Raw genomic sequence first — 121896 nt, 5'->3', positions numbered from 1 at the left:
GTGAGGTGTTAACATCTAACCCCTAACTTAGGACAGGAGAACTCAAAAGGAGCTACTTGAAGAATCTGAAATACAGTCCTTGCAATTGAGAGGTACAGAAGACTGGTGCCCAGCTGAGGCCTGGAAAAACAACAGCAGAGGGTGAAGGGCAGGCTGACTCCCTCAGGGATATTGAAGGGCTGATTGCTCTGATGGTAGAACTAGGAGGCAGCTATGTTGAGATTGGCCTGTGCTCTCAATGTTTTTGGTGCAAGGTTATATATGATCATTTCTGATAGAAGGGATTCGGGACATGTGAGGGAACCAGGGAAAACTGGCCTGGGGTTAGACCTTCTCTCCAAGCCAAGTGGGCCTCTAGGAGAGGATGAGACCTTTCGCAGGTAGAGGCAGAAGTAAGTACCACAGTATGCCCTGCAGTTGATGGAGGAATTATAAATAACTACCTGTAACAGAGATGTCTGTATTCATTTTAAGGCAACTACATGAGAAGTGAATATTCCACAGAACAGTGAACTTCAAACATTTGCAGACCCAGGGTATGATAGTACCAGTTCATGTGAAAGCTGTGTTCTCTATTTTTTTCTTTCCTCCTCATTTTGTCCTAGCAGGGAAACGAATTCACTTTTTCCCCTACTACAGGATTCCAGCCTGAAACAGGTCCTAGGTAGAGGGTAACTTATCACCACAAAATAAATTGTAAAGAGATGGTGGGATTCACTGAGGAAGTTGTGTTTTGATTACAGTTATGCTTGCTTAATTCAGTGGTTAAATACGAACGCACACTCCAGTGGACCCACCCAAGAGCTCCATCCCAGGAACTACTCTCCTCTGCTTCATTATGGACCTATGGCAGTATGTATCTGTTTTGACTACGTATGAATATTACAAGAATTTGCAATTTCATTATATATTTACACACTCAAATACCTTTGGGATATGACGTCACTATGGAAATTCAGACATGTATAGTTCTAGAAAGGCCATGAAATCACATGAGTTAACTTAGCGTCCAGCAAAGCAGTTTCGCAGGCCAGGCGCCAACGCCAGAAAATTAGAAAGTCAAGTGGGTAGCTGGTATGATAAACTTTTTCTTCAGAGTCAGCCATTCCTGGAACCTGGTGAAGCGTTCTGCTAATCACACCACTCTGCCTTGTACGCAGAGACAAACTTCCTTTTGGAAGTGGAAACACCTAAAGCTGTTTCTCCAGTTACACCCTGTCCAATCCTTGAGCCGTTCCCTGGTTTTTCCTGTCCATCAGCTTAGGCCATATCAAATAGTATTTGAAATTGTTGCGTTGCTCTGAGACAACATCCCCACTTGGCCAACCGCAGGCATCACCTCGGGAGCTGCCAGCACAGTGACGTCACGGCGTCCCTGGCGCGCACCGCCCCTAAGCGGTCCTTACCGCTCCGCCCTCGGCCCATCTCGGCGCCAGGGGACGCTCTTGGGCTGGGTCTCCTTGGCAACCACTTGCTCCACCCACTCCGTCCCTTTAACCTTTAGGGTGCGCGGGCGCCGCGTTCTTCACACTCTTCCCCTTTCCCCCTCCCCTTTCCCCACCCCCGTGGCTCGCTGTGTCCGGACCGGAAGTGAAGATGGCGGCGGGGGCTGCTAGCGCGGCCTCCGCGGAGCTGGTGACCGGCTGGTGTATATTCGGCCTCTTATTACTGGTATGGGAGGCGCGGCCTCTTATTATTGGTATGGGAGGTGCTTGGAGTTTTCCCACTGTTTAGAATGGTGGGAGAGGGGGAGGGGCCGGCACTGCAGCTGGCCTCTCCAGGCGCGGTAGACCCTCCCCGCCCCGCCCCTCTTTTAGCTTGGGCTCCGTGTGTGTGCGTGTGTGTGTGTGTGTATGTGTCTGTATTGGGGGGGGTGCCCCTGGGCCCCTGGAACAGGAGCCGCGCTGGGGGCTAGGGGCCGCGGCACTGATTTGCGGCCGCTTTTGCTTCCTTTTTTCCGGATGACGTCTAGTATTGCAGGTTTCCTTTCTCGAAACTCTTGCCCTCATCCCTGACTTGGGCCCTGCGGCGGGTGGAGTTTGGGGAAAGAGGAGACCCTCGGGGTCAAGAAGGGTGTACAGTAGCCTCTGGTACTCTGTAAGATGGGAGCTCAAGGTAGTGGGGCAGCAGCACCTGATCTTTGTCAAGTCTTTGGGTCCTAGCGTTGTTGACTCAGAACGGGCCTCTGCTTCTCTTTGCCCCCTACGTTGGGGTTACTGAGTCTCCAACTTTCTCAACCTATTGTGCGTTTCTGTCTTGGTGACGTGATTTCCTTCTGACTTCCAGGTTTCCCATTCATTTGCAGTCTATTGATAGGTGTAGAAATTTGTGTGGGGCAAGCGACAGCCCTCTTTACTGTCGCTATCAGGGTCTGTATACTACCATCTATCTATCTGACCTCAAGCGTTTCCATTCCCAGCCATCTTATTCCTGCTTATCCCGCAAGCAAAACATAGACTCTAATGGCCCAGATGACCTAATTTTTACTTTTATACCCTGTATTAAAGCCCTTGGGCCATTTTATTTGGGAGTTCAATTTGTTTCTCTTTTTACCCGTCTCCATTCACACTCTTCCCTCATTGTCTTCACTCGGTCCTGCTGTTGCTTTCTGTCCCAAAGTATTTTAGCCACTTTTCATTGTGAAACAAATAAAAACAAAAATTAAACCAAAAAATCTTGAACTTAAGTTCTGGAAATTGACTTAATTTTACTTGTTAGATGCCACATGGTGTCTACAACCTGTATAATATGTCTTGCTTGAAAGTGTTGCAACTCTACTAGAAACTCTATCGAATAATGAAGAAAAGTGAAAACTTAAGCCTTTTATTGCTATTTGCTTTCCCAGAAAATAATACTGTCTTTACACCGGGACATGTTTTACTCCTCTTGGTGGAGAAAATTGAAACTCTAAAGCTTGGCTGTTATCTCCAAAGCTTATCCACTCCTATACTTGGAGAGTTCACTAGCTTTTCCAGATCACCATATTAAGTTGTTTTAGAAGAAAAACAAACATGTAATCAGTATTAAACTCTAGTGGGAATATCTCGAAGCAGTTATCAATACACATTTCACGTGTAGCAGTTGTGTGGTAAATTGTAGGAAGATGCAAACAAAACAAAACATGGCCTTTATGAGGACCTGAAGATATGTAGGAAAACAGAAATTCTTGAAATAGGTATTTAAAGTACTGAAAACCAAAGTCTGATCTAATAAAATAGGACTTAAAGGAATAGAGAACAATACTGGAAGGAAGTGCAATTGAGGTACACTTTGGATAGACGAAGATGGGAAGGCATTTAAGTTGATGATTTTTACAGCAGGAACAAAATAAAATTAGATGGGGATTGAGTTTGAAACTGGATGTTGAAGGAGAAAAATTTAGTAATAAATATCATTGTTTAATTTCCTGCAAATTGCTTTAATTCCTGGCCTATTAGAAGAGAGCTGGATTTTTTTAAAATTTTATTTATTTATATTTAAAGAAAGGGAAAGGGAGGGCGGAAGAGAGGGAAAAAAACATCAATGTGTGGTTGCCTTTTTTGTGCCCCCTACTGGGGACCTGGCCCGCAACCCATGCATGTGCCCTAACTGGGAATTGAACCAGCACCCTTTAGTTCTGAAGCTGGCACTCAGTCCACTGAGCCACACCAGCCAGGGCTATTTTTTAAAATTTAATCTCTATTATATGTTTTTCCACTACCATTCAGTCCCCTTATGCTCCCCTTCCCCCAGCAGTCACCACACTGATGTCTATGTCCCTGAGTCCTTTTTCCTTTTTGCTCAATCCCTCCATCCGCTGTTTCCCCTCCCCCGCAACTAGCTATCATCTGTTCTCCATCTGAGTCTGAGAACTGGATTTTCATGTCTACTTTTGCATTCAGGCTTTTGAGATATGTTATTTTAATTGAAGTCTATGAAGAAAATCCAGTTTCAGTGAAATCTAGTTGGAAGCAGAGGAGTCTTTTTTAGATAATTATGGATGTTCTTTAATACAACACCAAAACTCAGCAATAGAAGCTTTTTAAAGTTAGTTGTAATATGGAATTTTAAACCCTATCAATGATCTTTTCAGTCTGTTTCATGAAGATCCATTGGTCCATGTTTGTACATTGAACGGGTCTTTTCAGCATGCATGATTTTATAACATGATGTGTTTAGAAAACACTGGTTCACTGAGTTATGCAAATGCTCCAATATGGATATATTTCATTACACATTGGGTTGACCAAAACGTTTGTTTGTTTTTTTTCCATAAGATGGCTCTAGTAGTGCTTAGTTGTCTTTCACTTAATTCGAGATAATTTTGTTAGATTATATTGTGACAGCGGTCATATCAGCATGCATTTAAAAAAAACTTACCAAGTTGGTAAATTTTTGTGCAGCCACTTTAATATTTAAGATGGGAGAAAATACACAACATTTTTGGCTTATTATAACTTTATTATTTCAAGAAAGGTAAATATGCAATGAAAATGTTAAAAAAATTTTAAAAAATGCTTTGTGCAGTGTATGGAGAAGGTGCTGTGACTTATTGAATGTGTCAAAAGTGGTTTATGAAGTTTCTTGGTACTACTGACATTTTGGCCAAATAGTTCTTTGCTATGGGGCTATCTTATGCATTGGAAGATGTTTAGCAGCACCCCAGGCCTCTACCCACTGGAAACCAATAGCGGGAGATAGGAGGTAGCCGATGAATTCAAAATATCCAAATCAGTATAATTATTGGTAAAAATGAAAAATTGTCTTTTATTTTATGGAAAAAACTAAATGGACTTTTTGGTCAAACCAATATCAAAACTTCACATTCATTAATATTACCACCAATCTTGTCAGAAGAAATCCCAGAAATAACTACTGAGAAATAGTCAAGCTCAGTTTTGGCTATAAGTTTCCCAGAATTCTAATTTTCATATGAAAGCTTGTATTTTGTCATTGGCAACAAAGATGGTCAGTTGTTTTTCTTTAAGTGTTAGGTTCCCTTTGTTCATTTTGACAAAATCTGACAAATATCCAAGTCTGAATAACCATAGTTAGTTGTGTTTTCAAGTAAAAATGATGTTCCTTGCAGAGTACCAAGTTTGGCTTCCAACTCATTGGTGTTGAGGTACCCACCTTCCCTGGAGACAGCCATTACACCTTTGTTCACAGCAGAACTTAAATATGTACATCACATTTCCCCCCACAGAGTATTAAGACTTAAGGGTCAAAGTTTAATAAAATTAATTTTAATTGCTTTGCCAAGCACAAAGTTCAGTTGTCTTTTTTTTTTTCTTCTGCGAGTGTGTGAGAGTGGAGAATAACAACTGGCACAGTTTGGCGCCATTGTCTGGATTCATGCTTAATTTGCCAGCAGTGTCACCCACCATGCCTTATGCACCATGAGTGCAAGTGTCAACTTAGTGGAAAAGGCAAATGACATTTTAGTATTGTTACGAGAATAATTTTCAAGTTGCCAGGGGTCTGTGAACGTAACACTTTGAGAACTGCTGCCAGTCATCTACTAAAGGATCAGAACACTTGGATGATGACTTTGTAGTGTTGGGCAAGCAGGATGGACTTCAGTTTCTTCTGCCACATAAGGAGTTACTGGATCTGGTTCCTCCAAACTGATAATCCATCTGTGTTTTATATCAAATCTATACACTTCTACTGTATCTCCCCAAGATCCTCGTAATTTGGCTTACACCACCTTTCCAATTGCATTTTCCATTAGTATACAAGACAGAATCTCCATTTCTGTAAAGCAAGTTTAATCTTGTTACTCAAAAGTGAGGGCATGACTTGGGAACTTGTTAGAAATACAAGACATAAGACCCCAATCCTACTGAATCAGAAGCTGTAGTTTAACAAGATTCCAGGCAGTATGTGTGCTCATTAGTTTAACAAACATTCATCTATTCTCATTCCTACCTCTGCCCCAGTGGTTCTCAACCTTGACTGCTCATTAAAACCACTTTAGGAGTTTTAAAAAATCGTAAAGCCCAGACCAGTTAAATCAGAATCTCTTGGGAGGAATTGGGGCCTGCTCTAAACCTCTCCTTGTAATTGTTAGCAACTCATATGTTAGTTTCTTTTATGAATTGCTCTAAGATGTTATTTTAAATGACAATAATCATTGCTGTTAACCAGTTACTATGGCCAGTCACTGTGCTAAACTCTTTACATCTCATTTAATCCTTTTAACTTGCTATGAAACTATTCTTATTCCTATTTTATAGATGAGGATTTTGGTTTATTTTATAATATAGTAACTGCTGATAAATTTACCCCACATAAACAAAAAAGCTTTTTGAGGTGCTCAGTTTTAAAACTGTAAATGGATTCTGAGAGCAAAATGTTCTGGAACCTCTGGCTTAACTATTTAATATTTTGTCTGAGTTTCTTTTTCAATCAAGATGTAGCTGGTGTTGGCAAACTACTACCACCTCCAGTAATAGCTGTCACTTTATTTATTTATTTTTTAATCAAGGATTGGTTTTTCCAAAATTCTCTGAATTAAGTAGTTATATTTATACATAATGTTTTTTAACTTCTTTCTTTTTTTAAATTTATAAATCATGTTTATTCTATTACAGTTGTCTCAATTTTTCCCCCTCCACCCACCCCACCCGCACCCCCCACTCCCACAGTCAGTTCTCACTCTGTTGTCCATGACCATGGGTCATTCATACATGTTTTTCGTTTAGTCCCTTCTTCTTTCCACCATTGTCCTTCTTCCTCATCCCCTCTGGTCACTTTCAGTCTGCTCCATGTTTCCATACCTGTAGTTTATTTTATTCATTAGTTTATTTTGTTGAATAGAGTCCACTTATAGGTGAGATCATATGGTATTTGTCTTTCATCAACTGGCTTATTTCATGTAGCTTAATATTCTCCAGTTCCATCCATGTTGTCATAAAAGGTAGGAGTTCCATCTTTCTCTCTTTTTTTCTTAAATGCAGATGGATTTTATTTACTTTTTTAAATGTCAAAGTTAATTATAAAATATTAAAATATTTAAAACCATTATAAAGTCTCAGCAATTAAACCAACATGACACCAGCACAGAAATAATCAGGTAGATCAGTGAAATATAATAAGCATTCTAGAGACAAATGTATATATGTAACAATATAATATATGATTAAGTTGATATTTCAAATCAATGGGTATAGTAAGGCTTATTCAACAAATAAGTTGCATGGACCACTATTACTTGAAATAAAACAAATATAGAGCCCTATTTCACACATTATACAAGAAATATTCAGGTGAGTTAAAAATCAACATGTGGAATCTAAGGAGTTTTAGAAGAAAATAGAACTAATATTTTTTATGACCTGAAGTAAAATATTCAACCCCAGAAGCCATAAGTAAATATTGACAATATGACTATATTAAACATTTAACTATATAGTAATGTACATATAAAAAAAGTTAAACTATATAGTAATGTACATATAAAAAAAGTTAAAGGACAAGGAATAGAATAGAAAAGTATTTGCAACACATCTAAAACATGGTTAATAGGTTTTTTTTTTAGGAAAAAATGTTCTACAAACCTTTAATCAATAATTGGATAAAGAATACCAGAAAGTCATTTAGAGCTTTTTTAAAAAAAATAATAGAAATAGGCAAGAAATATACTAAAACAGTTTTAGTTTCAACTAATAGTAAAGGAACAATTAAAATGACATCACTGTCACAATAAGATTAATGAGTATTAAAATTATTGGTAATATCAAGTACTGGCAACTCTGAAAGGAACTGGGTATTCATAGAAACTTTTTCTTCATCTTAAAGCAGTCCCTTTAGCATATTTTGCAATGCTGGTTTGGTGGAGGTGTATTCTTTCAACCCTTTGTCTGGGAAACTCCTTATTTCGCCTTCCATTTTCACTGAGAGCCTTGCTGGGCAGAGCAGTCTTGGTTGCAGACCTTTGCTTTTCATTACTTGGAGTATTTCTTGCCATTCCCTTCTGGCTTGCAGTGTTTCTGTGGAGAAGTCAGATGCTAGATGTATTGGTGCTCCCTTATATGTTACTATCTCTCTTTCCCTTGCTTGCATTAGGATTCTCTGTTTGTCTTTGATATTTGCCATTTTAATGATGATGTGTCTTGGAGTGGGTCTCATTGGGTTCCTCTTGAATGGGACCTATCACTTTAAATTTTGTAAAAGTGTGGATCTTGTAGAAAACCCACAAAAAATTTATTGAATATTTTGTGTTAGGTGCTGCTAAGGATAGGAAGATAAGGCTTAGTTTCTATGACTTTAAAAAAAAAGTTGAGAAATGTTTTAAATGTGTGAATGTATTTAAAAACAAACCATTAAAATATTAATATATAACATTTTATTAAAAATAATCTCCTCTAAAGAAGTAAGTAAATAATTAAAACAGAAGTGGAATCTAGGGTTTTTTGTTTTTCTCTCCAATATCCAGGTTCTAAAGTCTACATTCCTTCTCACTTTATTTTTTCCTGCTGTCTGAAATGTTAACAATATGTTAGGAATTTACACGCATAATGCTTAGTGAAAGAAGCCAGACTCAAAAGATGACATGCTATGTAGTATATTATGACATTGCAGAAAAAGCAGAAGCTATAGATAACAGATAGTGCTTGTTAAGAGATGGAGATTGAAGAAAGAGGTCAACTATAACTTGGCAAAGGGGATTTTTCCTTTTATGGAACTATTATATCTTGACTGGGGGAAGGAGAATTTGGAAGCTCTGAAACGAGTAAGGTAGATACTAGTTAGGTGGGTAACTAGGATACTCAGAAAGGAAGTAACAGTTGAATCTGCTGAAAGAAGTGAAAAGATAAAATAATGCCTTTGTTCCAGAGCTCTTACAGCTTTTACTTAAAATAGTGATTCTCAAGTTTGGCTCAGATTGGAATCCTTGGGCATTTAGAGTGCTGATGCCTGGAGGAGTCTCACTTTTCTGATTGAATTAATTTGGGGGGAGGGCATAAAGCTACTGAGAAAATGCCCAGGTGATTGTAACACACAGCCAAGGTTGAGAATCACTGATTTAGTATCTCTCTGCAATCGCCTGTAGTTGAGTAGAGCAGAGGTTCTCAAAATATAATCATGGACCAGCAGCAACCTAACCTGGGAAGTTGTCACAAATGCAGATTTTCTGGCTCCACTTCATACCTCTTGAATCTGAAAATCTGGGAGTGGGGCCCAGGAGTCTGCTTTAATAAGCATTCCAGGTGATTCTGATGTTACCTAAAGTTAGAGAATCAGGAGACCGAAGTCCTATACTCTGTTAAACCTTAGAAAGGCATAGGGTAGCTATTGAGAGTATCTCTCCAAGCGTTACCTTTTTCCACTGGAAAGTTCCTTGCAATGCACATATATCTATTTTCAGTGTGCACTTTTTTTTGTTTGTTTGTTTAATGCCCTTTAAAATTTGACTTACAGTATAATGTGTCAATTGCATAGCGATTATTGGCAATTAGTCTTTAGCCGAATAGTACTTTTGAACTGTCATAATAGGGCAGAAGTTAATTTCAATTCAAGTTATATGCTGTAATGTTCCAGTTTGATAGAATATCTAGTTATATCTCCTTTAGGTTAGAGAGCTGTATAGGGAAAAAGTATTCAAAACCAGTTATAACTACGACATTGTGTAGAACCATTAATTGTTGCACTTGTATTCTGTGAGATCTATGTAACTGAGCATCGTTATCCTTAACTTCAACTTGTTTGTGTGTGTGTGTGTCTGTGTCTTTGCACATAAATAGGTTGTACTGCATTCATGAGATAAGCTTTGAAAATTATCAACCTTAAGTTTACAAGGGGTAGTGGACCTTTTTTACACATCTAAAAGAGACTTTACTTGATGTAAAGGTTCCATTGGAAACTTTCAAACACTTGCTAAACAGTTTTAGAGAATACATAGGGCAATAACAAAACATTTCTTTATGTTCTATTTCAGGCTATTTTGGCATTCTGCTGGATATATGTTCGTAAATACCAAAGTCATCGGGAAAGTGAAGTTGTTTCTACCATAACAGCGATTTTTTCTCTGGCAATTGCACTTATCACATCAGCACTTCTACCAGTGGATATATTTTTGGTTTCCTACATGAAAAATCAAAATGGTACATTTAAGGTAAATACAATTTTATTCTTTTCACATTCTTGTCAATTAAGTGTTTAAGTATAGCAGTACCGTATACATTGTGCTTTATTGTTGTCTCTGGGACTAAATGGGAATGGAAATGCAGCATAGGGCTGAGAATGTGACAACTAAAATGGAAGACAGACTATTGAATGATGTAGAACTAATAATCTGAGAACCTTCAAATGGGAAGAATGCCTTTTGTTAACCTGAAAATTTATTAATTGTGGTAGGTTTTATTTTTGTGCCTCTCATAGCTTGAAATTTATTTGACTTGGTTTCCATTAAGGCACTAAATAAATAATTTAGATGCACTTTTGTTAGTGGCAGATTGGAATCTTAATCTTTATTTCATATTGAATACTTTGAGTCATTATGGCAGTGTAAAGACCACTAGGCTGGGAATTACAGAATCTGAGTTTTAATCTTGGCTCTTAACTGTCTGGCATGCGTCTTTGGCCAAATCAGTTAATTCTGCTGTACTTTAACTTTCTCCTTTTTTGATGGAGGGGGTTCTCATTTTTAAATGAAGGGTTTTGGACTGCAAGATTTCTTAGTTCCCTTTTAATTATGCAAATTATTTTAAGTTTCTTATTAGCAAAAACTTCTGTGAGGCAGGAACTGTGTCTTATTTATTGTTGTTGTCCAGTGTCTTAACACACATGTAGGTATTTAAATATTTGAATGAAATATTATTTCAATTATCTAAATAAAGCATGGTTCCAAAATAAGTTCCTGAATTCAGCGAACTGGACTTAAATAATTTGAAACTGTTTTGTGGGTAGATTTAGATGTATTCTGTTTTTTGTGAAAACTAGTTATTTTCTGTAGGTCTTCATTTAGAAAGTATTTGAGCACTTGGTGTGTGCCAAATACTGTATGAACTAATATCTGTTGATGTTTACTATGCGTTAGACCCTGTTCTAAGTGGTTTACATATATTAACTGCCTTTACTCTCCCAAGCAACCCTATGAGATAGAGAGTATTATCCATGTTTTTATAGGCAAGAAACGAAGGTTTGGACAGGTGACGTAACCTATCTACAGCTTATACGTGCTGTAGCTACGATTTGAAGCTCTGCCGTCTGGCTCTAGGATCTTTGTCTGTCTCCGTAGCTTAGTATTGTCCCTTGTACAACTATTATTTGAATAGGACATTTTTAGTTTTGAATTTAGGATATTTGATTTGTTTAGATTTTGTGGGAATATGTTTTCATCTTGAAATTTCTAAAGTAAGTGCTTTCATGAAATTATGAACTTACTTTTAGATCGTGTAGTTGTTCTGGGACCATGCTTAATTTAGCAGTAGTCACTTTCTGGATACTAGGTATTTTTTGTTTTTGTGTATTTTTTAAATCAGTGAGATTGTATTTTACTTGTTTGAACAAGACTTTAAGAATTCACCCACTTAAAGAAACAAAAGCATTATCCATAAAAACTTAGGGAATTTGTTTTGTTAATTGTTCCCTAAGAAAAGAAAATGCATAGCTATAGTCAAAGTTCTTATTTTATATTTGTTAAATCTAAATGTGGCACCAGTGCCATGGCAGGCGTGGCTCAGTTGGTTGGAGCACCCTGTAACTGACGGGTTGCGGGTTTCATTCCCTGTCAGGGCACACGCTTGAGATCTGTGGGCCAGGCCCGGGTATGGGTGGCAACGAGTCCATGCTTCTCTCTCGCCTTGATGTTTTTTTTCTCTCTCTTCTTTTCTCCTTTTCTCTCTGAAAGTAATGAAAAAATATCCTCAGGTGAGGATAGAAAAAAAGAGAGAGAGAGAGAGAGAGAAATGTGGCACCAGTACTTAGAAGGGAAATATTCCATGTTAATATTTTTTCCTCCACTTTAGAAAAAACTTTTTCCTTTCATTACTAAGGGATTATTTATTCAGCAACTGTATGTTCTTTTTTTCCCCCCTACTGTTCATTTACTAGTTGTCTCTATTTGTTTTTAGCCAACTCAGAGTTTAGATAATGTATCGGTTTTTTACCCAAATACTTTGATACCTTTATTTTTGATATTTTATAACATCCTTTTTTCTTTTTGGGGCAGGGGCGGGCATTAGTGAAATTCACAAGTTTTCATTTGAAGTTGGCCTATGCTGACTCTCAGAGGTAGAACTGAAAAGACTTTTCAAGAACTTTTTCCCAATAGACTGTAGAATGTATTTTCTACGAAAAGTTATTGATGAATTCATGTGAGGTGCTTAGTGAAAGACAAGTGCCAGTATTTAGGAATTAGCTCTTCAGCCTTTATGCCACAGTTGTAAGTTTAAAGTAAAAGTATGCCACAATGGCTTTAATGTATCTGACCCTTATTAGTTAGGATAAATGTATGTGACATTGTTTTTCATGGTGCATTATGTTGTATTCTAATTTTTACAACATGCATGTCTTTATTCCTAAATGAATATATGTATTCTTTAACATTCTCCATTTCCACCTCAAATATTGAAGCCTCCAAACTAATTATGGACTTGATTATAAAGGATAATTATTTGGAAAACCTAGATGTCAAGGATGGCTAACGTTTGGCTGAGGAACAGAAGGTGCCTGGGATTTTCTGTCAGTAGGCAGTCCACAGTACTTTGTTTTGTCTAGTTATCTACCTTCCTAGCTATCTCTGCCTTCTTTTGACAGGACCATGTTGTAATAATGTCTAAGTTGTTTCCTTTGACATTTTTTCAACACATGGTACTACGAATAATTTTAGCCAAAATTTTTTTTTTGTTTCTAGTTGTTTTTTGTTTGTGTGTGAAGTAATTAACTTCATAGAAAAAACAACTTTAAAGAATAGCTAGAAGTATCTATTACAGTATCTTGTGTAGTTGGCCAATAAGATACTGTTGTTAGTAAATATGACTGTACTCTTTCCTAGTGCTTCAGTCCTCCTCTCAAATGGTGGTAGTTGCATCCTGAGCACTTTCTACTTTTCTTTGCATCTAAATATACTCATTCACTTAATATTCATTAAGCACATAATGTATACCTGATAAATGTGAGTACTGGAGATTAACAATTAAAACAAAGGAGGCTGCTGCTCTCATGGAGCTTACCATCTGTAAAATGAGACCAAGAGCAAACAGCAAAACAAGCTAACCTCATAGTGCTAAATTGTATGAGGAAGTATAATAGAATGATGCAAGAGTTGTTGGTAATTTGGATAGAAAGATTGAAGGCCAGATTGCTGAGGTAGGCCAGACTGCTGAGGTTACTTGAGACCTGAATGAGGAGAAGCCAGTTAGGTGAAGAGCCAGAGGGAGAGCCTTTAGGGAGAAAGCAGCAGCAAATGTAGTGCCTTTTTGGCAGGGATGTGTCTGGCCTATTTGAGAAGAGTGTGCTGTTTGGGATTGTGCTTTGGTACTAGATGAGATCAATAGGAAGGTGGAGACCTGATTGTTTATGACTTTTAAGTCATGTAGTAAGTTTAGGTTTTCTTCTAACTGAAATGTGAAATTAATGAAGCTAAAAAAAATAAAGGTGAATTGGATTGAAGTGGTGCCAGTAGAGAAAAATGATTAAAATTGGTATATATTTTGGAGATAGAGCTGCTTGGATTTGCAGATGGATAAGATATGGAGAGTGAAGGAAAAACAAAATTGAAGCACTGATGCCTAGGTTTTGGTACACCTTAAAGAGATAAGGCCCTAGCTGGGTGGCTTGGTTGGATTGGAGCATCGTCCCATACACCAAAAGGCTGTGGGTTCCATCCCTGCTTAGGGTACATACTTAGGTTGCATGATTCAGCCCTGGTCAGAGCATGTGAGAGAGGTAACTGATCCAAGGTTTTCTCTCTCTTTCTCTTCCTCGCTCCCTAAAATCAATAAACATATCCTTGGATGAAGATTAAAAAAATAAAAAGTAAAAATTAAAAAAGTAAAATAAAAAGGGAGGCCAGGAGGAATAATGGCACATGCAAGCACATGGGCAGCTAAGGGAATGTATTAAAAAAGAGTTGTATTTAGAGTAAGTTACCTTCAAAGTTCCTGTTAAATATATTAAGTGGAGGTGTCAAGTAGGGAAGCTTCAGGGAGACTTTAGGTTGGAGTGAAGTATTTAGAAATCATCAGCATATGGATGTTACTTAGAGCTATGGACGAACTAGTAACTTGGGGAGACTGAGCAGTCAGAGAAGGCATTGGACGGTGGATTAGAGTGCTCATTACGCACAGGCCAGCTGAAGGGGAAAGGCTGTAATCTAATAATTAGGAAGAAAAACAGAAGAGGAAGGCATATGACAATCAGGAGGAGAATGTGTTTCAGAAAGTGAGGATGATAGCTTTTTCGAATGATGTTGGGAAGTGTGAAGCAAGAGAGGTAGAAATGTGACTAGTTAGCTTTGGTCAGTGGTAACTAGAGAGCATGCAGGGTAATGTCAGTGAGGCAGTGGGGTTGTCAGGTCGGAGTGGATTAAATGTGTACAGGGAGTGAGGAAGTAGTGACGGGGAATGCTGATCATTTTTCGGTGAGTTTTGTCTTCTAGTGGAGTAGAGTTGGGTTGGAGCAGTGTTTTTATTTGTGGTAGTTGAGTGTGTAGGTGAGTGTGGACCTCATTGTTGTTTAATGGAAATTACTAGAATTTGTGTCCTTAAGCATTCAGTAGAGTTGGAGAAATTTTTGACAGCACAGAGAGGTTATTATTGCAGGTACAGTGTCCTTGAGAGAGCAAAGGTGCTTCATAGTGAAAGGGTTGGCTATACATAGTATGGGCGCCTAGCAGAAGGAAGAGTTAACACTTGAATACAGGTGGAATCTAGGTTTTTAGATTTGGTAGTAAGTTGAGTGAGCTTTTTTCTTTTGACTTCAAATTATTTTAGATACCTCTAAGTCAGTATTTCTCAACCATTGACATTTTGTGCTGGTTAATTGTTTGTTGTGGGGGACTATTCTGTGCATTCTAGGTGTTTAGCAGATTCTTTCCTCTACCCACTACATGCCAGTAGCATACTGACCTCCCACAACCCCATGTCTCCAGACATTGCCAAATGATCAATGCGGGGCAGACATAAATCACGCCTGAGTGCGAATTCATCTGCAGTGAGATTATCAGGTAAGATCGAGAAGAGTCAAATGTACGGTAGTTTTGAGTTGAGCTAAGGGTTTCAAAATGTCACCTGAAGAATGGGAAAGAGAAAATTATATATATGACCCATTACATCTTTTTTTCTATGGAATTTATACCCTTTTCCTTTCTTTTGAAATGTTCTTTAATATTCTCTGTTTTGTGTTAGTTCTTGATTGTCTCACATTCCTTTGGGTCTTAAATGACTCTGAAGTTCCTTTTGGTCCCTACTCTGGGAGGGAGTAGTTTATAAAATGTATCAAGGGCCTAGTGGTTCTCAAAATGTAGAAGGAAGGTTTCATAAACTAAGCTCTTTTGACAGTACATCAGATACCTTGGAGGCAAGACAGTGTATAAAAGCCAAATACACTAAAAGTTCTTGAGTGATGTTGTATACTTTACACATATTTTTAGCTTTAAAATAGTAACAGTAATACTCTCTTATTGGCACAAGATTTGGATAAACAAAAGAGCATTACAGGGTAAGATACTAAATTTCAACAAATCTTTGGCTTTAAATTACACTCAATCTCTCTACATTTAATTTTTCTTTTCTGAGGTTGGGGTCTTGTTCAATATCAAAATTTAACTTTTAATAGATTCTCAATGAGTACGTTACCTCATGGGGTTGTCTTAGAGACTGGTAGGGAGTTTGCATAGGGATAGATATAATTATTCTGTTTAAAAAAATCTTCAAGTTTCAGAAATCTTTTTAAATCTCTTTTTTGATGTATAAACAATCACGGAAGAAACACAGCTGTTAGGAGCTGAAGCTTTGTTTATGTATATATTCATTTAGATACTTGAATCATGAATGAAAAAATTTCCAATCACTGGATAGAATTCTCTCCAGTACTTTTCCATTCCTATGTGGTGAGCACTACTTACACTATCTTTCCATTTTTCTGTATATGTATGGGTGTTTCTTTCAGTACATTTTTTATACAAAGACTTTATGTGTTAAAACTATTGGTTGCAACTTTTTCTGTTTCCCCCCCACTCACACTTACTTCATAGATGTCCATCTATGTCAGTTTCTATGCATGTTTTCAGTGTTTATATGGTAGTCTGTGTTATGAATGTACAGTAATACATTTTACCATTTTTCCCCTGGCAGTTGTTTTATAGGTTTAATTGCTGTTGGAAAGATACTCTTTTTTATTGTGCATTGTGTTTCAAGATTTTGCATTTGTGGTGCTAAATTTGGATTTTCTACGTTTTTGCTTTTTTTAGGTGTTTATCAGTAAGAAATTCACAGGTGTTCTTTGTTAGAGGTATTCATAGGTTAAAAAGCCAAAAAAAAAAAAAAGAGAGAAAAAGAAGAAACCTAAATTATTTTAGGAGAATTAAATGTGGATACCCTTCCTTAAGAGTCCTTGTAGGGAGATGTTGATACTGATTTGACCTCTTAAAGTATAAAGAAAAAAATTGACTACCTATACTATTTGACTCTTGTTACTTAATAGCAATTACCATTCACTTAGACTCACCAGGTTTAATTTTTCATATTCATAAAATTTAGGATATTCAACAAAAAAACTTGCATACCTCAATCCATATTCATTAATGTACAGGTTTTTTATTTGAAAAGATTAATTTGAATGAATTTTCTAAGTTAAATTATTAAATTTAAATTACAAATTTAAAGAACACTTGTATGGAATGAGTTTAAAGGAGCTTAGATTGACCTTTTAGGTATTTTTTAAAAATGTATATTATGTTCAAATATCTTCTTTTAAAATACAAGTCAGATTTGTCACTCTGACAAATTTGCATAAAAATTCATCATTGTTTTCCCATGCCGTTAGGACAAAGCCCAAAGTACTTAGTATGATTCACTTCCCTTCCTCCTCCATTCTTTCTGCTTTCTCTTACCTTTTCAAAAGCTCTTGTGAATCTGTGTTTAGCTTTTTGCAGTTTTTTTCAAACTCTCCGTGTATTGTCTCTTCTTTCTTCCTTCCTTCATAGTGTGGTTTTTCTTTTTCCCTGTGAACTTCAGGTCTTACTTTAGAGTTATTTCGGGATGCCATCCCTGATCTTCAGTCTGTTAGGTGCCTCCTGTTTATATTTGTTTCCCTAAAACTTAATTTATCCCAGCATTTACTTGTTTGTTTCTTCTTGAAGGCATAGATATACCTATTTGAGCTGATACATTTATAAGTGAAATTCAGTCATATTAAAATTTAATTATAATTTTTAAACAAACATATGCTTCATTAATATTTCTATTGTATCTTTTTTTTGTCCTAGGACTGGGCTAATGCTAATGTCAGCAGACAGATTGAGGACACTGTATTATATGGTTACTATAGTAAGTATCTTTCAGTTTCATTTCCTATCTGGCTGCTAACCAAAATGTAGAATTAAGCTACATATAAACTTTTAATTTTGATATCCTGTTAGAGGTTACTCTTCCACATCAGGAATAAGTAATATAACATTCATTCTCATAATCCTCAAACTTCCTTTACCTATTTTGCTTTAGTCAGGTTCACTTGTAACACTTCATTGTGGAGGTTCAGTCAAATTACTTTAAACCTCTGATCTCTTCCTTTGTTACCATTGCCAATTTCACACTTGCTCTCTTGATTTAAAGATTCTCAGTTTCCTAGCAATTTTTAAAAATATCGACACTAGTAGAGTGTTCTCTCTGGGAAATTCATAGCATCAGCTTTACTGTACTGTATGGAGCCAGTTTAATCCAGAGGATTATCGTTGGTTGGTCTTTCTCTCCCTCACTTTGTTCCCTGATGTTGCATTGTAAAGCTTTATGATAACCACCTAAATGTTTCCAAATTTTTTTCTCTGAATAAACATAAGACTTGAGTTTTTATAAAAATGTGCAAGTGATGAGTTAGGAAAGGGCTGCTCCCCCCCTTTTTTTTAAACAATAATTCAAGATGTTAAAGATTTCACTTGAACATTAAGTTGGAAACTGAAAAAACATCTGTAGAAGTTTCTACTGATAGGATAATTTTTAAAAAGGTTTTATGGGGTTTTAATTTAGCTGCTTCGGCTGTAACTTTTGCCTTTTCTCTTGATCTGAAATATATAGCACCCATGAAATTCTATTCTTTTGATACAGATTTTGGAAATACTTTCATGGTATTTTAATATAGAATTTGTACTCCTGATGAATACACTAAATATATATTATAAATCTTGAATTTGACCTATTACATTAAAACTTTTGAAATGAGGCTATTTTAAATGAAATGTTGCCTTTTCAATACAAATGTATTGGAAGGATATAAATTGCATCTTCAAAAACAATTTTGGGGGAAGGGGCCTGTCTCCTCTGTGACATTAAAGTATATTTATTTGTAGAACATGTGACAAGATAAGCCAGCTTTTATCTTGGTGCAGTCCAGGTTCATAAAGCATATTTTATCATTGAACCTAGAGGCTACTGGATTAATCTATTACAACCAAGGTTACAAAGACTTCTAAACTGGAATGTTAATTCATGCAGCCTATTCTGTTGGTTTTAGGCAGAGGATTAAGTCTAAAGGAAATGATTTTAGTGAGGGTTTTTCTCAATCCTCCAAAGGATATTGTGTCCCTAGTATCACTTTAAATGCATGGGAGCTAATAAGGTAATCATTATAAACAGTAAATGACTTAGGGATATGAGTTTGATTCTCTGTAGAATGAGGGTTGTAGTGGGAAATATAAGTACCTTGGGATAGGATAGTTGGGATAGGATAAGGAAGAAATTTGCATGAAAAGCCAAATTATTAATAGATTTCTTGATGACCATGGAATCAAAGAAGGCAGATTTAATGAGATGTTATTTTGAGATGTGAAAGATCACCTTATTATTTTTTAATCTTTATTATATATTTTTTCCATTACCATTTAGTCCCCTATATCCCCCCACCCCATACTCACTTATTAGTGAGTGGCATAGTCCAAAGTGGATATTATTTCCTAAGATGGAGCTGCTGGTCATTAAATGAATTGCATTTTAAAAATAGTTTTGGGGATGTTACTTATGGGAATGCTTAGCAGCACTGAACCCCAGAGCAATTTCAAAAATCATCTAGGGACTTTTTAAACAATACTAAATGGTACATCCAGAGAGAGTCTGATTTACTCTTGCATTTTGTTAATATCCTCGCTGTTCTTATTTAAAAAAAAAAAATCTGTATTTGAAAGATGTAAAGCTCAAGGTGGTATATTCAGGTTTTCCAGACATTCTAATTTTCTCTTGAAAGCTCAGGTTCTGTCATTGGCAAAAAAATTCTCACTGATTTCTTTGAAGTAACAGGCTCACTTTATTCATTTGTTTGAAAGTCTGCGTAATATTAAAGTCCAGATAACCATGGCTTGTCTGTCAGTTCTTTTTTCAAGAAAAAATGGTGTTCTTTGGGAAGAAAGTGACTAGTGTAAATCACACTAAAACAGCAATAGTGATTTTCCTAAGTATGCTTTATGTATACTTCCCCTCACACAGAATATTAAAAAGTTGTGTATTAAAGGGTGGACATCTAATAGAATTACTACTGCTTCAAAGAAACTTTTCCTGAATAAAAGTGCTTCCCGTGGTTGAGTTCTTGTTGGTGAAAAATATAATAGCTGCTAGTGAAAAAGCAAACAGCATCTTATTATTATGAAAATAATTTTCTCCGTGGCTGGTGTGGCTCAGTGGATTGAGTGCTGGCCTACAAAGTAAGGGGTCTCTGGTTCGATTCCCACTCAGGGCACATGCCTGGGTTGCAGGCCAAGTCCCCAGTTGGGAGCATGCAAGAGGCAACCAAACATTGATGTCTCTTTCCCTCTCTTTCCCCGTCCCTTCCCCTCTCTAAAAATAAATAAATAAAGTCTTTAACAAAAACAATGAAGGAAAATAATTTTCATGTTGTGAAATCCCAAAAGGATCTCTGTTAATTCTAAGGTCTGGAAACGATATTTTTGAGAAACTTTTGTTACATTAATGGAACTTTGGGTGATTTTTTTTCTGGACAGTTTGCAAAAGTCAGGCAGACAGCTGCTTCTACAACTGGATACTCCCCGGCTGTTGGTTAACAGTCCTCAGTTTACTGAAGCTGTTTACAAAGGAGATAGTTTCCTCAAGTTTGTGTTGGAAGAGAGGGTAAAGTCATTTATTTCTATTCCTTTACCCTGTACTCATGGTAACTCTATTCTCAGAAGGAGATTTATTTGGGGATGTTGTGCCTACCCCCGAAACATTAAAGACTCATTCTTTTTTTTCTTTTTGAATATTTTTATTTATTTTTTATCAATGTGTTCAGATTTCTCTGATATTTTCTTTTAAAGAACTGCTTTTCTCTGACTTTTTTGTTCTCACCCGAGGAGATGCTTAGAGAGAGTGAGAGGGAGGGAGTGAGGAAGGGAAGGAAAAGGAAGATCAGTGTGAGAGAGAAACATTGATCAGTTGCCTCCTGTACACGCCCCAACTCAGGATCAAACCCACAACCTTTTGGTGTATGAGATGACATTCCAACCAACAGAGCCACCTAGCTAGGGCATCTCAGTTCTGTTTCAATCTTATGCTTGAGCCTCTTACGCAGTCTTTTATCTTCTATGTGTTTAACGTTTTATCTGACTTCTGTTTTTGTTTCAAAAGTATTTTAACCTTTAGATTCTTACCTGTTATTTATTGTAATTATTACAAATGTTTATTCTAATGTTTTCTTTAAACTTCTTAAAATATTTAGTTTTAATTCTCTCACTATCTACTTTCTTTTAATTGCTTTTAAGTGAGTTTTTCTTTTACCTTTTTTCCTAAGTTCTGTTTTGATTTTGCTTGAATGCAGGGGTTGTAGAAATAGGGAGAGCCCAAACCCTAAGTGGGAATTACTCGAGGCTATTGTGTTCACCTCTTCTGTACTTGTCCTATCACTACCTCATAGACACTTTTTCTCTTGACACCAATTCTAGGACTGTTATTTTTTTTGTATATATAAAAGTTGAATTACATAGTATATATTGTTTTCTGTTGGGCTTAATTAGCACTCAGCATTATATCTGAGATTCATATGTATTGTTGTAGATAAAAGTACTATGTTGATTCTCATTGGTATATAATATTCCATTTTAATAACAACGTAGTTTGTTTATCCACTTGAATATTGATAATCAGTTGGGTTTTTCACTTTTTGGCTATTTCAAATGCTGTGAGGACCTTGTGTAGTAAAAAACTCTGTCATATTGTTTTCCATTTTATGGGTGCTATTATTCAAACAATCCCAGATTATTATGCATCAAAGTGTATGCATATTTATTTCTATGCCAGACCTTTTGAGCACCTCTTCCTCCTCACTCCCTATTGGCTGATTGTTCAAAAATTGTACATGAAATGTTTACTATGTATTTTGAATTTAAGGTTTACAACCTCCTAGTATTTAATTTGAGAAGAGTACCATGGGGACAGTGAAGTCATTTAACTTCTCTGTGATTTCTTCACCTGTGAAATGGCAATAGAGTAATACCTACTTCACAGAGTGTTAGGGTGTGAAATGTGTGGACTGTGCTAAATAGGTGCTATGTGCTGCTGTTTTACTTCAAATCAGCTAAAAGAGCAAGAGAAATAAATTTTTTCAGTGCAGTATATGGGAAAATTAAAATATTGAAGGAATTAATCTGGCATCTCATTAAATTTACATCTTTTTGAGTCTTTATTGTCTTCAAAATATCTTTGATATATTTCATTCTTTTTTAGGCAAGGTAGAGAGATTGGGACTAACTTTGGGGCTTGCTTCTTGATTTAGGTCTGTAAAGTTCTTTTTGATAAGCTAACAGTTGTGTCCTATCCTGCTTTCTCTACCCCTCCCCCTTTTTTTATAAATAATTTTTTTATTTTTCAATTACAGTTGGCATATTAGTTTCAGGTATACACCTAAACATTACATAACTTACTGAGTGATCATCTTAATAACTTTTGCGCCCATCCTCTACTTCTTTCTAAAAGAACATTCTTAACCACAGGGGGCGTTTTCTAAGTGGTTTCTGCTTAGATTTGCTCAAGAGATTCTTGATTCTCTAGATAATGACTCCTTGAGACTTAGTGGCCTAAGAATTTGTTTCCAAGGGGAGATATTAAGAAAACAAGTGCTTTCTTGAACTTGTAGCTAGTACGACTTGTACATTCTATCTGTAAGCTACTAATTTGTCAAATGACTATCATAAACTTTACTTAACATTCTAGGTGCCCTTGATTTTCTTTATTACATTACTGGTTGTGCTTTTTGAGTGCCTTTGCTGCTGCTTGTCTTCTTCCTGACCTCTTTAATGTTTATGTGCTCCAGGATTCAACCCTTGGAGCTATTCTCTATCTTAGTTCCTTCGAGATATTATATTGTTGCTTGATTCTAAACACTATCTATATGTCAAACTCCCTGATTTGAATCTTTGTGTAGACACTTTTTGAACATAATATTATTGCGTCCAATTGTCAATTTGGCAGCTTCTACCAAGAAGTTAAAGACATTTCAAATCTAACATTTCCAAAACAACTGACCCTCAATCTATTACACTGTATACATTTACTTGTTTCAGTGAATAGCAACTAGAAGCATAAAGTTGCTCAGGCCAAAGACCTTGGGAGTCATCATGAGTCTTTATTTCACATTTTGTATCAAATATGGCAGGGAATTTTCTTGTGTTTGATTTTTAAAATTTATCCCAAATTTGACTAATTCTCATGACTGTCTTAGTTTCAGTTCTGGAGGCTGGCGAGTCTAAGATCAAGGGACTGAGAAACCTATGTTTCCTGGTGTGCAGATGGCTGCCTTCTTGTTCCTTTTGTTTGTGGCAAAGAACAGAGAGAAAGGAAGTTCTCTCATGTCTCTTCTTATAAGTACTACTTCCATGTTGTTAAGATTGTGTGATCTGGGGGTGTGATTTTTTACATGGCCAAGTAAGAAGGTTGATAGATCTTTCCCCCAAAGCATGACAAAATTGACAAAAGAACAACTTAGTATTTTGGAAATCAACCAGAGGTATACAATGGTCTGAGAAGTGTTTATACTTGAAAACTGGTAAGGACAGTGGTAGTCTGTAGTATTTTAGACGAGGTGTATTACCTAACCCCTTACCACACGTGCCTCAACCACCCCACACTTGATTGTATTCTGAACTGATTAAAAATTAAAATGCAGCACCTCAAAATTTATGAGATGCAGCTAAAGCAGTGCTTAGAGGATAATTTGCAGCTTTAAATTCCTCTATTAGAAAAGAAGTCTCAAGTTTGTAAACTTATACTTTAGGAAACCAGAAAAAGAAACTGAACTCTAAATGAGCAGACTAAGGAAAATAATGGTTAAAGCAGAAATCAATGAAATAAACAAAAACAATAGCAAAAATCAATTAACTGAAAAGTAGAGTCTTTGAAAAATAATAAAATTGGTAAATACTTTAGCTTGATAGAAAGGGAGAGGAATGAGGAGGGAAAGAGGGGACAGGGGCAAAGAGGAGGGAAAAAAAGGAGAGAGGGAAGGGAAGGAGGGAAAAGGAAGATGGGAGAGAGAAGGGGAAGAGGGAGGGGAGGGGAAAGAGAGGCAGTGGAAGGGAGAGGAACAAGGGGAGCCAGGAGGGAGAGAGGGAAGATGCAAATTATCAAAATGAGGAATGAAAGAAGGGGCATTACCACCAATGTTATAGAAATTAAAAGCATTATAAAGGAATTTTATGAAGAACTTTTATATCAACAGATGAAACAGTTAAATGAAATGGACAAATTCTTAGAAAGATACAAATTACCAAAACTGACTCATGAAGAAATAGCCCTGTAGCAAGTAAACAATTTAAGTATTTATTTAAAATCTTCTCACAAAGAAAACACCATAACCAGATGTTTTCACTGCTGAATTCTATTATATATTTAAACAAATTATACCAATACTTTATAAACCCTTTACATATGAAAATTCTTTACAGAAAGAGGAGGGAACATTTCCCAGCTCATTCTGGAGGCAATTATTATTCTGACATCAATATCAGACAAAGATATCACAAGAAAAGGAGACTATGAGCTATTAACCCTCATGAACATAGAGACACAGTCCTTAACAAAATTTTAGGAAACTAATTTAGCATCACATATTATATACCATGACAAAGTGGAATTTGTCCTCAGAATGCAAGATTGGTTTACTATCCAAAAATCAATCCATGTAACATACCACATTAATAGAATAAAAGACAAAAACCACATGATTATCTCAATAGATTTGAAAAATCATCTATTTTCACAAAATTCAGTATCCGTTACCGATAGAATCTTAAATCGTCTAGTTACAGAAGGGAACTTCCTTTATCTGAGAAAGATCATCTATGAATAACCTATTGCTAACACTGTTTGGTGGTGAAACACTGAATACATCTCCTCTAAAATTAGGAACAAGGCAAGAATGTCTTTTTACTAATGTGTTCAACATCGTAATGAGGTCTGGCCAGTGCAGTAAGTTCAAAAATAAATGAAGGCATTCGAACTGGAGGGGAAATATTAAGACTTATTTTCTCAACTGACATGAGATCTGGTAGGTGGAAAATCTTAAGGAATTATATAAAGGCAGGAACCAATAAGCAGGTTTAGCAGGGACACGGGATACTAGATCAGTATAAAAATTAGAAACTGACAATGCAAATAAAATGAATTGAAACAATTCCATTCACAAAGCATCAAAAGTAAAAAAAAAAATCTGAGATTATATTTAACAAAAAAGTGAAGGACTTATAGACTGAAAACTATAAACCATTGACAAAAATTAAAGAGGATCTAAATAAAGATTTATTTCATGTTAGTGGATTAGAATATTGTAAAGTTGGCAGTTATGGCAGTTTTCCATCAAATTGACCCACAGTCTTTTATTTGTTTATTTTTAAGAAATTCACAAGTAGATCCTAAAATTGATGTAGAAATACAGAGGATCCAGAGTAGCCAAAAACAGTTTTGAAAAAGAATAACATGAGAAAATGATACTTTTGGAATTTTAAACTTAATAAACAACACAGTAAATAAGACACTAATATTGTAAATGGATTTGGTATAAAGAGGCATAGAATTAAGAGACCAAAAATAGATCCTTACATTAATGATCAATTGATTTTTAAGCACCTGTGGCCATTCAATTTAATTCAATTCATTTTCATAAAAAATTGTGAGTAAGTTGGATAACCACATGCTGCAAAAACAACAAAAACAACATTGATATCAAATAAAAAATTTACTCAAAAATCAGTCATAGAGTTAAACTATAAAAGTATAAAACTTATAGAAGTTGAAAGACATACCTTCATGACGTTGACATAGAAAAAGAGGTATTAGATATGACATCAAAAGCATTATTGATAATAGAAAACTTGATAAATTATACTTTATCAAAATTAAAATTATTGTCCCTTAAAAGAAAGACATAATTTAAAAATGAATATTAAGAGACTTCTGGTGAAGATGGCAGCATAGGTCAACAGCTCACCTCATTGCACAACCACATCAAAATTACAACTAAACTACAAAACAACCATTATTCAGAACTGTCAGATACTGAGCTGAATAGAAGTCCTACAATTACTTTAATTTTTCAATTAAAGAAGAAACTACACTGAGAATGGTAGGAGGGGCAGAGATATAAAACAGGCTGGTCCCACACCCATGTCTGGCACATACAAATCTGGAGGAGGCCTTGACTGGTGTGCCTCAGTTATTTGGCACCTTCACGCCTAGCACAGGTAGGAGCCAACTGCAGACTGCTTTGTATCTTATGCTCTGTGGCTCCAGACAGAACACAGGTGGTGACTGACCATGGCCTACACCTCCCAAAAGGCCCCAGAACTTACATATCCAGTGGACAGCTGCAGATCACATCAGAGCACCACAGGCAACCTTGTCCACACTCAAGGAGAAGTCTCAGTGGCCACCAGATCCCTGCTAAAGGAAGTATTGCTCTATGGAGTGGGCCCCTGCACAGCTGATCTTCCATGGTGGTTGGAGGATGGTGGTCAGTGATCACAGCAGTCCTTTCAGCTGACTGATGTGGGTAAATCCCTCCCGTTGACCTGCCAACAGCAATCAAGGCTCAACTACAAGAAGACCCTACAGGACACCTGCCACATTAGGCCACTCTACCAAGCCAGGGTGTTGTAGCTGCTCTACCTAATACATAGACGCAGACACAGGGATGCTGCCAAAATGAGGAGGCAAAGAACATCGCCCAAGTGAAAAGACAGAACAAACTTCATAAAAAGAACTAAACAAAATGGAGACAAGCAATCTACTAGAGACAGAGTTCACAATAACAGTTATAAGGATGCCCAATGAACTTAGGGGAAGAGCAGGTCAATTCAGAGAGAACTTCAACAGCATAAAACAGGACATGGAAACCATTAAAAAGAACCAGTTGGAAATGAAGGATACACTAATTGAAATGAACAATTTACAGGGTGAAGCTGAGAATCATATCAGCAATTTGGAATAAGGAAGCAAAATAGAACAGCAAGAGGAAAAAAGAATCCAAAAAATGAGGATAGTGTAAGGAGCCTCTAGGACAACTTCAGGTGTACCAGCATTCACATAATGGGGGTGCTGGAAGGAGAAGTGAAAGAGCAAGAAATTGGAAAACTTTTTGGAAAAAAAAATGAAAGAAGATTTATGTAACTTGGTGAAGGAAATAAACATACAAGTCCAGGAAGTGCAGAGAATCCCAGACAAGATGGATGCAAAGAAGCCGACAAACACCAAGACACATCATAATTAAAATGCTAAAGGTAAAATACAAAGAGAGAATCCTAAAAGCAGCAAGGGAAAAGTAGTTAGTTATCTAAAAGGGAGCTCCCGTAAGACTGTCAACTGACTTCTCAGCAGAAATTTTGCAGGATGGAAGAGATTGACAAGAAATATCCAAGGTCATAACAAACAATGACCTCTAAACCAAGATTACTGTACTTAGCAAAGCTGTCATTTAGAATCGAAGGACAGAAAAAGAGCTTCTCAGACAAGATAAAGCTAAAGGAGTTCATTAACACCAAACCAGTATTATATGAAATGTTAAAGGGTATTCTTTAATAAGAAGATCAAGAATATGAACAGTAAAATGGCAGTAAATACATATCAATAATAAATCTGAAAAACAAGCAGAAAAGAAACAGAACCATAGATAGAACACTTTGATGTTTGCCAGATGGAGGCCCTCTGGGGAATGGCTAGAAAAGGTGAAGGTATTAAGAAGTACAAATTGAGGGCTACAGAATAGCCATGGGAATGTAAGGTACAGCATAGGGATAGAGTAGCCAAGGAAGATATACTCACGACCTATGGACAGGAACAGTGGTGTGGGGATTGCCTGAGGGAGTGGGGGGGTCTGGGTGGGAGGGGGCACAGGGGAAAGATTGGGACAACTGTAATAGCATAAACATTAAAATACAATTTAAATTAGAAAAATGGATATAAGCCACAGAAAATATTTTGTAGTCTTTCTCAAATACAACACATTTTATGATCCCATTGATAAATAATGTCCTAACAGGCAAATTTATGGAGACAGAGGTAGATTAATTAGTGGCTGCTTAGGTCGGGGAGGTGTAGGAGGATGACTATAATGGTACAGGTTTCTTTTTAAAGTGGCAAAAATGTTCTAAAATTAGATTATGGGGATGGTTATACAACTCTGAACATACTAAAAAACAATTGAATTTTATATTTTAAGTGGTGATTTGTATATCACATAAATTTTATCTCAATAATGCTTTAAAAGAGAAAAAAATGGGTTTGTAGTCAGAACATAAAAACAATTCTTACCAGCCATTAATTACACAATTTAAAAATGAGCAAAATATTTAAATAGACATTTCACCAATAAGATATAGAAATTGCTCATAAGCATATAAAAAGATGTTCACCATTGTTAATCATTAGGGAAATGCAAATTAATTCCTCAGTGGGATACTGCTGTACCTCCACTACAATGTCTGTTTTATCTGAGGCTGCTACAACAAAATACGATAGACTAGGTGTCTCAAAAAATAGATGTTTATTTCTCATAGTTCTGGAGACTGGAAAGTACAAGATCAAGGTGCCAGCGGGTTCATTTTTGGTGTGGGCCCTCTTCTTGGCTTGCAGAAAGCTGACTTCTTTTCCCTCTAGAAGTAGGCCTATGAGAATAGGGATTTAATCATATACATGACCCCTAGAATGATACCTAGAGCATATTCAGTAGATATTCGTTAAGTTCAATATATTTTATCAGGGGAGAATTATGTGAGGTTTTGCTTGTTTTTTAAAGTATTTTAATGGATGTATTGCATGGATAGATTATTCTTAAATGAGCTTCGCATTCCTAGGATATAAACAGATTGGTCATTGGCATTCTGGGTCGGTCACTTATTTATTTATTTAGTTAGTTATTTTTAAAGAGAGGGGAAGGGAGGGAGAAAGAGTGAGAAACAGTGTGAGAGAAACTTTGATTGGTTGCTTCTCATACACACCTGTAGTGGAGACTGAAGCTGAAACTTAGGCATGTGCTCTGATCAGGAATCAAACCAGTGACCTTTTGATTTACCGACCAAAGCACAACCGACTGAGCCACAGCTGGCAGGGCTTGAGTTTGTTTTTAAATATTTTGCTGGACTTGATTTGCTGCTGTCTTGTTTTGAATTCTTTTAAATGTGAAATCATAGGTGAGACTATTGTGTACTTTTCCTTTATCTTGTCAGGTTTGACTGTCAGGACTCTACTAGCATCATACAATGAATTGAGAAGTGCACTTTCTATATTTTAGAGAATACTGTGGACCAGTGACCACTTTATATTTCTCTTCCTCTCCTAACCTGTGCACATTACTGATAACTAAGTGAGCATGGCAGTTTATACTATTGTTTCCTCGTAAACTGCTCACAAATCTTTTGCTTCTTACCATGCAACTGAAATCTGCTGGTTTAGAATTCTTTATAACTGTGCAAGTACTTCCAGCGAGGATGAGTGAGGAGGTATGATTTCCACTGGACTATTTTTGTCTCCTTTTTTTTCTATTGACTGAACAGGCAATACTAGTTACCATATAGGCTGGAATGACTTATGCAAATTAGTAAGAGAAGCAGAGTTGCTGCTACACTACACAGTAAAGACAAGGAGAAGTGTATCTTCAAACCAGGGGATTCTTTGCACTTCGTGATTACCATGTTCATTAGCAAAAGTTAATTGAGATCTATTACACTCACTACTCCCAGACAGGACCACCAAGGGCTCAGGGTAGCTCAGGAGTGAATGTTTGGGTTCCTGCCAAATTCTGTTTCAGGCAATATACATGACTGCTATTAACAGATTAGCAATGCGTGGCTTAAATAGTATAGTGGTTTTTTTAGTCTCACTTAAAATAAGTATGAAGGTAGGCTGTGCAGGGCTGGTATGGCAGCATGATGGCATCGTGAGGGTCCTAAGCTCATTTCGTCTCTGTTTTTTATCTTTAGTACATGATTTCCATGTTAAGGTCACTACAGAATCCAAAAAGGTGGTTGGAGTTTATAATGTATCCGTTTCAGGCAGGAAGCAAGAGGAGGAGGGGACAAAATGGGGGATGCCAACTGAAAGGAAAATGGGTATTGGATATGCGCTTTCGTAGTCTTGACCCAGATTTCTGCAGCTGAGTAAATGGGATAATTTTAGAAGGCGTTTAGAGTTCCCAAAATATCTTTATACTTTGACCCTCTAAAACAGAAAGCCTTTTAAGAATTAATTATACTGTCACAAATATTGAGTGTTATTCTTTTTAAAAAATTATTATTTATTGATTATGCTAGTACAGTTGTCCCAGTTTTTCTCCCTTTGCCTCCCTCCACCCAGCAACACATACTCCCTCTGGCAATCCCCACACCATTGTCCATGTCTATAGATCATTCCTATAGGTTATTTGGCTACTCCATTTCCTATACTGTAATTTACATCCCCATGGCTATTCTCTAACCACCTATTTGTACTTTTTAATCCCCGCACACCTCCATCCCGCACACCCCCATCTGGCAGCCATCAAAATGCTCTCTGTATCAATGATTCTCTCTCTGTTCTTCTTGTTTGTTTAGTTTGTTTTTTAGATTCAGTTATATATATTTATTGCCATTTTATTGTTCATAGTTTTGATCTTTTTCTTACTTAAGTCCTTTTAATATCACATACAATAATGGTTTGGTGATGATGAACTCCTTTAGTTTTTTCTTGTCGGAGAAGCTCTTTGTCTACCCTTTGATTCTAAATGATAGCTTTGCTGGGCAGAGTAATCTTGGCTGTAGGTCCCAGCTTTTCATTACTTTGAATATTTCTTGCCAACTCCTTCTAGCCTGCAAAGTTTCTTTAGAGAAATCAGCTGACAGTTTTATGGGAACTCTCCTGTAGGTAACTAACTTCTTTTCTCTTGCTGCTTTTAAGATTCTCTTTAACCTTTGTCATTTTAATTATGACGTGTCTTGGAGTGGGCCTCTTTGCATTCATCCTACTTGGGACTTTCTGTGCTTCCTGGACTTGCATGTATTTCCATCACCAAATTAGGGAAGTTTTCTTTATTTTTTTAAAAATAGATTTCCAATTTCTTGCTTCTTCCCTTTTTCTGGTACCACTATGATGTGAATGTTGGAACACTTGAAGTTGTCCCAAAAGCTCCTTACTGTATGTTTGTTTTTTGGATTCTTTTTTCTTCTTCTTGTTCTGATTGGTTGTTTTTTGCTTCCTTATGTTCCAGATCATTGACTTGATTCTCAGCTTCATCCATTCTACCGTTGTTTCCCTGTCAATTGTCCTTTATTTCAATGAGTATATCCTTAGTTTCGGTCTGGATCTTTTTATGCTGTTGAGGTCCTCACTAAGTTCCTTAAGCATTCTTGTAAACAGTGTTTTGAACTTGCCATGTGATAGATTGCTTATCTCCATTTTGTTCTGTCTTTTTCTGGAGTTCTTTCATTTGATCTCTTCTTTCACTTGGGCCATGTTTCTTTGTGCCCTCATTTGGCAGCCTCCCTGTGTTTGCTTCCATGTATTAGGTAGAGCTGCTATGACTCCCTGTCTTGGTAGTGTGGCCTAATGTACTAGATGTCGTATAGGGGCCAGTGCTAGAGCCTCCCCTATCACCCAAGCTGGGTACTTGTGGTACATCCCTCATGTGGGCTGAGTGCACCCTATTTTTGGAGTTGAGCCTTGGATGCTGTTGGCAGATCAAGAGGAGAGATTTACCCAGGCCAGTCAGCTGCATGGATTAGCTATGACCACTTAACACCAACTTCCATCCTCTGTGGAGGATCACCTATGTGCGAGCAGGGTGGTAGTGCTCTGTTGCGGTCTGTAGCTGTCCACTGGGTGTGCTGGCCCTGGAGTTTCCCATGTGGCGCAGTCCCTATTTGTATTTTGCCTGGGCCATGCTTCCTGGGCTATTAAGCAATCTGAGATGGCTGCTATTTGTGCTGGGCTTGGAGATCCCCAGGCAAAGCCAAGCTGTGAATCTAGGCTGGCTGTTACTAGTGCTGGGTCTGGGGCTCGCTGAGGCCACCTGTTGCTTGTTTGATAGGATTTAGGAAGTTGTGAGGCATGAGCCAAGGCCAGCCATTCATATATAAAAGCAGCTTGGATGGGGCAGTAAGTTGGGTGGGACAGACTCTCTGGGGATCTCCCAGACCGGTCAGTGTTAGCCAGGCTGATGGAGTCTCACATTGGCACTGGCTTGTCAGCTGTGTGGCTGTGTGGGGGGAGGGTTTAGAAAAGGGGCAATGGCTCTACTTGCCTCGATGCCAGACACTTCAGTTTCTCCCAGTATGCCACTGTTGCCTTTCAAGCTGCTGCTCTGGTGCTGAAGCTCAAAGGGAGTAAGTCTTTTTAAGTCTGTGTGTAGGTTTTTTAAGGGCTACTGCTTGGGACTCTAATACTTTCGTCTACCAACTCAATCTCCTCTGGTTTTTGTAGCCAGAAATTATGGGGACTTATCTTCCTGGCACTGGAATCCTAGGCTTGGGTACCTAGTGTGGGGCTGGGACTCCTTTCTCCCGAGATATCTGAATTTTTATCCATTACACGTAGAAGTGGGACCAGCCCATTCTGGATCTCTGTCCCTCCTTCCGTCGTGGATGGATGTAGTTTCTTTAATTCCATAGTTGTCAGTCTTCCATTCAGCTCGATTTCTAATGGTTCTCAGTGGTGGTCGTTCTATATTTTAGTTGTAATTTTGATGTGGTTGTGTGAGGAGGTGAACTGTATTTACCTGTGCTGCCATCTTGACTGGATTATTCTTTGTTTCTCATTTCATTAGTTGTTGGGAGGAATAAAGAATGTGTAAAATTCAAAAGCTTAATTCATCCAAGTTAGTTTTCATGTGAATTATAAAGATAAACAATGTTTAAAAGGTAGACCATTTGGTTTGTGTATATTTAAAAAATCGTACTAATTATCTTGCATTATTTGACAGTTTTTGACCATGTTCTTTTATTCTATGGCTCTTTGTTTACTTGTTCATGCTAGTTTTTGATAATTTTTTTTTAAAGATTTTAGTTTTAGAAAGTAGGAAAGGGAGGGAGAAAGAGAGAGAGAGAAACACTGATGTGTGAGAGACACATCTCTTGGTTGCCTCTCACACGCCCCCAGCTGGGGATCAGGCCCGTAACCAGGCATGTTCCCCTGACTGGGAATGGAACCGGCAAACTTTTGGTTCATAGGCAGGCACTCAGTCCACTGAGCCACACCAGCCAGGGCGATACATTGTTTTGAAAAAGAACTTGCTTTATGAGTTTAATTTTTTTAGAGAATTTTTTAAAAGTTTATTTAAGCCAAACTGACCACACATGCTGGGAGCCAGATCTCAAATGCTCCCATGAGTATAACTTTTGTCAACATCTGTGGTCATGAGGTTTAAAAATTTTTTCTCAGTATGTTTCTTTGATGTTAGCAAAACAATTAAACCAAATAGTCACTTTATCTTTTACTTACTAGTAGACTTGTAACAAAAACATGGTAACAAAAATAGTTATAAGTGAGCATACTTTATAAAGTGTCAGGATATGAGAGTGTCATCACTGCTGGAGTTAATAATTTTCCTTTAAAAATAGCTAGTAGTTTGAAGTAGAACTTGAAAAGAAACACTTTTATCTGTTTCCTGGTAGTGGTAGCAGCACTTTTTTCATTTACAGATATATAAGACCAACGGATGTGAAACACACAGAAATATCAGTTGTTTTACATTCTTGTTAACACTTGGTATTATAAGTTTAATTTTAGCCGTCATTGGGGTCTGTAGTATCTCATTGTGGCTTTAGTTTGTATCTTCCTGATGACTAACAATGATGAGCACCTTTTAAAATGTGCTTTTTGCCATTTTGTATATTTTCTCTGATGAAGTATCTGTCTTTGTCCATTTTAAAAAGAGTTATTTGTATTTTATTGCATTATAGGAATTTTATACCTTGCTATGCTGAGTATGATTGTAACTTACACTACAGCTATAAGATCATTTATCACTTAATTACAGGCATAGTAGGAATGTTTATAAAATAATTATTAGGCTCTTTAGCTAGCCCAAGGCCAAATCTACCAAGTAGTAGAGATAAGTGACATACTGACCTTGAACCCAAACCTTACTGCATTTGTTTATCAAAGTTTCTGGCATGTGGCTATCAGACCACAAATTCTGTTATGCTAATTAAGGGTTTTTCCTATTCTATACTGATTATTTGATTCTTTTAATTATAATAATGGCATGGTATTTAGGGCAATTTATAGTCCCGTCCCTTTTACATGTATTTTTTTAAAGCTTTTGAATAGTTATTTTGTTTACTTTTTTGAATATATTTATTTCCATTGGGTCTTAGATTTGTAATAGAAATATTAATACTAACTACTCCCTGATCTGTAGTAGAAACACCAATATTCACTACCCTTAATGAATTTCTCTATTAATTTCTCAAAACATTAAAAGACTGCACGAATTTCACTAAATATCTGTAGTGACAAAATTCAGTATGTTGACAGACATTTTTCTGATCAGTATAAATGAACTCAGGCCTTTCTTTTGGTTACTTAAGTCTCTGTTCTGAATTTTTTAGCTATGTTGCATTTAGTGAGGGCTTTTTTATAACTGGCCTTCAGATAAATAAGGTATAGTGCTATCAAGTATTAAGATTATGTTTAAAATTTCTATAACTCATACAATTATTTCTTCCAACAGAATAAGTAATTGAGGTTTTATTATACATTACTAACAAATGCTTTCTTTTACAAAGGAGTTTAATGATTATCCTGTGTTTGGTTTATATAATTATATCGTTGCTATTTTCCATGAACTTATGTATATGCAGATAAATTTAAATATACAGAAGATTCAAAAAGCAGGTTTCTTAGGTAGGTTTGTTAAGTCTCAAAAAGTTGTTTATGCTGTTAAATACACTCTGTCTTTGGCTGTTCAAATTTTAAGTTCCATATAAATTAAAAGAAATATTTTGATTTGCAGCTGGTTGAAAGTATCTCAAATTCAACATTACTTTAAAATAGATAAATAGTAAATTCGTATTAGTTAATTATGAACCTAATTTTGCTCTCCTATTGTACTTCTTAAATTTCCTCTATCTTGATTTGTGTAACATAAGTTTCATAACAGCACATATTTGAAATTTAGATTACGGAAATTATTTGTATCAAAATGATGGTATAATTATAGCTGTTTCTTTAACTTGAGTGACTGGTAACTGTAACAATTGTGTCAGCTATACTCGATTTTAAGTTGGAAGGAATATAAAAGTTTAAGTTCATTTGAGTGAGATAGGTAGTTCACAAGAAGTTCTTAGTCCTGTGTTGTTGAGTACATAGTAAGAACTCAGGTGTTAGCTGCCACAAGTGTTATTGGCAGAATTATTGTGATTATCATTATTAAAAACTGCTCCATAGTTTACTTGAATTATACTTTGTTATCTAATAATATTATTGATTTCTTGGGACAGGGGTCAGAAAAGGCTAACTTGGATATTACATATATACATATTTATGGGGTATAGGGATCAGATGGGGGAGTGAACTTGCTCTGTGAATATATATAGATATAGATGTAGGTGTAGATATAGATATAGTTTTTCAGTTCATATGTATTTGGTTGAACTCAGTTTATTATTTTCTTTCCACAGCCTTATATTCTGTTATATTATTCTGTGTGTTCCTCTGGATCCCTTTTGTCTACTTCTACTATGAAGAAAAGGATGATGATGATACTGGTAAATGCACTGTAAGTGTCATGATTTTAGAGGTCTCATTTTACAGGAGGGAATGATTATTTCCTCCTTTTTTAAAAATTATGTGACTGAATTTATTCTAGAGCAATGTTGTCTAATAGAAATAAATAAATAAATTTGTGTATGTGTATATACATACAAGTATATTTTAAAATTTCATTTTCAGAGAAAGGGGAAGGAGGGAGGGAGAGAGAGAAACATTAATGTGGGAGAGAAACATCTATCTGTTGCCTCTTGCATGCCCCCAACTGGGGGACCTGGCACACAATGTAGGCATGTGCCCTGACCAAGTATCAAACCGGTGACCTTTTAGTTTGCTGGATGGCTCCCAACCCACTGAGCCACATCAGTAAGGGATAATAGAAATGCATTTTGAGCCACATGTGAAGTTTTAAATGTTTTAGTAGCCACATTTAAATAAATACTCAGGAACAGTTGAAATTATTTTAATGATACCTTATTTTTAACGTCATATATTCTAAGTATTATTATTTTAGATAGTGTCAAAACATGTTATTAATGATAAATTTCTTTTTCACACTATTTTAAAATTGGTGTGTATTTTTGACTCACAGCACATCCCAGTTGAATTAGCCATATTTCAAGTGCTTAATAGCTGTATGTGACTTGTGATTATTGTTTTAGACAGAGCAGTTTTAGAGCGGGGGTCAGCAAACTTTTCTGTAAAAAGTGAGGTAGTATTTCAGTCTTTGAGGGCCATATAGCCTCTGTCTTAGCTATTTACCTCTGCTGTTTTAGTGTGAAAGTGGTCAGAGATGGTACTTAATTAGCATGATGGGATCCAGTAAAATAAGAGGTGGGCAAGTACATCAGGGGCAAGTACATCAACAATATTTTAAATGATTCCCAGAGTGGTAATCACTGTAATTTGTTAGAGGAAAAAAAATAACATGTTTAAAAATTTATAAAGAAAGTCAAAATTATTATTTGCAGATACCATGCAACTCTGTATTTGAAAACCTAATGCATGTAACATAAAGTGTTTGGATACAAATTTAACATTAAAAATGAGATATAAGCTAAGCTTTCTCAATTCACTTTTCTAAAGTGCATCTTCTCTAGCGCTTTGGTTCATCTAAGATCTTCTTTACCTTTACTTCATGATTTTTTTCCCCTAAAGACTGTCTTAACTCCTCTGTGAATAAGACTTTATCATACGAAGTGTGGATTTAACTTTTAAAAGTTTAAAAGTTAGAGATTTCAATAGGATGAGAAACAAATAGTTTTTTCTCACTGATTTAACTTTGAGATTAACTTTCCTTCCATGTTTAGAATGTTCAGCTTTGAGTTTTTATTTGTATCTGCATTACATTGTGGGTACCAAGCAAAACACAGATTTTAGAGGCATGAGTTCCTGGTCTCACGTTCTTGTTTAATCACTTACCTGCTAATGTGACCTCTGGCAAATTGTTTAACCTCTCTGGGTCTCAGCTTCTCTAAGCAGGGGTGAGAACATCTGTCTCAGGGTTATTGTGAGAATGAAATGAGTTAACATATGGAAACTTTTTAGAACAGTCCCAGTATGATAATATGCTCTATATGTTTATATATGTTTTAAAATATATTTTATTTAAATAAATATATATTACATATTTTATATATAATATATGCATGCATGTATATTATTCCTCTAAGCAGGGTGGAGACATTATAGATTCTGATTGCTTCCTGTTTAGGGAAATATTTTGTTAAATATTCTAATTTTACTGAAGATGCCCTTTGGAAAATTAATTATGCTATAAGTATACTACTTTTCACAAGTTCTAACCATTGAAAAGATTTTAAATCTAGTGTAGTTTGCAAAGATACTTAAGATGTGGTACATGGTTTTCCTTTAAATTTTAAGGTTTTTTTTTTTTAACAAGGGAAACTTTACTCAGGGAATATAAGTGTACATTTGATGTGAAAATTCTGTTATATTGTAGCAAGACTATTATATTTGAAAGATCTTACTAAATGGTATACTTTTTCCCCCTTGACATCTAGCAAATTAAAACAGCACTTAAGTACACATTGGGGTTTGCTGTGATTTGTGCACTTCTTCTTTTAATTGGGTAAGTCTTGATTCCCTCCCACCACCCCAAAAATGAAAATAGCACTGTTTTAATAATAAAAGAAAAAATGTCAAAAAAATAAACAAACCACCTTTAATGGCACCACCAAGTAATAACCACACTTAACCTTATTGCTTGTATTGTTTTATCTGGACATTTTCTATGTGGTCAGGTACATGCAGGTGCCCCTCACCCATACATACACCCTCCATGTTGTACTTTTGCACAAATGTGATTATATTTTATGTAGCTTTTGATAATCGTTGAAATATTGTAGGCATCTCTTCAGAATAATGTAGATCCATCAGTTTTGTCTGTATTGCCTTTCCTTAAGAGATAACAATTTATTTAATCTTTTAGTGGTGATTACTTGGACATTTATGATGCTTGCAATTGTCCCATTCTTATAAACAACACTTTGATGAAAATTCTTGTCTGTGCATCCTTTTATATTTGACATGATAGTCTTTAAATTGTTGAATTAATCTTTGTCAATGAGTTTTTTCCTTAATTTTATATTAATATTAAAAAAGTTTTGCACCTTTTTTATACACTTAAAATTTTCTCTTTGGAAAACATTTGTCCGTTTTAATGCAAGACATTTCTTCTTGTTTAAATAAGTCTTGATTCTTTTTTATGTTAGGAAATACATGATATGCTAATAAGTTTTTTAAAGTTACTGTTTAAAATGTGATCTTAGAAATTTCAATAAATGAAAATGTTCATTTATTGAATATAATTTGTGATGTGAAGAAAACTGGTCAGTAACTTTTTGTAGTTTTAGGAGTTCTTAGAATGCACATGTCTTGTATTCAAGACGTATTTCCAATTCCCTTTCCCTGCCTGGATATGTCATGAAAAACAGTACTCATTGAAAGGACATTTTTTAGTGGTTTTGCTACTAATTTCAGCTATTGAATTTGTTTTTGAAAGTCATTTTTGGCCTTTTAAAGAAACTAAATCTAGTTATGTTAATTTGTTCTGTTAATGTGGAGGTGCCTTGTCTGTAAACCTAAATTATCTAGAACAGAGCTTAGCAAACTTTTCTTTAAGGGTAAATAGTAAGTATTTTAGGTTAGAGGTCCATGTGGTCTCTGTGGCTACTCAACTACTCAACTCCTCAACTCTCCTCTTGGAGCTCTGAAGTAGTTGCGGACAATACATAAACAAAAAGGACATGACCAAGTTCCAATAAAGCTTTGCAAACGCAGGCAGTCAGTAGTTTGCCGATTCCTGATTTAGATCATGACTGAGAACCATTAATAAAACCACACATCTTCACATATTGACCCAAATATCTGTCTCAAAAGAGGTGCTGAAGATTATTCTAAAATTTACTGGTCTTCTTTTTATGCAAAGTCACCTTCAGTTCTCATTTACAGATTTTACATTTTGCATGATTATATTAAGTTTTAACTGATTCTCTAGATGATATTTATTTAGAAGTAGTATATTAAAAAAAAGTGAAGCAAATGGTTCCTTACAAATACACTAGTAACAAGGAGTAAAAGTTTGACTATCCATTTTTAACAATGTAACATTCACTTATTTTTCATATAGTTATTGTGTACTTGTTATGTTTCAGATACTGTACAAGGTGCTGGTGAAACAGCAGTTAACAGAAAAGATAACTCCTCCCCTCATGGAGCATGCATTCAGAATGGGGTTAGGGGGGCAAAGGAAGAAAATAAACAAAAAATGGATTGTGTGAGGGTTGTGAAATTTTAGTGACGGCAATGCTGAGAAGGCAGTATTTGAGAAGACACTTGAAGGAAGAGAGGGAGCCATGAATATTTGTGTAAGGAAGAGCATTCCAGTCGGAGAAAAGAGTAAGTGACAAGCTCTTAGGCAGGAAAGTGTCTGCTATGTTCACAGCAAAGGGAGGAAACTAGTGTAGCTGAGTGGAGTGAATGAAGGCTGGAGTAGCTGCAGGTATGGTCAGAGGTTACTAGAGCTGCCAAATTTAGTAGGGCATCAGAGGCCATTGTAAAAGGATCCCTGAGTAGTGATTTGAGATTTGTCTTTATGGGGGTAAAGGTAGAAACATGCAATCTGTTAGGAAGCTATTGTAATAACCTAGACAAGACATGATGGTAACCGTAGTAATTTATTTCTGCCTATTATTTGAAGAGAGAGACAGCAGGATTTTCTGATAGGCCTGAGAGACAGAGGAATTGGGAACATACCTGGAATTAGCCAAACTACAATGTTTGGGGAACACTTTTCTCACTTTGATAAACAACTGCAATTTTGAGGGGTTCATAAAACCACCCTCGGGTTTGATAATTCTCTAGAAGAACTCACAGAACTCACTGAAGGCAATTAAATTCATGGTTGCCATTTACTACGGGTAAAGGATACTGGCTAAAATCAATTAAAAGAAGAAATGTGTAGGACATAGTCTGGGAGGAGTCCAAATATAAAACTTTTGTTGTCCTTAGGACATGCTACTTTTGGGGCATAGAGCTCTGACAATATGCACATAGTATTGACAGCCAGGGAAGCTCACACGAGCCTTGGTGCTCAGAATTTTTGTTGGGATGCTATTATTCAGGCATTTCTGATTTATTGATTGCCTACATGGTTATCCCAGCCTCCTGGTCAACTGATGCTACCTGATCCAATCCTCCCACCCTAAATCACAGGGTCAGTCTTTCTGTCCCACCACCTAAGGTTGGATGTGGCCAGTCTATGCCCTAAATGAAGGTGCTCCTTATCAGATATGACATAGGTTAATTCTCAGAACCATGGGCAAAAGTCAGACCTCTTTTTAGGCAAGGCCAAATTCTTCAGTACTTAGGAAGGGTGAAGCCATCATCACCTGAGATAGACATATCCGAAGGAGGAGCAGGTTTGGTGGGGGAATATCAGAAGCTTAGTTTGGTTCTTGGTAAGTTTTATAGGCATTTAGGGAGAGATATTGTGTATGCCACCAGATCCAGGCATTAGGAAATTCAAATTTTAGTCTCTGCTCTTCCAATAGCAATATTCTATCTCCAGTGAGTTTTATGTTTCATAAACTGTGAGAAATGAGATAATGATTGCCAAATATCACTGCCTGTGTCTCCTCCCTTTCTCAATACCAGGATCCTTTTGTAGTTGAAGAGATAATGTTGGTTATCAGGTGTATAACAGGCCAGAAGGAATGGCATCCAAAGCACCCATATGGGTGGAAGGCTTTGATTCAGCTGGAAGGATATTTCCTTTATTGTAATAAGAGAGAGAAAAATGAAAGGAGGTGTAAGTAGGGCCATAGGTTAGGTGAACGAATGAGAGTTCCTTTCTGATCGACTTCTATTTTCTCATTGGTATTTGAGGTGGAGTCATCAGCTGGGAGCACTGACACAGGGGAAGTATGTGTACTCCTGTACTTATTTCACAGTCTGGAGTTTGTGAATAGAAGGTTATAGTGTTTTGTTTATCCAGGATAGTGTTCTTCCCATTAACATATGTAAATATTTGAATGAGGTAAACATTTAGGTTAAGTGATTGACTACGTTTCCTATAATTTTCTTGAAGGTGACATATTCCTAGTTTTTGTTAAATAATGTAGTTTTGCTAAAACAGAAGCTAATTTAATGGCCCAACTGTGGTCTAGGTTTAACTAATTAATGCAGCTAACATTTTTGGAGCCCTTGTGTTTTGGGTATTGTGCAGGGTCTTAGGGTCATGGTACCGGCCTTCATGTCCACAGTGGGTAGAGATGTAAATAACTTGAGTTGCAATATTTAAGTGCTCTAGTAAGAGATAGATACCAGGTGTTCGTGGTGGAGTACTAAGTTTCTACCCTCGCAGAAGGAATTCTGCCTTGCAGAATCAGGGAAGACCTAAGTTGAAGTAATATTTGGATTGAAAAAGGAGTGGAAGTTAGCAGACTAGAAGAAAAAAAATGATATAGCATGTATAGTGTATTAGTCTGCTTAAACTGCCATAAATAACAGACATTTATTTTCTCATAGTTGTAGAGGCTAGATAGAAGTCCATGCTCGAGGTGCTGACAAGTTTGGTTTCTGGTGGGAGTTCTCTTGCTGGCTGGTGGGCCACCTTCTCAGTGTGTCCTCAGGTGATCTCTGTGCTGTCACAGGTGGGGAGAGAGTGCTCTCTGGTATCTCTTGCTCGTAGGAGCTACAGTTCCATCAGACTAAGGTCCTACCCTTATGACCTCATTTAACTTCCTCCTTAAAGGTCCTATTTCCAGATACCACCATAGGAGGGTTAGGACTTCAGCATGTGCATTCTGCTGGTGGGGGACCTAATTATCCATAACATACAGTAACTGAGAGGCTGCATATGTGAAGAATGACATTAAAAACATGAATCTAAACCCTCCTTTGTGCCTCAGTACGATTTGACATTTAAAGTGCTTGTGTGGACAAGTGATAGACCATGACATACAGTGTTTAAGAAATTTTGAGTTTTATCCTGCTGGGCAATTGAAGGACAATGAAGATGTGTATGTATTTGTGAGTGTGAATCATGAAAGTGAATATATATGAATTTGTTTTAAGACTTACAACACGATGAAGGATGATTCGTTGGAAGGGGCATTTGGGAGTTGGGTTGGAGAAGTGAAATATAAATGGTAGACAGGAAGACTAGTACCTAACTAGTTGGATAACCATTGTAATAATTCAGGTGAGAGAAGAGGGTCTGAACTAGAGTAGTTGCAAAGAGGAGAAAGGAAGAAACGGGAGTATTTGGAGGATAAATATGATTTGGTGATTGAGTGTAGATGAAAATCCTATTTTCAGTTCTGAATTATTATACTTTCATATCTACTCAAATTTATTAGCTTTTTCTTTGTCTCATCCTGAAAAAGTAATCTGTATTAAGGTTACTCACTGAGTCAGACTGGGTGTAAAATACTTTGACTAAGTAATTTTCAGTTTTACTATTTTCAAGAGTGTAAAAGAAAGTTACAATCTTACAAGGCTCCAGTTCTTGTCTTGATCTAATGTGTGCCTTTGAAAACTGAGGTACTCTTCATTTTTTCGAGAGGGACTGAGATTAAGAAAACATCTATACCTTTCTACCACACAAATTTTACTATAGTAAGAATCCTTAACCATTAATGTATTGTTGAACTTACTCATTATTTCCTCTTTACAAAAGAGAATAGATCTTACTGCTTTGCATACATTAAAATTAGGTTAGAAAGGAGGTAGCATTTGAGTTACACATTCCTCTTTGATTGTCCACATTTACAATCTAAAGGATACTTAGCCCTTTACCTTAATGTCTTGATTGTCTTTTTGTGTCTGAGCTAGATAATAAAGTGGCTATCTTCCTCTCTCCTTCCTTTCCATTTTCCCCCAGTTCAGGCTCCTAGAGCAATCCTTGGAAGGAATCTCTTTTATTACCATGGTCCCCTTTCACCTGTGGTTTGAAAAATAAATAGAAACTACTTTCATTTTGTGTATTAGATAGAGAATCTTACAAGACATAGAAAAATGCTAAGAAGAAAGTAAAAATCATCCTTAATCCCACAATGAGACATTTACTGTTTATTCTGATGTATTTCATTTCTTTTCTATGCATAAATATATATAATTACATATATTTATATTCTATTTTCCTGATTGATTTAATACAGAGATTCTTAATCTTTCTTATGCCAAGGAGCTTTTTGACTACCTTTAGTCTATGGCTCCTTCTCAAAATATTTTTGACTGTGGAAAATAAAGAGGCTTACAAAGGAAAGTATACTGAATTCAGTAATAAAACTATTAAAACAAATTTGTGATACAGTAAATACATAGGTAAGAAACTTTTCACATCCTCTGTAAATGTTGCAGATTTGATTTGCTTGTTCTTTAACAGGGGAAGTTGGTCTTTGTTTAACAAAATTACTAAAAATTGAGTTTCAGACTACGTCTTTTTATTTGACCTTTTATCTTTTTTAAAACCATTAAACAGAGCTGTTTTCTCCTTTGTAGTGCTTTTGTTCCATTGAATGTCCCCAATAACAAAAATTCCACAGAGTGGGAAAAAGTGAAGTTCTTGTTTGAAGAACTTGGAAGTAGTCGTAAGTATTCTTTAAAAAAATTCATAATAATTCATATTTTACAACCCTTGGGACTTTTTGACTAGCCTGTTTTTGCATTGTTAGGAATTTTTTCAGCCCTTGCTGGAGTGGTTCATTGGTTTGAGCACCAGCCTGCAAACCAAAAAGGTCATTGGTTCAATTCTTGGTCAGGGCACATTCCTAGGTTGTGGGCAGGTCCCTGTTTTGGGGTCATGCTAAAGGCATCTGATTGATGTTTATCTCCTTCTTTCTCTCTCCTCCTCTTTCTAAAAAATAAGTAAATTCCTAAAAATTATAAAAAGTAAAGATTTCTTTCAATTTGTGATTACAAATATTCTAGCCAAATTAACAGGTCGTTGTTGTTAAGACTCACTTTTATTCATACAGCTATTATGTAACTAGTCTCTTGACTTCATTTTACTTTTTTGAAGAGAAATTCGTTGAAGAGAAAATAAGATCTTCAAAGTATTTTAGCAGCGAAGATATAAGTACTATGCAGTTTCTAATTCACTTTGGATAATATAGAAAAATATTTTATTGTTTTTAAAGATTTTATTTATTTATTTGGAAAGAGAGGGGAAGGGAGAAAGAGAGAGAAAGAAACATTGCTGTGTGAGAGATACATCAGTCTGTTGTTGCCTCTTGCTCGCCCCCCTGCTGGGGACCTGGCCTGCAACCAAGGCACTTGCCCTGACTGGAAATCAATCTGGTGACCTTTTGCCACCTTCTGGTTCACAGGTTGAAGCTCAGTCCACTGAGCCACACCAGCCAGAGCTAGAAAAATATTTTCAAGAAGTGGGCTAGATATATTGGTTTTCTAAAATACTAATGAATGGAAGAACCCTGTATTGCTCTTTGGTCATGATTAAGGAATCGTTTATAAATTGCAGAAATTTCCTGTGAATTAAATAATATTTTGTTAATATACCTCATCAAAACATTTTGGAATTGCTTTTCTAGAAGCTTTCTTTAACTTAGTCAACATGACCTAAGTTTTTAGAGGACAGCAAAAGAGGCTCAGGAGGTTAGGTTAAGGAAGTTGTTCACTCATTGAAAAATACAGTTGGCATTAGAAGCTGATATCAAATAAGAATGTGTACTTACTACTCAGAATTTTATGTGTATTTGAACATAGTAACTTAAAGAAAGCTAGAATATTTATTTTATAAACATGCTGAGAATTTTTATTGCTTTTATATTCTTTTTGTAGGCACAGTACATCCTTTGATTAGCATTTCTATCTTTATCCAGATACAATATTAAACAATGATTAAACTAAGTCTTGGAATCTTTGCTGTACAACTTCTTAATATTCTTGCTTTCCACTTAAGATTTCATCTTGTAAATTGCAGTCCATTAATATCTTGCTGATACCAGCAGGAATAAGGATGGCAGGCCTGGCATCTACTAATACTGAATTGTCAGGATTTATGCACCTGATCCTATTGCTGAGAAATAAATTGCTTCTTTTTTTGAAGTTAACTCTTTCAGGCCTCTTGAATAACTATTCTTCTGCCCTAAACATTTTTCTGTAAGGTATGCTAGTTTTTGAGTATCATTACAACTTAAATCACTGATTATATAGGTAGCATTATTATAATTTCTGTAATATCCTCCTTCTTCTCCTAAGACTAACATAAAAAAATGTTAGTCTTAACGTTTTTTTAATCTCAAATCTTATATCCTAGAGTACATTTTGCTTATGACTATTAGTGATATTAACTTTTTTAATTGGCCGAATATGTTATCATTAAACCCTATTTTATCAACTCTAAGATGCATATGTTTCTTCACATTTTTATATCCTCAATTTGGGGATGTATTTTATACATGATGGTAACTATCTTAAAATTGTTTTCAGCCAAATGCCAGGCCTCTCCTAGTTGTATGAATACCTTCTGTTGATATTCCTAGTAGATTCAAGAAAATAATAGCATCAATGTCTTTGATTTGATAAAATGTAGTATTCATAGTTTTAAAAAAATTAAGGCTTAAAAATTTCCCCTTGCATCATTTGTGAATGTGCTAATATACTCTCTTAAAATGTTATATAAAAACTGAGATGTGGGTTTTAAGAAGGTAGATTATTCTAATTTCACAGTATTATTATTTATGAAAAGGTTCATATTGATTCATTAAGTTAATCAAAATTATATTTAGTTCTACAGGGCCTACATTTTAACTAGATCAGTTAAAAAAAATTCGTGTTACTCCCATTTAATAATATTCAAATTTGTGTAGTATTTTACTGCATATTCTGGCATATCTGTTAGATTCTGAAATCTAACTTGTTAATATAGTTTTTCTGTTTTGGTGTTATGTTTTTCTATTTTGTGTGTGTTTACTGTTTTTTTTTCCTGCTAGGTGGATAAGTTACCTCCTTTCAAGTTAAAAAGTGAAATAAACTCTTTAAGATTTTAGTTTTAGGCTATATATTAAACGTTTATATGGAAATTCACAATAAACAAACTAGGAGTATCAAGATTGGGAGGAGAGAGAAGAAAGAGTCAAGGCCAATGGCTTTCCTGTGTAATGTTATTTCTCATGATCTGCTATTGAAAAAGGCCAGAAAATTAAAAATTTTTGCTATCTTTTGAGCATCTAATATTTTGCTAATTTCACTTTAGTCTCAAAAATTAGTACTGTACTGCTTTAATTTTAAGATGTAAAGGAGAGAAAATCTTAGTCTGAAAGATCTTTTATAAATCAATTTGTAAGGAGCCCTTTAAAAACACTTTTCTCCACTTGGAGTTTTAGCACTTCAAGGATGAAGGTATATTGGGTTTATTATTTCAAAATGTGTAACAAACCCACTTTTTATATTTTTATACTGACTTGTCAAATATAAACATTTGAATAGTATATCTCTCCTTTTTTAAGTGTTTTTTTTTTTTTTTTTCCTTTGCAGATGGTTTAGCTGCCTTGTCTTTTTCCATTAGTTCTCTGACCTTGATTGGAATGTTGGCAGCTATAACTTACACAGTAAGTATTATATTATGGTGATTATTGAGTTAAAATTTGAGAATCACTTTATGAAGCAATTATTTTTACCTTAGTCATATACAGAGTGGGTCAAAAGTAGGTTTCTGGTTGTGAGTACCTGAAAAAAAGTTTACTTTTGTTATTTATTGATTGATTCTTGTATTTTCCATACAAATAACTGTAAGCCTATTTTTGCCCAACCATGTATAGAGTTTATTAATTCTTGTTTTTTTGTTTAATATTTTAGTGCTTCCTTCTTCATTTTTCTCAAGTTTACTTAGGAGGAGGGTTAATTTTTAACTACTAAGTCACAGTAATTTTATCTACATTTGTGAAATTTAAGATTCAAAAACAAATGTTATATCTCGGTTTTATATATATATATATGATTATATATACCATACACAGATAGATTTAGTGACTTATAAGCATATTAGAAGTCTGAACCATTACTGATTCAGTAGATTTATCTTCCTTGGGGGTTATAAGGTTTTAAAATCAGATATTTTGCATAGCTTACAGTTTCTCTAGTATAGAGAATCCAATCCTAGGCTCTCAGAGACTTTGATTTCTTTTCAATCTTCCTGGAAATGGTAAGGTAAGAATTATATAGCCTGACAAACTTGCATATAGACTGTTCTTTGAGTTTTTTTGTTCAAATTATAGAGGAAAATTCAGTAATAAATGCTTCATTACCTATCTCCCAAAAGAGAGTTGTGTAGGAAGCTTTAAATTATCTGGAATCTTCTCAGAATAATGGAGTGTGTGTTTAAAACATTCTTGATTCTTGCAAAGATGGAAAATACTGGTTTTAAGGAAAACCTTTTTGATAGATTTTTAAAGATTTTATTTATTTTTATTTTTTAGAGAGAGGGGGAGGTAGGAAGAAAGAGAGGGGGAGAAACATCAACATGTAAGAGAAATATCTATCAGTTACCTCCCGCATACCCACAACAGGAGTCCTGGCCTGCAACCTGGGCGTGTGTCCTGACTGGAAATTGAACTGCAGACCTTTCAGTTGCAGATCTACACTCAGTCCTCTGAGCCAAACCAGTCAGGGCTCCGTTTTTATATTTTTTAATATGTCTTCCTTTAAAAATAAAAGAAATGGGCTACTAGTATAACAGAACCTAGTTTTTTTTACATAATTGTTTAAATGTCATAATTTATAATGAAGTCTAAAATACATGGATGTTAATATATTTCTGGTGCTTATTTGGGTACTCAGTTTTATTACGCATTGTCAATTTTATTTTTTCATGTATTATACAAGGAATTTGTCATCTGATATCTGGGTAATTATCCACCCATGTCACAGAATATATGTACAACATGAGTTATTTGTCTTTTATGAAGCAATCAACAGTTAATAACAAATTAGGAGTTAGATCTGGACAGTAATTGTTATTCTGTGACAGATTTGTTATGCGGATCTTGGGCCTGTCTTTTAACCTTCCAGGTCAGTGTCTTCCCTACTAAAGAGGGTATAAAATGTCTTTTAGGATTTTTGAAGAGCAGATGATACTGTTTTAAGAGTGCTTTGAAAACTAAAAGGGAAATGAATATATAATAGTTGATATAAAGATGAGTCAGGAAAGAAAAAAAGGAAAAGAGGAAGCCAACATGTAAGATCAATATCAAGAACTATGAAGGGTCTGAGGTTTTACCATACTTGCAGCCTGCTGCAGTTTCATTGATGCTGGCCTAAGATTCAATAGACAAAAAACCTTCTATTATTTATTGCAGCGGTGGGAGCCATAGGATAAGCATTTTCTTTGTATTGTCCCAGTTCCCACGGGGCAAAACAAAGAACACCAGATGAGACTTTCACACAGAAAAAAGGAACTTTGATTTTAGGGAAGCTGAATCTTTTATAATGGACAGTAAACATGCGTGCTCTTTGCTCCAGAGGAAGATGTTATTTGTCTTCCAAGGCTATTTGCTGTACAAACATCCTTGAAAAGATGGTAAAGGAAAAAGAAAAAGTAGAAAGGTGATTAGTGTCTGGCTTGCAAGATGTGCAGAAATGAGAGATTCGTGGAGAATGGCTTTCCTATTGTGAAGTGGTAGATGCTAAGAGGAAAAATAAGGCAGTTAGAGGATAGGCAATAGGGGAGGCTGATTCAGCTGTAAAGGTTGGGAATGGCTTCTCTAACATTTGAACAGATAGCTGAGTAAAATGAAAGAGCCAGCTGTGAGGGAAGAGTAAGTGTAAGACCTTGAGGTAACAGTCTGTGTGCTGTACTCAGATAGAAGGAGGCAGAGCTAATGTGCTGAAACTCAGTTAACAAGGGGAAGAATGACCCAAGTTTAGATGAGAAATAGCCAGAGGCATGTTATGTAGAGCTTTCTAGACCATGGTTAGGGTTTTGAATTTTGTTTTGATTGATATTAGAAACCATGGGAAGGTTTTCAGTGGGAATGCAATAGGCTCTAACATTTTTTTTTTTTTAAAGAAAGCTTCCTGGCATCACTGGAGGGGATCTTTTCATTTATTTTTTAAAAGACTTCATTTATTTATTTTTAGAGAGAGGGAAAGGGAAGGAGAAAGGGAGGGAAATATCAATGTGTGGTTGCCTCTCGAGCAGCCCCTGCTGGGGACCTGGCCTGCAACCCAAGCATGTGCCCTAAGTGGGAATCAAACTGGCAACCCTTTGGTTCACAGTCTGGCACTCAATCCACTGAGCCACACCAGCCAGAGCTGACTAACATTTTTAACAGTATTACTCTGGTGGCTCTGAATAAATAAGCTGTAGGTGATAAGTGAGATTGAGAAAAAATGTGAAATTATTAAAAATATTTGGAAGAAATCTTCTTGTAGGAACAATATTATTGTAAAGATATATATTTCAAATAATACCATATTTTATATTTAAATTGAAACTGTGAAAATTATCATTTAAGCAATCAAACAAAATAATTATACTTAGTTAAGATATCCTTAGAAGAGCTTTACTTTTCTGGAATGCAGAGTGCTGCGCTGAAGGACATTCATAAAGCAATCAGAGAACCTTGTGATGGGGCTGATCTTGGGAACCAGGAGGGCATGCTGACTAGGTAGGGAGGTGCCCCCTAAGGCCTCAAACCAAGGGAGAGGGGCCAGTGTAACAGCATCTCACGATCAGACTACCTAGGAGTTATATATTTCATAAGCAATAAAATTATATCCTTTTTAGTGAAAAGGCTCACATGTGGATTCCTCTTAAGTCCATAGATCCCTTGAACTACTTTACCAACTAAATTTACTCATTGCCAAAATGGGAATAATTATTAATAAGGTTGTAAAGATTTAATAAACAATTCACCAAGTCTTGGAATCTATTGGCCATTTAGTAGTCAGTAGTAGCTCAAATTGTTGAATATTCACTTTCCATATGATTCAAAGTTAAGTTCCTATCTCTTTCCTTTTACAGATAAAGTAAATCAAATGCTAACAGCAATTGTGTCATGATCAGTGAAACTGTGTATTAAGAAAAGATAAGTCAAAGAGGCATTCACAGTTGGATGATGGTTACTTGGATATGTGTGGAAAGACACATAAACATTATTTAAATAACACTACAAGATATGCTCCAAACTCAGCCCGAGAATGTTTTGTTACCAACCCATAGCCTGGCCAATGTGTAGAGAGGAAGAAGGGTAGGCTAGAGGAGGCTCAGTTTAAGGGGAGCGGCATGATGTGTGTAGCTGAGCACTAGTCATGCGTGTCTTTATGTAAAATCTAATATCTGAAACTCAGCTTCTCCATCCTTAAAAATGGGCTAATAATATGTAAACTTTACTAAAAACTGTTTGAAAATCAACTGTTTATATAGAAATGGTTTTATTATTGATAGGTTGTCAATAATATGAATTACCAATTGTCTCCTAACTTGTTATATGCAATTAAAGCTTGAGAATTGAGCTTCTCATGTTGGAACATGGACCAGGGTACACATTCATGGAAGTAGAAGAGATTTCATTTTAATTAAGGTACCCAAAGTGAGAAGTTAATACTTAAAGTACTTTGACCCTGAGTATAAGAATTATTAAAGGTAAAAATCATGGCTGTTACAGAATCTGTAACTGTTAGTATTGAAATTAGAGACATTTTTCTAATGTATGTCAGTTGAGTATGAACTTCTTAGACAAGCATTATTGTTTAGTTAATGAACTAGTTGATTATTTAAATTTTGCCAAGATTATATCCACTGTACCATGTCATAAGGAATAACCAAGTAATTGGCCCTGCTCAATTTTAGGAGAAGAACAAAGGCAGACATATTTGCCTTCCTATTATCTTCAGTTTAAATTCAAAGAGAATCTTCTACTTTTTAATTAAAAAAAAAAGAAACCTCTAGGCACAGATACTTATGTAGATACTTTAATTTTTTGGTGCCATCAATTGGGGAAATGTTGAATACTGATATTTCCTTTTTTAAAATATTTTATTGATTATGCTATTACACTTGTCCTGATTTTCCCCCCTTTGCCCCACTCCACCCAACACCCCCTGCTCCCTCAGGCAGTCCCCCCACCATTGTTCATGTCCATGGATCCTACATATAAGTTCTTTGGTTATTCCATTTCATATACTGTACTTTACATCCCCATGGCTATTCTGTAACTACCTATTTGTACTTCTTAATCCCCTCACCTCTTCACCCATTTTCTTCCCCCCCCCCCCCCCGCCATCTGACAGCCTTCCAATAACTTCTTTTCTCTTGCTTTAAAGCGTCTCTCTCTTTAACCTTTGGCCTTTTAATAATGATGTGTCTTGGAGTGGGCCTCTTTGCCTCCATCATAAATGAAACTCTTCTGCGCTTCCTGGACTTACATGTCTATTTCCTTCATCCAATTAGGGAAGTTTTCTTTCACTGTTTTTTCAGATAGATTTCCAATTTCTTGCTCTTTCTTTTCTCCTTCTGACACCCCTATGAGGTGAATGTTCGACCCCTTTAAGTTGTCCCAGAGGCTGTTTATACTGTCTTCCATTTTTTTGGATTTTTTTTCTTCTTCTTATTCTGCATAGTTGTTTTTTGGTTACTTATGTTCCAAATCATTGATTTGATTCTGAGCTTCACCCATTCCACTGTTGTTTCCCTGTAAATTGTTCTTTATTTCAATTAGTGAGTGTATCCTTCGTTGCTGACTGGATCTTTTTTATGCTGCTGAGGTCCTCACTAAGTTCCTTGAGCACCCATATAGCCAGTGTTTTGAATTCTGCATCTGATAGATTGCTTGTCTCCATTTTGTTTAGCTCTTTGTCTGGAGTTTCGATCTGTTCTTTCATTTGGGCTATGTTTCTTTGTCTCCTTGTTTTGGCAGCCTTCCTGTATTTGTTTCTGTTTATTAGGTAGAGCTGCTTTGACTCGCTGTCTTGGTAGTGTGGCCTAATGTAGTAGTTGTCCTGTAGGGTCCAGTGGCACAGCCTCTGCTATCACCCAAGCTCGGTATTCAAGGTGTGCCTTCCTTGTGGACTGAGTACACCCTCTTCTTGTAGTTGAGCCTTGATTGCTGTTGGCAGATCAATTGGAGGGATTGACCCAGGCCAGTCAGCTGCAAGGACTGGCTGTGACCACTGACTACCGACCACCAAACTCTACCCTCCGTGGAAGATGAGCTGTGCAGGGGTAGGGATTGGTGCTCCAGTATGGTCGGTAGCTGTCCACTGGGTGCACTGGCCCTGGGGTTTCCTGGGTCATGCAGGCCAAGGTCAGCCCCCACCTGTGTTTCACCCGAGGCACCCTGCCTGAGGTGTAAAGCAATTTGAGATGGCTGCTATTTGTGCTGGGCTTGGAGATTCCCATGTGAAGCCAAGCTGTGACTCTAATTTGGCTGCCACTAGGGCTCATTGAAGCCAGCTGTTCTTGTTTGATAGGATTTAGGAGCCAAGACCAGCCATTCTTATGGAAAAGCAGCTTGGGTGGGCCTGTAAGTTGGGTGGACAGAGCCTTTTGAGGATCTCCAAGGTGAGTCACACAGTATTAGCCAGGTTGATGGAGCCTCAGATATGACACCAGCCTACTGGCTCTGTAGGGGGTAGGGCTTAGCCAAGGGACAATGACCTTTGCTCGCCTTGATGCCAGACACATCAGTCTCTCCCTGTATACCACTGGTGCCCTTCAAGCTGCTACCCTGGTGCTGGAGCTCAGAGGGAGTGAGTCTGAGTAGATGAATCCATGTGTGGTTCCCCCAGAGGAACTGCATAGGGCTCCAGCAGCCTCCTCCACCCACTCAATCCCTGCTGAATTTTGCAGCCAGAAGTTGTGGGGACTTAACCTTCCTGGCACTGGAATCCTAGGCTGGGGGGCCTGGTGTGGGTCTGGAAATCCTCGACCTCAAGATACACCTCCTGAATTTTTATCCACATGGGGGTGGGACCAGCCTGGTCCACTTGTACACCTCTCCTACAAGGCTGGATAGATGTGGTTTCTTCACTTACGTACTTGTCAGAGTTCCATTAAACTCAGTTTCTGACTTTCATGAGTGATGGTGGTTTTATATTGTAGTTATAATTTTGATGTGGTTGTGTGAAGAGGCAAGCCATGTCTGCCTATGGCACCATCTTGACTGGCTGACAAATAATGCTATATTCATAAAATACATAATATGTGGACCAGTGAAGTACTTGTAGGAGCAGTGACTACTGAACTTTTTATTATATACACTTAACAGTAAAAAATTGAATGTGTTCTTTACAATATTTATGAATTTTACTTTGTGTATGTGTGTATGTTTATATACATTTTATATAAACTATAAACTAATGGATCAGAGAAAGTTAAAGAGATAAATTAAGGATTCAAAAATAGAAATAAAGAGAGCAGTGGTTCTCAATAATCTTCGAAGACACTAATCCTATTTAAAAGTCAAATTTCTCAACCTTCCAGGTGATACTGTGTTTCATTGAGTCTGACACTGATTGTAAGATGCACCTATATTTTATGAACCACTATAAAGAAAAGATCCCTGCCCGTGCTTTCTTATTACTTATAATTTTCATTTTACATTTAGTGAGAAAACTTTTTTAAGACATATAAATACTTTTAAAATCATATCACTCTTCTGCATATAAAACAAAGAAAATATAAGGGAAATAAATTGGAAATGTATTCCTAAAACTTGACATTTGAAATGTGAATCTTCTGAATCCCTGTTTTGAATTAGTTTTTCACGTCCATGATTTATTATACAAGATTGTCTTTTATGCTATCAAGAAAATTTATGACACAGCTTTTCTTGAGTGTTGCGCTCTTGTGTCTGAGATTTTCTTGGAAGCTGTTAACATATCCATTGCATAAATTTAAGGTTTTTCATTGTTGTTTTGCAGCCGTTTCTTATTTTGCCATGGGAAAGACTATCTTTTTTGCATTTACCTAAGTAGCAAAATGGCTTCTACTTTGAGTATCTTCCTTTCTTCAGCTCCCAGAAAATTTTGACTGTTGCTTTGCAAGAAAACATAGAATTATGCTAGTTGTTGCAGTGAATATTTGCTTCATTATTTGTTCTTCCGTTAATTTTTCCGTACTCATTAACATTTTATTTCAATATCAAATCATAGTACTACCTTTAAAGACCTTTAAGTGGCAGTAGTTGTACCAAGAAGGCATGTAATTCAACCAGAGAAGTAACTGTTTTGTAACCAACTGTGATCAAACTCCTGAATGTGCAGTTGATGACAGCTGTGTCATGACTTCTGCCTAGCCAGTGATTGATTATAAGATACATTCAAATTTCACTGATGTTAAATGTGAGAAAATATATATATACGTCTTAGAATCAGTGAATGTGCAGAAGGGAAATCTTAGCGAATCCATGTTAAATGAATTGTTTCATTAGTCGTATGAGCGCACATGTACTTGAACAGGTGTTATAAGTATATGCAAGACATTTACTCAGGTTAAAGGCACTTCCTGGTGTTGATTCTTTGCAATAATCCAAGGCTCACAGGCTGGAAATCGTCATCCTAGAGAGATATGTAGGAAAAAGGTGCTCTTCTAAACTGGACAGTGTAAGAATGTATTAAAAATATTTGTAGTTGATATAAATTCTTTCAAGATATTTTGGGTTTTAAAATACAGGTGGTGATTTATATTTGGAACTTGAAACATAAAATTGGAGGCAATTATGGATCACCTAAAAGTGTTTTAAGCAATACACTCTCTTTCGCCTTGTTGATTTTCTAGTAATTCACTAGAGGGCAGTAGTAAGCAATAGAAGTTTTTTCCTGAATAGGATAGACTTTTCATACATTTTTTTCCCAACAAAGTCTGAGGTTAAATTTAAAAGATTATTGATTAAAGACCTTGAAGTTGTATCGGTGAAGATGAAATGTTTTGTATAATATGTTATATCAAGCTTACTATAATCTAAATATTATAGTTAAGTTTCCTGATTATTACTGAAACTTAAACATGCAATCCAAAAACAAGCTAAAAGCTAGGTAACCAAAACAATGACTGCTTTCTTTTACTTGCTCTCTTCAGACAATTAAAAATTCACAAAAAGCTGCTGCATTCTGATCCCATGTTACCACAAGGTATTACAAAGGATATATTTTTCTTTTCTGAAATCTTTTACATTGAGCTATTTAGGAATTCAGTTCAGCTTTCCAATATATAAATTTCATGTAAGGAAGCAAGTTCATTTGAATAAAGAACTCTTTTAAATGATTTTTGGTTAAATATTATTTTCTCAGAGAAATTATTTTATTAATTAAATAAATGTTTGTTCTTGGAATAAAGGTAGGAGAAAAAAGAATTGAGACTTAGTCCTTACATACCAAATAGTCTCCTGCAGCTGTTACTAGTGTGGCTGAGGAATCTGTAATTTAAAGATCTTTCCAAGTAATTCTGATGGGCCAAGTTTGGCAGATCTAGTGATAAAACAATTGTACAGATCAATAATGTTGATGTGCAATGTTGTATGTTATAATTGAGTTACAAGTAAGACACATATACAAGTCAAGGAAGGCTTCCGGGTGTGGTGTAATTAAGCTGAGCCGGCAGGGCAATGAAGGTAAGGTGAGAAGATAGGCATTTTAGATGAGGGTACTGCATGTACAGTACTAAACTATGGATGCTGGATAAAGCCTGAAGTTTTGTAAAATTGGAGTGTTTTAAGAACAGTGAACAATTGCAGAGGCATGACATAAGGTTGGTAGATAGGGCTTTGTGTGCCAGGGTTAGATAATTGATCTGTTCACAAGACCAGTAATTTTACCTTTCACTGAAAAACAATGCTAAGTAACTTTCCAAACAGTCTTAGATGAAATTCTGTGATGTAAAAATGTAGATGAACAAAGTAGATTTGCTCTAGAAAAGAAGCAGCAGGTCCCTGCATCACTCACAACCTGTCTTCCTCTCTTGTGTTGTGGCCCTAAAGACACCTACCCCAGCACACTTTGAAAACTACCCTTATTAGTCCTGGAGACTCTTAGAGGATGTTAGAGGAATGGCATAATATGAGTTGGGTGTTGGAGAGAGGTCACTTTGGAAACAGTGTAGAAGATGGATTTGTAGAAGGTGAGACCAGTAGACCAGTGTATAGCATTTAGATGACCTTGCAGACAGCAGGCTCTAGCTAAGGGCTACTTTACACCTCCAACAAGGGAAATGAAAGAAAAAATAAAGAGTTGGGACTACATCACACTAAGGAGTTTTTGCACAGTGAAGGAAACCATAACAAAACAAAAAGGCAATATTAAATGGGAGAGGATATTTACTAATGATACATATGATAAGGGGTTAGTATCCAAAACATTTAAGTCACCCATACAATTTGACACACACATACATACAAGCTGATAGACATTTCTCTAAAGAGGACATGGAGATGGCCAATAGTCATGTGAAAAAATGTCCAACATCACAATCTTCAGGGGAGAAATGCAAAATAAAAATACAATGAGTTATCACCTGACACCTGCCAGAATGGCTATTGTCAATAAATAAACAAGTGCTGGGGAGGATGTGGAGAAAAGGGAACCCTACTGCAGCCACTGTGGAAAATAGTATGGAGTTTCCTCAAAAAATTAAAAATAGAACTACCATGTAACCCAGCAATCTCATCTTTTGGTATTTAGCCAGAGAATTCCAAAACACTAATTTGAAAAGACATTTGCATCCCTATTGATTATAGCATTATTTACAATAGCCAAGATATGGAAGCAACCTAAATGTCCATCAAGATGTGGTACATATGTGGAATGAAACATTATTCAGCCATAAAAAAAGAATGAAATTTGCCATTTGAGATAACATTGATATATGTAGGGCTTATTATGCCAAATGAAATAAGTTAGAGAAAAACACCATGTGATTTCACTTATATGTGGAATAGAAGACAATATAAACAAAACAGAAACAAACTCAGATACAGAGAATATTTTGATCGTTGCCTGATGGGATGGGTGAAAAAGGGGAAGATATTAAGATGTTTAAATTACCAGCTATAAAAACAGGCACAGGAATGTAAGGTACAGCACAGGGAGTATAATTAATAACATTGTAATAAGTGTGTATGGTGTCAGATGGGTATAGCTTATCAAGGTGATCGCTTTGCAAGTAATGTAAATGTCTAATTACTATGTTGTATATTAAACTAATATAATATTACATGTTAACTATAATTGAAAAAGTTTTTAAAATACTAAAAAATACAAAAGATTTAAAAAATAAGGGCCACATTATGAATACTACCTAAAACAACAGATTGTTTGGGAAATAGTACTGAGTACTCAGGTTAGTATAGTTAGAGACCCAAATCCATCCAACAGAGAATAACAGGCAAGAGGGTAAAATAAGCCTATTTTGGAGGTGATTGGGAGGACAGGGAAATACACTAGGGAATACACTGGGTTGGCAAAATATTTTTGCTTTGGCATTTGGTTATAGAAAAGCAACATTGTACTGGCCTTGTGTTCAACTGATATGGAGAATTGGTAATAATCATTATATAGTACACTGTATACATCAGAGTCTTAAAGTGTTGTGTTACTTTTAAAAAAATGTTTAAAAGATATATAACTATTAGAAAAACCAGATAGGTCAAAATGATGAGAGAAGAAGGTCCTATAAGGAAAGATAAAAGAAGCTGTGGGATACTTTGGTTCCCAGAGGCTTTTTCCTTCACATTTTCATGTTTTGAGGACATAAAATTTAACGTTTAAAATATAAAATTTAAACATGGTTATATTTTTCCTTCCTATATTTTAGCAAGGTCATGAAAGTGTACATTTGACAAGAATTGAGTTTATTAGAAGAAAATCACTCTAATCTGTCCAAATTATATTTTCTCCTAATATAAAGAAAACCTTTTCCTGACTCCCTTCTTTTTGATTAGTAGGAAAATTCGGAAAACATCAATTTAGGTTTTAAAAAAATATTTAAAATATGAAATTGTAAGTATTTTTCCTTTAGCAAATAGAGGGATTTGCATATTGGGGAATAATATCGGCTAGTTAATTATCTAAATGTAATAAGCTATAGAGTTGATATTACTTGATAGAAGTAGTTCATTTCTGGGATTTCCTTGTAGTCATGTTCTTTGTTTGTATTCACCCATAATTAAAGAAAAAAAAAACTTTATATATCAGAATTTATGCCTTGTGGTTTAATCATTGTTTAAAAGAGACCCAGTGAAGAGCATTAATGTTATTAAAATTGACACTAAAGATATTACAAGTCATCCTGGGAGTTAACAACCAGGTAGCAGAGGGCATTAGAGAAAACATGTAGGAACACCCGGGATATTCTGGAGTTTGGGGTAAAGCCTCAGAAGTATCATTTATCACTTCTACCCACATTCATTGTCCTGAATTCAATCTCGTGGCCCTACCTTGCAGCCGGGAAGGCTGGCTAATGTAGTTTGGCTGTGTGTTCCGGAGGAAATGAAAAATACTTAAATATATAATCTTATGTTTGCTTCACACCCTGTTGCTACAAAAGGAGGTGATAGTTGTCAGTTTTGCTTATAGGGTCTTAAGGTTAATAATGATTTGAATAATGGTCACATAGCAATTGCCATTGTTTTTAATTGGTACAATAAAAAGTCATCATTTGGGACTGGCTAATTTGGGTAATATAAAATATGTTTTTTGTGCTGATTAATTAAAAATTACCTACCAGAAAATATTTAAAATACTTAGCAAAAAGATTGATTATAAATATTTAGAACTTGTAAATGGCTATATATACAACTGATTGTACAGAAAATTGATATGCTAATAAAATAATATTTTTATTAAAATGCTTACATTTTACTAAGGATTTACTATATATATTTGGAGAAAATTGCTTTTTCCCACAGAATATAATTTTGTAAATTATTTTTACTAATTCACACTATCTGTTATTAGCCTGAACTTGTAATTTATCTCTTTGATAAAGTGTTATATTTATATTAATTTTGCAACTTGCCTTTTGAAGAATAAATATTACCTATCCTGAGAATAGTTAGTATTACAGCTATAACTCTATAAGTATGAAATAAACAGGAGTAGTAATGAAGCAATATAATTATGATTTGCTGCCATATACCATGTTCTTCAGTGACTCTACCCCTTTACAATTACTTACTGTTTCTCTAATTACTTTAAATGACATTTTTATGTGAAAATTGTGGGTAATATATTACTAAATCATATTTTAATTTGTTTTTGTTTTTTTTTTAGGCCTATGGCATGTCAGCGTTACCTTTAAACCTAATAAAAGGCACTAGAAGTACTGCTTATGAACGTTTAGAAAACACTGAAGACATTGAAGAAGTGGAACAGCACATTCAAACAATTAAATCAAAAGTGAGTTGGTATTTTATTGTAATTGGGAAGCATAAAATTATTTTATCTTTGCTCTGCTTTCTGATGTGGCTTAGACATTGGAAAACACATATTTTTGACCTTGTTGGAATTGTTTTGCAACACATACTTCAAGAACCATGCCCATATTTTTAAAAATTTGTCTTCTGTGAAATATAAGATACTGTCAGTTTGAGAATTCCTATGTGTTCTAACAACTAAAAAGCAAAAGTTCTGCTTACATATGACCAAAATTTTGCTAATTCACAGGTATGCTGATTTCATGTGTTACATCAGATTTTATTGCCAGTTCAAGTTCTATATGCTAGTTGAATAAGCTAAAGGTTATACCTTTGTAGAAGGGAAGGGGGCTGGGTGGAGGTGGAAGATGGTATAAGGGGGATAAATGGTAATGGAAAAAAATACAATAAAAAATAAAAAGTAGTAAAATAAAATTTATTAACTAATCAGAAAAAGATTATATCTGACCATTTGCCAATTAAATGGGCTTCCAAACACACAGTAAAAGTTTTTTTCCTCTGTCATTTTCAAGTAACAGATAAATCTTATTTATAGAACATAAGGAAATTAGGAAGTGTTCTAAATAAATCTACTAAAATAGCGTAATCCTGATATGGAAACCAAATAATAAGAATAAGAGCACATGAAAGAGAAAATAGTCACGTCAGCCTCATGGTGAAGTGAGATGCCCCCTTTGTCTCTTTCCTTCAGGCTGCAACTAGTGAGACATCTAAAACTCAACCACAATTCCTTTTTTCAACACTTTAGAATGCCCTAGAGATCCACACATCTGCACATCGAAAGGTGGGCTGGTTTGAATGCATAGGGAGATGGAACTAGGGATGGCAGGGATTGTGCTTATGACCTGGATCCCCAGCCATGGCAGCTAAACCCACAGCTCTGGCTCCTTACCACAGACCCAGAGAGAGAAAAGAAAGGCAGAAGCTGTGTTAGATCTTGTGACTTTGGCGCTCTTACCCTGCTGTAGCAGTGCTGGCAGCACCGGAGAGCGTGGTAGTAGCAGTGGTGGCAGTACACAGGACTTCAGTATCCTGGCTTCAGTGGTGCCAGCAGCCACCGGGAACTAGGCAATAATGGTAGTAGATCTTGCAATCCTGGCTCTCCTGCTCCCCTTCTCCCTTCGCCATGGTGGTAGTTCCCAGACCCAGACTGGATATAGCACCGTCACATGCCATCCCTCTGACTCCAGCAGCGACGCTCCTGATTGTAAGCAAAACCCATGATTGCAGTGACACTGGCAGCATCAAGGTACCAGTGACCACGGAGGCACAAGAGGCAATGAAGAGTGCACCTGCAACACCTCTGGCAGATGCAGTAGAAGGTGGAAATTGCTGCCTCTCAGATATGACTAGAGCCAGCTCAGATAAGAGAAATCATACTTTTGTGCTATATGACCACCTACCGGAAAACAAAAGAAAGGACTCTAAATAACCTATCTGTGGAATTTTTAAAGTAAATAAAGCTCACATGTGCTGGCAGGGGGACAATCCATTAAGTACCATGAATAATCATGGTAACATGGTATCACAAAAAGAAAATGAATGTTCTCCAGAAACCAAAGTGAAAGTCACAGAAGATTGTTGTCCAAATGATCGAGAATTCAAAATAGCAGTCATGAAGAAACTCTGTGAAATGCAAAAGTGATAAAGGCAGTTCAGTGATCTCAGGAGTAAAATTAATAAACAAAAGTACTTACCAAAAAAAAAAAAAAATCAACAACCGTCCCTCCCCACAGAAATTCTGGAGCTGAAGAACCGAATAAATGAGATGAAGAATGCATTAAAAAGCATTGGGAATAGAGCAGAACACATGGAAGAGGGAATTAACTAGCTACGGGATAGAAATAAAAAAAAATATTCAGGTGAAAGAGGAGAGAGAATAAAATTTTAAAAAATAAGTAAAAGAAGTCTACCAGCACTATCCAACTACATGAGGAAGGGCAACATAAGGATAATGTGTATCCCAGAAGGCAAAGAGAGGGAGAAGGGGACAGAGAGCCAATTTAAAGAAAAAAATAGATGAGAAATTCCCAAACCTGGGGAAGGAACTGGACTTGTAATGGAATACCTGATTATCTCAATGGAAAGAGAACTCCAAGACACCGTTTTATTAAAACTGCCAAAAGTCAGTGATTTAAAAAAAAAAAAAAGGAAGAATTCTAAAGGCAGCCAGGAGGAAAAGACAGTAACCTCCAAGGAAATTAATTAGGCTATCATCACATATCTCAGCAGAAATACTTTAGGTCAAGAGAGAGTAGAATGACATATTCAAAATATTGAAAGATAAGTTTCTAGCCAAGAATCCAGCAAAGTTGTCCTTTAGATATGAAGGAGAAATAGAGGCTTTCCCAGACAAAAAAAGATGAGGGAGATCGCCACTATAAGATCCGCCTTCCAAGAAACATTCAAAGGAGCTTTTCTACCAGAAATGAAACAGTAAAAAGTACACAGATCTTTGAGTAAGGCAATAAACACAAAATCAGGATATTGCAACTCTATTACTGAATAGGGTTTTAAACAGCTACAGCAGAAAAGTTAAAGGAGGGAAGGGCATTAAAAGTTATAGCTACTTCAATTTAGTAACAAACACAACATAAAAAGAAGAATTTGTGACAACAAAAAACAAGAGGAGGAGGAAAAGGATGGAACTTGTATAGATGAATGAAGATAAGATGCTATCAGAAGAAAAAGGACTATTTTATCTGTGTGATGTTTTGTATACATTTCAAGGTAACCACAAAACAAAAATCCAGATCACAGATGTAAAACATAAAAAAAGAGGAGGCAGAGAAAAGCATTATAGAAAACCACTAAACTGAAAGAGAGACACAAATGAAAGGCAACAATGGAGATATAGAGCAATCAGAAAACAAAAGATAATATATTAGTAGTAAGTTCTTATATATCACTAATTACCATAAATCTAAACAGATTGATCTCACCAATTAAAAGTAACAGAGGAGCTGGATGGATTACAAAACAAGACCCACCTATTTGCTGCCATCAGGAGACACAGCTCAACTCCAAAGACAAACATAGGCTCAAAGCAAGGGGATAGAAGACAATACTTTAAACAAGTGATATCCAAAAGAAAGCATGTGTTGTTTTACATATATCAAACAAAGTAGACGTGAAGCCAAAACATATACTGAGAGACGCAGATGGGCAGTATGTAATAGTCAGTGGGACAATTCATCAAGAAGACGTAACATTTGTCAATAATGCACCCAACTTAGGAGCACCAAAATATATAAAACAATTAATAGCAGAGCTAAATGGAGAAATTGACAGCCACACAATAATAGTAGGAGGCTTTAACATCCTGCTTACATTTAATGAATCGATCATATAGATGGAAAGTTAACAGGGAAACATAGACATTAAATGGCACATAAGATCATAGGGACTTATTAGATATATACAGCACGTTCCATCCAAAAGTAACAATACACATCCTTAAGTGCTAATGGAACACTCAAGGGTATGTGCTGGGACTAAAACGAATTTCATTATATTTTTGGATCCCTACAATATGAAACTCGAAATCAACTATAAGAAGAAAGCTAGAAAAATCACAAAAATATGGAGATTAAACATTATTAGATCAAAGAAGAAATAAAAAATACATGGAGACAAATGAAAATATGACATACCAAAATCTTGGAGATGCAGCAAAAACAGAACTAAAAGGGGGGTTTATAGCAAACAGGCCTATCTCAAGAAACAAGAAAAATCTGAAACCTTACACCTTAAGAAACTAGAAAAAGAGGAACAAATGAAGCCCAAAGTAAGTAGAAGAAAGGAAATTATAAAAATCAGAGCAGAAAAGCAAAGCAAAGCAAATTAAAAAAACCCCCCAAAACAAGACTCATGGACACAGACAACAGTATGGTGATTGCCAGAGGGAATGGAGGGTAGGAGGAGGTAGAAGAGGGTATGAGGAGTTATAAATGGTGATGGAAGGATACTTGACCTGGGGTGGTAAACACACAATATAATATACAGATGATGTATTGTAGAATTTTACACCTGAAACCTATATAATTTTATTAATTAATGTCACCCCAGTAAATTCAATAGAAAATAAATTTTTAAAAAGGCTAAAAAAACCAATGAAATTAAGAGCTGTGTTTTTCACAAAGATACACAGCATTGACCAACCTCTAACAAGACTTAGTAGGAAAAAAGAAGACTCTGAATAAACTCAGAAATGAAAGAGAAGTTATAGTGGATACCACAGAAACACTAAGGACAATAAGACAATATTTTGAAAGGCTATATACCATTAAATTGGACAACTGAGAAAAAATGGATGAATTATTAGAATTGTACAACCTTCCTAGGCTGAATCATGAAGAAATAGAAATTCTGAGTAGACTGATCAAAACAGTATTCAAAAATCACACCCCGCCTTAAAAAAGAAGTCCAGGACTAGATGGCTTCACTGGTGAATTCTACCAAACATTCAAAAAAAAAAATGTAGTACCTGTTTTACTCAATATTCCTAAATATTGAAGAGGAGGATACGTTTCCTAACTCATTTTATGAGGCCAACATATCCCTGCACAAAAACCAGACAAGTACAACACAAAAAAATAAAATTATCGGCCAGTATTTCTGATGAAAATTGATGCAGAAATCCTCAGCAAAGTATTAGCAAACGAAATACCACAATACATTAAAAAGATCACACACCATGATCAAGTGGGACTTATTTTAGAGATGCAAGGATGGCTCAACATCTGCAAGTCAGTCATTGTAATACACAACATTAACAAAGTGAAAAACAAAATTTATGTTTCCATAGATGCAGAGAAAGCATTTGATAAGATTCAATATCCATTTATGATAAAAACCTCAATAAAATGAGTATAGAAGGAAAGTACCTCAACACACTAAAGACAGTATATTGCAAATATCATACTCAATGGTGAAAAACTGTAAGCTTTTTCTTGCCACTTTTATTTAATAAAGTATTGGGACCTGAGCAGGTTTTCAGAACATGGGACTTTTTGTGCTAAAATCAGGATAATGGTCATCCTCACAATCAGAGATGTGATAAAAAGAATAACTCAGTACATTTTTTTTTGTCCTTTAGAACTCTAAAATGTTTACTTTTGCAGGTATTAATGAGAATTTGGAGATGGTATATTGTGAGAATATAAAATATAAAGCTTTTTTAAAAAAATTGAATGTTGTGACATTGCTTATACACACAAACACATACCTTTTAATAATTAAAGTTTAATCCAACAGTTCACATAGAAAACTGTTCTACTGGATTGTATGTATACACTTGGACCCATGAATAAGGATACTCAGGCACATTATTAATGTCTCCACCCCCCCCAAAGGAAAATGATCTAAATGATCAAAAATCAGGTATTTTGTTAAATTAAGATACCATGGTATAATAGGCTGTGCAGTGATGAAAAGGAATGAGGTAGATTTATACAGCTTGAAGGATATGTCTTACAAAATCAGGCTATCTCAGTTCAAGGTCTGGCTCAGCAGATTATGCATATAATATCTGTGGGCCTTATTTTCCTTATCTAATCTTTATAGTACGTTTTCCCACCTCAAACTTTTATTCTGATACAATACTTTAACCCACCCAACCTTTTATTCTGAAAATTTAAGGAGAATAAATGTAACAGGTCAGGTTTAGGCATAGGAATTGTGCTCAAGAAATGTTAGCTATTGTTTACAATGAAAACTATATTTCATATATGCATATCTATAAATACATAGAGAATATGTAGAAGGCCACTGATCTGCTTCACAGTGATAACCACGGGGAAGGGGAGGGGTGATTGGGGACAATGTTAAAGGGAAGCTTTACTATTTTTTTTAAAAAATGGTATGCCTTTATAAACTTTATAACTACTTTTATTTTTTTCAAATTAGATAATTGGTTGACTGCTGGGTTTCTATACTACTATTTGTTTCTCTGACCAAAATTATTCTTATATTAGTTTAGTCAGTTGGCAAAGCAGACTGGGCATCCATCCTTCACTCTACTGAAGCATTCACCAAGTAGGTAGATGATGAGTTTGTTTATAGTGGACCTTTAAATCAGTTTACTATTTTTTTCTTCCTGACTTATTGAAAGCCAGGAGTGAAATAAAACGACCTCATTATTGGTATTTTTTTGATAATAGAATGGAGGTTATGGTTGAGATCTAAAGTACTGACCCCTTTTCATACCGCACCACTGAAGTATTTTTACCTGCATCTGTCTTCCAGAAGGGAGTTTTTATTTTATTCCTCTGTCCTTCAGAGAGTACCTTTATGAAAGGTTCCTTTTTGGGGGGATATAATTTGATCTAATGTACTTGACCTAAAGAAGTGAAGATTAAATATAGTCCAGTACATGCAAAGTATGGTCTCTAGGCCAGTAGCAGCAGCATCCCCTGGGAATTTGGTAGAAATGGAAATTTAGGCCCCACCCAAGGCCTACTAAATCATATTTTCTTGGGGGTAAGGTTTAGAAATCTGTGTTTAACGAACTTTTCAGATGATTGTTACACTTGATAAAGCTTGTAAAGCAGTAAGGTAAGACATGGAAGAGGATGACAGGTTCCAGAAGAGCATTGGCAGCGCCGTAATGTCAGGAGATCATTATAACTGTGTAAACCTCTTCATTAAAGGGTATTCAGGGATTGTGTTCATCATATCTATGATTTTAGATCATGGCTGAGTTAGGATATGCTGGGTAGCAATATGTTGTGTATCTGCTAAGAACCTATTTAACCTTAATAGGGGTGTTAACATTCTCATATCTAATCTCTTTACATTTTGAAAATGCAATCTGATGTAAATATTTTTTGTTCCTTCCAATAAAACAAATTTACATTTCACCTTTTTTTTATACATGGCAGTTGTCTTGTTATTGTTTATTATTGTATCCAGTTGCAGATAACTTAGGGGCAGGGGAGTTACAGGAAAAGTGTGTCTGTGAGACGCTATGAGAAAGGCAGGCTCATGGTTATACTAAGCATCACAGGGAAATAAATGGGAGTTAGTTTAAGTCGACCAAAGAAAGCATGACTCATTTGCAAATGTACTTGGAGAATAAGAAAGTGCTGATTTTTAGCAATTGTAAAAACCTCTACATACCACATAGAAATATTACATCTCTCTGCTGGTATTTGAATAAGGGGCTGAGAAGCATCAGTTTAGGCATACTAAGTACAGTCACTTGACCAAAGAAAGAGGAGTGGGGCCAAATATGTTAAGATAAAGGATATCTGGGAGGCAAGCAAGAATAACTGAATGTACTACATGAAGTATCCCATAAAACATATGTTTTTAAAAGTATTTTCTCTCTCCACATAACTTTATACCATATATTTGGAAAACAGGGATCAAAAGGAAATTTACTATTAAATGAACACACACCCACATTTTGATGCTGATCTTAGTTCAGATATGTATATTGGCACTTCAAAACTGTCAGCTATTTTCAATTTGTAAATATGCATAAGGAGTCGCATCCAACCTAAAAAGTTTTCATTGCCTGATCTGCTAAATCTGATGGGTTGCTTTATTATACCTTAATGGTAAAAACTATTTTACTTTTGTTCTATTGTTTGCAGAGCAAAGATGGTCGACCTTTGCCAGCAAGGGATAGACGCACCTTAAAACAACTTGAAGAAAGGTTACGAACACTTAGGAAGAGAGAGAGACACTTAGAATTCATTGAAAACAGCTGTTGGACAAAATTTTGTGGTGCTCTGAGGCCCCTGAAGGTAAACGGAGTTTTAAAAATTATGCTGTCACTCTTCTTCCAAGTTTATATAGTACCTGTCAGCGAGGTTGAGTTCTCCTTTTGAGGTGTTGTAGCATGGTACTTAAGAATATGGATTTTGGAGTCAAAATAATCCAGCTCTGAATCACAGCTGTCATGATTCTGAACTTCATTTATTCATGTGTAACTCAAGCGTTATATCAACAGAATCATTGGGAAATTTAAATCAAAATATAGATAGGTAATGTAGTATGCTGCTAGCATATTTTGCAAATTGTACTTTTCTATAAATAGAAGATCTGGGACTCATAATAAAACTTGGGAGCCCTAACCAAAAAGTAATAGAATTTGCTTTATTGTTAGATGATATGTGGCCAAAACTATCTGTAAGGGTATTATTTGAGATGGAAAACTCTTACTTTTTGGGGGTGGGGAACATCATTTGCCAGCCCTGAATTCTTGGGACTGTGGTTCCTAAACATAGTATCTAAATTGAATTAAGGTCATCATAATATGACTCCAAGTCTAAAAAGTAATGAGAAGTGCTGGCCACAAACTTCTTCTGTGCCACTCTGTATGTAGCATTTCAAACACCAGAGGTGTTTGTACCATAAGTATACAATACCAGTTATGATCAGAAAGTGCAGTAAATAGCCTGGTTTGAGTAAAGCTAAACAAAATGATGCTAGTAAGTGGGTTTTGGCTAATTTTTTTAAAAAGTGTTTTATAGAACCCCATCAAAGATCAATCAGATTGAGTTCTATGGTGTTTTGTCTTTCTCTTACAATTAGAAAGGAAATGAGGAAATGCAGTGATTGCTCACCCCAAAAAGCTCCTCTTTGGAAGGAGTTTTTCAAAACTATACCATAATCAGTTCTATATATCATTATTTTAACCTTCCGTTAGAATAAATTTTTTAAAAATTGACTTGAATCTTTTTTCCCAAAGTGATTTGTCTACATAGTACCAAAGATATGATGAAGCCTTCCCCAACCTTATCTTAATTCTGAATTGTTTGTAGCTTCTTATAAATATTTATAACCAGTCTGTAACATTAACTGCCTTGTTTTAAACATTCTCTGCCCCATTTCACTGAACAAATGCTTAGAGGGATCTTTAAATCAACTTTATCAAGTGTGCAGATTGATTTTACCAAATATAGGTATGTATATAAAGAACATCTACATTAACCTAGAAAGCCACTTTGTCTCCCCCTGCTTCTTTGAGCTCAGAATGCAGACAACCACTAATGCACTTCTGTCATTATACTTTAGTTTCATATGTTGTATAATTTTGTATAAATGGAATCATAGAATTATAATCTTTTTAAAATTTATTGGGGAATGTATAGTCTTTGTCTGGCTTCTTTGGCTCAGCTCTGTTTTTGAAATTCATCCATGTTATTGCATTTTTTTTTAAGTGGTTCATTCTTGTTTTATTGCCGAGTAGCGTTCCAGTGTGTGCCTATGTCACAATTTGTTTATTTATTTACCTGTTAGTGGATTTGAGTTGTTTCCAATTTGAGACTGTGATGAATAATACTGATGTGAACATTTGTGCATAAACTTTGTGTAGATAATGTTTTCATTTCATTCATATTTTTCTTGGGTAAATACCTAAGAATAGAATTGCTAGGTCTAATGTTTAGTATGTGTGTAAGTTTATAAGAGATTGCCAAAGTATTTTCCAAAGTGATTGTACCATTTTGCATTCCCACAACAATATAAGATTTCTACTTTCTTCGCATCTTTGTCAACTCTTATATTGTTGCTGTTTGTAATAGTTTTTCTAATGGGTGTGTAATAGTATCTCATTATAGTCATAATACACTTTTACCTGGTGACTACTGGTATTGAACATCATCTTTTAGTCTTATTAGCTAATTCTATTTTTCTCTGAAATGCTTGTTTGGCCATTTTTAAAACTAGGTTTTTACTTTATGAATGAGTTGCAAGAATTCTTTATATATTCTGGGTCAAGTACTTTGTCAAATACATGTACTATGAATGTAGTCTCCTACTTTATGGCTTGGTTTTATGTTTTGTTAATACTGTCATTCAAAGAGATGTTTTTAAAGCTTTTATAGCAAACACTTTCTACCATGTTTTCTTCTAGAAGTTTTATAGTTTTAGATCTTGTATTTAGGTTTGTGGTCGATTTAAGTTAACTTTATCAGATGGTATGACGTAAGAGCAAAGGCTTATTTTATTTTTCATATGAATATCAGCACCATTTTTTTCCCAAAGACTTTCCTTTGCTCATTGAATTTCCTTGCCAGTTTTGTCAAATCAGTTGATCATATATGTGTATGAGGATATAATTTTGGACTTTGTCATCAGCTTTGTTGATCTGTATGTTCTTATATTAAAACTTGATTACTGCAGATTTCAAAGCAGTCATGAAATCAGTTTTGTAAGTTCTTCAGTTTTATTTCCTTTTTCAAAATTGTTTTAGCTATGCAAGAACCTTTGCATTTCTATATAAATTTTGGAATCAACTCATAATTTCACAAAACATGGGGGTTTATTTGGGGATTACTTTGAATCTATATGTAAACTTGGGGAGAATTGATATTTTAATATTAATCTACCAATCTATGAATATATCTTTGCATTTATTTATGTTATCTTAAATTAATCTCAGCAGTCACTGTAGTGTTGAGTAGCCTTGCCAATATAGTATTTTGATAAATTGATATGTATTTTTTCTGTTTTTTTAAAAATTTAATCTTTATTATATTTTTTCCATTACCATTAATCCCCCTTAATTCCCTCCCTCCATCAATCAACACATTGTTGTCCATGTCCATGAGTCCTTTTTCCTTTTTGTGCAATCCCTGCGCTCCCTCACCACCCCTCACCCCAACTTGCTGTTATCTTGCTCTCTACCAGAGCCTGCCCGCATTTTCCTTGTTAGTTCAGTTTGTTCATTAGAGTCCACATATGAGTGAAGTCATATGGTATTTGCCCTTCTGTGACTGGCTTATTTCACTTAGCATAATGTTCTCTAGGTCTATCCATACTGTCACAAAGGGTAAAATTTTCTTCTTTTTCATGACTGAGTAGTATTCCATTATGTCAGTGTCCCATAGTTGTTTTATCCACTCATTTATTGATGGACACTTGGGCTGCTTCCATATCTTGGCAATTGCAAATAATGCTGCAATGAACATAGGGGTGCTTATGTTCTTTTGAATTAGTGTTTTGAGCTCCTTTGGATATATTCCCAGAAATGGGATTCCTGGGTCAAACGGCAGATCCATTTTTAATATTTTGAAATATCTCCATACTGCTTTCCACAGTGGCTGCTTTCACACAAACAGTGCAAAAGGGTTCCCCTTTCTCAACATCCTTGCATCCTTGCCAGCACTTATTGTTCGTAGATTTATTGATGATAGCTATTCTGATGGGTATAAGATGGTAACTCACTATGGATTTAATTTATATTTCTCTAATGATCAGTGACGTTGAGCATCTTTTCAGATGTCTGTTGGCCATCTGTATGTCCTCTTTGGAGAAGTGTCTATTCAGGTCCATTGCCCATTTTTTAATTGGGTTGGGGTTTTTTGGGGGGAGTGTTGAGTTTTATAAGTTCTTTATAAATTTTGCATATTAACCCCTTATCAGATGTATTGGCAAATATATTCTCCTATTCTGTGGGTTGTCTTTTTATTTTGTTGATGATTTTCTTTGCTGTGCCAAAACTCTTCAGTTTAATGTAGTCACATTTATTTTTTCTTTTGTTTCCCTTTCCTGGGGAGATATATCTGATAAAATACTGCTATGAGCAGTGTCCAAGATTTTGCTGCCTATGTTTTCTTCTAGGATTTTTATGGTTTAGGGGCTAACATTTAAGTATTTGATCCATTTTGAATTTATTCTCATGTGTGGTATAAGAAGATGATCTAGTTTAATTTTTCTGCACATATCTGTTCAATTTTCCCAACACCTTTTATTGAACTATCTTTAGCCCATTGTATGTGCTTGCTTCCTCTGTCAAATATTAATTGACTGTGAAGGTGTGGGTTTATTTCTGGACTCTATGTTCTGTTCCATTGATCTCTGTGTGTTTTTATGCCAATACCATGCTGTTTTGATTATTATGGCCTTAGTATAGTTTCATACTAGGTAGCATGATTCCTCCAACTTTGTTCTTCTTTCTCAGGGTCACTGTTGCTATGTGGGGCCTTTTGTGGTTCCATATAAATTTTTGAAATATCTGTTCTAGTTCTATGAAATACATCATTGGGATCTTGATGGGAATTGCATTGAATCTGTTGATCGCTTTGGGTAGTATGGACATTTTAATGATGTTAATTCTTCCTATCCATGAACATGGTATGTGCTTCCACTTATTTGTATCTTCTTCCATTTCTTTCTTCAGTGTTTTATAGTTTCCCAAGTACAGGTCTGTTACATCCTTGGTTAGGTTCATTCCTAGGTATTCTTTTTGTAGCATTTGTAAATGGGATTGTTTTATTTATTTTACTGTTTGTTAGTTATTGGCATATAAAAATGCAACTGATTTCTTGATATTAATTTTGCATCCTGATACTTTGCTGAGTTCATTTATCAGTTCTAGTAGTTTCTTGGTGAACTCTTTGGGGTTCTGTATGGACAGTATAAGGTCATCTGCAAATAATAAGTTTTACTTCCTTTCCAGTTTGGATGCCTTTTATTTCTTCTTGTCTGATTGCTGTGGCTAGGACTTCCAGTACTGTGTTAGATAAGAAAAGTGAAAGCGAACATCCCTGTCTTGGTCCTGACCTTAAGGGAAACACCTGTAGTTTTTTCCCATTGAGTATGATGCTAGCAGTGGGTTTGTCATATATAGCCCTTATGATGTTTAGGTATGTTCCCTCTATTCCCACTTTGCTGAAAGTTTTTATCACAAATCAGTGTTGGATTTTATCAAAAGCTTTCTCTGCATCTATTGATTTGATCATGTGGTTTTATCCTTCATTTTATTTATGTGGTGAATCATATTTATTGATTAGTGAATGTTGTACCAACCTTACATTTCTAGAATAAATCTCACTTGATTATGGTGTATGATGTTTTGGATACCTATCTGTATTAGTTTGCTAATATTTTGTTGAGGATTTTAGCATCTCTGTTCATCAGGGATATTGGCCTATAATTTTCTTTCTTTATATTTTCTTTTTCTGGTTTTGGAATTAGGATAGTGCTGACCATGTAAAATGAATTTGGGAGACTTCCCTGCTCTTGAATTTTATGAATTTTGGTAAAATTCCCATGTGAAGCCATCTGGTCCAGGGCTTTTGTTTTTTTCATGAGTGTTTTGATTACTGCTTCAGTTTCACTAGGTGTAATCTGTCTATTCAGATTCTCTGATTCTTCTTGATTTAGTTTTGGAAGATTGTATGTTTCTAGGAACATATCCATTTCATTCAGGTTGTTCTGTTTGTTGGCATATAGTTCATAATTTCTTATAGTCCTTTGTATTTCTTTAGTGTCAGTTGTTTCTCCTCTTTCTGATTTTAATTATTTGGTTCCTTTTTTAAATTTTTTTTATTTTTGATGAGTCTGGTTAAAGGTTTATCAGTCTTGTTTGTTTTTTGTTTTCAAAGAACCAGCTCTTGGATTCATTGTTTCAAGAATCATCTTTGTATTATTTTTTAGACTCTATTTCATTTATTTCTGCTCTGACCTTTATTATTTCCTTCCTTTTACTCACTTTGGGCTTTGATTGTTCTTTTTCAAGTTCCTTTGTTTGAAGTTAGATGGCTTATTGGAGCTTTTTCTTGTTTTTCGAGATAGGTCTGTAATACTTCGAATTTGCCTCTTAGAATTGCTTTCCCAGTGTCTCAGGGATTTTGGATTCTTGTGTCCTCATTCTCATTTGTTTCAAAGTATCTTTTGATTTCTTCCTTGATCTTGTTGTTGACCCTTTCATTGCTTCATAGCCTGTTATTTAACTTCTATGTCTTTTTTGTGTTTTTCAGTATTCTTGTGGTTGATTTCTAGTTTCATAGCTTTGTGGTCAGATGCTTGATATGATTTCAATCTTCTTCAATTAATATTGAGACTTCTTTTGTGTACTAACATGTGGTCTATCCTAGAAAATGTTCCACGTGCACTTGAAGAGTATGTATATTCTGCTTCTTTGGGGTGAAATGTTCTGAAGACATCAATTATCTCCATTTGATATAGTGTGTCATTCATGGCCAATCTCCTCATTGATTTTCTGCCTGGGAGATCTATCCATTGAAGTCAGTGGTGTGTTAAAGTCCCCGACTGACTGTATTTCTGTTGATCTCTCCCTTTATGTGCATCAGTATTTGCTTTACATATTTAGGTGCTGCAATGTTAGGTGCGTAAATGTTTACTAAGGTTATATAATCTTTTTGGCTGTTCCCTTTATCATTATGTAGTGTCCTTTTTTTCTCTTACTATACCCTTGATTTTAAAGTCTATTTTGTCGGAAAAAATTACTGCTACCACAGCTTTTTTTTTCCCTTTCCATTTGCATGAAATATCTTTTTCCATCTTTCCATCTGATCGAAAGATCTGAGGTATGTCTCTTGAAGGCAGGATATATATGGGTCTTATTTCTTATCCATTCAGCTACCATGTGTCATTTGGTTGGAGTGTTTAAACCATTTAAATTTAAGATGATTATTGATAGATATGTATTTTGTGACATTTTATTCTTAGACTGTTTTGGGTTTTTTGGTTTGTTTGTTTCTCTTTTTCTTCTTTTTCTTAAATCAAGCCTTTTAACATTTATTGCAGTACTGGTTTGGTATTAACAAACTCCTTTCGTTTTTTCTGGTCTGGGAAGGTCCTTATTTCCCTTTTGATTTTAAATGACAGTCTTGCTGGGTAAAGTAGCCTTAGTCATAGGTCCTTGCTTTTCATCACCTTGAATATTTCATGCCACTTCCTTCTGGCCTGAAATGTGTTTGGTGAGTAATCAGATGACAATTATGGTGCTGCCTTGTGGGTAACTACCTGCTTTCCTCTTGCAGCTTTTCAAATTCTCTCCTTGTCCTTAAGCTTTGTCATTTTAGTTATGATGTGTCTCAGTGTAGGCCTCTTTGGGTCCATCTTGTTTGAGGCTTTCTGAACTTTCTGGGCTTGTGTGTCTTTTTCCTTCACCAGATTAGGGAAGTTTTTGGTTATTATTTCTTCAATGGATTCTTGATCCCTTGCTTGCTCTCTTCTCATTCTGGTATTCCCATGATGTGAATATTATTATACTTCATGTTGTCCAGAATTTTTTTTAAGCTCTCATTTAAATTTTTTTTTTTACATGTTCCTTAACCCTTCCCTTATTTTTTTTTTTCTTTGCTCTTCTGGCTGGATGTTTCTTTCTACTTTGGCTTCCAAAACACTGATTTGATACTCTGCTTCATCTAACCTTTCCAGTCTATTATTTATTTCAGAAATTGCATTCTTTATTTCTGACTGGTCCTTTTTTATGGTTTCTATGTCTTTTTTCATGCTGTTGAGTATCCTTATAATATCATTACTCAGAAGTCTCTATCTGATAAATTGCTTGCTTCTATTTCTTCTAGTTCTTCTGGAGAATTCCCTTGGTCTCTCATTTGGGGTCTGTTTCTTTGTCTTTCCATTTTGGCTCCTACTTTGTATTTTCTGCCTTAGTTGTTAAACTAATTAATGATAGAGCCTCAAGCTGTAATCAGCAGCCCTGCTCAGTCTCCCCTGTGTGGGGCAGAATAATTCCTGCAGGCCTAGCTATTGCTTTTCCTCAGGCCGATGCCCCTTGGAGAGGAGTGCTGTTCCTGGGAAAGATGGTTTATGCAGTATGGGGAATGACTCAGCAGAGGGGTCTTGGCAGCTGTTCCTGCAGTGTTCTCCCCAGAGCCATCAACCCCAAACTCTCCTTAAGTGTCTTCAGTCCACTCTGCAGTTCCTCTGCTGGAGCCAAGTGTCAGTAGCAGCCAACAAAATTTTCTGTGTTGGCCCTTTAAGAGGCTCTCTGTGTCTTCTGCCTTCTCTCCCTGGCAGACAGAAACTCCACTGCTTTTCACTGCTGGACGTTATCTGTGTTCTCTTCTGGCTTTGGTGCTGTAGCCTAAGGAGCCCAGCTTGGGGTTTAGACCCCACAGTTCTTGGAGGAACCCCCTGGCTACTGAAATATCTCCCCATAACTTGAGCTCCCTGCCATGGGAGCCCAGCCTGCCAGTCCTGTCATGCCACCTCTGCATTTCCTACCAGTCTCATTGCATTGAAGTGGTTTCTTGTTTGTTCGTCGTTATAAGCCTCCTCTCCAGCTAGCATTCAGTTGGTTATTTAGGATGCTTTCTGTACAATTATTAATTCCAGATTTGTCCTGAGAGAAGGTTAGTATAGCTTCCACTTACTCCTCTGCCATCCTGGGTATCTATAAGTATTCTTTATACTATTATAAATAATTTTGTTTAATTTTAATTCTCAGTTATTTGTTGCTAGCATATAAAAATTTGCTTTTGTATATTGTACTTGTATCATGCAACCTGGATTAATTATTAGCTCTAGTAGCTTAATAGATTCCTAGGGGATTTTTAAGTACATGATTATGTCAGCTGCTGAAACATAGTTTTATTTTTTTCTTTCAAATGTAAGATTTTCAGTTGTTGGTTTTTGTTTTATTTTATTTATTTTTTCCTGCATTGGCTGAAACCTCCAGTATTTTATTATTTATTCCTTTGGCTGTGTAAATGTGTCGTTCCTGCATACTCATTTAAATTCTTACCTATCTCCATTATCTGGTCCTCACTTAGGAATAATTAATTAGTAATAGGGATATCTGAAGGAAGTATCTGGGGATACAAACTTACTGTTATGTAATTGAGGGCTTAACATGAATGCCAAGAGATAAACACTGCTTTTTTTTCCTCAAATGAAATATGAAAATTATTTATTATTCATTAATTATGTGTTTGTCCACATTTGATATAATTCAGGAATAGGAAGCCACAGGTCCACTAACCCCTTTGCAATGCTCAGTATATGCTGAATGTGATTTGAGACTGGTGAGAAATGCTCTGACCAGGTGGCTGTTGGTTGGAGCATTGTCCTATACACCAAAAGGTTAGGGGTTCAATTCCTGGTCAGGGCACCAACCTAGGTTGCAGCTGTGGTTCCCAGTCAGGACATGTATGGGAGGCATCTGGTCAGTGTTTCTCTCTCACACTGATGTTTCTCTCTCCCTCCTTTTCTCCCTCTTTAAAATCAATAAACATATCTTATGCTGAGGATTTAAAACAAAATAAAAAGACTGGTGAGAAGCTCCTGATACAAAATTTCTTTGAAGTTATCTCCTATCTCAAGATTTTGTGTTAGTATTGTCTTTACTCCGCTGTAATGAGTGTTTGTTTCATTATAAGATGTATTGAATTAAAAAAATTTGCAAATCCAAAAGTTCAGAGTTCTACAATTTTTTTTTTCATAAGAGTAGCTCTCCATGAGATGCCTATTGACCTTGTGATTTCGCATGGCTGTGCACTCCCTAGGAAGTGCATATCTCATTTCAGAAACATGAGGGTTCAGTCAATGAACTTTGCTGTCATATCTGTTTTTGAGCCCTTGCTCTGATCCTCACCAAGCTATGTAACCTCTTAACTTTACCTTTCCAAACCCCAGTTTTTTCATCCTTAAAATGGAGTTATATCCTTAATCTTATTTTTCTTATAGTAGTTAAATTCAACAATTTTATGCCGTGCATTGCCTTTTGATGTAAAAAGCTCAGAAAGTTTCAGCTTCTGTTGTTATAGTTCTACAGTTAGGATTTTTCAACTTCTTAAAAATACTGTCATGGAAATAAAGAGACAAAATTAGTTTTGTGACAAAGACACTTACAAAAATAAGCATCTAATTAAAATAGGTAATGTCTCCTTAAAACAGCATTTGTATATACTACTTAACACATTTCTAAGCATACAGTCTAAAATACTTTTTAAATATTTGATTAAACTTTCACCAGACAGATGGGCATACTTGGAGCTTGTACAACTAATTGGCCTTAGTAACCTATAGATTCATTAGGTTTTAAATATAACTTGAGATTTTACTATATGTATCCCTCTTATTTTACACACACACACACACCCCTTTTGTATTTACATAGAAACTTATAAATTCGTGTCCATAATTATATCACATATGTTTTTTCAGACTCTTTTATTGTGGTAAAAATATGTAACATAAAATTTACCATTTTAACCCTTTGTAATTGTATATCCAGTGGCATTAAATATATTCACAGTATTGTACAACTCTCACCACTATTCATTTGTAGAACTTTTTTTGCCATCCTGAATAAAATCTCTGTACCTATTAAACAATAACTTCCAATTCCTTCCCCCTATCCTTCCATATACTCCCTAATGACCTCTCTTCTACTTTCTGTCTCTCTGGAATTAAACTCTATTTGACCTTTTGTGTATTTCACTTTGCATAATATCTTCAAGGTTCATCCATTTGTAGATGTATCAAAATTTCATTCCTTTTTAAGGCTAAATAATGTTCCACTGTATGTATATACCACATCTTGTTTATTCAGCCATCTAATGGTGGAAATGTGGATTGTTTTCAAATTTCACTATTTTGAATAATGCTACCTTGATAATTGGTGTACAAGTATCTGTTTGATTCCCTGTTTTCCCTTTTGAGTATCTATCTGGAAATGGAATTGTTGGATCATATGGCAGTTCTGTGTTTAACTTTTTGAGGAATCTACAAACTTTTCCACAGAAGTTGAACATTTTACATTCCTACCAGCAGTGTACAAGTGTTAAAATTTCTCCTCATCCTTGCCAACACTTATTGTTTTGATAAAAACTAACCTTATGGTTCTGAGGCGATATTTCATAGTTTTCATTTTCACTTCCATAACGATTAGTGACACTGAGCATGTTTTCATTTGACTGATGGTCGTATGTATATTTTCTTTGGAGAAAAGTATATTCAAGTCTTTTGCCCATTTTAAAATTGTTTATGTTTTATTGTTGTTGAGTAGTAAGAGCTTTTAAAACTATTTTGAATGTTAACCCGTTATTAGATATATGATTTGCAAATATTTCCTCCCATTCTTGAGTTGTCTTTTCACTCAGTTGACAGTGTCCTTTGATGCACAAGTTTTTAATTTTGATGAAGTCTCATTTATTTATTTACTTTTTGCTGCCTATGCTCTCGATTATACCCAAAAAAGAACTGCCTGTTAACATACACAGACCCTAACAAAAAGCCCGGAGAGTGAATATCAACCTCCATAAATGAAGGGCAGGGAAAGGCTGAAGAAAAAGGCTGGCCATCCCATTCTGGTAATAAATAGAGTTTATTAAGGCAAACTCACATGCAGGGCTGTCTGGTATGGCTTCACTTGGCAGGTGCCAAGAATTACATAGGGCAAAATTGGGGGAACAGTCACTGGTACTATTATTTGAATGCTACCAGGTACAGGAAATTACACACTTGACTAGGTTAGGACAAAAGCCTGTTTCAGGAACCAGCACCCAGCAGGAGGTAAGAGAAGGGTACTGATTTACATCAGAATAAACATCAATTACTATCCGGCAGTCTCTAAGAGTGATTTTCGGAAAGCAGCCTCCCTTCTGGCCCAGGTCCCGCTTGCTGGACAGAGAGCAATCACCTTATAGAACAGCCTCTTCTCCACATTGCCAAATCCAATGCCCTGAAGAGTTATTTTAGGTCCTATATTTAGGTCATATTTTGAGTTAGTTTTTATAAGTGGTAAAGGATGAGGGTCCAGCTTCATTCTTTTGCATATAGATGTCTTGTTCTCAGCACTGTTTGTTGAAAAGACTATCTTTTCCTCATTGAGAGGGCTTGGCACCCTTGTCAAAAATCATTTGACCATATATGTGAGGGTTTATTTCTGGGGTCTGTTTCATTGACTATAAGTCTGTCTGTGTGCCAGTACCAAAACTGTTTTGATTACTGTAGCTTTTCTTTCTTAAAGATTTTATTTATTTATTTTTAGAGAGAGGGGAAGAGGGAGAGAAAAAGAGGGAGAAACACATCAATGTGCAGTTGCCTTTCATGTGACCCCCACTGGGGACCGGGTCTTCAACCCAGGCATGTGCCCTGACTGGGAATTGAAACAGTGACCATTTGGTTTGGAGGCCCGCGCTCAATCCACTGAGCCACACCAGCCAGGGCCTGATTACTGTATCTTTGTAGTAAGTTTTGGTATCAGGATGTGTAAGTCATGCAAAGACATTTTGTGTTTCTGCAAAAAACACCATTGTTATTTTGGTAGGGAATGCATTGACTCTGTAGATCACTTTCAATAGCATTGTCATTTAACAATATTAAGCCTTCCAATCTGTGAACGTGGAATTTCTTCCCATTTATTTGTCTTTCTTAATTTCCTTAAGCAATATTCTGTAGTTTTCAGTGTATGTCATTTGCCTCCTTGTTTAAATTTATTCCTAACTATTCTTTTTGATGTTATATAAATGGAACTTTCTTAAATTCCTTTTCAGATTATTCATAGTCCGTATACATACACTTTTAAAGAAAATGTTTCTGTTTATTTGAAGCAGACCCATAATAAAGAACTGGTAAAATTTGTATTTCTGATTACCCCACTTCTCTCCCAGTCCCTCAACAAATAAGTAAACCTAAACACAACTAAATTTCATAAGGTAATAAGCAATGAGTGACATATAATTTTATTTTATTTTTAAATTTTATTTATTGATTTTTAGAGAGAGAGAAAAACATTGGTTTTTTTCCCATTTATTTATGCATTTCATTGGTTGATTCTTATATGCTATGTGACCTGACCAGGGATTACACCTGGTGTACAGGGAGGACACTCTAACCAACTGAGTTACCTGGCCAGGGCAAAATATGATTTTTATGACACTCTGATAGTGCATAGTTGTTTCAAAGATCTGTGGGAATATTTTAATTTTTCTTTGCTCATATTTATGTCATCCTAGAACCCTCTGAAATTGACTCTGAATTATGTTTAAAGATGTAGCAGATTTCCTTCTTTGGATAGTAATATTTAAAACATGTATGGTTTTTCTATACTGTAGGCCACACTATGTGATAATGCCCAATGGCAATGACTAACTCTAAATCCAAAATAGGCTTATTAAGTATTTTATTTGGAATGTAAGTGTGCATTCTAAATTTTTACTTGATCACTCTTCATTTGAGAAGTACATTTTGGGTTTTAGTATAGTGCTTCTTAATTTAAGTTAAAATTGATGTGTTTTGGGGTGTTTTATGTTGGTAGTAATTGAATATTAGAGTTTGTATAACCTACAAAGTCTTTTGTAGCTTGTCAGTAACTTCATGATATGGATATTGAAGTTTATATAAGAGTAAATATACTTGTGTTTAACCCAGCTTTACACTAGCGTAGTAACAAAACTCTGGTACATAGAAAAACTTAGATTGGTGGTGTTGGTGGGAATTAGTTAGGCTCTTCCATGTGATCACTAGGAAAGCATTCCAAGGACCCAAGCATGGAAGACTGGTGTGGCATGGTTTATTCGTGTGGAGATAGAAGCTGCCCCCTGGGTTTTGAAAGCCGTATCTCCCTCTGTCCCACCATGAAAAAATATCTGACCATGTCCTCAGCAAGGCCAAGATAAAATCCAGTGTCCAGAATTTCTGCCTCATGTTAAAATACAGTCCAGTCCAGCATATGGCTAGCTTGACATGTGTTTCCAGCTGCAGTCCATTTCCAGCTCCTTGGAGCCTGCATGTGGAGTTGCATGGCCATGGGCCAGTGATTGCTAGGGCTACAAGGCCATGCAGAGAATGATTGAGTGTACTCTGCGACTGCAGGTTCCTGAGTGAGAGAAAGAGAGGGAGGAAGCTTAGTCCTTTATGAGCCTACACCACCTGCTGTGGGTCTGGAGGCTGCTAGATCCACAGGGCTGTGTTGCTCCCAGACGAGAGAGCACAGACAGAAATGGGCAAGTGCATCACCAGGTAGGGGAGAGAAAGAGATTGACTGAGAGACACTTTGTTCCCCACATCCCCGGGATATATAACCAGGAGCTTGGGTTTGGGACAGATCAGGTGCTTTCTCAAAATGGCCAATGAACTTCCCAAATTTTTGCAGATATTGATAGACCCACCCTCTACTTAGACTGACAGGCCTGTATGGTCCAGGACCTCCTCTTGTGCCCTTCAGCAATCCAGTACTGGAGGGAATGGGAAGGGAGGAGTATTAATTCCCTTGGTAGAGCAAAGCTGTGATTCCCTGGGGTGCAAAGCTATGGATTCCTGCTTCCCGTTTCATTAAGCTCAATGTCTAGTCCCATTTGCTGTTTTTCCTTTACCAGTATCTAAACAAGTGGACTCCTGCTTCCCGTTTCATTAAGCTCAAAGTCTAGTCCCATTTGCTGTTTTTCCTTTACCAGTATCTAGTTAAATACCAACGGTAACACTGGATCTTGGATATCTGTGGCTGATCAACAGCTAACCTTGTTTTTTGTGTTGTTGTGTTTAAGAACAACCTACTTAAGTTAACATTGTTGATTCATCAGCATTGAACTTTTCACCAACAGCAGTATAACTCATGCCTGAACTAAGCTTACCTAACACGTGTATTTTCTCAGTAATCATGGCTTTTGGACTGTTTAGACTACTTGACCCTGGAACTTGGGAAGATGTCAAGAAAAAAAAACAACCTAGGTTATTAATAACATAGATTTTACCCCTTTTTTATTATGAAATTTTATTTCTTAGAGACCCAGTTCCAATAATTTGTTTGCCTGTGTTTTACCTTCCCTAATATAAAGCTTATACAATAAAAGGAAATGTGTTCCACCAATTACAATGCTTAACACATTTCTCTACAGAAATATGGTTTTACATGACAGTTTCTTTTGTGATGCTAGTACTCTTATTTCAGGAATATTATCAGTTATATAGTCTTTTATGGGTGATATAATTTTTATATATTAGCATATACAGTAGGTATGGTGTACATAGGTGTCTACATAATATATATTTTATATATGGCATATATAGGTGTATATATGGGAAAATATTCCAAATTCCATATTTTAACAAGTTAATATAACATGATGAGTTTCTTGGTTTTGGTTTTTTTGTGTATGTATGTTAGTCTTAATATAGTCTTATTAGTCTTAACTTTTCAGTTAATTTTGAAGTTTATATGTGAATGTAACTGAATATAAATCTTTTATTTGACCTAGCAAAGAGTCTCATTTGTTTACTTACAAATGTAAACTTGAAACTGCTTTGTCTGTTTTTGTGTATGTTCTCAAACAATCTCATAATGAAAATTTAGATGACAAATGTCTAAGATTATATACTAAATTAAAATGTATCTCAGATCATTTTAGTTAGATCATGGCCATATATTAGCAACTTGTATTGAACATAATGATTTTATGCTTTTAATATCAACTTTTAGAACTATGTTTTAATGTTTTCTTTTAGATCATTTGGGGAATATTTTTCATCTTAGTTGCATTGCTGTTTGTAATTTCTCTCTTCCTGTCAAAGTAAGTACATTAGACACATTTTCTAAAGCACTTATATAAATCCTATGATATTACACATTTTCCATGCTGAATTCCATTAGTGTAGTCTGTTCATTTTAAGAAGCTTTTTTAGTTCAAGTGTTCTACAGCATTAATTCAAAGAATGTCTAAAAAGTTCCAATAGTAGATAATACTTCTTTATTATTTATTAATTGAACAATATCTGTAAGATATTTAAGTAAGGTTTGTTATTCGAGGTTTTCTTTGATTCAGTTGAATTTGCATGCTTGTTATAGAGTAACTGAAAATGTGGTCATATAGTATATAAATCACTCTAATATTTTTTTTAATTTAGTTTGGATAAAGCTCTTCATTCGGCTGGAATAGATTCTGGTTTTGTCATTTTTGGAGCTAATCTGAGTAATCCACTGAATATGCTTCTGCCTTTACTACAAACAGTAAGTACAAAAAATAAAAATCATTTGGTACTCTAGCAGACATTCTCATACACTATCAAATGATTATGTTGAAAAACCTATTAATACCTGGCAATATATGTTTGTGCCCTCTGCTGATACTGTTTTTTATTTATATATAATTTCTACATTGACATGGTTGCTTTAAGGGTTATTATGTAGACATATGGCTGAACTCTTAAATTATATGTAACTTGACTTGATACAATATAAACCTTAAGGTGAGCTTTTCCAAGAAATTCCTCATTTTAATTTTTGATTAAGTTTTTTATTTCATATTTAAATGTAATTTTTAGCTTAATTTGTTAGAAGATTTTTCTTAGGATAATGGTACTAAACAATTGGGAAATAGTTTGGTAATCATTTGGTGGGGGTATCCTTTTTTTTTTTTTTTTTTTGTATATTTATATTAGCCTGATCTAAATCAGGGTTGCTATATTAAACATTTGCCAAGAATGGATAATGAAGTTTTAGTTAATTTTCTATGTCTTCTAGAGCCCTGTTTGTGTATTGAATTTTATTTTATTTTTTCCAGGTTTTTCCTCTTGATTATATTCTTATAACAATTATTATTATGTACTTTATTTTTACCTCAATGGCGGGGATTAGAAACATTGGCATATGGTTCTTTTGGATTAGAGTGAGTATATACAACTGTATTGTTATTTTCACCATTTTGTGCATAATTCTATTATTGAAAATTATCTTAGATTTATAATATAGACTTTGTAGATGTCTTGATACTAAAAGTGATGGTAAATTAGCTTTTTCACTTTATGTTAACATGAAAGTGCTTTTGTCTAGAGCATCAGTTATTAAACCGGAGTGATTTTGCCTATGTGTATACATTTGACAATATCTGGAGACATTCTCAGTTGCTAATACTAAGGGGTGCTATGGGCTCCTCATGCGTAGGAGACCAGCGCGGTGTCTGACAATAAGGACTTGCCCAGCCTATAATGTCAATAGTGCCAAGGTTGAGAAACTCTGATCTAGGATATATATTATTTTTCTTAGTGTTTGGCTGCATGGAAACACATTGAAGCACAAATGGATACGCCTCCGTAGCTCAAAAGATGGTCCTTCCTACTAAGAGTTAAAGATCACTTGTGGTTAGAGAAGGGGTTATTTTCTTATGCTCATTTTGAGATAAATTAAGAATTTAAAAATGAAGCTGCATCAAATGGAGACTACTTCTAGCTGTGAGTGAAAGAAAAACCATTTAAATAGTGGCTTGAACTAATGAATGACTTAATGTTATAGAAAAAATCTAACATTACTTTAGTAGCTCAAAAATGTCAAGTCCCATAGAATCTCTGTAATCCTCTTGGCTTCTCCCTCATTATTGTAATTGGGCAGCTGCAGCTTCATTTATCCTGTCCGTTTTACAAAAGGAAAAGGTAGATAGGAGGAAAGGTTACACCTTTATAAAGCAAGACTTATCCAGAAATCCCCAGTGGACTTCAACTTTTCTTTTGATGTTAATATTTTATCACTACTAGATGCAAGGGAAGCTGGAAAATGTACAATTTTAGATGATCATATCATCAACCCATCCAGAATTAGAATTCTGTTACTCTATGTAGTACTACAATCTAGTAATAAAACAGGTAGGTGATATCTTAGTTGCTAAAATAAAAGTATGCTTGCTCTGCCATTGAAATGAAGCAAGCTACCCAGTTCCTTGTATTTCTTACTGTATGTTTTAGTTTTGCTCTAGTATAGGTACATATGAAAATCTATAGACAGATTATCATGAACTAGATTTTATTACAGTATGAGAACATTATGAGCATTTTATAGATATGAGTATTTATAAACATGTGACATGTCTGTTCTTGTGCAGTGATACTACTTAAAACCACAAATATATCACTAATACTTATAATTTAAACTAATTCTTCTAATCTTTAGATAGAATTAGAGGTAGTTCATAATTGTCCTTAGTTCTATAAACTTCTAACTCATGCTATTACATAATAAATTTAGAATATTTGTCTGGAAACAGACCATGTAAATGACGATATATTCTGTAGGTCCTTTGTTTTTATTAAATCATTTATAGGTTCCTTTGGATGTAGATGCTTTGCTGAGATTTTAAAATAAACATATCTAAACCTAAATGCTTGGCATGGAGAAAATTGCCTTTATCATGTTTATAATTATTTGGAATGATTAAGTGTTCTTAGTGTTTATTTTGAAAAAAAGAAAGAAACGGTTGATTGAACTCTGTTCATTACCCACACACGAGCAGGACTCAGTGTCTTACAAGTAAAACCTGTTGCTGAAGCATTGTTATTGTCTTTTTTCTTTCCAGTTATATAAAATCAGAAGAGGTAGAACCAGACCCCAGGCATTATTATTTCTCTGTATGATACTTCTGCTTATTGTCCTCCACACTAGTTACATGATTTATAGTCTTGCTCCCCAGTATGTTATGTATGGAAGCCAAAATTACTTAACAGAGGTAAGTGCAAAATTTAAAAATTCATTATTTTGATATTTTTTTATTTTAAATTATATTTCATTGATTATGCTATTACAGTTGTCCCAATTTTTCTCCCTTTGCCCCTCTACGCCCAACACCACCCCACTCAACTCAGGCAATCCACACACCATTGTTTATGTCCACAGGTCTTTGGCTACTCCGTTTCCTACACTGCACTTTACATTCCCACGGCTCTTCTGCAACTACCTTCTTGTACGTCTTAATCCTCTCACCTCTTCACCCATTCCTCCCCACACTCCTGCCATCTGGCAGCCATCAAAACATTCTCCATATCCATGATTCTGTCTCTTTCTTGTTTGCTTAGTTGTTTTTTTTTTTTTAGATTCAATTGTTAATAGGTATGTATTTATTGCCATTTTATTGTTCATAGTTTTGATCTCCTTCTTTTTCTTAGATAAGACCTGTTAACATTTTCTATAATAATGGTTTGGTGATGATGAACTCTTTTAGTTTTTTCTTGTCCGGAAAGCTCTTTATCTGTCCTTCAATTTTAAATGATAGCTTTGCTGGGTAGAGCAATCTAGGCTGTAGGTCCCCATTTTTTCAAGATTTTGAATTTCTTGCCAATCCCTTATGGCCTGCAGAGTTTCTTTAGAGAAATCAGCTGGCCATCTTATGGGAACTCTCCTGTAGGTAACTAACTTCTTTATCCTTGCCTCTTTTAAGATTCTGTCTTTATCTTTAACCTTAAGCATTTTAAATATGATGTGTCTTGGAGTGAGCCTCTTTGTATCCATCTTGTTTGGGACTCTCTGTGCTTCTTGGACTTCATTTCTGACTCAATTTTTTATGCTGTTGAGGTCCTCAGTATGTTCCCTGAGCATCCTTATAACTGGTATTTTGAACTATGCATCTGATAGATCACTTATCTCTATTTTATTTAGCTCTTTTCCTGCAGTTTTAATCTGCTCTTTCATTTGGTCCATGTTTATTTGTCTCCTCATTTTGGCAGTCTTCATGTGTTTGTTTCTATGTATTAAGTAGAGCTGCTATGACTCCCTGTCTTTGAAGTGTAGTGCATCGCAGTTGGTGTCCTGTAGGATCCAGTGGCACAGCCTTCCCTATCACCCAAGCAGGGTACTTGAGGTCTGCCTTTTTTTGTGTGGACTGAATACCCTCCTCGTGTAGGTGAGCCTGGATTGCTATTGGCAGGTCAATAGAAGGGATTTACCCAGGCCAGTCAGCTGCAAGAACTGGCTGTGACCACTGACCATCAGCCTCTGCCCGTGGAGCACTAGCTGTTTGAGAGAAGAGTGGAGGTGCTTCGACATGGTCTGTCCACTGGGTATGCAGGCTCTGTGGTTTCCCGGGTCATAGAGGCCAATGTCAGCCCCCCCACCAGTGTTTTTCCCCGGCCACCCTGCCTCAGCTATAAAAGCACTCTTAGATGGCTTGTACTTGTGCTGGACTTGAAAATTCCCACATGAAACCAAGCCATGAACCTAGGCTGTCTGCTGCTAGTGCCATGCATGGGGCCACTTAGCAAGTAGTATGGGGGCTGGGCGCTTACTGAGGCTGGCTGTTGCTTGTTTGATAGCATTTAGGAAGTTGTGAAGCAGGAGCCAAGAGGAGCCACTCATATATAAAAGCAGGTTGGGTGGGCCCATAAGTTAGGTGGAAGTCTCTGGGGATCTCCAGGGTGGGGCAAACAGTGTTAGCCAAGTTGATGGAGTCTCAGATATGGCACCAGCCTGGGGTTCTGTGGCTTTGTTGGGGAGGGTTCAGAAAAGGAACATTGGCCTCTGCCTGCCTTCTGTCTGGGAGAAAGCTGTCCTTCATTTTCTCCCTGTGTGCCACTGGTGCTGGAGCGCAGAGGGAGTGAGCCTTTGTAGGTCCATGTGTGGGTTTTTTAAGGGGAACTACTTGGGACTCTAGCACTTTCTTCTATTGACTCAATTCCTTCTGGTTTTTGCAGCCAGAAGTTATAGGGACTTCCTTCCTGGCGCTGGAATCCTGGGCTGGGGCCCCTGGTGTGGGGCTAGGACTCCTTGCTCTCGAATATCCCTCCCAAATTATTATCCACCACGCATGCATGTGGGACCAGCCCATTCTTCATCTCCGCCCCTCCTCCCAGTCTGAATGGATGTGGTGTCTTTAATTCTATAGTTGTTGGACTTCCATTCACACAATTTCTGATGGTTCTGAATGATGGTGGTTCTATATTTTAGTTGTAATTTTGATGTGGTTGTGTAGGAGGCAAGCCGTGCATACCTATGCTGCCATCTTGACTGGAAGTCCTCACTATTTTGATATTTTAAACATAAGGATATTTAAGAGCAGTTTTTAACTTCTGAAGGCTGGCACAAGATACTAGCTTATCAGATTAAATTCAATTTTGCCAAAACTGGTTTTTCATTCCATTTTTGAACAAACTTATATTAGTTTCATTCCAATTCTTTTTTAAATATAACATACTGAATTTTATTAAAATAGTTTTTAAATGGATCCCATGGTGCTGAGCTACTTAGTTTTATCTTAGTAATTTATTAAAACCCATAACATTTCCTTTAAAATAACATTTTAAGAATTTTATTAATGTGGCTCCCCAAAAGTTTTGGTGAGCAAAATATGTATGCTTATAAGTACTATTAATCCCACAGGAGATGCTTTATAAATATTTTATTTGTGGGTAACTGGGCTTTCTTTTAACGTGATGGGTATCCTCTCACCTGTAACACTGATTTCTTGATGTTGATCTTTCAAATGCCAGCAGAGGTTCTTAACTGTAACTGGGTAGCTAGTTTGGGTTTTTTGACAATTTAAAATATTTTGACCATAATCTCATTCAACATTTGTTTAGTTTGTTTCCTTTTCCTAAAATATCTCTTGTTCTGTTTTCTAACAGTTCAAATCAAATCCATGTTTCAGGGTCTAGTTCAGGCTTTTCTTTAATAGTGTCTTCATTATTAATCTAGTCTACCCAGATCACTCCCTTTTTTAGCCTGTGCTTTATTGTCCATTCCTTTTTACTTTAACATGTGATTGGGAAGAAAAAACATCTAACTAGTACATCAAACCCTCAATTAATACCATTCATAATATTGCTAAGTACTGAAAAGTTAGTTCGTTGAAAAATGTTATGTAACAATATGGGTGGAACAGTCATGATGGAGGTACACGAATGACCTGAGTTCAGGAACCACAGTTCTAGAAGGTCACCTGAATCCATGCACCTCACTCTTTTACCTTTTCATTCTCTTCTTGCCTCATCCTAGTTCTCTAGGTCATGCTTTTAAAACAATTCTCTGTGAATGAATAAAGATCGGGCTTTTGCATGAACCAAAGCTATTCTTTTTTTCCACTGTGGAAAAATAAGTAGGCTCTTTCTCTGGGAAGAGGCTCTGTGGTTTAACATAGGGACTTAAAGGTTGTTCCAAAAAAGTCCTCATGTTAAATTTATCTTAAAACTTACCTTTTAGAATGTTTGTTAGATATGTTAATAGAAAACAGAGTATAAAGTTAATGTGATTACTTTTGATTCAAAGTATAATTTTTAATGTAATTACATTTTAACCATATTTTCATCTTTCAGAGCAATATAACTTACAATGACCATAAAGGCAATTCAACCCTTTCTGTGCCAAAGAGATGTGATGCAGATGCCCCTGAAGGTAAAGCAACTCTTCCCAACTGTTTTAGAATTTATAACTCTGTAAGAAAAGAATTGGCTTGCATTTTGCTGTTAATCATTTGATACATTTAGTTTGTGGTGACAAAAGAACTTTTAGCAAGAAGAAAATGATAAGTCTCTGCAATAGAATTTTTTGGTGACGTAATGATTTTAATTAGGGAAAAGACGATTATAAATGAGTTACTTATGAAGTAATGAAGGTAGTTACTACTTACCACATTTACTAATTTAAGAAGTCACCCTTAAACGAATTGTTCTTTTCTTGGAAAACTCAAAAGTGTTGGTGGAATATACAGTTATTAGGACCAAGATCAAAGACCTATGACCTAGAATAACTCTTAATTTTTCCAAGTCTAGTCACTTTGAGTTAATAATAATAATGTTAATGATATAATAGTAACTTTTAAAAACATATAATGGTGTTCCAGGCACTCTAAGTATTTTACGTATATTCCGAGAAAAACTCTGTGATACTGTGCTCTTAAACTTTATGTATTTTTAGAGAATCACTTTTTTCTCCAATTTGTTGTATGTTAAGGTGATTTTTTTCTTTGAATATTATAATATTTTGTCCTGATTATGGATTCCATATTTATCCTTTCAAAATTTGCAAAGTTTTCTCCTGCTCTGCTTTCAAAATGCTTTTATTTCAGGGTAAAGTAACATGTCAAATATAGTATATTTCTTCATAAATCATTCATGGGTATCATTATGAAGAAGATAAATTCTGAATTTTTTTAGCAGGGTCCACTGTAGAATGTGATGGAGTGACAGGAATAGGTACAGAATTCAGGGATAGCCCAGAGGAAGAAGTAATTAACTCTACCTGGAGGAGATTACTGTGGAATGGTAGTCAAAAAGAAAGGCTTCAGAAAACAGATACCATAGTTGTATTTCAAGGTTAAAGAATTAATCTGGTATGTGCATCAAGAGAAGATGTGTAGGCCAAGGAACAAAATACACAGATAAAATGATCTTGAGCTGTATGGGTATATGTCCAAGAAAATTTAAAACATTACTGTTTTGTTTTTGTTTTTTAAATTATGGGCGTAGGGGGTTGGAGAGAGGGAGGAGATGAGATTGCATAGGTAGGTATCATTGCAAAAGATCCTGGAAAGTAACTAAAGAGCCAGTAGTTTTAAACAATAAAGTAGATGTTATGATCTGGTTTATTTTCAGTAACTTAATTATAACAGTTATATAGAGAATGGGTTTGAGAAATTGAGTGAGACCAGAGCATAGAAATCAACTGGGAGGTATTTGCCGGGAGAGTGTTTTATAATAACCCTAAAGAGATGGTGAAAGCCTGAAGTAAACAGTGGTTATGAGGGTGTGAAATGAAGAAATTTATGGGGTTATTTAAACAATTTCTTATTGCATAGAGTAGTGAAAAGGGAAATATAAGGTTCTAGAATGGCTCTCATTATTGAATAATTTGGTAAATTTTGATTTCACTAAGCTTAGATAAAAATTTATACTAAGATCAGAGAAAAATATAAGAAATGATTAGGTGACTTGAGATGTCTCAGGAACATTCAGGTAGAGATTTTATTTATATAGGTAGTTGAATGTATATGTAAAGAATTCTGAGGGTAGAGAGTGAGAAGAGCATGAAGACTGGAAGTCTGAAGAAAATCTAAGGGCAAAGCAGATAAAGAAGGTACAGAGAAAAGAAGTGCGAAATATGTTAATGAGGGAGATAAAAACTAATTGCATTGAATAAAAAGGAATATAAAGTAGTGACTGAGTTTACAGTGGTCTTCATAGAAATTCTTACCAGAGATTGAGAGAGATTGAATGGAAACTATAGAAGGCAAGAACTTTTTTTTTAAAGATCAGGAGAGATTTAGGGGTGGTGGGATAAAAGTAATGGAGTGGGAGTGGTCAAATAAAAATATCAGAGGCTGAATGATGAGCCAATATCCTTCATTTTTAGTGGAAGTGACATTAAGAACATCAAGACAGAATGCTTTTTCAAGATTGCAAGGAAGGAAGCAATGATATGGTCTCAGTGAGGGTGGGCAGGAAGTTGGTTGGCATTTCTGTATGATTATTTCAGTTCCCTGTGAAGAGTTAAGCTTAGGTCATCTACTGAGGGGGCAATGAGGCACAAAACTGAAAAAAGTGGCAAAAGTTTTGGATAGGCCATGAAGATGAATAGAAGAGGGATCTGACTAAATGAAGATAAATTAATGATAGATAAATGTATCAAGGGACAGAGATGAAATTATTAATTTGTATTTTTGTTGAACAGGTCTGTACAGCTGGTATGATTATACTCCATCAGTGCTTAGGTTGTCTGAGGAAAGGTGGTTTTAGGATTGAAGTAGGATGGAAAGCAAAGGACAAGTTTAGAGGTAGAGAATAAAGTGACCAACCAGAGTCCAGGATGTATAGGGAAATAGAGAAGAGGCTCAAACTGGGAGAAAAGAACAAGAGATGGGAAAACAAATATGATAGGGATACCTCTTTTTGCCTGAAGAAATAATAGTAAAATATGTCTAGTATAAATAAATATATTTGCTTTTCTAGTTCTACTTTTTAAAGATTTTAGTCCTAGATTTTTTACTTTAAAATGTGCATACACATACACCACAAATAGGGTTGATAGTTAAAATGTTTTGACTGCTATTTTTAGCTGAGTGCAAATAGAATGAAAAAATTACTGTTGAGTTGATTTGTAATTTTTTTAAATTTTATTTAATTATTTTTAGACAGGGGAAGGGAGGGAGAAAGAGAGGGAGAGAAACATCAATGTGTGGTTGCTCCACACACGCTCCCGCATAGGGACCTGGCCTGCAACCCAGGCATATGCCCTGACTGGGGATCGAACTGCCAATCCTTTGGATCGCAGGCTGGTGCTCAGTCCACTGAGCCACACCAGCCAGGGTTAATTTGTAATTTTTTAAAATAAGAGGGCAGTGATCTTGAAGATCTAAAATAGATTCTGTTTAAGTTCTTGTAGTAGTAGTGAAACCTTAGCCAAAAAAAAAAAAAAAATCAAGATTTCAGAATTACATTGCAGTTCGTAAAATGTACTTTAAAATGCCTTCAACTGAGTGAATTAGTACATTATGGATTAATAAGCTTTAGTCAAGTGATACTTGACAATAACTTTTATGAATCACACTTAGTATTTTTCTTTTTCAGTCTAATCTAATTTACAGTGCTTAAAATGACTTCCTTTGAACTGTTTAATGCTTAATCATTTCAGTTGGCTTATCCTTTGAAAGGTTACTTTGCAGTATAAGAACATACCTTTCAGGTTTGTGGATTTGATTTATATTTTTTAACTTTTTTTCTGTTACTGGTCTAATCTCCAAATTTAATTTTACCTGTGCATACTTGCAAGAGAATGATAGAAATATGATAATAGAATTGGAGTGGCAGGGTAGATTTTTTTAAAGAAAATATTTTAATAAAAATAATGATGGAGAAAAGTGAAGACGTAAATTAAGGTATAAAATTTGTTACGTGGGGTGGAGATGGAGTGGAATATGTGGTGGTGGACTCGTGGCACTATTTATTTAAACACAAACTAGGAAATCCCAGCATGCAGAGAGTAAAAATCAACACTATTATCTGACATTTTGGTGGGAACATTGGATTTGAGTAGATGATGCTATAATATAAGAACCTCAGGCATTGGGTGGCATCCTTGTTATGTGTTGCAAATAACATAATTTTGGAGAATAGTTTTAGATTTAGAAATGGAAATTATAATTTACAGTGGTATACTCAAAATTATTTTTGAAAAACATTAAAGCAGTGATTTCTAAAACTATATATATTGATCTCATCAATTTTAAGTACATTTTAGAGACTTTTTAAGTAATATTGTGTTTATATAATACCTGAGGTGGTCTGGCATTTATTAAATATATCGAAAATATTACTGGAACCCTAGTTTTAAGTGTTTATAATGTTTATCATTCAAAAGAGAAGTATTCATCTAAAATAGTTTAGGTTCTTTGTGTTTAAAATGATATCTTAAAGAATAGAACAATTTAGCAAATTTATAAAGAATGTCTATTATACTATCTCTACAGGGTTCTCTTAAAATAGTATTACTTTATTTTTGACAGGTAATGCATAGTATATATGTGAAAATTGAGTCAACTGGGCAAATTAGAAATTATTTTAAATTTTATATGCTATTATAGCAAAAGGACCTTGTCATTTCTAGTTTTATGTTTTTAATTGCTTCTTAATTTATTGCGTTAATGTGAATAAAATAGTTTTTAAAAGAGTTATTAAAAGTAACGTAAATAGACATAATTATTTGAGTCAAAATAGGAAGACGGAAGGTCATCATTCCTTAATGGGCAAACAAAATAGCCACTGTAAGTACTAGGGTAGATTTTTGGAAGGTACCTGTGCTCACCACTATTCCCCCAATGCTGCGCTTAGGGTAGATTTTTGGAGAGAAAATGTTAGAGGAAACACCTACACCCCCAAACTTCAAAAAGCATACAGCCTAATGGCTTTAGATATGAAAATAAATCATGGTAATAGAAGGAAAAGTAAATTGCAAGCTCTATTAAAATTATAAATGAAATACTATAGGACATAAAAAGGGGAAAGTGATTCTGCCCAGAACATTTTCACCGAGTCCAGAAGCATAAGATAAATCAAAATAAATAACTGAAAAACTGAGGATATCCCAAGCAGAAAAGAAACCTGTATTAACAAGGCATACAGGCATAAGTATATTTGGCAAGTTATTATAACAATCAGTTATGGCAGGAGCATTAAATATTTGGGGAATGCAGTGAGGGATAAAGCAAGGCAATATGTTTCTGAATGATCATTTTTAAAAGTCCATGAACCCAAAGTCTTACTTCTGCCATTCTATTTAATTTATTTACCTTGTCTTGAAGTAAACTTGTATTGTCTTTTAAAATTTTTTTAATTTTTCAGTTACAGTTGACTTATAATTTATATTAGTTTCAGGTGTACAACATAGTGACTAGACATTGTCATAACTTACAAAGTTATCACCCTGATAAGAAACTTCTATTGTCTTATTTGTGTGTTAAAGTAAATGGAAATGAAATGATATGTATATATCAGACTTAATTTTGGGGAGCTTATTCTGATCAAGTATATTTGTTAACATAATATGTATAGATAGCCTTAATAATAATCAAATGATCTATAGCTTAGATTTTAACTTTAGGATAAAATTTTATAAGGACAAGTGGTTATGATGGCTCAAGTTAGCAGATGATGCTTAAATAAAAACTGGTGTGTTAAACTAAAGTATGTGAATTATAAAAATCCAAGCAGACTGAAAACTAAAAAGCTAAATCAGGATTATAATCATATATAGGAAGTACAAAGGAGAAAATTGAGAATTATTTTAGTTAACTAAATATAATGTTAAAGAAAAATTAATAAAGTAAAATATGCATTGATGCCTTACTTTCCAAGTTGAACATTAAATTCTGGAATAAACAAGTCTATGAATGATTCAGTATACATTTCTCTATAAATAAAACTTGTTTGCCAAGCTGTTTTGCTTCTGACAATAAATAAGCAGGTTGACCTGTTTCGGAGAACCTCTAGAACCTATCCTTCTGAAAACATTTATCTAAGATATGTCAGAGATAGAGAATATTTCCCCCTCATTTTGTGTATAAGAATTATAAAAAAGGAACTAAAGGCCATCTAGAGGCAATAATTTGTAAGCAGTTTTAAAAATAGAGTATGAAAATGAGAAAATAGAACTTAAAGAGAGGCCATCTAAATAGCTAATCCCCCTTTTCTCAGATGCAGAAACGAAGGAAAAAAAAGTGCACAGATAGTATGAGACAACTTTAGTGCAAGTGTCCAAATCCCAAGCCTCTTTTTTTCCTACATTTAACATTTTAGTGTTTTCTGTTTTGTTTGCATCATCTGTCCTTTAAATTTTAAAAATAAAATGGTATTACTCCTTTTTTAATGTAATGGAGGTAATCATTTGAAGCCATGAAGGAATGAAACTCACCAATAATATAAAGGCACACTAGAAGTCTGCACGCTAAACTAGGTTACTGGAGGAACGTAAGAGTCTAGAAAGTGAGAGATAAACCATAATACTATAGCATTATAGCATCCAAGAGACTGTGTGTCCAGAAGTCAAGGGTATCAGGGCTTTAAGGACAGATTTAGCAACTAGCAAATCTTAAACCTTTAAGAATGAAGTTTGTTTAATTTTTTATTGTATTTTTTTCCATTACCATTTAGTCCCCTAACACTCCCCTCCTCCCCTGGTAATCACCACACTGTTGTCCATGTCCACGAGTCCTTTTTGCTCAGTCCCTCCATCCCTTAATACCCCTTAGCCATCATCCTGCTCTCCATCTTAAGTCTATTTTGGTCGTTAGTTCAGTTTGTTCAGTAGACTCCATATCTGAGTGAAATCATGTGGTATTTGTCTTTCTCTGACTGGCTTATTTCACCTAGCATAATATTCTCCAGGTCCATCCATGCTGTCACAAAGGGTAAAATTTTCTTCTTTTTATATGGCCGAACAGTATTCCATTGTATCAGTGTCCCATAGTTGTTTTATCCACTCATCTACTGATGGACACTTGGGCTGCTTCCATATCTTGGCAATTCCAAATAGTGCTGCAGTGAACATAGGGGTGCTTGTGTTCTTTCAAATTAGTGTTTTGGGTTTCTTCAGATGTATTCCCAGAAATGAGATTACTAGGCCAAAAGGCAGATCCATTTTTAATTTCCTGAGGTATCTCCATCTGACTTTCCACAGTGGTTGTACCAGTCTGCATTCCCACCAACAGTGCAAAAGTGTTCCTTTTTCTCCACATCCTCGCTAGCACTTGTTGTTTGTTGATTTATTGATGATAGCCATTGTCACAAGTGTGAGATGATAACTCAATATGGTTTTAATTTGTATTTCTCTGGTGATTAGTGATGTTGAGCATCTTTTCACATGACTATTGGCCATCCAAGTGTCCTCTTTGGAAAAGTGTCTGTTCAGGTCCTTTGCCCATTTTCTAACTGAGTTGTTAGTTTTTTTGATGTTGAGTTTTTTAAGTTCTTTATAAATTTTTAATATAACCCCTAATCAGATGTATCACCAATTAATATTCGACAGAAGAAGCAAGCACATACGATGAGCTAAAGATAGTTTATTCAATAAATGGTGTTGGAAAAAATGGACAGATATGTACTGAAAAATGAAACTAGACCACCTTCTTACACCACACACAATAATAAAATCAAAATTGATCAAGGACTTAAATGTTAGACCCAAAACCATAAAAATCATAGGAGAAAACATAGGCAGCAGAATATTGGACATTGCTCATAGGAATATTTTATCGGATATATCTCCTCAGGCAAGGGAAACAAAAGAAAATATAAAGAAATGGGACTGCATCAAACTAAAACATTTTTGCACTGCAACGGAAAACATCAACAAAATAAAAAGATAATCCACAGAATGGGAAGACATATTTGAAGAATGAAGTTTTAGTAGGATAGTATGGACTGTAGTAGTAGAGAATTTAAGTGAAAAGATTTGAAATCCCTTATCTTAATGTAGTGTTTGTCTGGGATTTTTACCGTGCTTTCTAAATAGCCTTTAAGAATTCCACCTGTTAAATGGCCCATAAACTAAAAGCATATAGATATTTTTGAAAATTGGCTATAAATGTAATTGTTAGTATGTGATCATACTAAAATGCATTCAGAAGCTTGCTGTTTGCCTAAGTCTTCTTGAGTATTTTTGCAAAGTGAATGTTTTCTTAATTCTACATATCTATTTCCCTTATTCATGTATTGAGAAAGAACAGAGTTCAAGTTTGAATATTTTTGGTTGAGTCATTCATTGAATATCCAGGTGGGGGTCTTAAGTTGGCAGTTGGGTTGGTTATGGAAATCTGGAGAAGTTTATGCTGGACTGGCCAGGAGTAGACGGGGAAAGTAAAGCTGTGAGATTAGATGAGAAATCATGAAGAGAACAAGTTTAAATGAGGAAGAGTACAAGGATGAATTCTGTGACTGTTCGATGTTACAAGGTAAAAAGAGGAGCAGTCAGCAAAGGGGAACTAAGAAGGAACCAGTGAGATAGGAGGAAACATAGATTAGTGTCTTTTTCTTGTAAGCTTAGAGAAGAATGATTAATTATTTCAAGAGCTGGGGTTTAATAAATAGAAAATGGAAAGACTTTTCCCTGGCTGATATGGCTCAGTGGATTGAGTTCTGGCCTGAAAAACAAAAGGTTGGCCGTTCGGTTCCCGGTCAGGGCACATGCCTGGATTGCAGGCCAGGTCCCCATTTGGGGAAATGCAAGAGGCAACCAATCAATGTATCTCTCACGCATCAATGTTTCTCTCCCTCTCTCTCCCTTCTTTCCACTCTCTCTAAAAATAAATAAATAAAAATCTTTTTTAAAAATGGAGAGACTTTATTCAAAGAGATTATTACAATAGGAAAAGGAGAGACTGTTACAATAGGGAGAACTCTCTGACCATGAGATCTTCAAATGTTTCGGAGATCAGACAGAAAAGGGCTTTTCTTCTCTAGAAATGAGTTAACAAGGGCAGAAAGAACCAGGTACTGGTTATGGAGTCAAAACCAGGGAATGTTTTTTCCTGAGGTCAGCCAGAAGGGCTGTGCAGGAAGGGGCTCAGACTGTGGGTAGGCCAGACTTTAGGGGTCTGGGGAACAAGAGAAATTTAATGAAAATTTAAGTTAAATCAAAATTTCGGTTTAATTGATCAGTCTTTAGACAGATAGTGCATCTTATCTTTCATAAAGCAAACAATGAGAGTTTAGAGGGCCATTGTCTAGCCTTGTTAAAGGTAAACAGCGGGGGCATTTATGAATCTTACCTACATTGTATTGGAAGGGGAGTTCTTTGCAGTAAACATGGCACAGGTGAATATAAATCCTCATTAAGGTAGAGAAATGCACTACCTTAATTCTAGGCTTGAAGGAACTTCCACAAAGGAGCACAAACACAGATATCAGAGTCAAATATTCAAGCACACAAGGAAACAAGGAACCATTAAAGAGAACTAGAAAAAAATAACACAACAGCAGAAAGAGACTTGCAACGATCTGATAGGGAATTATCAACATGGATTATGGAGCAGCTGTGATAAAAGGAGTATGACCAGATCAAAATACTGGCAGGGAACAACAAACTATTAAAGAATGAATGAATGAAATTCTGGCAGATTTATAAATGAACCAAACGCAATATTTAGAAATGAAGATACAATAATTGAAATTAAACTCAGGGAACTACAGATTAAAACCACAATGAGGTGTCTCTACAGATTGTTTATTAGTTATAAGAAGAAGTAGTAGCTATTGTAGATATGTATATACAGATATATATGTACCTATATATAGGTACAGATATATAGATATAGATGTAGATATAGATGACATAGATATAGCTATAGATCAGAGAAACGGGGCAATATCTGCACCAGGTGAACAAAATAACATCACTGAGGGATAGTGCATCCATCATTTGCCTCAGGATATGACATCCTGAAAAGAATGGAGAACATCAGATCATGAAGAAATATCAGACAAACCCAAACCGACCATTGACAAACGTAAAGTATAAAGTAACTGGCCTGTATGCTCAGAAATGTCAATGTCATAAAAGACAGGCTGAGGAATTGTTACAGACTAAAGATATTAAAGAGACATGATATCCAAATGCAATACTTGATCCTGGATTGAATCCTACACTGGAGGATAAAAGTACTATAAAGAGTATACTGGGATAAATGACAGAGTTGGAATATGGACTGTAGAGTAAAATTTTAAAAATATATTATCAATGTTAAATTTTCTAAATTTAATAACTACTCCAGTTATGTAAGAGAACTGTTAAGAGGTTAAGTCATATAATACATGATTCAGAAAACATAAAATGTGTACACATTGAGAGAATGTTAAAGGGGAAAAAAGCTACTGTACACTACCAAATGGCTACTCTTTGGCTAACAGCTGTTTGAAAAACGGACAGTACCAAGTATAGTCCAAGACAAGGAACTACTAAAGATAACTATGCCTAGTTACCACTTTAGGAGTATTTTATATTGTGTTAATTGTATAATTACACATTTTTATATCCTTAAAAATACTTATCTTACATACTTACATATGTGACTTTTCTTAAATTCTATAAATTTAAGTTTGCATCTTCAGTGATTTAATGTGATGTATTTAGTCCTACAAAATGATAACACATTTTGAATATAAAAGTTAGTGAATACAATACTATTTGGTAATTCTCTTAGCAATTTAGATTAAAAGGTGTACATTTTTATGAAAGTGAATTAACCTTTTGTGCTTATTTTTAATTTTTAATTGGCTACAAAATTATTAATCTCTCATATTTTCCTGGCATTTCTGGTGTAAGTTTCTAGCATCGAATAAATCTTGATTTGATTATAGACATATTCAGCCACGTAAAATGAGTCATCCTTTGGTTACATTTACAGAATCTATTCTTTTGAGGCTCTATGCAGAAGAACGGTTTAGACCCACAAAGAACATTAAAAACTTCAGAAATTAAACCTCTCCTTTCAAGGCACATAGTACTTTAAAACTTACTGAGGAATTTTAAAAAAGTTAAAATAAATAATCCACCAATTTAAATGCAAAGATGGTGTTCTGTATTTGGTGATAAAATCCATCTTTCTTAAATAATTGAAGATTTTTATATAAATTTTTCACCTGTATTTTTCAATGATATATCAGTTACTACATTTTATATGAAGCTTTTGCTTTGAAAACTATGAGCTGAAACAAGTGGATTTTCTGGGCAAAGTTGTTTCTTATGGTAGTGTCAGTAACCTAGATTTCCTCTTTCTAGTTATTTTCCAAATTTACTCTAAACTCTAGCATACTGTCCATTCCAGAGCAGCATATTTTAACAACTTCTAATAGGCTATTTAAAGCCTTACACCCTTCCCTAACACTGATCAGTACATTTTAAAGTATTTTAATCCTATAAAATGTAGGGAACTGACACCAACATAATGTTGCTAATGTTCAACAATTCTGGACATAAACATAATTCGTTCACCGTAGGTTAAATAATACCGAGAACAAATGTCATTTAGCTACTTACCTCAGGGAATGCAAAATAGCTCACTTATGAAGATTACTTGCTCAATAAGACTTGTTTCAAGACATCTCATTTCATTTTGTCCTTTGATCCAAATCTTGTATCGTTCGATTCTAACGATTTCCTCACCTTGCAAGATATTGATTAAAGTGGTCCAGCCCTCTAACCTCATAAACCTTATAAATATTCCTTGCCTTTCCCTTTCCCATGTATTTCCTCACTGTAGCCTAAATTAGCTTAGCTTTGCTAGATCAGTGAGGATTTCTAGTGGTGTTTTGCAGAATTGACATTTGACAATAAATAAGCCTAATTGTGCAGCTGAATAAGAGGGAATTTAATAATTCAGTAAAAAATCAGAATCTTAAATTTCTGTCTTATTTTCTAACTGCCAGCCAGTTTATCTGAATGAAAGTGTATGTCCTGTCAACCTCTCAAAACCAAGATCGAACTTTCCTTTCCTCTTCCACTTATCCTTATGTCATAGGGTAGGAGAAGTTCTGTTCCTTTTTTGTGTCTTTAACATTTACTTAGATGAAAATCTTGGAATCATACTCACAGTTTTTTGCTCTTCTAAAAGCTAACCAGTTTCCAAGTCTCATAATGGTTAGATTAGAAAGAGCAAACAAAAAGAAACTGAATAGTTATCCATCAATGAGGATACTTGAAATAATACCACATGCAATGTATGTACGGATAGAGCTTTATGTGTTTTAACATTAATTTACATACACACCCCCCCCAATATTATGGGAGGTGGAAAAGTGTGTTTATTTTTTTAATGCTTTTATGCATAAACAGTCAAAAATTCTGGCTGTACCTCAGGAAAATGAAATTTGAAATAAAGATAAGTACATATTTACTCTGATCATTGTTAATAGCTTTTATAACTAGAAAAAAAACATTGTGAGGCCTTCTTAAGGATGAAAACAGTAAGAGACCAGATAACGGCATGCATCTGCCAAGTAGATATTGATTTGATTTTATTTTTTAAGATTTTATTTATTTACTTCTTACAGAGAGGAGAAGGGAGGGAGAAAGAGAGGGAGAGAAGTATCATGTGCAAGAGATACATCGATTGGTTGCCTCTCTCATGCCCCTAACCAGGGAACCCACAATCCAAGGCATGTGCCCTGACTGGGAATCAGATCTGCAACCTTTTGTTTCACAGGCCAGTGCTCAATCCAGTAAGCCACACCAGCCAGGCAGATACTGATTTTAGAGAGGACTTTTCCTCCTTTCAGTTTGTTGAAAAATAGGAGTGGGAGATAGTTACTGAGACTTTGAAAAAATTAAATTCTTAAATTCTTGATATCATCTTTTTCATAGAATATAGAATATTTCTACTTGAACTTCTGAGGTTCCAAGAAAACTTTATTTAAAAGCCTAAGTAAATAAGCAGTATTGCTTCAGCACTTACATTATCACTAACAAAGGATTTAGGTTAATTTTTTACTCTCCAAACCATACTTTGACCTCTAAGCAAAAAAAAAAAAAAAAGAGAGAGAGAGAGAGAAAGAAAAATGTGTTTTGTAGGAGAGGCTTACGTCTGTTTAAAACTGGTGTTATTAAAGGAGTTACTGTAATAGTTGACACATGATTTTTGATTTTTACAGTTACAAATGTTCTTTTTTTCAAGTTACATGTATTTTTTATTTTTTCCCTTTTAATTGAATTTATTGGGGTGGCACTGGTTAACAAAATCATACAGGTTTCAGTTGCACAAATATGCAGCACATGAACTGCACACTGTATTATGTGTTCACCACCTGGTGAAGTCTCTGCCCATCACCATTTACCCTTCCTCTGCCCCCCCACCTCCTACCCTCCCCCGGCAATCATCACACTGTTATTCGTGTTCATGAGTTTTTCCTCTTTTTCCTTTTCGCTCAATCCCTCTACTCCACACCCAGGCCCCCAATTCCACCCCTAACACTTGTCTGCAATGTTCATTTTAATGAAAGCCAATTTTAACAAGCTAAAAATGAAGGTGGTCAAGGGGTTTCATTAAAAACTAAGCCTTAAGTGTTGAGATTAAAAAGGTACACCGGTGCTTTGTGATAAAGTATTTGTTCATATCTCCTGTGGTGCTGTGTGCCCAAGTGGATATTCCATAAAAATAATTTGAAATAAAAATGGTCCTGGACTCTGACTGTGTACATTTAAAAGACAGGTTTAAATATGGACTATTAATTTAGTATCTCCTACCTCATATTAAGTGAAGCTAATAAATTTTAACTTTCTAGAATTTTGTAACTGGAAGGTCCAGTTCAGGAGAAAATACATTGTCCTTTTCCTCAAACTCAAGAACATGGAGTAGTGGCCTTTAAAAAGAACTGTGTGATCTTTTTGTTCTATAATCTACAAATTATGGATGGGGATGGGAAAGTTAAGGATATTTAGGTTAGTCTGTAAGAGGAGGATAAACCAACTCTGTTAAGATTGTGATCATTTTTGATAGCCTGATTTAGAAAGTTATCCTATTTCTTTGAGGAATACAACATTGAGTAAAGGCTATTACAATGAAGCACCTTTAGACGATATTGACATATCTTAGTAATACTAAGAATCACAGTCTTGAAATTCTGTTAGTCTTGAAATTCTAAGATAAACTTACATCTTAATTTCCAGTAGTCCATATGATCATTCACTTTTACTTATCTACTATTCCTGTGCTTTCTCATTTAACAAATGTTTTTTTGATGTCTACTCTGTCCGGCACCATTCTAGGTACTAATGGTAGAACAGTGAACAAGACAGTCCCCGTGGACTTTATGTAGTAGGAGACAAATAAATATGTCCAGTGGTAAGTGTTAGGGAGAAAAAGAACCAAAGGAGAGTAAGTAACTGTTGCCCACAGAAGGGATGGTTTGACATTTTAAGTAGTGTAGAAAGGAAGTCCCTACTGAGAAGCTGACATTTGAGCAAAACAATCTTATGGAAGTAAGGAGGGAAGGCAGCTGAGGCATTCCAGGCCGAAGTAACGGCAAGCGCAGAGTGGGAGTGTGCTGGAGGGGGCAGAGGAACAGTGAGTGGCCCAGGGAAGAACTTCAGCTTTTACTTGCAGATGGAAAGGATCTAGATGAAGATTGTGAGCAGAAGAATGACATGCTGTGACTTAGGTTCTCAGGGAATCACTTTGACCACTGTGTGATATATAGACAAGTGGTTGGCAAACTTTTTGTGAGCCTAGATAGTAAATATCTCATTTTTTCGTGGGACATGCAGTAGTGTCTCACACCATTCTCCTCTGCCATCGCAACACAAAAGCTGCCATGGACAATACATTATGGATGGCTGTGGTCGTATTCCAGTAAAACCCAGAAAAACAAGTGCTGGGCTAAATTTACCCTTTTGGGTTATAGTTTGCCAACCCCTGAGATAGACTGCAAAAAACCAAGGGCAAAAGTAAGTTGACAGTTAGGAGGCTTTTGCAGTATCCAAGGGAGAGCTTACGGTAGTGGTGGAAGTGGCAAGAAGTCAGATTCTGGGTATATTTTGAAGGTAGAGAGCATAGGTTGTGCTGAGGGGTCTAGGATAGGATGTGAGAGAGATCAAGGGTGATGCCTTGTTTTTAGCATCTTAATTAGAAAACATTGCTTAATATCTTATATCCTGCTTTTGAGACTATCTAGAATAATTGTTTTTAAAATCTATTTGCAGCTATGAAGGTTATACTTTCTTCTCACCCCCCCTTTTAACTTTGAATCTGTTGGCCTTTGTTTTGTTGTTGGTATTCCTTCATAAATTGAGAACTAATAAGATAACCTAATAATTTCTCAGTCCCACCGTTGGTCATTGCACACTTTCTCATTAGGTTTCCATTAGGGCTGAAAGCATGTGTGTAGTTGTCATATGTGGTATGTAGGGTTAGGACATTACCTCATGGTCAAAGACTAAAGCAAAATAAAGATGTTAGCCTGTTAGCTATCTATGGGTAGCCTTATTTTGATAATGTGTGTATGAAAGTGTTTAAAATGCGTAGGGAAGTTGGCACAAACTCTTAGATAATAGACCTTGGAGTATGCTCAGCGACTTCACAGTTTCTTTTACTGTTCTTCAAGGTACAGTTACCTTTGTCCACGCTTTCTCCGCAGTTAAGCACTGTCTGAGGGATTCCCACAGGATCTGTTTCCGCGAGGACCCTCACGTCTCATCTGAATTATATCTCACATGAACTGCTGTACCTTTCAACCAGTGCTCCACTCTGATCCACAGTGCTGTTAGCTTAACTGTTCTGAAGCAGCAGCTATCAAAACATGTATGGAAAGCCAAATTTATTGTCACATAATTTCTAGGTGGGACGTAGTCAGAAAGAGGGCCTCATTGGTACCGGCTGTGATCGCTCGCTGAGACAGCCTCTGATGTGTTATGTCCACTGTCAAGTGAGGCTGCCACGCAGACCGGAAAACTGAGTATTGATCAGAGCATCATTTTTCCTGCTTTTTCCTTTAGATCTAGAAAGTCACTTGGTGTTGAAGTTCTTTGCTAGGTGACATTTTGATTGTGTTGCTAAAAGTTCAACTAAGACAATATAGTGAAGTTAATTAGGTATAAGGTTTCCAAGTTTTCTGGAGTCCACACCAAAGCCAGCTTAGGTAATTTTGTGAAACTTCTCAGCCATTTATTCGTATTTATAGATTCTTGCTTAAGGTTGCTAACTCTTAGAACACTCTCCTCTCCTTTTTTAAATCACATGTAGATTTCTTTCTAAATATAATTCTCAGGTGGTCAGTCTATCCTGTCATTATCTACCGCAAGCAGATATTATCTCAATGTCACTTACAAAGACAACGATACTTAGAAGTTAAATGATTCTTATGGTACGTGAGAATCTCACAGTATATAAGTGGCAGACTCAAGAATGAGGTCTCAACTTTCTGTTTCTAACTTTACTGTTTTCTACCAAACCCCTTGAACTACTGTTATTTTATTTTAAAAAAAGATAAGGCAATAGAAAATAATTGTTTGATATTTGACTATCCTGGGACAATTCAGACTAAGAAATAATAAATCATTAATTTAGAGTTCACTGATACAGTTTGTGATTGTTTCTATAGGTAATGTGCTAATGTCTACCTTTGTAACTCCCTTTTATAAGTTTTTTTAAAAAGACTTTATTTACTTAGAGAGGGATAGGGAGGGAGAAGCGAGGGAGAGAAACATCAGTGTGTGGTTGCCTCTCACACTCTCCCACTGGGCACCTGGCCCGCAACCCAAGCATGTGCCCTAGACAGGGAATCAAACTGGGACCCCTTGGTTCGCAGACCGGCACTCAATCCACTGAGCCACACCCGGCAGGGCCTTTTATAAATTTTATATGGCCAATTATAATACAAGTGTAATTAGGAGCATTTTTTTCTTAAAGAAGCAATACATATTTTAGGATCTTAGAATACTTTAAATTTAAATGTATTCAGAGCCAAACACAAACTATGCTAGTTCTTAAAAAAATCACTATAAAACTCATTCTTTAGTGCAAAAAAATCTGGCAAGTGCTATCTTTATTTGCTTGATACAGTTTCTGTATTTATATTGGGTTATCCAAAAAGTCCATTTCGGTTTTTTTCCATAAAATAAAACACATTTTTCATTCTTACCAATATAATGAAACTATTTCTTTTAGAATCTGTGATTTTTGCTGTTCACCAGTCTTTTCTTTTTACCCAGCTTCTGCAGTGAGACTTAACAAAACATTGATTTAACTGTATGACATTTGTTAAATTTTAAGATAAATATACAGCTTTGATTTTTATTACATATTTCAATATTTTATTTGCCCTCCCTTTTTTATATTTGGATATATATTGCTAGTTTCTCAAATCTTTTTATGTGTATATATTTCATATGCTATAAATTCCTTTGACAATAAAACAATGATTAACCGAGATTTTACTTCCAAATTCCTCTCAGGTCCAACCTTCCTTTCTGTTCTGACAGGTCATGTTTTCACCTGGATTGTCTTCTGATTTGGCGAACCTCTTATACTCAATCTACATTCCACTCACGTAAATTCCCTTTCTTAAAACAATTTGATAAATACTTTCTAATTATGTCACAATATTGTCCAAGTTCATTGGCCAGTATATAGTTAAGATTTATGTCTGTTACAAATATTCAGTAGCAGCAAGACCCTGATCAGAAACCAGAGTTGCATAATCATGGACAAGCATGAGAGATGAAATGGCATTCTAAGTAGTCCAGTCCCTCCTACCAGTTTGTCACTAATGAAACAAAATATTTGTTTTAGAATTAATTTACCTTGGTATGTGAGTTTCTCAAATGCCTTTATATATATATGCATATGTAATATAAGGATTTCTTTTATAAATAAAGCAAAGATATAGAATGTAATTAATTCTAAGTTGCTTCCAAGTGAAGATAAAACAATGGATTAATTATGGCTTAAATCAACACTAAATGCTGTTTTTAAAAATATATTTAAAATAGAAGGTGTATTTATCATACTTACGTTGTCTCGGTGGCAGTCAGAATGCATCAACAATAACAGAAGTACAAGTAGTCTAAAAAGAAAAATGAAATATAGAATACAAAATTTATTAGGTATATTTATAAAGATCGCTGTTACCTGAAAATAATGGTTTATTTGTCCTGTAACATATCTAGTTTGATGATAAATGAGAAGAAATGGAGGAAGTGTGGTAGCAGCATGATTCAAAAGTCTGATTTTATTCATGTCCTCAAGTTGTACTTTCTAGGCTCTTAAAATATTTATTTTTATTTTATATGGCCACCTTGTTACTAGAAGTTTTTTTATCTGAGCCCCTAATTTTAGGTTTTTCATTGTTAACATGTGCTTTTTAATTGGAGCTTTTATATGTTTTGGGAACAACAGTCAGAAGTCTTCTGAGCACTTCTGATTTTACAGCACAATCCCTAGATGAAACATCCAGCAACTTAAATTTACTTTGAAGGTCAAAGTTCAAAATATTCACTTATAATTTTTTTTGCTGACTGTAGAAAGACTTCCTAGATATGTGTGATTCAGGTGAGCAGCTGGAAGATGGCAGATGTTAGGAGGAAAGCCCCCTCCATTTTTCAGTGTGAAATCATTGCTGGACTATAAAATATATGCATGGGGCTTATTAACCAAAATTCTTTGATGGACATGACACTAAATATAAATACATGTACATATAAGGATAGCTATAAAAAACTGTTACATACACACTGTGTGTGTGAATTTGTGGTTTAGTGTCATTTTCAGCAGCAAAGCAGAACACTAACAATGATTTTACCTTTCTATCTTATTTTAGAAGGCTTGTATTAAACCTACAGTCTTTGAAAAGTAAATATATGATAGAAAAACACTGCTAGAAAAAATATTGAGAGCGAGAGAGAGAGAAAGAGAGAGTGAGTGTGTGTGTGTGTGTGTGTGTGTGTGTGTGTGTGTGTGTGTGTGTGGGAAAAGAATTGGTGGGTATAAGCCAATTTAACATTTCACTGAGTGGTTTATCAGACCTCTGGGAAAAATTATTTGATTTTACTTGCTCTGCCATCTCAGTCTCTGTCTTGTAATCCCTGATCTGACCCAGAAATTTTGAATTCATTCAAAGTCTGACTCCCAAAATATCTTTAAGTATGAAAATGAATAATAAAAATTTTATTTTTAAAGTTTATAGGTTGAATGACTTTTTTCAAATAAGTTTATACTCAAACTTGCTCATGTAACACTTAAGCAATGGAAGATACTTTTCTTGATTTTAAAATAATTGTGAACAGGGCATTTTTGCATAAGCCCCAGTCTGTCTTCCTTTTTGAAACATTCACATTGGTTATTTTTATTTAAAGGTATATAACTATTTAGGGGTTTATCTGTTACTAAATTATACATTTGAATTTCAACAAATTCATTTGTATCTGTTTTGACTATAGAGAAAGAAAATTAATGAACATGTACAAAATAGTCATGATACTAATGCCTAAGCAATTATTTTTCATACTGCTATTGGACGTACACTTTTAAAATCTTCAGATCAGTTGTTTTTCTTGCTACCATTTGAGCATCTCTTGAGAGTTTTGTTCTTTAACATGGGTGGTTGTACCTTGAAACGTAAAAAGTAGAAAAGTACTATTAACTGCCACTTTGCGTGAGGATTTTGATATATAGTTGGCCTTATTTGTGTTTTTATATCCATGGATTCAACCATCTGCAGATCAAAAATGTTTTTTAAAAAATCGCAGAAAGTTCTGAAAATCAAAACCTGAATTTGCCATGCACTGTCCACTCTGCTGAATCCATGTGAATCAAGTGAAGTATAGCTATACCCTGCTTAGCCTATGTGCAAATATAGGTTCTGAGAAATACTGTGCCATTTTATACAAGGGATTTGAGCATCCCAGATTTTGGTATCTGCAGAGACCCTGAAATCAATCCTCTGTGTTTACCAAAGGACACTTATACCTCATTTGTTCTTTAGAATGACCCTGCAACAAACTGTGGTGATATCTTCATTTTATTAGACTTGCCGTTCACAGGGCAGAGAAGTGGCCAAATGGTATTTGACACCAAGTCTGTCAGAGTCTGAACTCTTCAAAGGCTTCACTGTGCTGGACATTTTATACTTTTATTTTTGAAACATTTTCAAGTGTCTTGTTTTGACACCCATGGAATCTTGTCAGATTTTAGCGGAAAGAATTAGAAAGTTTATTATTATTTAGCAATATGATTTTTAAATAAAATATCTCTTTTTAAAAATTTGATTTACTTCAATAATCACGGAATATGAATGTCAGACACTCTGATAGGTTCTTTGAAACATGTGGGCTTATCTAATTGAAAAAGTGATTATTTGAAATGACATATTACTATGAAGAAAGTTCTGTAATAGAGGTGAGAGTAACATGTCGTGGAAGCAGAATAAATGAGTACTGAATATCCTGCCATCTGCTAGAGTGAACTCCCAGTGTGTAGTGTAAAGCTATAATCTTGGGTGCTAGTCACTATAAGAGAGAAAGGAAACATTTGTTCAGTCACTGCTGCAAAAAGCCTTTTTGGTTTTTCTTAGGTAGCTTTGAATATTCATTCTAGGCTTTTCTGTTGAGAAAGAGAGCAAAGAATACAAAGGAGGCTCCAGAGGGATACATTAGATCAGCATTAGATCAGTGGTCCTTGCTTATGAGAGGAAGAAGTTGCTTCTCTGTTGAAGTGTTTTGTGCAGTTTGGTATTGAGCAATAAAAGTAAATGATGAAATACAGTAGAAGGAGTTAGAATAGGTAAGATTTAGAGTACCTAAATATTTCCGTAATATCTAAAGCTTTACGTAATGGGTCCTGTATTTTGATAAAATATAACCTAAATGCTACTTTTCAGAAAACCATGTGATGGCCAAAAAAATAAAGTGTATCAGATCCTTTGTGTAATGAACTGGACTACGAAATTCCCAGCTCAATTTTTTTTTCATTTTTTTCATTTATTTTTTTAATATTCAAGTACATTTGTCTCCATTTTCCCGCCCCCACTTTCCCCTGCCCCACCGACCCCCACCTCCCACCCTCAATCCCTCCCCACTTTGGCTGTGTCCATGGGTCCTTTATACGTGTTCCTTGACTTAACCCTTCCCCTTCTTTCCCCCGTTACCCACCCCCCCCCCAGTTACTGTCGGTTTATTTTTTCTTTCAGTGTTGCTGGTTATGTTTTAAGAGAAAATAGTACTTATTTATTGAAGCTAAGAGCGCTCATAAAATTAGAAATCAACAGTGCCTTTTCTTAGCAATAGGACGTGATATTGGTCTCCTAATTGCATACAAAATTTTTTTGCCACTGTCTATTTTGGATAAAAATATGCGGAAATCATAATCTCTTTTGCAATTAATAGACTAAAAAGAAGTTGCTTTGTAAGATAAGGATTTTCTTCTTTTTTTTAAGGTTTTATTTATTTTTTAGAGGGGAAGGGAGGAAGAGGGAAACATCAATGATATGTGAGAGAAACATGGATCAGTTGCCTCTTGCATATCCCCAGTGGGGGACCTGGCAAATAACCCAGGCCTGTGCCCTGACCAGGAATCAAAGCAGTGACCTTTCAGTTCGCAGGCCAGTACTCAGCCCATTGACCCGTAACAGCCAGGGCAAAGATTTTCTTCTGTAATGAATAAAGGCACTCTAAAATTTGTGAGGTTGGAATCCTATATTAACTGCAGCATATATAATTTTGAACCAGTTACATTATATTGTACTACCAAGACCTTTATGAATGGTTTTAATAAACAAGCATTTTCTTAGACATCATTTACTAGATATGTGTCAAGATATATAGAGGACATTGTAACCTAATAGAAATAATGTATTCAGATAAAACCAGTATGGTATCTGCCACAAATACCAAATAACCAGTCTGCCACTTTCCCTTTAAGAGGTACATTTTTGTTTTTGGAAAGAGAAAAGTATATTATTTATTTTTAATTCAAGCTATAGTGCTACCCACAGTACAGTATATAATGATTTTTGTATTTTTTAGGGGAAAAAAAAACTCAAAGAACCTCTGAAGTTTGAACCGTCCTGAAAATTGGATGCTTAGAAAAGTGCAGCTTACTACTAACCACATCTGATTATTTTTTTCTTTTAATGTTCATTACGAAAACGTTATCTGTTTTGTTTTAGAATATGTCTGACACTCCTGGTTAAAATGCTGTTCTATTTTAAATAAATGAAACTAGCCAATATAATTTTTTATACATAAGAGCCAGAATTACATTGGTGGCATTCATTTTTAAAAATATACCATATTAGTTGTTAATTTAAACTATAATAGGTGATTGATTGAAAGAGGGGGATTTGGAGGCAGACCTAGGTTTCAGTCCCATCTCTAATACTTACTGACTGTTTGACCTTGGTTATTAGTTTTAATAACTTTTCAGACATAGTAGTAATAGTCCATTTCAAGAGAGAAATTATTTCACAATAGTTTTTTATTTGCTTTTATAGATCAGTGTACTGTTACCCGGACCTACCTATTCCTTCACAAGTTCTGGTTCTTTAGCGCTGCGTACTATTTTGGTAACTGGGCCTTTCTTGGGGTAAGTACAGGTATCCCAGGCATTATTTGACCCTTAGCAGCTTGTTTACATCAGAGTAATGCCATTGGATTTTAAATTCATTATTTTCTGAATGACTTTAGATTTGAGAAATAACATATAGTTCTTTTAAATTCACAGGTATTCTTGATTGGATTAATTGTGTCCTGTTGTAAAGGGAAGAAATCAGTGATTGAAGGAGTTGATGAAGATGATTCAGACATAAGTGATGATGAGCCTTCTGTCTATTCTGCCTGACAGCCTCTGCTCAGAGAGTCTGTAAACCTGACTGCAATATCTCATGCATTTTTAAAGTGTTAAACTACATTAGGATGAACTGGATAGCTTTCATCAAAAATGGGAGCATGGCTATTAAAAGAACTATATTTTTTATGTTTTCTGAAGTAACACTGTATTATAGATTAACATTTAAAATTGCTGTAATAATACTGTGTAAATATAAAACTACCAGCTTTGTGTGGGAATGCTTGTGGAATTCTTTTTCTCTAGTGTATCATAGTGTTAATTTGATTAAAAATCTCCCAGAATTAATATTCCCTTTTGTCACTTTTTAAAAACAATAAATCTCTTGTGTCTGTGCCTTTGGATCTCTGAGTAATGTGGAATTTTAAAATGTCCATATCTGATTGTTTAAAAATAATATTCACAATATAGCTGATAAATAAATGTTACTCTCATATGCATCTTGTTTTCTATTTTCCACATTAAAACGCTAGTGCCATTCAGATAGACATTATCTCCTCAGATACCACGTCTCTAAGTCTCCCAGGCAAAGTTAGGTAATTTACAGTATTCATAGGGCATCCCGTACAGTGTGTTGTGATTTATTGCTGTCTTTTCTGCCTCCTTCCATGCCTGCAAGCCCTAGCTACTTGGTTCTCTACGGCCATGACAGTCGAGGTGTGTAATATTGTTATTGTTTAGCTATTAACTAATTAGATATTACCACCTCTACAGTATATAAGGCATATACATTGTTATAGTAACTAACCTCAAAATTTGTATCCCAACGGAAATGGGAGTATTGTCAAGAATAATTAACCCTGAAAAAAAATCAATTTACTGATGAGTTTAAGATATAGCATCATATTTTTGCTTTAAAGATCTTTTTCATTCTAAAGATTTAGGATTTGCAAAAGGTATAAGGAAAGCTCTATATTATTGTTAAAGAATTTTGAATACATTCTAAGTAGGGACAAATCATCATACATGATAGCTGAGTTTGCTAACTTATGCAAATTAGAACTCATGAAAAGCACATATTATGATCCTTGAAATAAAATACCATTAAGTGTCTGAAAAAGACGTAGGAATTAACAACCATCTCCCACTTCATTCTTCTCTCCCTTAATGTTCATGGTGCGTTGCTCTATCCTGATCATTTGTCTCTCTAGGAATACCCGCACAGACTTCAGGTTTGGCTCCTTCAGTGTTATTCACCAAGATTACATTCCCTGCTGCTGTCATTTTACGTGGTCTTTCTGGCCAATCTCTTACACCCTTGGTTTCCATTTTACTTTTCCTTTTAACTAGAAATTCCTACTTCAGTTGCAACTTGTTGAAAATTGAGCTTTTAACTTTCCTAGGTATACCAAGCCTTTTCCTGTATTCAGGGTTGGTTGGTTGGTTTTTGTTTTTTTGACAAATAATACCAGCATGTACCACATTGCCTAAACCAAAAATCTAGATCTTATGTCCTGTGTATACCTCATTCAATCAAACCATGTTGATTTCTACCTCTTTAGCTGTCCTTCCATTTGTCCCCTCTTCTCGATTCTTACTGCCACTCATTGTGCTACAGACTGAGTTGTGTCCCCCCAGAATTCTCATGTGTAAGTCCTAACCCCTTGCACCTGAGAATATGACTGTACTTGGAGATAGGGCTCTTAAAAGGTAATTAAGGTAAAAGGAGGTCATTAGGTGGGGCCCTAATCCAATATGACTGGTGCCCGTCTATTGAGGTGAAGAGACATCAGAGATGTGTGAGCATGGAGGAAAAAAACATGGGAAGAGAAGGAGGCGTCTGCAAGTGAAGGAGAAAGCCCTCTGGAGGATCCAATCCTGCCGGCAACTTGATACTGGATGTCTAGCCTCCAGAACTGTAAGAAAACAAATTGTTGTTTAAGTCATCCAGTTTGTGGTATTTCATGACGGCATCTCTCAAAACATTGGTTCTTAAACTTCCTCCCTGGACTTTCTGCCAAGTGCCAACTCCTTTCACTCTTTCCTCAGTAATGAAAATACAAATCCAAGTATTTCATTCCTTTGCTATGCAAAGCCTTCATTAACTTTAGGATGAAACCTATAAGCCATCACATCATACATAAGTTCTTTCTGGTGTGTTTTTTACTTGATCATCCAGTTTTCTCATCATCCTCACACTGTTCATAGGAGCCAAACTAACAAATGTCTCACCGTTATCCAAGTTGCTCTAATTTCTTACATCCCCACTCTGTCAAACTGTTCCTTCTGCCTATTAGGTTCTCCCCTTCCTCTTGTCTCTGAAGAAAATCTTCATTTTTCTTATTTCAGCCTTAGCATTATCTCCGCAGATACCACGTCTCTAAGTCTCCCAGGCAAAGTTAGGTAATTTACAGTATTCATAGGGCATCCCGTACAGTGTGTTGTGATTTATTGCTGTCTTTTCTGCCTCCTTCCATGCCTGCAAGCCCTAGAACACATCTGTTTCTTCACCTTATCCCTGGTGCCTCGCTGGGCACTAGGTGAATTTGCTAGTTAGAAGCTTCAAGCCTGAATACATGGTTTAAGCCTATATAAACTGCAGTTGGGTGAAAGGGAATGTATATTTAGCCTATTTTAATATTTATTTTGCTCCCTAGAAATTTGGAAGTATTACCATATTTATCTTGAATGCTACAGGTACACTTCATAACTTCTAGGATTGTCAAACCAACCTCTTAGGCTTTTATTTTGCTATTTTTTTTTCTTTTCACATCAGACGGTAATATGCTGATATCATAACAAGGTTCATGGGAGGCAAATGTCACACAAGAACGTGAGCACCCAATCATCACACTTATGAACTACAAAAGGATCTATTTTGCTAATATTTTTTAAGTGTATTTTTTCTTCTTAGATTTAAACATTTGTTTCCTCCTATTTAGAAGTTTATTTTCATTCTAACCAACTTTTTTCCCCTCATGATCATATGGAATGGCTTTAACTTTTTATTTTCATGAAGCTGATTTAGGTGTTGTGACTTCCACTAATGAAGAACATTTCTTAGAAGTCCTATGAAAATGCCAAATTCAGAGATCATTCAGAGTGATGGCTTTCTGAGAAAGGTCAAGGCCCTCGTGTTCCATGCAGAAACAGTGATTAATTTACTTAGTTGTGCAGTAAGGTAGTGGCAAAATGACGACCCTGGAACTGACTTCTGTCGTAGTGCCACTATACCAAGGGAAATGAAAATGCATATTGTATTAAAAAAAAAAAATGCAAAGCAGGAGCTCCAGGGAAACAAGCAATACAAGAAAACAATGTCTTTAAGGTGTACTATTGAGTTCTTCAGTGAATGGTGTGTACATAGTTATATGCTATCTTAGAATTAATCCATAGAGCACAGTAGACATTGACAATGTCAGTATCAACCTTGACAATGTAAAATTCGGGATACATATCAGATGATTGAAGGAGTGGGTGAAAGAAGACAAGGGAGACGGTATTAATATCCTCAGTGCATGTGACAGGTGATGGGAAGTCAGAGAGAAATCAAGAAGAAAGGTATGAGCATATTAAAGTTATGACAGTAGTCCCGACTGGATGGTATGATTGGTTGGCATGCCATCCGCTACTGCGAAAGGTTGCAGGTTGGATTCCCAGTCAGGGCACATTCCTAGGTTATGGGTTCAGTCCTTGTCAGGGTGCGTGTGGGAGGCGTGTGTTTCTATCTCACATAGATGTTTCTCTTTAAAATCAAAAACATCCTTGGGTGAAGATTAAAAAAACAATAAAGTTATGAGGGTAAAGCTAGCACAGCTTCAGAATAGTAATGTAAATGTCAGGAGGTGGGGAGAAAAGGGGAACAAGAGGAACTGTCAAGCAAGCAAAATTATTACAGGAAATCAGTAGATATTGAAAATGGATGAACATAGTAATAAATTAAAATCTAACAAAGACATTAAAGATAAAAAGATCAGGTCATTTAAAGGAGAACTTTTATCAGAAGATAAAATAGTCATTGCAATTATACGTAAATACGTCTGAATTTCCTGGCAGCCGGGACAAAAAGACTATGATGGATGATAAAGTTTTTACATGTTCTAAAAGAAAGCACTCAAGTTTGCTTAGAGATAGTTTTTTTTCTAACACTGAAATTTAGAAGGAAGTTAACATTGTAAATTCTTACAAAAAGAATGTTAACAAGGAACAAATGTCTGCTAAAATTTAAATAGGAAGGCATATTCATGGAGACAGAATTTGGGATCTCCAGGGGAAATCTGGCTGGCTTTCTAGGAGCCTCAAAATGAATTGACTTTTCTAATTCCACTTAGCAAACATCCAAGCTCCTACATCTTCCAGGCATTAGATAGCAGCTACTGATTTTGTAGGATTGAAAAGTTCCACCAAACTTGATAACATCTGATCTTCATCAGTTCCAGTTCTACTTTCTGCTATGTTTATCTGAAACTTTTTAAAGACCTCTGGTTTGTATGTGTAAATATTTATATACATGCCCAAAATCTTAAATGATACTAGAAGACAAGTCTGCTCAGTAAAAGAAAAAGGGAATTTAAGTTTATTCCTGATGTGTACAATAATTCAAATGTTGACAGAACTTTTGGTCTGAAAAGCCTTCTCTTAGGGAAAGACTTATTGATCCATTAACTTGAACCAATATTTAAGTACATAATATGTATCAGAGACTGCTATAAACTGGAGACACAGAAATGAAAAAACAAGATGGTGCCTATTATCAGAAAGTGCTTAGAAACCACGGAGCAAATAAATTCAAAAATAATAAATTATAATGTAACAAACGCTATGAAGAGGTATTACAAAAGAATGCAGTGGAGCTAGAGTGATACGTTATTAAGCTTAGGGAAGGAGTAGGACTTGAAATAAGCAAATGTTAGCCCTGTTACAGGCAATAGATTGTGCAAGTATAAAGAAACAGGCTTCTCTTTCATGAGTGGCCTCAGAGCAACGAAGAAATGGTGGGGACGGTCCTGAGGAGGCTGCAGGAGTGGGAGCAGGGCTGCCCAGAGGGGCAGGAGGGCTGGGCCTGCCTCAGCCGTGCAAGCATGGTACTGGGCGACCGGGTCCCCCCAGTATTACACTCAACCCTGGGAAAAAGAAGGAAACCCCAAATTGACTTAAACTTTTAGCTCTCAAGTAGAACGAGCCATAGAAATTAAATTGTTATAGAAATAAGTTCTATTTCTTGAGTTCACAAAATGATATTTTCACCTGCCAAAGCTAACTACACTTAGTTACAACACCAGTAAACGTTTAGATTTGACTGCCATCTAATTGTTTTGTAAATTTGTCACTCCATTAGTGGAATGGAGAAAACAATCTCCTGTTTAAGTGGTGTAAGTAAACCTTACTTTGTACCTGCCATTTCAGTGTTTATTTCAAGGGTTGACAAACTTGTTCTGCAAAGGGCCAGATAGGAAATATTTCAGGCTTTGCAGGACTACATAAAAAACTGTCATGCATTCTTTCTTAAATTTCTTTTTACAACCCTTAAACAATTAAAAGACATACTCTGTTTGGATTTGGCCTGTAGTTTGTGAACCCCTGAATTACTCTAGTAATCATTTTGCTTAGTAGTTTTGCTAAACAAAGCTTAGCTAATAGAAAAATATGAAATTACAGAAGGGAGACTTTTAACTGATAGGAAAAACACTTTTCAAATGTTTTTTAGCATGTTTTATAGTTTTTTAATGATTAAACTTGTTTTATTTTGAGTTTAAAAGTGATACAAACTTGTAAAGGAATTCAATCAGTTCAGAAATTGTGACTGACCAAGGGAGATAATAAATAGAATATGCAGTGATCTCTGACTTTATTCGACCAGAGATTTGTCCCTTATCTTCCCATATGGCATACGGTCGAAGAAATGATGGACAAAATGATTATCTAAAGGTTACTTCCTCTTACAATATTTGTACCCTTTTCTCTCTTTTGGTCAAAGAGAATTATAAATATGACTCCAGGGTTGAAAATTGTGGGTACTATTGATTTTTCTCTCTGTGTCATAGTTGCCTCATTTGTAAAATTGTGATAATAATACTATCCCCTTCATGGGATTATTGGAGGCACTAAATAATTATAAAGTACTTAGCATAGTGCCTCTTAGGTGGTAAACTCTAAATATTTATTTGTCATTATTGTTATTTCTAAGATACTTTCCTTCACTTCATAGTGCTCTTTAATCATCGGAGCTCCAAACACTTTATATTCAAGAAATATTCCTGTACTTCAACGTCTAGTTTAAGTACCTAATAGATTCAAAACAAGCATTTAATTGTATTATGAGAGCTGAGAGTTAAGAAACCCTAGAGAGTAAATATTTTTGAGACTTAAAAAAAGACTTTTATAAATCATTGCTATTAATGTCTCCATTTTTTTTCTGTTTAGAGATCTTATTTTCTTCCAACTGTATTTCAAAACTCCAAATAATGAAATACAAGGGTAAAATCCCAATTATTTCAAGCATAGAAGTGGGAGCTGTAGTTAGAACACTAATTACGGAGCACAAGCCACTGTGTTCCTCCTCCTTCACGTTGCTCACTTGCTGGGTCGCTTTGAAAAGACTACAGTATAATCTTTGTCTTTTAGGTTTCTGTTTTTCTGTTCACTTAAATATACACAGTGAAGAATTCCTCTTCAGCTTCTCATGGGAATGTTGTGAATTCAAAAAATAGCATTTGTAAAACATTTTCTTCTTTAGGAATGAATAAAAACGTGTACCATCATTGTAGAGTACAAAAACAAGGTAAAATTAAATGAAACATTTGCTGCCACTTTAGAGGCTGGAAGTTGCAGTTTATTACATAAGCTTCTGTTTCCTTACGCTCGCACTTCCAACAAGCTTCTGTCAACCATGTGGTAAAAGTAGAAAGAGAAGGCAGACTTTGGTCAAAAACCAATCTGAGTTGTTTAGTAGGTATGTGAATTTAGGCTAGTTATTTTACTTCTATAGGCCTATTTCTTCTCTCTACAATGGGTGCACATTACCTATCCTGCTGAGTTATCAAAAGGACTTAACACCTAGGACATAGCAGACACTTAGCCAGTGTTACCAAGGACAACTATGCATACCTGCAGCATTAGGAAGGCACAGGGGTTTAGACCTAAAACGAATTTGAATGCTTTGGGGATAGACATTATATTTTCCAGTTGGCCACACTTCCAACCCAGAGCACCACACATTTGCAGATACATGCTACAAGAAGGCTTCTGAGTTTGGCCTTGGGCCCTGGGTTCTGTCCTTTGAGTTCAAGTGGATTTCTTTCCCTATTCATTTAGTAAGATTCCCTGTGGGCTGCCTGTGAACAGTACCAGAGAGCTACATAGATGTATAAAGCATAGTCTCTGTCCAGAGAGCTTTTTCATTCAATCATAATTTTTTTCTGAAAGTTGGAATTAAAGTTCCACAGGATATTATGACTAGGGCAAATAAGTATGGCAAAATTAAAAGCATGCGAATACCACTGTATATTGAATTAATTCTCTGTGTTACCTTTAACCTTTTCGGCCTTAACCCTTTTGGTCTTAATCCTTTCCTGTTTCTCCTAGAGCCTTCAAAACTGAAGCTCTATTTTTGTTTGATCTATGCTACTTCGGGTGTCAGTTTTCAGTGGAAGAAATACAGCTTCACACTATCAAAGATTAACGACCCCTGCGAGCTTGTCTCAACCTGGTAGCTGTCTGTTATCTCAACCTCTCCCTATTTAGTTGTTGAAGTAATTTCCTCAGAGGATTTTGTGCTTCTCTCTTTCAAACCTATTTTTCTCTTCCTTTTGGTTTGACAGAAAAAGAAGAACTTTCAGCTATGAGGGTTTCACATTTCCCAGCATGACTACTGTTCTACTCAGTAAAAATGATTTCTCACTGTTTCTAAATCACAGTCTACTCTGTCTCTCCTGAATTTTTTCATAGCCATTACAAATGTTTGCCTTGTCGCAGGTTGTTCATATTTAAAAGAGCCATAGTTTCTCCAATATATTAAAACAGTATTGAAAAATGCATCTAAACAGCTCAATACATTCTAAACTTTGTTATGAATTTGTCCCCCTGCCATAATTTTTTTTAATGAAGTAATCAAAAACCAAACAAAAACCTGCGTTTGCTCTTACTACAAAAAAAAAAAGAAAAAAAAGATTACAGTATCTTCAAAGGTTCACTGTTCTGACTGTCCTTTTGAAATAGAGATAGAAATATAAGATTAAGCATGTTTATAATCATTAAAGAGAAATAATTAGAACCTATAGAAATTTTCTGGAGACCCCATTAAAGGGATGGGGGATGGGGAGCGGGGCGGGGCTCCTGGGACGTGCCCTGCCTCTACCCTGAGGAGCCCCGCCAGAGGGCTTTTCCGGTTCTGCATAGTCATTTACAAACTGTTCCAGGGACTTGGCTAATTTTTAATAAGGAAAACAAGTACCTGTACCTTGTTATTCTCCTCAGGCCTGGTTTTTGCTGAGCCCTCCATATCAGTTTCCATCTTTCTCACTTCCCACTCATTTTCAGCATCTTATCCCCACCAGTTGTTAGCTGCTGTTCAACCGCGCTTGATCCTCCTCTGCACTTTGGCTTTGCTGGATCAGCGCCCAGAGAAGTCCACCAACCTGCAAGCGTGGATTCCGGAGGCTGGCAGACCCTGGGCTCCATTCTGCTCAGTTGCTTATTAACACTGTGATTTGGGCAGCTTGCTGTGAGAATTAGCAGTAGTATGTGTAAGTACCTAGTATGACACCTGGCTTTTAGTAGGCATTCGATAAAAAGTAGTTGCTATTATTTTACACACTGGTGTTTCTGCAAACAACTAAATCTACCCAACCATCTCTCTGCCTTAGTAGTTGGAATAATGGCTTGCTAATTGATTTCATCCATCCATGTTCCTCTACCCTCTGGCTAAAAACCATGACTGTAGGAATATTTCAGCATTTAGGCACAGCAGATGTTTTCTGTGAAAAGAAACTTTCCAATTGTTTCAAGAGTTATATAATTTTGAAGTGTGTAGGGACCTTACTTAGGCAGTCTCTTGTTCAACCTTCAATTAACAGATACTGAGGAGGCAATCAAGCTGTGGCTATGTTAACATTTCAAGATAAATCTTTCTTTGCATTTACAGCAGCATTGCCTGAGAGTGGCAATTATTACAAGGAGTCATGGTGACTTACCAAATGCAAAGCTCTTTCAATCAGAAACATGTTGTGAAATTTTACCGTGTGCCAGACTCCAGGCGGTGATGAGATTACAAAGACAAATACTACCCGCAAGACAGAGTTCTTTCACTCCTTCGAGAAAGTCACATTTTATAAATGGGCTTACTCAGGAGTTCTCAGGAAAGCAGATATCATCTGACTCAAAATGACAAGTGTGTGAGGCCAATAATATCAACAGTCCCAGTGGCCAAGGCTCCTGTCCGTTTTTGGTTGATGGTTATAGATGTTGTTTCCAAACTTTTTCAGCATCTTCTTCATAAATAATTTATGAGCTATGCTCCAAGAAAGTTTTTTTTATCAGATAGTGAGCCACGCGATCTGTAATAGTGTTTTGCAGTGATCAATAGGCATTCTAGAACCCACCTCGTGGAGAACATGTATGTACCTCTGTTTAAACTCATGACTGCACCCAACACATTAGTAATTGGTACTTTGGGTTCATTTCATTCCATTTTACTTTTCTGGCCAGAATACCAACTGTGGTTGTTTATTCCACCTCACTGGTAATCAAGCATGAAAGAAGTTGGGATTTTTGCAAATAAAGTTTAGGATCCCTTTATATACAAAAAGCTCTAAGTAAACACTGAAAAAAGTAAAGGATTAGGAAATATGTATTTTTAGGATTAGGAAATATTAATGCTGGGCTTTGATTTATGGTGTTAGGATTTTAAAAATAAATATTTACAAAGGGTAAAAAGATTCTTTCACACCAGAGAGAAGCATGCCACTTGGTTCATTTACTGGCAGGAACTGGAGTCACACGGTGACCTCAATGTGCCTCTTTTTCCCATGTTCCTCAGGTCCTAAGGTTTTGTGATTGGGGTTCAGTGTAGCTTATGCTTTATTATAAACGGTGCTAAAAATATTAGTCAAATCTACTTTTCAAAAACACACCTTTTACCTAAGTGTTCAGTCTTGTATTTCATTTTTCTTAAGATTTGGAATCAGTATTTTTATATGGAAAGCATTTTCAGTTAAAAGTGAAAATAATTAGTGGGGGAAATACACTTTAGTTCTCAGGAACTCACTATAGGTACAACATAGTTTGTAAGGTTTTTTTAAGCTGTTTAGGGAGATACTTCTGGTCTACACACCAGCATCAGATTTACGCTTTTGACTTAAGAAGTAATAGAATCTTGCCAACTTGGATAAGGGTCTTTCGTGTCAAATTTCTTGCAATGTGTCTTCACTTTTGAAAAATGTAAAGATT

General features: G+C 35.6%; 1 protein-coding gene and 1 non-coding gene across 2 annotated transcripts; one reads left to right on the top strand and one right to left on the bottom strand.

Annotated features, from left to right (window-relative positions):
* The first annotated feature begins 1476 nt into the window (after positions 1 to 1476).
* LMBRD1 (LMBR1 domain containing 1) lies at positions 1477 to 111880 on the top strand. Its single transcript, XM_054569552.1, has 16 exons — positions 1477 to 1671; positions 9923 to 10099; positions 17417 to 17477; positions 35267 to 35364; positions 37379 to 37446; positions 43383 to 43471; positions 46380 to 46453; positions 59109 to 59234; positions 66871 to 67023; positions 82448 to 82512; positions 82847 to 82949; positions 83503 to 83607; positions 85285 to 85434; positions 89009 to 89087; positions 111158 to 111249; positions 111388 to 111880. The coding sequence occupies exons 1-16, from the start codon at positions 1597 to 1599 to the stop codon at positions 111502 to 111504; spliced, it is 1632 nt and encodes a 543-aa protein (XP_054425527.1). The 5' UTR covers positions 1477 to 1596; the 3' UTR covers positions 111505 to 111880.
* Positions 111881 to 114220: 2340 nt separating this feature from the next.
* On the bottom strand, positions 114221 to 114323 carry LOC129068055 (small nucleolar RNA U13). Its single transcript, XR_008528869.1, has one exon. It is a non-coding gene; the product is annotated as a small nucleolar RNA U13 (small nucleolar RNA).
* Between the last annotated feature and the right edge of the window lie 7573 nt (positions 114324 to 121896).

The sequence above is a fragment of the Pteronotus mesoamericanus genome, unplaced genomic scaffold (genome assembly GCF_021234165.1).
Source record: "Pteronotus mesoamericanus isolate MK-2021 breed Mesoamerican mustached bat unplaced genomic scaffold, CSHL_Meso_final contig_20, whole genome shotgun sequence".
Taxonomy (NCBI): Eukaryota; Metazoa; Chordata; class Mammalia; order Chiroptera; family Mormoopidae; genus Pteronotus; species Pteronotus mesoamericanus.
The sequence above is the reverse complement of the archived record's forward strand: the minus strand, read 5'-3'. Positions and strand labels throughout refer to the sequence as shown.

Bases quoted from the DNA above. Each gene is read 5' to 3' on its own strand.
- LMBRD1 (XM_054569552.1), top strand. From the start codon at position 1,597: ATGGCGGCGGGGGCTGCTAGCGCGGCCTCCGCGGAGCTGGTGACCGGC. The intron at 67,024-82,447 runs GTAAACGGAGTT...GTTTTCTTTTAG, and splicing joins GTGCTCTGAGGCCCCTGAAG to ATCATTTGGGGAATATTTTT. The intron at 82,513-82,846 runs GTAAGTACATTA...TTTTTAATTTAG, and splicing joins ATTTCTCTCTTCCTGTCAAA to TTTGGATAAAGCTCTTCATT.